The sequence below is a fragment of the Sorex araneus genome, chromosome 1 (assembly GCF_027595985.1).
Source record: "Sorex araneus isolate mSorAra2 chromosome 1, mSorAra2.pri, whole genome shotgun sequence".
NCBI classification, from domain to species: Eukaryota; Metazoa; Chordata; class Mammalia; order Eulipotyphla; family Soricidae; genus Sorex; species Sorex araneus.
Window position 1 is genome coordinate 427,304,738 of NC_073302.1, and position 135,630 is coordinate 427,440,367.

Here is a 135,630-nt window from a genome sequence, read left to right on the forward strand (position 1 = left end):
TAAGCCCCTCCATTGCCTAAAGAAACAACCAAATAAGCTTTCCCTTCATGGGTAGGCTTCTTAGTCAACCTTCCTTGCCCTCTAACTGAACACTATCCCCCACTTGTCCTTGTTCCTCTTAATCCTTTTACCAAACTGTCCACTCAGGAGCTCCTGAAACAGCCTGAGTCATCCTCTAGAAAATCCTTTCTGGGATCCGCCTAAGATTGCTGTGACTCCATTTAATTCCAGAAGACTTAGGTCTCAGTCTCTCTTCCTGGTACTTAATAGCAAGCTAACTTGGTTGTCTTTACTGGATTTTGACTATAGAGGCTTGATGTGCTGAGAACACAATCAAGTTATATTCTGTCTGCATTGCAAACAGGAACTTTCAACAAGCACTCTTTAAAACTTCATGACTGAGAAAGAACAGCCGGTAAGCTGGTACCTTGCATGCATCTAACCCTGGTTCTATCCCCGCACCACAATATATGGTGCCCTCAGCCCATCCGCAGTGATTCCTGAACACAGAGCTAGGAATAAGTCCTGAGCACTATAGGGTGTGACTCTAAAACAATAAAACTTTATGACATGGAAAGAAGCTAGTGGTTTTCTGGTTCATTTTGTCCAAGACATGCAATGGGACCCACATTAGCACTCTCTCTCTCTCTCTCTCTCTCTCTCTCTCTCTCTCTCTCTCTCTCTCTCTCTCTTCTCTCTCTCTCCCTCCCCCTCTCTCTTGTGCAGTAAGCTCTGTATTATAGCTGCAAGAATGAATAAGGAAAAGCTGTACCCAGAAAATCAAAACTCTAATCGCCAAACAGCAGTTGGCAGACCAGTGCAATTTGCTCTGTCCTATAAGTTGAAAACCTTTAAACCTCTTAATTTTATACTTGGAATTTTAGATTAACACGTTTTATTAATGCACATGTGTCTAAGAACAAATAAGTGATTAAAATTGGTTTAATAAATTGCAATTTTTCAAAGTTAAAAAAAAAAACACTTTAGTTATCCAGACTGAGCTCACGTGGATAAGAGCAAGGTTTTGCGTTTGCTGCCTAGCTTGCTGGCTTGCTGGGAAAACATAGTAAAGGCAAATGAAAGGAACGGGAAAGGTTTTTCCAGTTCACGTCTTATCCAGATTTCTCTAGACCAGGATTTCTAGCTGCAACTAAGGCAGACAATCTGAGGGAAGAGTTTATTTTAAGAGGTGGAGGTCCCTTGGTGAGAGGTCAAATATGAGGGCCGATGGTGGCTTAGTGCCAAGACATGGAGAGCAATGAAGAGGCAACCAACACTGGAGCCAGAGTGAAAAAGCATCCTGAGGTTTCATCCAATCCCACCCGGGGGCTAGAGAGAGAAGCCGGGACAGTCCGATTAATTCGACCGCGGGTCCGGGTGGGCTTTAAAATAACTAATAGGTTAGTCCACTACTAAGCTCTACTGAGGCCGAGTCACACGTTGCAAACAGGGACGTGGCGGCCACTGGGCCGCGCCCACACGCCCCCAGCAGTAAAGCGACGGGACCCGCCACCACCGCAAACGCCCAGTTAACAGGAGCAGGGCGGGAATCCGGTCCACGCAGCTCGGCGCGCTCGCGGGGACGTGGCGCTTTCCAGCCAATCCCCGTTACGCGATCGCGGAACCAATGGCTGTCCGGGGAGGCGAAGCGTCAGCGGCGGGTTTATTGGCGATTGGTCGAGAGGCCGCCGGCGAGGCGGATAGGGGCGGGGCGCCGAGCCGCTTCCGGTTGGGTGGTGCTTGCGCGCGTGAGCGCAGCCGGTGGGTGAGAGCGGCGGCCGCTGCGGACCGGGGCTGTGTGTGTGTGCGTGTGGGGGCGCCCACGGGAACGGTAAGTGCGGCGGCGGCGGCGCTCGCCCCGGCTCGGCCCGCTCTCTGGCCGCTGTCTGGCCTCGGGTCTCCCTCCCGCCGCGGCGTGGCCTTCTGTCCTCCCGGGGCGGGAACCCCGGGGCCCGAGGCCGCGCGCTCGGGGTTCCGGGCCTGGGTCCCGGCGGACTTTGGCTCCTGGCGTCGTCGCGTCCCCGGGCGGCCGCGTTCTCGCGCCTGGCTTGGGTCGGGCCCCGCCGCTCTCCGAGCCCCGCGGACCCCTGCAAGTGCTTGCCTTTTTGAAGGTCGGAGAAAGCGGGCAGCGTCCTAAGTGTCAGCTTCTGAGCCCCCCTCCCCCCCACCCGGCCTCCGCTTGCAGCCCCCCCCTCGCTCCAAGGCCAGGTCCCGAGAGCTCGGGGCATGTGCCCACGGCAAGGCTGCTTCACCCACTTGGAGGGGGGTGAAGCATTCATACAACGACGGGATTGTATTTTATTTTTAATTTTGGACAATTAAAAAAAAAAAGGAAAGTCCGTGGTGCTTTGGTGTTTGGCATATTAGAGTCAGCGTCGAAAACTAGTTGTTGGGTTCTTTGTTTTTCTCTTTTTAAAATGTTCTTTATTAAGGAATTGTGTAGCTTCCTTGATGTCAACGCAGAGCCCCAGGCCCTCGCTCGGAGTAGTATATTGGCTGGCAGCTCTCCGAGGTGAAACTTTGTTCCCTGCAGTTACTTTGCTTTTAGGAGAGTGGTGTTTGCAAGTTTGGAAGCCTGCTAGCCGCACCGAGGCAAAAACAAACAAAACTCCCCTTGTTTTCCTGCTGAAACTTTAGGGGCATTGATCTCTGAATTCTCGGGAGGAAAAATAAAAAATCCTGGAAAAGGATCTTTGAAAATTAATCGCATTCACTCTTGGTCCCGAGCCACAGATTGATCATTAGTGAACTCGAATTAAGATCACCTCTCACTTGTTTATTGTAGCTTGGGAAAGGGAGATACTTGTAGTCTCTGATCAGCTATTATTGTCTGCCACAGAATGGGATTTGACAGACAAATGCGGTGTTGGACCCTGTCTGGTCCTGGAAGAGTTTTATGTCGTGTGTTGGAAGGGAAGGTGGGACACAACTGGGTAGGGCGCTTGTGTGTAGACAGGAGGAGCCTGCCTGCACCACGTCTCCCGGGGGTTGGGGGTTCTCCAGGGGCATTCTTCCCGGGGTTGGGGGTTCTCCAGGGCATTCTTCCCGGGGGTTGGGGGTTCTCCAGGGGCATTCTTCTCCCCGGAGGCACAACCAGGGGCACCGGCGCTGACCTGAGCTCATGAGCCTCAGCTGGGCCTTGCAGACCTGCTCTAACTCTCCACGGAATCAAAGTTGCTTCCCTTTGTCATTGATGTATGGAAACAATTTGAACTCCCTGTAGCACTTGAATACGTTGTCCCAGTGTAGACAATCACTCTTGGTGTTAGCTGGGATTTTCTGTGACCTGGGTGTGCCAGGACTGTTGGAGCAGTTGGAGGAGAACCACGGGCGATGTTTGCAGGGCTCTCAAGTGCCTAGATTCTCGCCAAACCCAGAGGTCCTCAAGCTTATTTTGCCCATCACCGCCCCCTTGTCAGGAAAAAAGGAAAGAAATCACTCGTTACCCCTCCTGGAAATCTCCCTGTCTTCTTTTCAGGGAGCAAACGAGTGTCCCCCCAGTTTACCTGTGGATACTACTGCCCTCTGGATAGTTCTGCACTGTCCCCCTGCCCCTCTGGGTCTGGGAAGCTGGTACCTCCCACTTTGGCAAATACTGCTTTAAAACTGTTGAAGTATGGATGTTGTTGATGCCTGAAGTTTATGTTTTAGAGTTGAAACAGCTGAAATAACATTGTGCCTGTTCCTGGCTGGTGGCCAGGTCCATCCAGTTAAGAGGAGTTGGGGGTTGGGGAACTGGAACAGGCAGAAATAGTATCCAGCTAGTCCATTGAAATACATTGGTATGGAAAACGTGTAAGGCACTGTATTAGGGACTGTCGGAAGGCATTCATTTATATTAGATGATGTCTCTGCCTTCCAGAACTGGAGACTTCTGTTACAGGAGATATGAGGAGACCACTTCAAGTAGCCCATTGGACATTATTATGGAGTGGTACGAACACGTTTTTGAAACATTGCAGTTTTCAAATTTATGTGGGCGATCACCTTTTCAGAATGGGAAAAAAATAACCCCTGGAACTCTACCTTCCCCAAATTACACCCCAGGCCACTACTACCCTCCCTTGGGTTATTCAGGCGCCCCCTACTGGTGGTGTCATCCACTTTCAGAAATACTAGAGGAATCTGTACTCTACCTGCGGCGATCATACCAGTCTTTTCATCTTGGGTTTTTTTGTTTTATGTTTTTTATTTCGTAGTTTAATTTATAGGCATTTGGCAGGAATGAGTGAAATTAAGTACCCAAATCTTAAGAACTTTGGGGCCGTTGTGATATTACAGTGGGTAGGGTGCTTGCCTTGCGTGCGACAGACCTGAATTGGATTCCCAGCGCCCCATATGAACACAGCTGGGTGTGGCCCACAAAGGAGAATAAAAAGTTTAATTTTATGTATGCTATATACTGCAAAATTAAAACTAGAAATACAGTGCAAAGCCTGTGGTAATAGCCCTTTGAGCTAGTCCCCTGGCTCTTTTTAAAGTTTGTATTAGGTTGCTTTGTTTTTAAAACTAAGTCCACTAGTGGTACTTGTATTAACATCTGTAAGTGAAGAGCAGGTAATGTTTCCCAAACTTTTTCTGATTATGGCCCATTTCCAATCTTGTTTCCTTCCTGTACCCCCACTGTCCTACTGGTTAACTCTGTTCTACCATTGCCTCCCACAATTATTGATTTTGCCCTTTGGCCTCCTTAAATATGAGGGCATACAGGGGGTTATATGGCCTCCGCTTGAGAAGCACTTAGGTAACCAGCCACATAGATTTGCTTTCCTAGATATCATAAACCTGAGCCTTCACACAGTTAAATTGTTAACAGGCTCTTCCCCCTCAATCTCAATTGAAGTAGGCACATTAGCAGTGAGATCTTGCTTTGCTGCATTGTAGAGGAATGCATCCCCTCCACCCCCACCCTCCCCCCATATCCAGCTCAGAGAACTGGAATTTTACCACCACACCCATTACTCCCACTTATTAACATTGAGCAATGGGTCTTCGAATAAGTGTAGCATCACTTCGTATTAGTATTCTTGAAGTTTAATTTACTGGCGTCCGCTCGAGCAAATCGAAGATCAACGGGATGACAAGTGATACAAGTGAAAGTTTAATTTAATCAAGGCATTACATTTCCTGAAACCATTTACTTTAAGTGATCTGTGACCCATGGGTTTTTCCAACAAATTCCTGGGAAGGAAGGGGAGAGATGCTGTAGTTAAACCTTTCAAGGGAAATTTTATTTGATTAATAAATCATTTTTAGGACTCATTGCTTCTGAAATGAAAGTTTATGCCATTGCTATTTCATTACTGGCATAATTAATAAAAATAAGTCAGTCATTATTGATGATACTACAAAAGGATATTTGATACTCTGAGCTGGCCTTTTACTTGTATCTCCTGGCACGGTGCTCTCCAAAGTAATAGACAAACCACATAGGTAATTTAAAATTCTGTTGAAAATTTAAAACAGGTGAAATAAATTTTTTAATCATTTAATCCAGTACATTTGCAGTACCCTTTTTTTGGCCACCCCAGTGGTGCTGAGGACTTCTTCCTGGCCCTGCACTCAGATCACTCCTGGCATGCTCGGGGAACCATATGAGGTGCTGGGGAGGGAACCCAGGTCAGCTGCATGCAAGGCAAGTGCCTTAGCCCCTGTACTATTGCTCCCACCCTAAAAATACCATTTTTAAAATATAGAGTATAAGTACCACATGTTAATTCACACACTATTCAAGTACTTAGTAGTACATGTGACTGCTACGTACTGTACAGATCAATGTAGACTTAGATTTGAGGGTGGGGGGCCCTACATAGCAGTCCCTGGAGTGCCAAGATATATGCTTAAGTCTTTTGAGCCCTTTGGCACTAAACTCATCCCTTAAAAAAATTTTTAAGTGGGGGCTGGAGAGATAGCACAGCGGGTAGGGTGTTTGCCTTGCACGCGGCCGACCCGGGTTCAAATCCCAGCATCCCATATGGTCCCCTGAGCACAGCCAGGGGTAATTCCTGAGTGCAGAGCCAGGAGTAACCCCTGTGCATTGCCAGGTGTGACCCAAAAAGCAAAAAAAAAAAAAAATTTAAGTGTTAGCTTTGGAAGAGGGACAGTTCTGAAGAGAAAAATTTACAGGTTATTGAAAAAACAGGGTATGATAACGTTTTTTCCACAATTGCTGATTTACCCTCTAAAACAGGAGGTACTTTGCAACTTCTATGGAAAATGTATGTGGCATCCTGTATTACAACAAATATAGCCTTTTTTTTTTTTAAACTATCGAGGTGGGGTCTTGGTGCTCAGGGCTTCCTCCTGTCTCTGCTCAGGAATTGCTCCTCGAAGTTCTTGGGGGACCATATGGGATGTCAGGGATTGAACCCGGATTGGCTATGAGCAAGGCAAGTGCTCAACCTGCATTTCTATATCTTCGGACCCCAAAATAACATTTTTAAGGATATTACAGCTGTCAACATTTAAGAATGGGAAATAAATAATTGCTCTATTCCTACCCCCATCCCCCAAGGAATAAAATAGAAACTAGAGGCTTAGAATATAATGAATAAAACATCTGGGATATAATCCAAAATTATTTAGCAAAAGTATTAGGCCAGCTTGGCCCATTCACCAAAATAAATCAGTATGCCCAAACCCCCATGCCAAACTTTGTATTGAATAAGATCAAATATCTATTATGACTACTTTTAATGATGAAATAGAAAATATACCACTAATAAATGACTGTATGAAATCTCAACAGAGAAATATAGCTTGATTTCAAAAGAACTAAATAAAAATACAAACTCTGGGGCCAAGAAGATAGTCAAGCAGTAGCATGCAAGGCCCGAGTTTGATCCCCCAGCACTCTTCCCTTCCCCCCCTTTCAGTGTAGCCTTTTATTTAAAAATACTGTGTCTGAAATTTTTAATTTTCCAAGCTTAATACAATTGAAAGAATTAGGAATGAATCAATAAACCTACTAGTCTTCAATTTTTTTTTTTAAAGCTGTCTTTCTGATTTTAAGTACAGTTTCTTTTCCTTTCATAGAACACCCTTAAGTATTTCTTGGAAGTCTGGTTTAACGGTGATGCATTCCTTTAACTGTTGGTTTGCTAGCTAGTGTTCTTGATTGACAGTCTCTTCATTCAGCACTTTGTATGTGCTACTGCGTTTCAACCACTGGTCAGCAGATGTAAAAGGGTGAAAGTCACTGATTACATTATGCACTCCCTTAGAAACTGTGGAGTATCTGTGAGAAATCTGCTCATAGTCTTCTGTGGGTTCTTTTATATGTGACTGCTTTTAGAATTGTGTGTGTGTGTGTGTGTTGGGGTTTCTCACTAGTAGTGCTCAGGAGCTACTCGGGGACTATGCAGTACCAGGAATTGAACGTGGGCCTCCAGCATTCAATACTGTGCATTGCAAGCCTTTGAGCATCTCTTTCTCACCCTTACCCATGGTTTTTAACCATTCTAATTATGTGTCTTGGTTTAGATCTGTTCGGGGTTTTGTTTAGAATTTATTGAATTTCCTGGGGGCTGGAGTGATAGCACAGTGGGTAGGGTATTTGCCTTGCACGCAGCCCACCCGGGTTCAATTCCCAGCATTCCATATAGTCCCCTGAGCATTGCCAGGAGTAATTCCTGAGTGCAGAGCCAGGAGTAACCCCTGTGCATCGCCAGGTGTGACCCAAAAAGGAAAAAAAAAAGAATTTATTGAATTTCCTAAATCTAGGTATCAAGTTTTCATTATTGGCTTTGAAAATTCATGGCTATTATTTCTTAAGTTATGTACTTTTCCCCATTTTCTCTTGTCTTTCTGGAACCCTTATGCTGAAAATGTTCTTTTAGTTTTGCCCTATATAACTCTTTTATTTTTTTTCCCTATATAACTCTTATATTGTCTCATTTTGTTTGGTGGGGGTGGGTGGGAGAGAATTTCCCATGAATTAAACCTAGGTTCCTCATGCAAAGAAGGCACGATATCCAGCAGTCCGTTGAGCCGTCTTCCTCACCTTATCTTTTTTTTTTAAGTCTTTTTGCCGATCTTTTTAGATGGTTTCTGTTACATTATCTTTAATCTTAGTGATTCAGTTTTCAGTATCTGTTCTACTATTGAACTTCTATTGTGTATTTTAGTTCATCTACATCTTCTTTGTTTGGACTTTTCTCAGACTTTTTTTTTTTTTTGTCTTTGTTGAAGTTCTTTCTTGTTCTTATTTCCGTGAGCATCCTTAGAATCACAGTTTTAGTGTCTTTAGCTGATCATGTGTAGCTCTGAGGCATTAAGAGTTGTTTCTAGGCTATTACGACCCCTCAGAGTGAGTCTTACCTCTCCCCCACTTACCTTATTCTGTGCAGACCTGGCTGGTTCCAGATTGCCTGAGGGCACATTTGTGCTGAAGTCACCAGTGTCCAAGTAACTACTAGCCTTCCGAGGTCACTCAGACTGGGCAGTGGCTGGGGAACTCATGATATGAGTGTGCCTCTGTGATCAGTTGGTGAAAGAGCTCAAACTTGGGGGCAAGGAGCCAAGTCTGAATGGCCGTAGGGAGCACTGCTTGTAGTGGGACCCCTGAGCTAACTAGCTATGCTTTGGGAAATCTGTAAAATGTTTACTTATCAGGTGTGAACTGGCAAGGGCTGGGTCTGTCTGCCAGGAAAAAGCACTCCTGGTTATTGTTTCCCAGCCATCACCTAGTATTTGCTTGCAGGTCAGTAGCACTGTTGTTCATGGATTTGCTCAAGCGGGCACCAGTAACGTCTCCATTGTGAGACTTGTTACTGGTTTTGGCATATTGAATATGCCACGGGAAGCTTGCCAGGCTCTGCCGTGCGGGTGGCATACTCTCGGTAGCTTGGCGGGCTCTCCGAGAGGAATAGAAGAATCGAACCCAGATCAGCCCTGTGCAAGGCAAACGCTCTACTCGCTGTGCTATCGCTCCAGTCCAGCAGGTCAGTAGAGTTCTCAGTTTCCCTCAAGGTCTGTTCTGAAGAATGAGATCCAAACTTGGCATCCACCAGCAGTTCCATCTGCAAGATTTAGAGAAGTCATAAGATGGTACTTACCAGTGACTCTGGCACTTGTTTGTAGTACCCTTTGCTTTGTTGCTTCCCATTTCATCTGGGAACCACCAGAACTACTGCCAGCAATGTGAGGAGGAGAACGTGTACCAGGGATCCAGCTCAGAACCTCCTACGTGCTAGATGTATGCTCTCTCACTTGAGCTACCTCCCTGGCCATAAAGTACAGGTGTTTACTACCTATTGCAGAGAAATGAAGTTAGTAGGACATTGGTTTTGTCCTTCAGGTGGTCTTTGATGATCTTTTAGGCATCATATCAGGGTATATTGAGAGCCAGCTTTCAGGGTGACACACGGCAAGGAAAGAGAAACAGTATGGACAACTCCTGGAAAACATGTTGGGAAAGAAAAAAAATCAAGGGGCCGGAGCGATAGCACAGCGGGGAGGGCATTTGCCTTGAAAACGGCCGACCCGGGTTCAATCGCCAGCATCCCATATGGTCCCCCGAGCACCACCAGAAGTAATTCCTGAGTGCAGAGCCAGTAGTAACCCCTGAGCATCACTGGTGTGACCCAGAAAGCAAAAGAAAGAAAAGAAAATGAAAGAAAGAAAGAGAGTTAGAAAGAAGGAAGGAAGAACAAACTTGAAAGAATATTGAGGTACTGGGAAGAATGTTGTGATAATCTAAGAAGTATTGAATGACAGAATTTCCTATAGGGAGGTCAGTTTGAAAATGTAACTGGGAAAAATGGGTAATTGAGTCAGATTGCTTGGCTTTTACTCTGGAATTATTTTTTGGTTGGTTTTGGGGCCACAACCTGCTGATGCTTGACCTTACTCCTGAGTCTCTGATTCCCCAGCCGTGGTAGAACTGAGGAACCATATTCTGGGCCAGGAATTGGACCACCAGGTGGTTGTGTGCATGGCAAGCACCCTATCCCTTGTTCTGTCTCTCCAGCCCCAGGAATAGTCATCTTTGTATGGAAATATTAACCTTCAAACTTAAGTGTTTGACATCTGTGGATCACAGAGACTCAATCTGTTAAATTTCTGTGAGTTACACATATGAAAACTTTACTGTAGTCTTTAAAGGTCTCAATAGCATTAGTGGGTATAAGCATTTATTCATTTGGTCAGCATGGAGTTTGTAAGAATTAGAATTCTTTCCACTAGGGAATGTAGGAATGTAATTTTTTTTCTTTTTTTTTTTAAAATTAGAAACATTTTAGAAATTTAACTTTTATTTTTTTAATTTTTTTTTTGCTTTTTGGGTCACACCCAGCTATGCTCAGGGGTTACTCCTGTCTTTGCACTCAGGAATTACTCCTGGCGGTGCTTGGGGGACCATATGGGATGCCGGGGATCGAACCCGGGTCGGCCGCGTGCAAGGCAAACGCCCTACCCGCTGTGCTATCGCTCCGGCCCCAGGAATGTAATTTTTTATAAAAAAAAAAATTCCTAAATGTGTGATACTGTATTAATAATAAGGAAAGTCCACTGTTGCAGTGACGTTCAGTTTTACTTGATTATGTAAACTTCTAACATAGGTAGTTTGGATGTATCTTAAAATACTCACTTTGACTTTTTTTCTTTTCTTTTTTTTGCTTTTTTTTTTTTTTTGCTTTTTGGGTCACACCTGCGATGCACAGGGGTTTTTCCTGGCTCTTCACTCAGGAATTACTACTGGGTGCTCAGGGGACCATATGGGATGCTGGGATTCGAACCCAGGTCGGCCTCGTGCAAGGCAAACGCCCTACCCGCCGCTGTGCTATCGCTTTAGCCCCTCACTTTGACTTTTGAGAGCTCACTAAATCATGTTCTCTTCACTCTTTCACTGAAATACTTGATAGTTGAATCATTAAAGGTAGATTAGGATGTTATTGTAAAGTAACATAAGAGTATATTTTACTTTTCATGTAACACTTATGATTTTTAAAAAGATGTGATATAGGTGCTGGAGAGATAGTACAGCAGGTAAGGTGCATTGCCTTGCATGCGACCAACCAGGATCCAGTCTGGTCCCCTAAACCCTGCCAGGAGTAAGCCCAGAGTACCACCGGGTATGATCCAAAAACAAACATGTATTTTGTGTGAAAAAATGCCCAGAAAATTTGTTTTGCTAGTATGTGTAAGAGCATGTGTGCGTGCACATCACACCCTGTGTTTCTCAGGATTGATTTCTGACTGATCACTCGTGGCCAGGATCAGAGGACCACATGCAATGCTGGGGAGCAAACCAGACCAGGCCCTGTAACTTATAACCCAAGACTTCCTTATAACCCTGCACTCTCTCCATTCCTATGTTATTTCTGAAATAGTGCACACAAGAAAGTAATGCATGGAAATATGCTTAATTTTTTAAAAACAGGCAGCACCAAATATATTAAAGTTCACTCCATACCATCCTTCTGACCTAACCCTCATTTCTTTCATGTCCTTCCCATTGTAGTTTATCCTTCCACACATTTTTGTGTATATATTAATTTTTATATAGATACAAACAGCCTGGGAAGGTTGTTTGATTTTGCGTTTTAATTATTACTGGTTTGGGGGCCACATTCATCGATCCTCAGGGAGTTACTCCTGACTCTGCACTCAAAAATTAACTCCTAGCAAGTCTCAGGGGGCCTGCGAGATGCCAGGGATTGAACATAGGTCAGCTGTGTGCAAGGCAAACACCCTACCTGCTATACTATTGCTCAGGCCTCTGATTCTGCTTTTTTACAGAAATGAAATCTTTACATTATTTCACATCTTGCCTTTTTTATTCACTTGACATGTCCTGGTGAGGACTCAGTGTCTGTGCAGGTAAATCCACCTCCATTCTCAGAAATCTGTGTAATATCCCATACTTTCTAAGTGTTGGGAATGGAACTCCAGATGTAACTAAGCTTTATCCCAGTATGAGGGCTATGCTGATAAGACTGTTGATAAGCTGCTGGCTGGTTCAGCCCTTTTGGAAAACAATATGGACGCTTCTCAAAAAATTAGAAATTGAGCTCCCATTTGACCCAGCAATACCACTGCTGGGAATATATCCCAGAGAAGCAAAAAAGTATAGTCAAAATGATATCTGCACTTATATGTTCATCGCAGCACTGTTTACAATAGCCAGAATCTGGGAAAAACCCGAGTGCCCTAGAACAGATGACTGGTTAAAGAAACTTTGGTACATCTATACAATGGAATACTATGTAGCTGTTAGAAAAAATGAGGTCTTGAACTTTGCATATAAGTGGATCAACATGGCAAGTATCATTGTGAAATTAGTCAGAAAGAGAGAGACAGACATAGAAAGATTGCACCCATTTGTGGAATATAAAATAACAGAGTAGGAGACTAACACCCAAGAATAGTAGAAATAAGTACCAGACGGTTGACTCCATGGCTTGGAAGCTGGCCTCACATTCTGGGGAAAAGGCAGCTCAGATAGAGAAGGGAACACCAAGTAAAATGTGGTTGGAGGCCACGAGGGGGAAGGGTGATGCGTGCTGAAAGTAGACTAGAGACTTAACATGATGGCCACTCAACACCCCTATTGCAAACCACAACACCCAATTGGAGAGAGAGAACAAAAGGGAATATCCTGCCACAGAGGCAGGGTGGGGTGGGGGGAGATGGGATTGGGGGGTGGGAGGGATGCTGGGTTTATTGGTGGTGGAGAATGGGCACTGGTGAAGGGATGGGTTCTCAAACATTGTATGAGGGAAACATGAGCATGAAAATGTATAAATCTGTAACTGTACCCTCATGGTGATTCACTAATTTAAAAATAAATAAATTTTTAAAAAATAATAAAAAAAAATAAAGAACCGTAGCTGAGCTCTGGCACCCTGGGAGCTGCCTAAGAAAAGACCCACCCTCATACTCGAGTAGCTCATGGTCTTGCTGCCATTTCTCCTTGCCCACTGTACTGTCTCTGGCTCCTATATTTTGTTTTTTATTGTTAGGTAACATGGCTATAGTAGTGTTAAACTAAATAGGTTTTAGTTCATTGAATTTAAAGGAATTTATAAATTCATGCTATAATACAGTGAAACTTCCTTTAGTTACTATTCCAGAGTAATAAGAAAAGTTAATGTATTGGAATATGTATAATCTCTTGGGTTTTTGTTTTGTTTGGGTTTTGGGCCCCTCTTACGGTGCTCAGGGGTTATTGATGACTGTTCAGTAGTGATCCGTAGTAGTGCTCAAGGAACTATGTGTGGTGTCAGACCAAATAACACCTGTATTCTCTCTCTCTGACCCCAGTATGGTTTTTGAAAATTCTAGTGGCTACTAAAACTCTTAAGATGCGATGTGACCTCAGATACTTAAAAAGATTACCTTGGGGGCTGGAGAATATTTCAGTTTGCCTTGCAAGCTGTCAACCCTGTTTCCCAAGCACCACAATGGGTTACTCCCGAGCACCTCTGAATATTAACCCCCAAAACAAAACAATATCGCTTTGCTAGCCACAGTATTTTTTGTCTATTTACTCTTTTGCCCGCATGGCAGAGCCTGGCAAACTCCCCGTGGCGTATTCAATACACCAAAAACAGTAACAACAAGTCTCACAATGGAGACGTTACTGGTGCCTGCTCGATCAAATCGATGAACAGTGGGGCGACAGTGCTACAGTACAGTGCTACTCTTTTTCCAGTAAGAAGTTTAGGTTTAAAACTCCAAATTTTTTTCATGGGTCCTTCAACATGAACTCTTCCAACTTCATGATGGGCTCCAACAAATCGGGTTTTTTTGTTGTTGTTTAGCAGATCAGAGTTCACTCACCATAATACTAGACAAGATGAAGTTATCAACTTGTTACCATGTTTGCTTAAGACAAACCTGATCCTCTGAAGCCTGTAATTGCCATAATAACTACTGCTATCTGACACTTTTGGCTTTCCTCCTTAGTAACAAAAAAGACAGAGCCTAGACACCACAGCACATAAAGCTGAAAGACAAGCATAGGGGATAAATAAAAACAAAAAACTGTTCCAGACCCTGTTTCACAGCATGTAATACTTCACAGACAACACAGTGCAAATGAATTACTAGTATCCCGTTGGTCTCTCCCAAAGGCTCAGGGGCATGTGGCACGTGTGGAACTCTCACTTTTAAGCTAAAGGGATTCTTAGGCCTCTAAAATTGGTAGCTCACACATTGCTCTCATCTCCAGCAAGGATTCGACTTGTCCTGTTTAACTAGTTAAATCAGGTCTGAACACAGCGGTTTCTATTGTAGACTTGAACCTGGTTTCAACATTCCAGAGGTCTTAGAAGGTGGTCTTAGAGTACCTCCTAGATCAGAATTTCCCTTTATCTAAGGGCTTTTTTTTTTTTCTTTGAATTTCTGGGGAAAAAACCATAGTTGCCACCTGTAGATGCAAAAGATCACTTATGGAGCTGGAGCAATAGCACAGTGGGTAGGGCGTTTGGCTTGCACGCTGCCGACCCGGGTTCGATTCCCAGCATCCCATATGTCCCCTGAGCACCGCCAGGAGTAATTCCTGAGTGCAGAGCCAGGAGTAACCCCTGTGCATCGCCAAGTGTGACCCAAAAAGCAAGAAAAAAAAATCACTCATTTAGGTAAAAGTCCACAACTATTTCCATTCGAGTGCTCACAGAAATAAATCCCCCCATCCCCCCCTGGGAAATGGGACTGCTAGAGGGGAAGCTTCTTGAACATGCACCCAAGGTGACATCCCCGTTCATATTTACAGACCTGATCACACACCCGGTTGATTGATTCCCCTCAGACTGTTTCTCTAACTCTTCTAGAGTGGAGTCAGGCTGCTGGGAAAGAGGGGACCCCTTGCAAGGCAAAGACGCTGTTAGGTGAGGGGCTTTTCTGGGGTACAGATCCAGGAGTAAGTCCTGAGCATAGCCGGGTTTGCCCCAAAATCAAAACAAAAAAAAAGTAGGTGCCATACCCTGTACAGGAAATAAGGCACTTAACCATCTGTGATGCACCTACAATTCAGTTTTGAATCCTGTGCACCTCCAGGGCTCACTCAAAGCACTGCCAGGTGTGGTCCCCAACACATTAAAATAACTTACTATCACAGTTCTAGACACTAGAAGTTTGAAATCAAGGGTTTTGCAGGGCCAGGCCCTACCCTCTCTGAAGGCACAACAGGGAGGATTTGTCTAGGCTTTGGTGGCTGCCATCAATCCTTGGCTTTGTTCCTGGGTTTGTAGATAGATCACTCCAATCTCCTGTCTCTTTTGTAACATGGCATCCTGTTCTCTGTCTTGTTTGAATATCCCTCCTTTTATTAGGACATTACTCATTGGGTTGGAACCCACGCTAATCCAATATGACCTCATTTTAGCTTGGTTATATCTGCAAAGATCCTGTTTCCAAATAAGGTCACTTCACAGGTAAGAGCTGGATTAGAGCTTTGTCTCTTGGTGAGACACAATTGAACCCAAGCCTACTGCCTAATAACAATCACTTTGCTATTCATGAGGCTCGCTAAAATATCTAGGTGATTCTGATAACCGTAGGGTTTGAAGACCAGACTGCTGGTGTTTGATTAAAAGATAAAGTATTTGGCAAAAGAATTCAACTCCTATTCTGGTCTTTTTTTTTCTTCTTTCTTCTTTTTTTTGTATTTTGGGTCACACAGCAGTGGTGCTCAGGACTTAATCCTGTCCTAGCTCTGTGCTCAGGAACACTCCTGGCAGGGCTGTGGGGGACCATATGGGATGCCGGAGAGCGAACCCAGGTTTTCCAGGGGCACGGCAAGCACAAGCCCCCTGCCTGCTGTACTGTTGCTCTGGGCCCTCTGGTGTTTTCTTTAGAAAGCCCATGAGTGAGGTAGAAATGGGGAGAGGCACATCCAGCAGTGTTCAGGACTTAACTCCTGGCTCTGTGCTTAGGCATCACTCTTGGCAGGACTGGGATGGGGCCAGACAGGTCCCAGGGATCAAGTCCTGCAAAAGTTGATTGACCAAGGGCAAGGCAAGTGCCCTACACACTGTACTCTCTCTCCAGCCCCAAGGGAGATCTTTTTTTTTTTTTAACTATAATTAACTATAATCTTGTCATTCTACACTCAGATACTCACCATAAAACTAGAAAGTCTGAGGTTCTCCCATACTTATTTTATAAAGAAATAATATTTGACATACTGTAAATGATTTGTATAGACTTGTATATCAAATTAGTTAATTGGGTATAAGTTTTAATTTCCTTGTTAAAAAATTTCTTGTTAAGTTCTCTGCTTCCTGAATTAACTTAACTGCCTTTCTTTTTTCCTTAGGGTAATTATCATGGACCTGCGACAGTTTCTTATGTGCCTGTCCCTCTGCACAGCCTTTGCCTCAAGCAAGCCCACAGAAAAGAAAGACCGGGTGCACCATGAGCCTCAGCTCAGTGAGAAGGTTCACAATGATGCTGAGAGTTTTGATTATGATCATGATGCCTTCTTGGGTGCTGAAGAAGCAAAGACCTTTGATCAGCTGACACCAGAAGAAAGCAAGGAAAGACTTGGGTAAGGTTCCGGCTCTTGGGGACTGGCTAGAGACTGTCGGGGGTAATAATACTTCTTTATAAATCAGCTCAGTTCATTCTTTTTTTTTCCCCTTCATGACTCAGTCACCAAATAAAACTGTGTTGAACTCCATTTTCTTAAAATCTAACCACAGAACTGCTGCCACTAAAATTTAATTAAGCACTAGCTTCCATACATCTCTCCACTGATTAACAGTTTATAGCTCATTCTACAAAGCAAAGTCACTTTTGCATAAAAGTACCAAATACTAAGGAACTTTACATAAACTTTATGATTTTGAACCCTAAGTTACTTGGGGGTGGAAGGGCTTCTCATGCTTGTTAGTTTTAACTTTTAAAAGCTACCTATGATATATTCATTGTTGCCTAACCTTTGCTTGATAATAAACTGCAAATTAAAAGTAAAAAAAGGGGCTGGAGCAATAGCACAGCGGGTAGGGCATTTGCCTTGCATGTGGCCGACCCGGGTTCGATTCCCAGCATCCCATATGGTCCCCTGAGCACCGCCGGGAGTAATTCCTGAGTGTAAAGCCAGGAGTAACCCTTGTGCGTCGCCAGGTGTGACCCAAAAAGCAAAAAAAAAAAGTCGAAAAAGCTTGATTTCCCAGAATGTCTTTCACCCTCCTCGTTTGCATTCTCAGATGTTTAATTAAAAAACTGTTCTCTTCAGAAGATTGTAACAGTAATGGTATTAGTATCAGTATATGAGTTACTGTTTTATATAGTCTTTTTAAATTATCAGAAGGATTGTCTTCCCCATGATGCTTGGGGGCTCTGTGGTGCTAGTAATCAAATATAAGGCCTCTAGGGGCCTGGATCAATAGAACAGCAGGGGTCAAACTTGCCTCACATGTAGCCGACCCAGGTTTGGTCCCCCAGCATCCCATATGGTCCCCTGAACACCGCCAGGAGTGATTCCTGAATGCAGAGCCAGGAGTAATCCCTGAGCATGCTGGGGATGGCCCCAAACAAACAAAACGAAAAAACACAGGGTCTCCATATACGACACCCTTTTAGCTATCTCCCAGACCAAGGTGCTATTTCACTAACAGCTGTGCCAGTGTCAAGTTCAGTAGTAGCTTCAGCAGGTCTTTTACCTGAAAGAATTGATTTGGTATATCCCAAATGATTATTTCTAGCTGAATATCTGAGAATGTCTTTGTTTTGTGTTTTTTTTTACTCATCCCAAGTTCTGCATTTTTTAAGGAAATGCAGATTAATTTACTGTAAGTTTTCTCTTCCGTGAACACTCTTGGTTCAGTTTTATTATTTTGAAATTTTTCAAGATCTGCCTAGATATTGCACCAAATTGCTATTTCTAAATATATTTTCCTGTCATGGGAAGTGCTATAATGTGAATATGTAATTGGGTTTGCTTTGAAATATGCTTGAAAATAAATTCTTTTCGTTGGGTTCATTGGATTCTTTCCTGAAGCAGAGAGAAATTATTAGAAGATATTGCTATGTAGAATGAGTACCTATTCCGTAGCATTTGTAAACCAACATAGAGAACAGAAATACGTTACAGAGTTCATTTTTCTCTTAGGTTGCTTTTCTAACTTTGAGAGACCATGCTCACTTTTAACTTCCATTATAGCTGTTAACATTCTGTTCTGAAAATAGTGATGTTTATAGGGTGTTCTTATTTTCGTGTCTTGCCTATTAATAACTTGCATGTCTGACCCACATTTTCATCTGCACGTATCTCTCTTCAGAATTACTTTAAGTAGTGAAAGACTCTAAAGTTTGGTGTTAGGCAGGATGGTGTTAGGATCTGCCCTTTGCAGATAGTGGAATAGCTCTATTAGCAGTTGGGGTTTTTTTGTTTTGTTTTGTTTTTGCTTTTTGGGTCACACCCGGCGATATACAGGGGTCACTCCTGGCTCTGCACTCAGAAATCACCCCTGGTGGTGCTCAGGGGACCATATGGGATGCTGGGAATCGAACCCGGGTCAGCCGCATGCAAGGCAAATGCCCTACCTGCTGTGCTATCGCTCCAACCTCTAGCAGTTTTTAATAGATGAAAATGCACAGATCTGTTGTCAGTAAATATCAGAAGTTTAGCAGCCTTTACATTTGATTAGAATAAGATCGTTAAAAATCAAGTTTTGGACCCAGAGAGAGAGTCCAGTTGGTAAAGTAAACTTTGCTTGCATGCAGTCCACCTGGGCTCAATCCCCAGTACACTTACACAGTTCCCTGAGCCCCACCAGAAATAACCCCTGAGCACATGTAGTCCAAAAACAAAACGGTACTCCCTCCCCAGTCAAGATTTTTATGGAACATATAAATGAACTTGTTTCTCCCAAATATTGGAGATAGTGACATCACTACTTTATAAAGTGATAAATTTTTGAAAGTGAAAATCTTGATGAAAAAATTTAGCCATTTTACTGTAACATTTATAAATGTTTTGGGGCCAGAGAGACAATATAGTGGATAATGTGCTTACCTTGCACACAGGTGACCCGAATTTGATCCCTAGCATCTAATATGGTGCCCCGGGCACTGCCAGGTCCCTGAGCACAGACCAGGGGTAAGCCCTGAGCATTGGCGGGTGTGACCCAAAAACAAAAAAGGAGGAAAGTTTGGGGGATCACAGTCCATCCCTTTTGGGGAGTCTAATGAGAGCTATGAACCCTTCCTCAGTAAAATATGCACATAAGCATATATATATATATAACTTTGCATACTGAAATTTCCAGAAATATTTGAGTCCTTTTTGACCCACATTCTTATTTTTAAAAACTTATGTTTTGAGGAATAGAGGGAGATCTCAATGCACTGAGCTCGTGTTTTGCATGCAAGAAGCCTGGTTTCGATCCTAGGGACACTGACGGAAGCGACTCTCTAGCATAGAGCCAGGGATAGCAGGATTAGTAGCCCACCGAGCACTGCCAGGTGTGGCTTAAATAGGCAAACATACAGAAGATCTGTTTTGTGTCTCTTGAAGGGTAGAGGCACATTTCATATGGTTGGGGCTGGAGAGATAGTACACTGGGTAGTGTGTTTGTCTTGCATGCAGCTGACCCAGATTCAATCTCCGGCATCCATATGGTCCCCCAGCACTGCCAGAAGTAGTTCTTGAGTGCAGAGCCAGGAATAACTCCTGAGCATTGCCCAGTGTGACTCAAAAAACAGAACAAAAAAAATAACATGGTCAATGAAATGTCTGTCCTGGGATAAATGCTTATTTAGTGGTACTGTAACAAGAAATGTAGGATTCGCCAACTTATAGGAATATGGTATCATTAGCATTAAGTGTTGGTATTTTTGACTAGAGCTTCATGCTTAAAATAGGAATGTCCATTTTCAGTGCACTTTCACACTGCAAGCTGAATGGCTCACAAGATGTGAATGACTTTTATACTTACTGGTTGTTTAAAAACAATTTAAAGAATTTATGCATCTGTGTGCAGCCCACAATGTCAAAAATATTTACTCTCTCTCCCTTTACAGAAAAGGTTTGGCAACTTCTTGCTTAAACCACTTGCGATGTTTCTGTTGGAATAAATAGAATGGCATTCAGCCAGTTTCATTAAGAAAAGCTCATCTTGAGTAATCATATGCTTTTTTGTTTTTTGGCAGAGCCTTTAGGTTTTTTCCAGTTTTCTTTGAGGAATGAGAGGGATTCTATTCTGAAACCTTGCCCCTTTTTCTTAATGTTTCCGTGACATTGGTGACTTACACTTCTGGGGTTTGGTGCTTACTTTTTAGCTGTAGGGGTGCACCCAAGCAATGCTCGGAATCTACTCCAGCTCTCTGCTGGGAGACCAGGTGCTGGCTCTGGAACTCGGGCCTCCTCAGTACAAAGCCCGTGCTTCACCCATTGAGCTATCTCAGTGGCTGCCTCTCCTTGCGGGACACAAACTGGATCCCCATTGTAAATAAATTAGAAGCTTTAGATACTAGTGTAACTTCATCTTTTGATAATATTAAAGCTACTGGGTTGCAATGACAGTTTTTTCCTCCATGTGGATGGGTGTTGTCAGAGAGATGACTTCTTTACTGCTCAACTCTATTAACGTTTTAGAACAGACGCTATAAGGCTGTACATTAGTCAAAGGAAAATGGTTGTTGATTATAGAATTTAAATAACAGGAAATTTTGAGTCATGCCACGTCACTGGCAAAATAAATCTCCTTTTAGTGACAGGAGTAATCTGTGATTCTAATATGAGATGAACTCAGGCCGGGGAAAAAACAGTGTTTCCTACCAAGTGACAGTCTTTCTCAGTTCAGCAAATATCAGAGCATAGAAGCATGCCAAGATTTGATTCTGATGGAAGTTTTCACTCCAAGTTCCTATTCCAAATTGGGCCAGTTACTTATGTGACCTTACATAGGTCGTGTTATTCTCGATTGGTGATTGCCAATAGTTTTCATATCATGCACATGTTTCAAAATCCTCAGGTTAAAATGACTTATATAGAAAAAAGAAGCAAATGAAGGGCAAAAGTATATTTGGCTTTGTAGTTCTGCTTTATTGTCTGCATTCTAACCCTCAGCTTATTAACATTTGCTTAAAGATAATATATTCCTACCATATCATTTCCTCAGAATTCTGTTTCTGTTGATCTATCTAAAAACCCAATACAGCATAGTATGTGATAAGCTGCTATCTTTGTGTACCTGAATTGTGTTTTTGTTTTGTTACTTGGATGTTGGGGGATGGGGTTCTCCCAAGTAGTGCTCACAGGGCCAGGGATTCACTCCCAGTGATTCTCAGCCCAGGGATGCTTGGCCTTAGCAATGCAGGGTACCACCAGGCCACCCTGGGAATTGGCCCTAAGCCTTGACATGTGTGGCACATACTCCAGCCTTAGAGTTCTCTCTCTGGCCTGTTATGTTGTTGTTGTTGTTGTTTTGATTTTTGTTTGTTTTGGGGTCGTTTCCAGCAGTGCTCAGGGATCACTCCTGGCAGTGTTGAGGGAACTTTGGTTTGCGGGGATCCAACCCCAGTTGGTCACATAAGCCAAATGCCCTACCTGCTGCACTCATCGTACTATCTCTCCAACACATGTTTTGTTTTTGTTTTTTTCATCTTTTTTGTTGTTATGTTGTTTGTGAGTTTTGTTTTGTTTGCTTTTGGGTCACACCCGGCAGTGTTCAGGGCTTACTCCCGGCTCTGCATTCAGGGATCACTCCTGGCAGTGCTGGAGGGACCCTGTGGGGTGCTGGGGATCGGCCATGTGCAAGGCAAGAGCCCTACCCACTGTACTAGATCTCTGGCTCCATATACGTGTTTTTTAAGTGATTTTTCTTAGAAGTTGCTAAATTTATCTTTAATTTTATTAATTTTTGGATTTGGGGCCACACCTGGCAGTGCTCAGGGATCACTTCTGGCAGGCTCGGGTCACCCTTTGGAGTGCCAGGGATTGTACCCGGGTCAGCCACATGCAAGGCCAGTGCCCTACCCATTGTACCCTGTACAGTCCCTGCAGAATTTTTAAAGTCTGGTTTAAACATTTGCATCTGTAGAAAGTTACACTAGTTGATATAATTACCTAGAAACAAATTATTTTTAAAATAATAAAGGAAAATCTAAAGATGTAAATGTTGCTTCTTATAAAGAGTGGAGAATCCAGATCTGAATGGGTGTTCGCTCCTGAACTTTTGATTATAGATTGAAATCTACAGCTGGGTGGGTATGCTCGGTTTGCCCCCGGACCCAGGTGCATCTGCCAGGAACTGTGTGGCCTCAACCAAATGCTCTTTACAGATTAGCAGTGTGCCATTGAAGAGAACATTTTTCAGTTGTGTGGCTTTTTTGTTTTGGAGACTTTTTTATATTTCTCTGGTCACATCACACTCTTGGCCCTGGCTAAGCTCAGGGCTTTGTGTCCTTTTAACCTCTTGCTGGATTTCTCTGCATTTTCTACAGAAAGATTGTAAGTAAGATAGATGGCGACAAGGACGGGTTTGTCACTGTGGATGAGCTCAAAGACTGGATTAAATTTGCACAAAAGCGCTGGATTTACGAGGATGTAGAACGACAGTGGAAGGGGCATGACCTCAATGAGGACGGCCTCGTTTCCTGGGAGGAGTATAAAAATGCCACCTACGGCTACGTTTTAGGTAGGTCCCTATTATCTGGGGGAAAAAGCCTTGTGGAGCCGGCACCTTGAAACGTAACTGTTTTGTCTTGTAGAATGATTGTAGATAAAATAGACGCGGATAAAGATGGGTTTGTGACGGAGGGGGAGCTGAAATCCTGGATTAAGCACGCCCAGAAGAAATACATATATGACAATGTTGAAAACCAGTGGCAGGAGTTTGATATGAATCAAGACGGATTAATCTCCTGGGATGAGTACAGAAACGTGACTTATGGCACTTACCTGGGTAAGGGGCAAGATGTCAGCCTGGCAGAGACCAGGGTCTTAAGTCAAAGAAATAAATGGGTCACACAGAAAGGAAAGGAAATTATGTCTACCCAAAGTATTTCCATGCGGAACTGATTGCCCGCTATTTAAAATTTGCATATTATGTATTTTTAGGTTTTGTTTGATTTTTGGCTTCCTGAAGTATGGCATTTTTTATATCTTTAGCATTTTAGCTATATTTTACCTTTTTTTTCCCCCGTCATCCCTCAAGGACCATTTTGAGAGTAGACCTTACTTGACAGGCTGCATTGTTCTGACAGTGCAGAGCAAGAGACTTTGACAGGTCTCTCTGCACGGCCACATCTCTTCCCATGGCTGGATATGAAATTTGTGCCAAATTAGATTCCTTGCACAGGTGTAAAATTGTTAAAATTCCAATACAATGGCTTGGGGCTGGAGCCATAGCAAAGTGAGTAGGGCGTTTGCCTTGCTCGAGGCGGACCCGGGTTCGATTCCCAGCATCCCACATGGTCCCCCGAGCACCGCCAGGAGTTATTCCTGAGTGCAGAGCCAGTAGTTAACCCCTGTGCATCGCCGGGTATGACCCAAATAAAGCAAAAACAAACCAATACAATGGCTTTTCCCTGGTAAACTTTCAGTATGTCTGCTTATTGAAATTTTGAAATTTCCCATTTGTTTTCTCTGGCACATGAATTTACCAGCCTGCTTTGCAAATGTTTCAAGGCAGTTACTTACTGCTTTCTATTGATTTGGTGGTTTGTACACCTGAGCCACCTGTTAGTAATTTCTTCCTTATTAAACTTTGCCTGGGGGTTAGAGCAATGGCACATCTGGTAAAGCCCTTGCCTTGCATGCAGCTGACCCAGGTTCAATCCCAGTATCCCATGTGGTCCCTGGAGCACTGCCAGGAGTAATTCCTGAATGCAGAGCCAGGAGTAAAACCCTGAGCTTATCTGGGGGTGGCTCGAAAACGAAATAGCAAACCAGCTTTGCCTGATATTATATTCTAGGTGTGGATCTGAGTTAATAACTTTTCATATTTTTGTTAGTTTCCTCTGTCATACATGGTTACAGTCAGAGACAATAAAATATATAAAGTATACCCTTTTGCATTTTTATCTGGGAAAGTAGGCAAATTTCTGGGTTAAAACTGGCTTTCACCACTATCAGGAAGTGAGTGTATAATTGTTTCCCCCCACTGGATAGCCAGCTGTCCAAGTTAATTACAGGACTTTATGCATTTTTGGTGAAAAGACTTTCATTTCTGTGTCAGGCGTGTTCTTTTTCTTATGATTAAAGTGGCAGCCTTTCTCTCTGCTTGATGCTTGGCAACACATCAAACATAGCCTTTACCTAATTAAGAATGCGTGTATTAAAAAGTCAGTGCAGATGGAGAGGCATTTGTGCTTCTTTTTTGGCTGAGACATAATAACCTCCTGATTTATTTGGAATAAATTATAAATGTAAAGCAAACAATAGAGTGTTAGTAATCTAAACCGTTTATAGTGTGTTACTGTCTCAGCTCAGGGCCAGAGAGATAGTACAGGAGATAAAGTGCTTGTCTTGCATGCTGCTGGCAAGAGTTCAATCTCTCACACCGCCTGTGGTCCCTTGAGCAGGTGTGGCCCTACCAGCCCCCCGACCACCACCACCACCACCACCAAAAAAAAAAAAAAAAAAAAGTCTTATCTCAGACCTATACACTCACTTCCTGCATAGAGTATAGAATGAATCTTACACTCTCTATGGATATGTGCATTAAAATCTGTTTAGGGTTCTGGGTGTCAATTTAATGGTATTTGCACAGCATTGGCTGGGGAAGCAGTGTCTTTCTAAGGTACCTTTCCCAGGAGGCATGTGGGTTTACAGAGCTTAGGGGTAATGTCTTCAGAAGTACTGGGGAGTTTTTGTGAGTGTGTGTTCTTGACTCACTTTTGAGTCCAGGTTTAAATCGTGTTAGCATTTATTTGAAATGTCATCTATTTTCCACCAAAGAAATATTAATGGTGTCTCTGCCTGCCCCTAGCAAAATATGACGAACTAAGATTTGCCCGTCTCGTGCTACCAAAATTAGACCAAAAGCCTGCCCAAAGCTGTATGCAGTCTTTGAGGTAGGCAGGTCAGTAAGCTGGTCCTCAGGGTAGATGCAGCTCTCTGGGTAATGACTAGGCATATAAATTTGTTATTTAAAAGAATATTTTACCTCTTTCATCCTTTTGCCTGTGCATGTTGCCCTCATGCTACTGGGAATCCGGTCACCTTGTATCCCAAAGGGAGAAGAGGAGAGTTTTCAGTTCAGAATCTTGGTGCTGGAGAGATAGCACAGCAGGCAGAGCCCTTGCCGCGTACTTGCCTGACCCAGGTTCAATCCCCAGCAGTTCATATGATCCCCCGAGCACCGCCAGGGTGATTCCTGAGTGCAGAGGCAGGAGTAAGCCCTGAGCATCACCAGGTATTGCCCAGGAAAGAAAATAAAGAATCTGATTGTGGGGTTGGGACCTTGTCTAGCATGAGTCTGACATGGGTTCAATTTCTGTACCACGTGCTCCTCTGAGCATCACTGAGTCCAGCCCTGGTAGTCCCTGAGCAGCCCTGAGGTGACCCTGGCACTATATGGACCTTGAGCAGCATTTCATGCTCAGGCCCATGTGCAGAACCCATGGCCTACTTGACTGATTACCTGGCCAGGGATCCCTTGAGAGATTCTCCTTCCCAGCCTCTCCCCATCCTGCCCCCTCCCCCTGGCCAAAAAAAAAAAATCTAGCTTTAGAGGCCAGAAAACGTTTGCCTTACATGTAGCTGACTCTTGGTTCAATTTTCAACACTTTGTATGGTCCCTCCAAAGTACTGCCAGGTATAGCCAAACCACATATCCCCCCATCCCTGCCAAGAATAAAAAGAACCTCGTTGTAGGAGCCGGAGCCATAATACAGGGGTTAGTTAAAGCTCATGCCTTGCACACAGCTGACCCAAGTTTGACCCCAAACACCACATGCGGTTCCCTGAGCATCACCAGGAGTGATCCCTGAGTCTCACTGAAGGTGGCCCCCAAACCACAAAAATAACAAAGGATCTAGTGTATAAATTGCCTTCTGTTATCTTTTCCTCCAGAAGTCTTAGAATTGGTACTCTAACTTTGTTAGAGAATTTTCTGGGAAATGTATTTTTCTTGATCCTTCATCTCCCATCTGTTACAGGGTGAGAGACATGCAGAAGTCCTGGCTTTGAGCTCTTGAGCCATATGCCCACCTCCCCAGCACCCCAGTCACTGCTGGGTGTGCCCCCACAACCAAAAAAAAAAAAAAATCCAGTGGGTTTTGGTATTGAGTATGCCATTGTAGGGCCTCCAGACCCTCAGTAATGCAGTTAAATCATCTTACTGAACTTTGTTTTTGACCATACCTGGCCGTGCTCAGGGCTTGCTCCTGACTGCTCGGGATCACTCCTGGATGTGCTAGAGGGGGGGGACCATCTGGGCTGCTGGGGGTCAAACCCAGGTCATCCACATGCAAGGCAAGTGCCTTCCCTGCTGTCCCATTGCTCCCGTCCCTCTTACAGAATTTTGACATTGAATATAGAATAAAACCTCGAGTTTATGAAGTTGAAGAGCAATAACTTTCCTCCCCCCCCTTTTTTAAATTTATTTATTTTTAATTAGTGAATCACCGTGAGGGTACAGTTACAGATTTATACACTTTTGTGCTCATGCTTCCTTCATACAAAGTTCAGGAACCCATCCCTTCACCAGTGCCCATTCTCCACCACCAGTAAACCCAGCATCCCTCCCACCCTCCCCCCCCCCTTTTTTTGTTGTTGTTGTTTGGGAGCCACATCCAGCAGTGCTCAGGGCTTTTTTCTGGCTCTGCACTCAGCTGTCACTCCTGGTGAGAATTGGGGGAACCATATGGGGTGCCAGGGGTCAAACCTGCACAGCAGGAGCTTTTCTTCTTCTCAAACCATGTTTAACATGGAAAGATTGACCTTCAGAGTCAAAAGTCAGGTGTGTGATTTTAATTGATAATGGGCTTCTCTTGATCTTTTCGTGAAACTAGTGCTATATTTTGCCTCTGGTTTTTTTTTTTGTTTGGTTTGGTTTTTTGGGGTTTTTTTTTTTTGTTTTTTTTTGCTTTTTGGGTCACACCTAGCAGTGCTCAGGAATTATTCTAGGCTCTGCACTCAGGAATTACTTCATTACTTCTGGAGGTGCTTGGGACCATATGGGATGCCAAGAGTTGAACCCAGGTCTATCATGTGCAAGGCAAACACTACCCACTGTACTATATCACTCTGCCCACTGTATATTTTACTTCTTAATATGTCTTTAAACCATCTTCTTTTGTTATTTGTATTTCAAATTGGATATTTTCTTTTCTGCAGTTGACCTTCCTATTTTTCAGCTTAAAGAAATAAAATATTCTTAGAAATTTAGAGACTAAGCACCTGCTGCTTATACAATGCAGTGTTTTACAAACGGATAGACTCATGTTTATATTCATTGTATAATGTTTGCCTAATAATGTACTTTTTGTAGCAGCTTTAGTAGGAGTTCATTGACATAAAATACATTGAAGGTATTTAAAATGCAGAATTGTTGAGTTTTGACATGTACATACACACCAGTGAACTCATCCCTACAGTCAAGATAGATGAACATACCCATCGCCCCCAAAAGTTTCTTTAAGTTCCGTTATAAATCCTCTTACATTCCTCATTCTCCACAGGTGGCCACTAATTTGTTTTCTATAACTCAGTTTATCTTCATTTTCTAGAGTGTTAACGAAAATAGAGGTGAATAGTACATATAACTCATGGTAGATTTCTGAGTTGACTGAAAAAAAAGTAGTGTGACTTTTCAGGAACTGGAGAGATACTACAGCAGGTATGTCCCCTGGGACCTGTCAGGAGTAATTCCTGAGAACAGATCCAAGAGTAACCTTTGAGCATCGCCAAAGATGACCGAAAAAAACTAAGGAAATTAAGTGTGACATTTCCAAATAGTGGTGTTCTTATATTCCAGGCATTGTATACCAAGCCTTTTCATACCTTTTTTTTTCGCTTTGCTTTTTTGGGTAACACCCAGCAATGCCAGGAGTTACTCCTTACTCCGCACTCAGGAATTACTCCTGGCGGTTCTTAGGGGACCATATGAGATGCTGGAGATCAAACCTGAGTTGGCTGCGTACAAAGCAAATGCCCTACCTGCTGTACTGTCACTCTGGCCTGAGATACCTGACTTCTTATTGAAAGTCTAATGTTAATTAAAATAGCAATAGTTTGTATTTATTTAAAGTTAACTTTATGCCAGGCATTGCACTAAGCACTTAGATTTCTTTGCACATCTAAAGCCCCTTATGTTCTTATGAGGCTGGCTTTTTTTGCTTGCATTTTACAGTGAGATTAATGTTAGGTTCAGAGTTTCATTACTAGGGATTGTTAAAGATAGGGCTCAAGCCGGGGAAGTAGGACTTTGGCGCTATCTCAGGTATAACTGGAAAACTCAATCCCTTATAGTAACCTTCCACCACCAACAGTAGAATTGTGTGGTGGGTTACCATGTTCTGGGAACCAGACTTCCATGTTGGAGGGCAAATACTTGCCTTCAACTTGGACGTGACTTTGAGATCTTTGATTACTAAAACTTCAATCTGAGACAGTGTCTGTAGGTTTTGACTGTGTACGCAATCAACAAGTTATTTCTCCATTGCTTGGTCTTCTCAGGAGTTCCCTAGCCCATACATTTTCATGTTTTTATGAAGTCTTTTAAGATTTGACCAAAATTTTTGTTTTCTAGATGACCCAGATCCTGATGATGGATTTAACTATAAGCAAATGATGGTTAGAGATGAGCGAAGGTTTAAAATGGCAGATAAGGACGGAGACCTCATTGCCACAAAAGAGGAGTTCACGGCTTTCCTGCACCCTGAGGAGTACGACTACATGAAAGACATAGTAGTGCAGGTGGGTGTGGGCAGCGGTGCTCCTTGCTGACTGACTTTCCTTGTTTGCTTCCCGACTTGCTCTGCAAATGCTGCTTCCAACCTTGTTGCTGTTTTCCTGCGACTGATCAAAATCATTTCTCTTAGGTGTCTCTTGGTACAGCAGTGTTTCACGGCATCACATCGTGTAGTTTGTTAGTTCATTGTGAGCAGGCTTCATATTGTAAGCAGTGCTTCTTAAAAATATCCCATGACCAAGCAACTGACACTAAAGAATTCTTACAGAAAAGAATAACCTGTAAAACGTGGACTGTAGCTCGATGTACTTATGGGTTACATCTGTTCACATGACTTGAGTATGACCAGGTGTCCAAGATCACCCAGAGCTGGTGGGGTGATTTCATCATTAAGCGGTGTCTGTGTTCCAAACTTGGTGTTTCAGCTAGAAAAATTTCCTCTATTTGAACCACACATACATATATTTATATACATGTATATATGTATACATATATATACATGCAGGTATATTCTGTATTTGGTTGGTGGGGGTGGCGGCGAGGTGTGCTACACCCAGCAGTGGTTAGGAACTGTTTCTGGCTTAGTGTTCAGGAGTGACCCCTGGCAGTGCTTGAAGCCATACATTGTACCAGGGATCAGACCAGGGTTGGCTGCGCACAAGGCAAGTGTCCAAGTACCTTCTCAGGCCTCTGTATTTTGTTTTATTTTGAGTGAGAGTAGGAGCTTTGGGCCAATAACCCAGCTGTCTTTGGTGCTTACTTCCTGACCCTGAGCTCAGGGATCAGTCTTGGTAGTCTTCAGGGGATCCTTAGGGATCTAACTGGGGGTGGCTGTATGCCAGGCAAGCACTTTAACACCCATACTCTCTCTCCAGTCCTGTATGTGTACTTTACTGAAAGAAACAAATGCCTTAATTAATTTGTTCAGAAACTAATTACCTCTTCTGTCTAGGAAACAATGGAAGATATAGATAAGAATGCTGATGGCTTCATTGATCTAGAGGAGTATATTGGTGAGTCATTTTCTAGTACCTATTTTGCAGTTCTTTAGGGATAAAGCCTCCCTGCTCTCATTTCAAACACAATCATCTGGAAAGTTTCTTGTTGCAAGATTAAACATTATGCCTCAGGAAAAGTTTTGCTATCTAAGGTCTCTCTGACCCAAAATACCTTTGAGCCTGCTGTTTGCTTTCAAACAGACAGATGAGGGAGAAGGGAGAAGGTCACATTCACATTTGTCCTTGGAAGAAAACAAACTGTTCTTCTGTTCTTTTATTGTGCACACAGGTGACATGTACAGCCATGATGGAAACGCTGATGAGCCAGAATGGGTCAAGACAGAGAGAGAACAGTTTGTTGAGTTCCGGGATAAGAATCGTGATGGGAAGATGGACAAGGAAGAAACCAAAGACTGGATCCTCCCCTCGGACTATGATCATGCTGAGGCAGAAGCCAGGCATCTAGTCTATGAATCAGACCAGAATAAGGTAAGGCAGAACAAGCCCAAACAACCCAGAAGAGCTCGGAGTCTGTTCCTAAGGGATTGCCTTAACAAATCCTGCTCCTGTCCATAGAGCGAGCACCTAAGTCCATGTCAGTCTGTTGCATTGAAAATCTATGGGGCGGTGTCAGCTGGGCCCAGATGGATCATTTATTAGCTTTGGATCCCCCAGAAATTTACTCTGCTTCATTTTTCCCATTTGATTTTTTTCTACTTATCGTGGGCCTAATTTTGCTTACTAAGGGCTAGTTTGTTCCTTCTTAAAGGCTTTTAAAAATTGTCCTTGATCGGAGCTGGAGTGACAGCACAGCGGGTAGGGCGTTTGTCTTGCACGCGGCCAACCCGGGTTTGATTCCCAGCATCCCATATGGTCCCCTGAGCACCGCCAGGAGTAATTCCTGAGTGCATGAGCCACAGTAACCCCTGTGCATCACCAGGTGTGACCCAAAAAGTTAAAAAAAAAAAAATTGTCCTTGATCAATTTATTTGAGACTTGTCATTCATTAAGAGTAGTGTTACCTCCAGGCCTTGTCAGCTTTTCAGAGATTTGAATGCTTTGAGTAAACTGAAAATCAGTCTAATGATAGGATTTTTTTCTTATTTTAGCTCTAAACGTTCTTTTATCTAGGCTAATCTAGCCTAGATTAGAGGGTGTATGTGGGGGGGTGAGGGAGGGATGTTTTTTGTTAGCTATTTTTAAAATAGCTTAAAAATTAAGCTGTTTTGGGGCTGGAGAGATAGCACAGCGGGTAGGGCGTTTGCCTTGCACGCAGCCGACCCGGGTTCAAATCCCAGCATCCCATATGGTCCCCTGAGCACGGCCAGGGGTAATTCCTGAGTGCAGAGCCAGGAGTAACCCCTGTGCATCACCAGGTGTGACCCAAAAAGCAAAAAAAAAAAAAAAAAAATTAAGCTGTTTTTTAGTTCAGTAGGCAGGTACTGTGTCCTAAGATCTGTGAGAAAAGGAAGTGCAGAGAATCTGGGGAATGTGGCCTCAATAGTTTGGGGCTGCATCTGATAGCTGGTGGCCCATGGACTGTGGCAGGGAGGACTCTGCCCTGGCAGGAGCAGAAGTTTTTGTTTTTCCTTTTTTCTTTTTGGGTCATACCCAATGATGCTCAGGGGTTACTCCTGGCTCTGCACTCAGGAATCAATATGGGATGCCGGGGATCTACCCCGGGTCGGCTGCGTGTAAGGCAAACGCCCTACCTTGTACTATTGCTCCCGCCCTGCAGAAGTTATTTTTCTTTTGTTTTGTTTTTTGCTTTTGGGGTCATGCCCAGCGCTGGGGTTACTCCTGGCTCTGCGCTCAGAAATCATTTTTGGCAGTGCTCGAGGGACCTATATGGGATGCAGGGGATTGAACCCGGGTCAGCTGCATGCAAGGTAAATACCCTACCTGCTGTGCTGTCGCTCCAGCCCCAAGTCATTTTTTCTTGATTAACTTCAAGACGGGGGCTAGAGAGATAGCACAGCGGGTAGGGCGTTTGTCTTGCACGCGGCCAACCCGGGTTTGATTCCCAGCATCCCATATGGTCCCCCGAGCACCGCCAGGAGTAATTCCTGAGTGCATGAGCCAGGAGTAACCCTTGTATCGCCGGGTGTGACCCAAAAACAAAACAAAAAAAAACTTCAAGACAGGACGGACTAGAGCGCTAGCAGACCGGGTAGGGCATTTGCTTTGTGCGGCCTACCCGGGTTCGATTCCTCCATCCTTCTCGGAGAGCCCGGCAAGCTACCAAGAGTATCTCAACGGCACAGCAGAGCCTGGCAAGCTACCCATGGCATATTCAGTATGCCAAAAACAGTAACAACAAGTCTCACAATGGAGACGTTACTGGTGCCCGCTCAAACAAATCGATGAGCAACTGGACTACAGTGCTATAGTGCTATAACTTCAAGGTATTTGCTCACTTCTTGACACTTAACCCACACGTAGGACGTAGAAGGTGTGCCATCTTTTGCTTAAAGTGGAGGAGTTTTCTCCTCATGAAACAACCAGTATGTCTAGCATTGTTACTGAGCTTTATTATTTAGCTTTCTTAATAAGAAACAATGTACTAATTACTATTTTTCCTTTTATGTATATATAGGTCAGGGGATAAGTGTTCAAGTTCATATTTAATTTAGTGGGAACTGGAACTCAAATCTTAACTAATCCCTGTTCTATATTTGGGAAGTGTTTCTAATTTGGGAAGAGAAATATATTCTACCTCAACTCACTGTTCTCTTCGATTGCAGGATGGCAAGCTTACCAAGGAGGAGATTGTTGACAAGTACGATTTATTTGTGGGCAGTCAGGCCACTGATTTTGGTGAGGCCTTAGTACGACATGATGAATTCTGAGCTGTAGTAGAGGATCCCATGTTTCTTCAAAAGTAATTTATTTTTACAGCTTCTGGTTTCACATGAAATTGTTTGCGCTACTGAGACTGTTATTACAGACTTTTTTTAAGACATGAAAAGGCGTAACGAAAACTCATCCCGTCCCCTTCCTTCTTTCTGAGGGACTGTAGGGAAACCGGGCTTCTGAGAACAACTCTAATTAGTACACTTGTGTTTGTAGGTTTGCTCTTTGTATTATATATTACATGGTGTGTTTATTTTTGTATTTGTTCTCTGCTTGGGAGCATGATATGAAGGATCAAGATCCTCAACTTAACACTTTTAAGTGAACACTAGCCCTTCACTCTCACCCCTTCCTGTATTACTTTTGTAATTCTGACTTTACTAATTTTTTTAAGCCTAAGATCAATAAGAACTGTTCAGGAGAGAGAAAAGGGAAAAATATACCCCACACTTTATAAACTAGGAGAGATAAAACTAATTTTGCTTCTTGACAAGTGTGTTTCATAAGGAATTGGGACCACATATTTTATTCAGTTGCTTCAGATCCAGCAACTGATTCTGGCATTATCTGGGCAGTGACAGAATTCTATTAAGTAAGCCTGCTACAAATTGATGTCACTACTCTTTTGTGTTATTCCTTGCATGTAGGACTGACTAGCTCTTTGCTAATTTTGTCAGGCACAGCTGCAGTGGGAAGAGGTAGGGGCAGTGACTTGAAAATCAATCAAGTTGTGCATATAATCTTTTTACAGAGTTTATTATACATAGAAACAGCTGGAAAACTGAAGGAAAAATACAAGTGTTTTCAGGGCACACACATTTTTGGGGGTGTACAGTCTGTTGAAATGCGCAGGTCTGTCTTGCCCATTGAATCATCGTAAGTGCCTCGGCTCCTGTTTTCCCAGGAGTTTGGAGAACTTAATCCTGCTTCCGCTGCAGTTGAAATATATTCTTTCTAATCATGTCTTTGAAAGTGCCTTTAGCAAAAGAAATGATTGCTGAATGAGGACACTTCTAAAACCGAAGATAAAATAAAGATGATTTGGATCACCTTCCATAGAGTTTAGACCTGCCCAGTGTTGTGGGGGTATTTTTTTCTTCCTTTTCTCTTTCAGGCAGTGGTAAAATAGCAGTATTAATTAGGAGCTTGATTGCAGTGTTCTTACCTTGTGGGTTGGTGTCAAAAACCACGTGCTGCTGAATTTACCAGGAATCCTCATACCTCAGAATGCTAACCACTACCAGGCGTGGTTTTGTGTCGGCTGGAGCGCTGGAGTTCAGACTCAGAGATGAGCGGGCTCTTTGGTTTTGAGGATCATGACTCACCTTTCCTGCTTTTGACCCATCACTCACTCTCCCCACTGCCAAAAAGTGCATCATGAATCAATAAATTTTCCGTTCTCACCAGACACATGGGAGAGACTCAGTAGAGTGAACGGAAGAATCCTCCCGCTGACCCCAACTCCATATTACCCATATTTGACATAGCATAAACTGCCTATTTTTGGTCCCCTTTCTTACATATTGTTCTTTCCTAAGAAAAAAAAATAGTATTCTAAGTGTTTAGCCCTCAGGTTACTAAGATAAGTATATGTATATCTAACCTTTATGATTCCATATATATCTAGTTAATACATTCAGGTGGTGCTGGGTGGTTATTATAATCTAAACCTGGGTCTATCCTTTGGTCTTCCACAATCTGCGGAGGTGGGCTACTCAGCATGGTGAAAAGCCAAATATCATGAAAACTTCACACCAGCTTTTTTCCTGAGCTGTGGAGAGTGGATATACTCTTTCGGGTTTAACTCCAGTCTGGAGAGGGTAATGGAGGGACTTGACCCTCTAGAAACCACCTCCTTGTTGATGCTCTTCAGAAGGCCAGAGAGAATTAGTGCCACCAGCACATGGCTGTGTGGCAAGGGAGTTTTGCCACTTGGTAGATGATGCAGAAAAACCAGGCCTTGAAGTCACACGCTTAGGAAGCAAACCTTCATCTTTTGAGATGGCAGCTCTGGATGTGGGGTGCTCAGCAGCAAATATTGTACGCTCATCTCTAGTGGCCCCCCTGGATTTGGTGCTTGGGTCCAGTCTAGCCTGATGCTGGTGAACAGTAGCCGCACACCCACACAGTGTGTTCTGTGAAAGCTCGCTCTCTTGAATTTGGATATTAGTTATTTTTTTAATGGAGTGTAAACCAAGTTTTATATTCTAAATGCAAACAGGTTTCTAAATAAAACTGTTTCTAAATAAAAATCTATTTCTGAATAAAACTGTTTACATTCATTGTGAGCTGTGTGTGTCTTCTGTTCTCTTCCGTGAAAGCGAGCTGGAGATGGAAGTTAAGGCACTTACCTTAATTCGCCGCCCTGTCTCCCACAGCCATGGCACTGCTCTGCAAATGGTCCCTCAAGCACTGCCAGAAGCAGTCCCTGTACACAATCAGGTGTGGCCCAAATACACGCACATACAAAATGGCTAAGCTGAAAGGTTTGTTGCCTGTATTTTACCATAATTTCCCCCATAAGGTCCCCTGAGCCTGCCAGGAGGGATCCCTGAGCACAGCCAAGTGTAGCTCAAAAATAGGAAAAAAAGGTGGAACTCTTGGCTTAGAATTATGGGTGCTGTGGCCAGAGAGTAGTACGGGGTGAAAGGGATTGCCCTGCGCACAGCTGCTATCAGTTTGAATCCGGGCACCACCTGGTCTCCCGAGCAGCACCAGGAGTGACTGATCCCTGAGCACCACTGGTTACGGCCTCAAAACCAAAGATAAATGGATGTTTTAAGTTGTTTGGCCTACCCCCTCTCCAGCCTAACTGCCTTTTGCCATTTTGGTCACCCCTTTCTCCCTGTTTCTGGAGTCTGACCACCTCTCTGGCACTGCAGCCCTTTTCTTGCTACCCGTGGGCCATGGAACTAGAAACCCAGCTCATTACCTGACACCAAACGCGGTACATTTCCCAGAATCACGCTTTTACCTTGGATTTTATTTGAAAAGAGACAAGACAGTGGGCCAGAGCAATAGTACAGTGAATAGGGCACTTGCCTTGCACATGGCCGATCCCCAGCACCACATACGGTCCCTGAGCCCCACCAGGAAAGATCTCTGAGCACAGAGCCAGGAGTAAGCCTGAGCATCCTGGTGTGACCCAAAAGCAATTTATTTAAAAAAAAAAAACTTTCAGATATAAGAGGAACATAAGGTATAGGTGTAAAATAGGTTTTTCTCCCCATTGTATAATGGTATTAAGATGTGCAAATTTATTTTGATAATGGGAAAGGTATTACCAAACTAGTAAGTGCTTAAGACAGTTCATAGTTAATTTTAATCAAAATAGAGGTGGGTTGGGGGCTGGAGTGATAGTATAGCAGGGAGGGTATTTTACACGTGGCTAACCTGAGTTCAATCCCCGGCATCCCATATGGTCCCCTGAGCACTGCCAGGAGTAATTCCTGAGCCAGGAGTAACCTGAGCATCGTTGGATGTGACCCCCCAAAAGTGCCCTCCCCCTGGAAAAAAAAGGGGAAGGGGGACAGTGTCCTGCAACAATCCCAGCCAGCTCTAGTGCTTTTGGAGCTAGCCCTGCCAAAGCTGTAGGAGTTATTTAAAGTGTTTCTTAAATTTTAATTCAGAATTGGTGCATTTCCAGTAAGAAAAAAAAATGTTGCTAAAAAGGAAAGTAATCAGCTGTAACAATTGAAAATCAGCCATGCTTCCTTATAGGCACCGTTATGCAGAAGCTGGATCTCCCATGCCACTGAGAAATGGGTGATTGTCGACATGGTTTTAGTGCTTCCTTTCTAAGGTAGACCCAAGCTGGAACAGTAGCTTTGTAGGTAGAAAGGGAATACTAGGAAAATGGCAGTTGGGTTCCGCAAATGCCTTAACCGTCTGTTTTTCTGCACTGTTATGACAGAGAAAGTAGAAATTTCCTTAACTGTGAAATCTTGGTTGCTGCTGATGGGCTGATAATAACTCCTCTAGTTGGGGCCAACTTGGCTGGAAGAGAGAGTCGAAACTTCAGTTTTCTGGGAGCTGGGCGTGTCGGAGTCCTCTGTTACAGACCTTCCACACAGCATCTCCATAATGCAAGCTCGGAACTGAAGGGAAAGAGAGGGCAGGATTATTGGCAGACCAGGATGCAGTAGAAAACAGGACACGTGAAAAAAATAAATAAATAATTGGTATTTCCCCGTGAGCTTTGCACAATGCTGAGACCTGGGTCATTTTGAATAGGTTGGCCCCAACTCCAGAGCTAGCTGGCTTCCAGTCTCGAATTACCTTACACTCCTGGGGCTGCAATAATTCTTGCCAGGGCCAGAGAGACAGTACAGTGGGTAAGGCCCTGGATTGAGCCCCACAACTACATACGGTCCCCTGGACACTGCCAGGGGTGGCCCCAAAGACGCAGGCAATGAGGGAATCCCTACCAGCTCCAGCTCGCAGGTTGGGAAAGCTCAGGCATCGGCCTGTCTCCTGAGCGGGCCCAGGGCAGAGCCTCCTTGGCCCGTCCTCCCTTCCTCCCACATGCCCCCGGTGTTGGCTGGCAGGTGTTGCCAGCCAGGGGAGGGCTGCCAGTTCTGCTTCCACATTTCCTATTTGACTCCATCTCTGGGACCGAGGAAACCGTCCTCAGCAGGCCACTGGCCTTACAAGGAGGCTCATTCCCAGATTTGTCTGAGTTCACGCTGATTAGCTCGGTTGGGGAATTGGGACAGGAGGCCAGCTGGGCCATTCAGATGAGAAGCTGTTCTAGATGAGGCCTGGGTTGTGCTCTGTTTTACATATGTTCCTGCAGACTCGACACTGAATGGGGAAAGATGAGGAATTTGTGAAAAGGATGGGGAATTGAGGGCAACTCCGTCTATCCGGTTTTGTTTATCTTTTCAACAAAAATCGAAAACCTTTCGCTTCGCTTCCTGAAATTGAAACAACTTCGTTTTTTCTGGGTCCTACTGCCTTGCCTGGGTTCAGTGATCTCGAGACTACATTGTTCTTCCCTTTGAGGGCTTTAAAATCAACCTGCTGGGGCTGGAGTGATAGCACAGTGGGTAGGGTGTTTGCCTTGCACGCGGCCGACCCGGGTTCGAATCCCAGCATCCCATATGGTCCCCTGAGCACCGCCAGGGGTGATTCCTGAGTGCATGAGCCAGGAGTGACCCTGTGCATCGCCAGGTGTGACCCAAAAAGCAAATAAATAAATAAATAAATAAATAAAATCAACCTGCCGCTGAGGGAGCAGGGGGTGGAGTGGGGGCGGAGGGGTTCCAAGGCTTTCTTTGTTCATCCCTAGAAACCCTCTGACTCGTCCCAGGAGCTCTGAGGCACTCATGATGGGGGAGTTACTAGCTGCTCGGGCATTTGGACTTGGCTCCCGGGGCGCGCAGACGAGAGAGCTTTACCTGCTTGTTCATGAAGCAGTAGATGATGGGATTGTAGACGCAAGCGCTCTTGGAGAAGAAGGCAGGAATGGTGACGAGTCGTAGATCCAGCCCGTGGTCCCGGTTGTTGACCATGTACATGGCCAGGGCAGCATAGGGCACGTAGCAGAGGCAGAAGGAGCCCACCATCACCACCACCATGCGGCTCACCTCCCGCTCAGCCTTCTGCGTGGACGCCGACTCCTGCTGCTGAGCCGCGACCTGGGCAGAGCACAGAGAAGGGTGTCGCCGTGGCCCGCGGCTTCCCCATCTGCCCTCCTCTGCCGCTGGTGGGGGCAGTTGGTCCAGTGATTGGTGCCGTCCAGCCCAGTTGCTCCGGCTCTCCTTTCTTGAAAGCAGGATGCGGGCGCGGCCCCTGGCTCCTGGCACTGGAGGGGATCACGTGGCTCTTGCGGAGATGTCTCCACCTTAGCCTAGCCCCGACTCTCTCCCGGCTTCTAGCCAGCACCCCCGGGCTGCGGGCGTTTCCAGATGCCCTGCACCGGAGTGTTCACGCACTCTTTCCTCTCACCTGGCGCTCCCAAGCCCTCCGCCCTGACCTGCAGGGAAGTCACTCACCGCTCTGAGGGCCCCCAGCAGCTGCGAGTAGGAGAAGCAGATGAGGGAGAGAGGCACGATGAAGCAGAAGATGAAGAGGAACCAGGTGTAGTACTCGCTGCGGTACTTGGTGCCCACCGTGTACCAGTCAGGGCCGCAGGAGCACTGCAGGCCCTCGGGGATGAACCTGCAAACAGACCAAGCGCCGGCTGCACGAGCACTTCCCTGGGGTCCCCCGAGACTCAAGAGAGGCGAGATTCCCGGGGCGTGTGTTCTTAGAACCCAGGGAAGGGCCAGACGTCAGGCCAGGGGGCATTCTGTTCTCCCAGGCTGGACGGGAGTCAACTAGCGTCTGTCTCCTCAGCTATTCCACCTGCGGTTTGAGAAGTTGTGCCCAGGGCTGGGGAGATAGTACAGGAGGAAGGGTACTTGCCTTGCTTACAGTGGACCCCACTTTGATCCCCCAAGATCCCCCACACTGCCAGGGGTCTCGCCTGAGCAGAGCCAAGAATAGACCCCGAGTGCCACTGGTTGTGACCCAACCCTCACTCCCCCACCCATAGGACCCTGCGTGCCTTCCTGGCTCAGCCAGCACCCCAGCCTGCGCTCTCACCGGCTCCAGCCAAAGAAGGGGGGGATGGAGACTCCGATGCCGATCACCCAGGTGGCCAGGACCACCAGTAGCGCGTGCTTGGAACTGAAGCGGAAGTTGCCAAAGGGCTTACAGATGATGATGTAGCGCTCGAAGGCCAAGAAGGCAAGGGACCAGCCGGTCACCAGACCTGAGTGAAACAGGAGGGGAATTCTGGCAGGCAAGAGAGCAATACAGACAGTGAAGGAGCCTGGAGACACAGTGCCGGCCCAGTGGTTGGAGCCAGAGCTGGAGTTCGGGCCCGGAGGAGTCTGGGTTGCTTCTTAGTCCAGTGTTCAAAAGAGCGCCCAAACTCAGCGTCCACTGTAGGGGGCCCGCTCTGACACAGCCTGGCCCCCCACTTCCAATAATGGAGCCAGGTCCTTTGCTCCCCCACCCCTCGCACCCCCTCCCCCCGCGGTACCTGCTGCTGAGCCCAGGAAGGCCTCCAGAGCACAGACGTGGCGGCCAAAGACGAAATAGCCCTTGCAGCTGGCGATGAAGACGGTAAAGACGGAGAAGATGCAGAAGAGGAAGCCCCCCAGGGACACATTGACCAGAATATAGTTGAGAGGCTGCCGAAGCTTTCGGTAGCGCAGTGTGGCCACCAATACCGTGGCATTGAGGGGTGTCCCTGCGAAGAAGACAAAACCCATGAAGGCTGCCTGGAGGTGGAAGGCCCAGACAGGAGCAATGTGGTACTGAGGCCCATCCCAGGGCCCCACAGTAGAGATGTTCTTGAACAGATAAAACTCCTCCTCCCCTGACATCTTGCTCTAGAGATGCCCCTCCCCACCCCGTGTCCCCTGTGGTTCCTCTTATAGATTAGCCTCACACCCCTAGTTTCCCCCCCCTCCAAGGACTCCTCCTTCGAAGCTACTTTGGGGCTCCCTGAGTGGTCAGGACTGAGCTTAAGCTTCCTTAAAAACAACACTGGGGATGAGAGACGCTAAGTCCCCACCTAAATCCCCCTCTGTCACCCCCAAGCGGATTGTGATTCTCGGGGGTGGATAGAAGATTGGGCACATCACTCTGGGACGGAAGGAAGTGAGTGGTCTCCAGGCTGCACGTGGGCCTGGACTGCATGACCGTGCGCGAGCACTTGGGTTGAGTGGAACTCGCGAGGCTCCCAGCCCTACTACATTCATACTCTGCACTTCTGCACCCCATCCACCCCTTTATGGAAATCACCCCCTGAGACTCCCCCTCCAGAGATCTTGGGCTCCCAGTCTCTGGCAACAGGAAGGGGCAAGGAGTGGGGAGTTCCCAGGAAGCACCCTGGGAGAACCCCTCCCAAGACGAGGCCACCGGCCACAGCAACATGCGGCCTACTGAAGATGCAAGCTCTCCAGGGCGGCCTTTCCTCCTTGCAGCTCCCCAGGAAGCATGAAGGTCTGTTTGCTCCCTGGCCCCGCCCCACACTCAAACCTGCCCCTGCCTGCTAAACAGCTACATCTCAGCTACCGGCCTGCTCCCGTCCGCCCGGAGGATGCTACCGGCTCTCACCTCCTGCCTTGCAAAGACCCAGCGCCCACCTCAGCGCTACTCTAAACCCCACACACACTGCATCAGCTCCCTTGGGTGGGTCTTTCCCATTCCAGCTGCTGCTGGAGAGATAAAGTGCCTGCAGTACTGCCAGAGGGATAGCACAGGGGTAAGGGGCTTGTCTTGCTTGAAGCTCACCCTGGTTAGGTTTGCAACACCACATATAGTTCCTCGAGTACTGCCAGGAGTGACCCCTAAGCACCCCCGAATGGGTCTCCTCTGCAAAAAAAAAAAAAAAAGCTATGGGGATTCAGTTCAAGTAGCTATTAGGGAAAAGAGGAAAAGGGAAAGGAAGGGCCAGTGATGGGAGCACTGCATCAGATAAATCCCCACCCCCATAAGTAACAATGGCAAATTCATGGCAGGAGAGACAGTACAGGAGGTAGGTCGCATGCTTTGCATGCAGCCTACCTAGATTGGATCCCCACCATCCTTCTATGGTCCCCTGAGCACTCTCAGGAGTAATTCCTGAGTATAGAACCAGGAGTAACCCCTGAGCATGACTGGGTGTGGCCCAAGTAATGAAAAAACAAAAAAGGGAAAATTCCTGACAAAAATCTAAGAAATCCAACTCTTGGGGCTGGAGCAATAGTACATGCATTTTTCTTGCACGCAGTCGACCTGGGTTCAATCCCCAGCATCCCATATGTTCCCCCAAGCACTGCCAGGAATACTTTCTGAGTGCAGAGCCAGGAGTATCCCCTGAGCATCACCAGGTGTGACCCAAAAGCAAAAAAAAAAAAAAATGAGAAAGAGAAAGAAAGGAAGAAAGGAAAGAGAGAGGGAGAGAAGAAGGAAGAGAGAGAGAAAGAAAGAAAGAAAGAAAGAAAGAAAGAAAGAAAGAAAGAAAGAAAGAAAGAAAGAAAGAAAGAAAGAAAGAAAGAAAGAAAGAAAGAAAGAAAGAAAGAAAGAAAGAAAGAGGGGCTGGAGCGATAGCACAGTGGGTAGGGCGTTTGCCTTGCACGCGGCTGACCCGGGTTCGATTCCCAGCATCCCATATGGTCCCCTGAGCACCGCCAGGAGTAATTCCTGAGTGCAAAGCCAGGAGTAACCCCTGTGCATCGCCAGGTGTGACCCAAAAAGCAAAAGAAAGAAAGAAAGAAAGAAAGAAAGAAAGAAAGAAAGAAAGAAAGAAAGAAAGAAAGAAAGAAAGAAACCCAACTATTTGAGGGGCCGAGGAGATGACTCAATAGACAGGAGCACATGTTTTTCACATGAGAGGTACAGTCTAACTCCAGAACCTCAAGGATCCCGAAGCACCATCAGAAACAACCACCACCACCTTCCAACATCAAGCCAAGGGTAACCCCTGAGCACCTCCAGGTGCAGCGCAAAAGCAAAAGCAAAACCAAATAACTTGGAAGCACTGTTCAGTATCCAAACGCCAGCAGAAACGGGAAGGATGACAGCCTTCACCCTGGATGGCGCACCCCTGCCCATTTCACGGCTTCTTCTCCAGGACTCGCCCCCTCTAAGTGGCAAGCGAGCAGCTGCTGGAATGCAGGCTGCATGTACCAGCCTTCAGGGGCTCAGAAGGAGGCCAGTGTCTGAACACTGAGGGTGGGCTTCCCGGAAGGAGGGAGGACACACGAGGAAGCCTGGATCCACGCTGGCTGCTGAGCAAGGCAGGACGGCGCTCCCAGGATCCCCGCGGAAGGAGGCAGCCGAGGGCTGTGAATGGAAGGGAACCTTGGCGGCTGCCCATCTTGCAGTGCTGTGTCTGATTCCCCAAAGTGAGAGGGGCTGACAGCTTCCAGGACAGTCCTTCCCACCCTTCCCACGTGGGTGGGCAATGGCGGCCAAGGAGGACAAAGCTGAGGTTTGTTAGTCCCTCAGTTAAGCAAACAGACATCCAGAGACATGAAAGCAGAGAAAAGGATGATAAACGCCCAGGAGTAGAGAGGAATGATAAAAAATAGTAAACTGGAGGTTTGAAGTACTTCCGATGTGTGTAGTGCCCTGCCCAGTCTTGAAGCCATTTGATGAATTTAGGAACTTGATCAAACACTCAGATTTGGGGCCAGAGAGGGCGTACAGGGCTTAAAGTTTAAATCCCCACTACCAATCTGGTCCCCCAAGCTTTGCTAGGGGGCATTCCTGAGCACAGAGCCAGGGAGAGCCTCTGAGCACCATCAGATATGGCCTCAAAACCCAAATAACCAAGGAACAAAACAAAAATCACTTAGACATACAAAGATCATACTCAGTATGCCAAGCCTGAGTTCCCCGCCTCAGCACTATACTTTGGACCACATCATCCTTTGGCTGTCAGGATGCTTAATCCCGCCCCGAGCCTCTGCCCACTAAATGCCAATTGTATCACCATCACCTCCACCCCAATAACCCAGACACAAAATGTAGAGGCAAAACCACTCCCTGTCCCCCTCCCCATTTGTGGAGCACTAGTGACTTCAGTTTAGACTTATAAATGCCCAGGACCCCCTGGGGAGCAGGCACCAGGGCATTTTATGCTTCCAATCGATGAAATTGTTCTGAGAAAGAAAAGTTTAGGGCTGGAGCAATAGCACAGCGGGTAGGGCGTTTGCCTTGCATGCGGCTGACCCGGGTTCAATTCCCAGCATCCCATATGGTCCCCTGAGCACCACCAGGGTGCCACCACCACCACCACTCTGCATTCCTGAGTGCAGAGCCAGGAGGAACCCCTGTGCAACGCCAGGTGTGACCCAAAAAGCAAAAAAAAAGTTCTAGAGAAAACAGGATATTTTCAGAATAGTTTCAGGGTTTTTTTTTTTTCCCCTCTCCTTCTTGGAATTGTTTCTGCATGCACGCACACACACAGACACACACACACACACACCCCAATTTTTTTTTTGCCAGAAATTGCTGAAAGGAGATGGGTAGGAATAGAGGGGACCCAACAAGAAATTACAACCAAATATAGGACCAAAGGAGGAGAAACACGAGTCTGTGGTCAGAGGGTGGGGGACGGGTGGGTAATGAAGTGAGTGAGACTGAAATCTGACCCTATGTGCACTCCCCAGAATGCCTGGGGACGTGGGAGGGGAGTAGGATGACTTCCCCCAGAGACATGGGTGTGATGTCATAAACAATGTCCCCAACACCATTCCTGGCTCCAGATAGCCACCAGCTCTGCAGCACTGTAACTGCTCCGGCCAACTCGTGGGTGCAGCTCCACACAGGGCACCCCTGGGAACTGGCCAGAATTTAAAGGCGCCAGGCTGGGGCCCAGCCTCACTCAGGAAGTGGAGCCTGAAATGCTCAAGTTGGGTGCATCTCTCTGAGCCCCTTGATCTACAGAAGCATTCCTCGACCTTTGGCACCGGCTAGCGCTGGCCCTGCGCACCATCTGCACCTCTGCTCCTGCAGCCGGGGAAGTAGTTTGCACCCTTTCTACCCATATGCACCAGCACCAGTTCAGAGACTGGTGGGTGAAGACCGCTGGGTTTGGCAGTGTATACGGTGGCCCCGGACGCTAAACTCCAAGGATGTCAAGGACATTTTTATTTATTTATTTATTTTTGCTTTTTGGGTCACACCCAGCGATGCACAGGGTTACTCCTGGCTCTGCACTCAGGAATTACTCCTGGCGGTGCTCAGGGGACCCTATGGGATGCTGGGAATTGAACCCGGGTCAGCCGAGTGCAAGGCAAACGCCCTACCCGCTGTGCTATCACTCCAGCCCCAGATGTCAAGGACATGGCATCAAAACAGTTTCTTTCCCAGGCACCCAGCCCCTCCCCAGAGCCCGGAGTGTTCACTTTGGGCTGTTGTTCTTGGTAGTTTGGAGGTGACAATGAGCTTGAGAGATGTGTTATGACAATGGTGTCTGTTAAATGCTGCCTTGGGGATGAGATAAGGGTAAAGACCACAAGCTTGTGAGCAATGAGCAGCAGGGGAGAAAGGGAGGCAAGTGCGGAAGGGAGACTAGGGCCAGGATTCTCCCTAGAGAATTCCACAGTCGGCTGCAGAAGACACAGTGCAAAGGCTCTGTCGGGGGCCTCAGGGCCCAAGTGCCTAAAGAAGCAGCCGGCAGGTAAGCTGGAAGGACAGACACAGGCATGGCACGGCTGGACTTCCAGGGCAGTGAGTCTCTCCCCAGACGGCCACCATCTGAGTGAGCAACAAAGCTGTGCATTGTGCGTATATGTATGTGCACATATGTGTGTGCCTTGTGTCTGTGTTTCTGTCTGTGTGTCTATATGTATGTCTGTGTGTGTGTCTGTCTATGTGTGTGTATCTGTCTATGTGTATGTTTGTGTGTGTCTGTGTGTCTATATGTATGTCTGTGTGTGTGTCTGTGTGTCTATGTGTATGTCTGTGTGTATCTGTATGTGTCTGTGTGTCTTTGTGTCTGTGTATGTCTGTGTGTGTCCGTGTGTGCCTCTGTGTATCTGTGTGGCTGTGTGTGTTTGTGTGTGTCTATGTGTGTGTCTATGTGTTTCTGTGTGTGTCTGTGTGTATCTATGTGTGTCTGTGTGTGTCTGTGTGTTTCTGTGTGTTTGTGTCTGTGTGTGTCTGTATGTGTCTGTGTATGTGTGTCTGTGTATGTCTGTGTGTGTCTGTGTGTGTCTGTGTGTTCCTGTGTGTTTGTGTCTGTGTGTGTCTGTGTGTTTCTGTGTAAGTATGTCTGTGTGTGTGTGGCCTAACAGCAGGCACTAGGGCAGGGAAGGAACTACAGGTGTCAGTCACCCAGACACTGTTTGCAGACAGACCCAAGGAAGAGTGACCCTGTCTCAAACTCCGACAGGACAGACTGGAAATAGCACAGAGATTAAAGTGCTTGGGGGGTGGAGGGAGGGAGGGGGCTGAAGAGATAGCACGGTGGGTAGGGTGCTTGCCTTGCATAGGGTCAACCAGAGTTCCCCAGCACCCCATATGGGCCCCTGAGCCTGTAGGAGTGAACCCTGAGCATAGTCAGGAGTCAGCCCTGAATACTAACAGGGGTGATCCCAAAACCAAAACCAAACAAAAAAAAAGTGTTGCCTTGCATGAGGCCGACCCTGTTTTGCACTGAGTATGGCCCCAGTACCACCAGGGGGCCACTCCCAAGCCCCCGAGCATAAAGCCTGGAGTAAACCCTGAGCACAAGCTGGATGCGCCCCTCCTCACCCACTCCCCCCTCCCCCCCCAAGAATCCTCAGAGAAAGGACAGGCTGGGCCTAACTTGCTCTCAGCCCTGAAACATGTATTTTCAGCACAGACCCCGTTCCTCCCTTGGAGCCACCTCACTTGCACCAAGAGGAACGCTTTTGGGGTTGTGACTGAAGGAATAGAATGGGGGGAAGATTATTTATGAGCCATTTTAAGGCTGGGAAACAGGAGATTGTTGAGGCGCTCGCCTTGCAGGTAGCTGATTCTGGTTGGTGCCCCAAGCACCACCAGGAATCACCCCTGAACACTGCCGGGCACGCCCCTCCTCCAAATAATAATGAACACAACTGGGTGATAGGAGCAGGAGAGAGCTCAATGGGCCAAGCACAAACTTTGCATGCGGTTCAACTGGTTTCAACTCCTGGTACCCCATGGTCCCATGAGCACCACTGAGAGGTCCCCTGAGCCCAGAACTGGGAGTGGCCCCTCAACCCAAAAAAGTACAGTAATAATATTAAGGTGGGGACCAACCACTTACAAAAACGTTTTTGCTTTTAGAATAGATGAGCAATTGCCTTTGTCTCTGGTCATGATCTGGACCTGAACGAGGTGTCAGGGCTGAATGCGCCTGGATGGAGGTGGTAAGCTTCCTGCCCTGGGCATAACGACTGGCCAGGGCCCCGCCCCCAGCCCTTGCCAGATGGATGGGTTCATTAGGAGGCTGGCTTCAAAGGAGAGAGGGCTGCTTCGGCTATAAAAAGGTTTATTAGGCCCATTACAGCTTATATGAGCTGGGGAGATGACTCAAAGGACTGGAGCATTTGCCTTGTGTGTGGGACACCCAGCCTCCATCCTGCAGCACTGCAGAGTTGCCTGAGCATACCCAGCAGGAAGGAGCCCCTGAGCACTGTACAGTGGGGCCTTGAAACTCCAGAAATGAACAGAAATCACAATTATTCTGTTTTCTGGGGTTTTGTGTGTGTGTGTGTGTGTTTATTGGGGTGAGGATTGTTGTTTTGTTTTGTTTGGGGCTACACCTGGTAGTGCTCAGGGCTCAACCCTGGCTCTGTGCTCAGGGACCACTCATGGCAGGCTCAGGGGACCATATGAGATGCCAAGGATTGAACCAGGTTGGCTGCCCGCTCTGTGATGCCTCTGGCCCAGACTTACTCTGCTTTCTGCCCAGAGCCATGGCTGAGGGTTTCCCCAAATATCTGTTGCAACACCGGCTATTCCTGCACACCCCCGACCTTCTTTGATTCCTTTGCACCTTCACAGACGCGTCACAGACCGTGGAGGGTGAGATCTACCAGAGCAGTTTCCAACTTTCTCTTTTTTACACCCGTCGCCTGGAGACCTCAAACCGAGCTCCACAGATACAGGGGCTGGGGTGGGGCGGACGCAGCTGCTAAAGGAGCTGGGGAGACACCCCATGTCAGCCACGTTCGCCAGTCTGGCTTGGGCCTGCCCGCAGCGAGGAATTAAGCAGGTCTCTGGCCTCTGGCATGCTTGGCCTCGCAGTGGGCAGCCCCCCTGGAAAACGAGAAAGCCCCGTCAGCCCCCTGGGCTTCCTAGGATGCCCCAGTTTTCTCCGCTTTCCCCTCAGGGGGCATCACATCCCAGAGGAACCCCTGACAACCCTCAGGGGAGGTGGAGGGGAGAATCCACAGGCCGGCCCCCTCCCTTCCTTCTTCACATTCATCCACAAGTGCTCTCCAAGCCGAGCTGAGACCAGTTTCATTTTTCTCCCCATGGAGTATCCCCATGGATACTCCTCTTCCCTTCTGTGGCAGGGCTGGTCTGTGAAGCCCTAGATTCTGCCAGGCCCACAAGGAGGCAGAAGCAGACGCTCACCTGTGGCCATGCTGGGGTTCGAACCTGGCCCCTTCCACACCCAAAGCAAGTGCTCTACCTGCCACTGACACCTCCTTCCCCAGCCGTGACATGGCCGCTCTCCTGTTAGATACTTCCCCCTGGCCTCCTGCTGCCAACCCAAGATCCCTTTTGCTAGCACTTGAGCCTTTCCAGCAAGCTCTCTCCGCCCTGGGCTCACCTCATTTTCAGTGGTCCCGTGGTGCAGAGGGGCACGGGGGACAGTCCTTTAGCAAACATCACAAGTGGAGGTGACCAGCCAGCTTTCTGCTCTCCCTGATGGGCCTAGAGGACTTTCTGCTGGTCTGATCATGAGGTACGAATGTCAGGTACAGGGCCAGCGGGTCAGCTCCAGAGTCAGTGCACATGGCCCGCAGGCGTCACTGACAATATCAACAGAGGGAAGGAAAGGGTGGGGAGAAAGCAAGTAAGGGAAATAAAAATTGGACTTCTTTTTGTTTGTCTGTTTTGTTTTGTTTTGGGGCCACATCATGTTTAAGGCTTACTCTCTGCTCTGGGATCACTCCTGGTGGGCTTGGGGGACCATATGGGAGGCGGGCATTGAACTCAGGTTGGCCATGTGCAAGGCAAATGCCCTACCCACTCTTCCATCTCTCTGGCCCCAGAAGCTTTTTCTAGCTTGGTGCTTGGGGTTCACGCTCTGAGTTGCCAGGGATTGATCCTGGGTCTCCTGAAGGCAAAGGTTGAGCTTCCTCCCTGTTCCATAACTTAAAAAAAAAAAAAAAGTCTGGTTTTGATTTTGTGTGCTGTACCTGGTGGTTCTGAGGGCTGAATCCTGACTTTACACTCAGGAATCACTTCAGCGGTATTGGGGGATTCACACGGGGTGCCAAGGATTGAACCCTAGTCAGCCGCTCCCAAGACAAACACCTTACCCACTGTACTATCTCTCCGGATCCCATAAACAAACTTTTACAGTCGGGGCTGGAATAATAGCGCAGCGGGTCGGGCCTTTGCCTTGCACGCGGCCGGCCCGGGTTCGATTCCCAGCATCCCATAGGGTCCCCCGAGCACCGCCAGGGGTAATTCCTGAGTGCAGAGCCAGGAGTAACCCCCTGAGCATCTCTGAGTGTGACCCAAAAAGCAAAAAACAAAAACAAACAAACAAAAAAACAACAACAAACTTTTACAGTGGATGAAAAGAAAGAAGGATGGCATTTCAGTGGGTACAGGAGACCCCAGCAGGCCCACTCAGCCTGGGGCTCCCCAGAAAGAGGAGAGAGATTGCTAGAGCCTGATTCCTCTTTGGTCTGCCAGGGGCACCTTCAACGCTGCTTGGCAACTCTCTGTGGGGAAACTTCAGGGCAGGGGGCGTCCGCCTGCTTCTGGGGCTCTGCAGCAAGCTTCCAGGGAAGGGCACTGCAGGAGAGACGCTCAGGGCAAGGCAGGCTGGAGCGTAGCCTCGAGACTGGGCGGACGGCCAGTCTGGAAGGAGAACAGAGGCTGCCTGGCGAAGCCACAGACTTTACTGCTAGTGATGTGGCAAGGAAGGCACATCTGGGCAGTAATAAGTATCTGTGGCTCGTTGGTCTAGGGGTATGATTCTCGCTTAGGGTGCGAGAGGTCCCGGGTTCAAATCCCGGACGAGCCCAGTTTTTTTTCCTCCCCTGGCTTTGTTTTCTTCTTTGCCCCTCTCTCCCAGATTCACAGATACCACCTTCCCTTCCTAGAGCAGAACCGAAACAATGGTCTATTGGTAAGGGAATGGAGAGTCACAAAGACAAGCTACTAACCCTCTCAACTGGGGGGTGAGGCCCATTGAAAACGTTCCAGCCTAAATGCCCACGGACAGAGCAGACAAACTGTGGCTTTTCAAACAACAAAACCGTATTCATCAGTTACAATTCACTAACTGGGGGCTGGAGAGAAAGTACTTTAAGTTCCGCTGACCTTGTTTTCAATCTCTGCCACCACATATGGTCCCCCAAACACCACCGGGGATTACTCCTGAGCACAGAGCCAGGAATAGCCCTTGAGAACCACGCATGTGACCCAACCCCCCTCCAAAGAATTAAATAAACAACATTTAAATCTATGAACTGGAGCCACAGGAAACAATATGGATACATAAAAACAAAAGCAAGCGTTGGAGAGAGCGAGGTGGTAAAACATTCAGGCAACTATGTAAAATAGTCCATCTTCCGAGATAACTTTTTTTCCCTTCCTCTTTCATTGTTGCAATGATGAGCAGAGGGGTCGACTGGTTGCCATGCTCAGGCATTCAGTTGCAACGCTGGTCAGAGATTGCACTCTTTAACTGTGGGGTCCCAACCCCCCAGGATCACCTTCAGCATGTGGGATGGTACCAGAGATCAAATTTAGTCTTCTGCAAGGCAGGCACTTGACACTGAACAAGAGCCTGGGTCCCTTTGACCTTCTTTTTGGTGGAGTGTTGGGAAGGGGGCCGGTTAGGGCCACACCCAGCAGTGTTTAGGGACTGATCCCAGTTCTGTGCTCAGAGGTTGCTCCATGCAGGGCTTGGGAGACCATGTGATGCTGGGGCTGGAACCAGGATCCTCCGCATGCATGACAAACACCTTAACCCCTGGACTACCTCTCTGATCCCCCTTTCCTAGGTGTTGAAAGCACACGAGTCAATATTTTTTGTTGCTTGCCAATATGAATGGGTAGAGCAAAACTGCAGTCATAAACAGAAGGACTAGCTCTGAATTAAATGCGGCAAGAAATGAACAGTTGCTGGGTTTCGTGGCGGGTACGTGAGTATTTGCTATGAGATTCTCTGCTGCTCTTTTCTACACAGTTCAAGGATTTGTGTTTGTTTTTCCTTTTTTTAATGAAAGAAACTGCACATTTAGAACTAAGGGAAGGGGGGATAGCTTGGATGCTTTAGTCCTTAGAGAGGATGATCTGAAGGGATGGGATTAGGGGGCAGGTTAAATCCTGAGTCTAGGGATGATGGGGATTAGCTCAGATCATCCCCCTAAGATGAGCACCTGGCTGCCCCCCACCCTCTGGCCTCCTGTGATGCATTCTGGACCCCCCCGTTCATTCCCTCCCCGGACATCCTCGAAACCCTGTCCTCTTCCCTCTTAACCTCACTTCCACCCACCGTTCAGCACTGGTCATGCCAGCATTTGCCCAAATTTGGGTTCTGGGATTCAATAGGTTTGGGTCTCTACTGAATGCTGCCCAAATCAAGACTGAGGAGTGAGCTGCATCCGCAGGGAGATTAATTAGCTCCAGCCTCTGAATCAGAGCTTTCTGAGGAGTCTGGCTGCCTGCAGGTCACGGTGGAGGCTTCCGGTCCCGCCTTCCATCGGCACAGCGGGCAGCAGGCAGAGCCGGCTGGAGCTACAGAGGAGCCTCAGGGCCTCCCTCCCTAGGCACTGTCATTCCCCAGAGCGCTCACCTTGCCCCCCCCCCCCCCGCTGTGGTTCTATAATGTGTGACTCATAACTTACTCGGACCTGCTGTTAACGTCAAAGCCACAAGACCCCTCGATTTCAGGTAACTCCTTTTCTCTTGCTGTGATTGACCTTGTCCCACTTCCCTTGAGGTATCCATGACCCTAACTCCTTATCTTACCTTGTCAGTGCTGTGCATTGTCTGGGACAGCGCACCCAGCGATGCTCAGGTCTTCCTCCTGGCTCTGTGCTCAGGGATCCTGGTGGGTCGGGAGTTGTGGGGGTGGGAATCCTATGAGGTGCCAGGGAGCCAAACCAGGTCAGCCATGTACAAGGCAAGAGCCCTAACCGCTGTACTATCACTCCTGCCCCCGATGCCGTGTTGTAACTGTATTGTCTGTCTCATGCTGGGTAAGAAGTCACGTGCCCCACAGATGTTCTCTATTAGTGCTCTTGGAACCCCTGATCAGGGGCCAATAGCTTCAGTACTGTGCCTAGCTGTGCTGTCTGGCCTGGCCAGCTGGGGTAAATAAAAAAACCTCCTTGGTTTCCTTCCTGTCTCAGTTTGTTCGATTCACCAAACTTCTGTTATAACGATTGCACCAGGCCTTTCTTTCTGCCAGCCCAGACAATGGCCCTGCCCCCCAGGTGACCGGCTGCAGATCTGTGCGAAAGGCACAGACAACAGTGAGTGTTGGGAAGAATCAAAGGAAGGACATTTATTCTACGTGTCAGGCAGCCTGTCCGCTGCTGGAGTAATAAACGTTAAGATCAAGACCTCTTCCCCAACTTGCTAGAGACTGGGAGGTGGGAAAAGTGGAAACTTAATCTAGACAGCTCAGAGAGAGAAGTGGGACAGGGTGGAGGAGAGTAGGACCCCCTGATGGACTGGGCACAGGATTTCTGGGAAGGCTGCCTGGAGGTGGTTCCCAACTTCAAGGATAAGTAGATGGCCAGGCAAAGAGCTTAGCTGAGAAACATTGGGGGTGAGGGAGGCTTGAACCTGGCAGTCTGTGTGTGTTGGGAGGGGTGAAGGGGGAGATCAGGGGCTGGGAAGGGAACAGAGGCAATGTCTGCCCTTGACTCATAAGCTCCTAAACGAGAAAAAGACAGGGGGCTGGAGAGATAGCACAGCAGGTAGGGGTTTGCCTTGCACACGGCCAATCCGGGTTCGATCCTCAGCATCCCATATGGTCCCCCCAACCCCAGCCAGGAGTAATTCCCGAGTGCAGAATCAGGAGTAACCCCTGAGCATCACTGGGTGTGGCTCCAAAACAGAACAAAACAAAGAAGAAAAAGCATCTCTGTGGCCTGTGGCCTGGACACCTCTGGACACTACCCTCCAGACACTGCAATTGGACTGCAGGGGTAGCCACTCCTTTTTTATTCTAGGATGGGCCGGGTGGGACTTTGGGCCACCCCTGTGGCGAGGCTACTCTCCACTTGGTGCTGGGGCACTTCTGGTTGTCCCTGGGGACCATGTATTACCAGGACTGGAACTTGGGGCCTCCTGCATGCAAAACACACACACACACACACACACACACACACACACACACACACACACACACACACACACAGCTTGAGCTGTGTCTGGCTCCTGAGGTCCAGGGGGTGGGGGTGGGGGGTGGTGAACGCAGAGGGAACTGTGACCTCTCTGCATGTCCACATCCTCCAGACTCAAGATCAGCGCCGCTGTCTCTGAACCGAGGCCAGGCAGGCGCTCGGGTGGCAAGAAGCAGGGTGTCGGGTGGCAGGGCCGAGCTGCGTGGGGCCACGGAGCGGCCCTTCCTAGGAGGGCTCCAGGTTCTGGCGTAGTGCGGAGCTGGGGTAAGGCAGAGAAGGAAGGGGCGGCTGGCTCATCTGTCCGCCCTGCGCGTTTCTGTTCCAGCCCTCTTGCAATTCTGAGGGCGGGAGGGGGTTGGGGCGCAAGAGGTCCTGTGGCTCGCGTTGGGGCTGACTGCAAAGGCCGGCCGTTCGGGGTGTGCGCGCAGTTTCTGCGGGGTGGCACCAGGAGCGTGGCGGGTTTAGAGCAAAGAGCAACACGGCTGGGTCCATCCTTGCCCGTGTCCATCCTTGGTCCATCCTTGCCCCTTGCCCTGATGGGCGGTTAACAGGAGTCCTCGTAGGCGGGGGTGGGGTGGGGGTGGAGACCTTGTCTTTCGCTCTCAGGGCGCTCGTCTGGGGGGCCAGCCTGCAACTTAGAGTAGCTCCAGTGTCCGCCCCAAGGGGGCGTGTCGAAGGACGCACCCGCGCCCTCCAGTGCACCCAGCAGACCAAGGTCCCCCCGAAGGTGCAGGGGGGGGTTAAGACTTCGGGCGGCGGAGGGGCGGGGCCACGACATGCCCCCGCCCAACACCCGCCCGTGGCCCCGCCCAGGACCCGCCCCGCCCCGCCCCCTGCGCACCGGCTCGGGCCAGGCCGCTCGGCTGCAGCGTCAGCTCCCGGCGGCGGCGGCGGCGCGAGCGGCCATGGAGGCGGGCACCGGGGCGGGCGCGGGAGCCGCGGGATGGAGCTGCCCCGGCCCAGGTCAGAGCCGCCTCCCTCCCTCCCTCCCCCTGCCCCTCCTTCCTCTTTCCCTCCGCGCCTCCCTCCGGACCCCCACGCCCCCCCCATGCTTCCCCCCTCCTGTCTCCAGTCTGCCTCCCTGTTTGCCTCCTCTTTCCGGACTAGATGGGGGCAGGGGGCGGGGGGGATGTTCTAGCAGCTGGTGCATCCTCCCCGCCTGCAGCTCTCCAGCCAGGGGGTGCTGGCCGACCTGGGGGTGTTGGACCCCGCGCCCCGCTAGGGCTGCGCAGCCGAGGGTAGGGTGCAACGGGTCCCAGGGGCCGAGAAGGAGGAGAGGAGAAAGAAGCGGTTGGGGGGGGGGCAGATAAGGGGCTTTCCTAGACCGACCCTGCACCCCATCACCTCCTCCCAGCGCTGACCAGCTCCTTTCTGTCCTTCTGGGTGAAAGAGACAGAGCCAGCCTGCCTGGGAGGGGCGGGGTGGGGGGTGGGGGATGCTAGTGGGGGTGCTGAGTTTGTCCAGGGTGGCGGCTCTCTGCTGGTCATCTTGAGAGGTGATAGGAGAGGGGGTCCCTGCACAGAGGGCAGAAGGCACCAAGCACTTCCCCCACGGGCTCCCAAAGCTGGAAGGCGTGTCCCCATCTTTCCCCGCTTTGCCCCACAATCCTTTCTTTCCTGGCCGGCAGGCCCCACGGTGACCACTGTAGGCTCTTTTGAGCCCTCTGACGGCTGTGGAAGGAAGAAAGGCCAGCGCTGGGGGGCTCTGGAGCGGCGGGGGATGCAAGCTATGGAAGGTGAGTTTCCCCCAGGCTTGCTCTCCCTCCCCTTCACCCCGTTTCCCTCTCCTCGGGGCCTCTAGCAGTCCGAGGTGGGCCCAAGCCATTCCTCCTTTGCCTGCCACCCCCCCTTCTCCCCCCTCCCCCCGTCTCCAGCCCTGCTGGGGCTCAGGCTTTGAGGAAGTTCAGGGTGCGTCTCTCTGGGGCCCTCATCACGGCAAGAGTTAACCAGGTTATTGGTCTCTGGGGAGCCTCAGAGGAAGCTGGAAGGCAGCTGGGTGGAGGGAGGGGGCACCCCATGCTCAGGGCCCTGCCCAGCCTACAGGAAGGGAAGTATACTTGCTCTTTCTGGGCCCCCCCTCCAGTTGGAAGAGGACCCCCCCACCCCCAGCTTGGGTGCTCTAGTCCAGCACTTCTCAGCCTTTTTCCCACCCTGGCCTCCTTCTGACCTTGTTTCCTGTGGCTGCTTCACCGTGTCCTACTGGTTGCCCCCCTAGTTTTGCACTGTAGCCCCACATTTATCTGATTTCCACCTTTCCACCTGTGGCCCCGTTGGACTATCCTGGGGGTCCACGGCGGGGCAGGGGAGGGGTGCTTTATGGCCTGCAGTTGAGAAATACTGCTCTGGTATCTTTCTGCCTGACAGGAGAGGGCCTGGGGAGGGGGCAGCTGAACCCCAGATGCGTCCCCATCCCACTCAGCTGGCCCGGCAGAGCCCAAGCCCCTGGAGGGTTGCTGGCTTGCTCTCCGTGAAGTGGCCAGAGGCCCCATGCACCCTCGCTGGGGGCAGCCTCCCCCCTACCCCCCTCAGTGATAGAGGAGCCCCTGGTCCCCAAGGAACTTTCCACCGCTCTGATTGGAAAAAGAGACAGGCCAGACCCTGGATTTTCAAGCTAAGCAAACCAGCAGCATCCAGGCAGATTTTGCTCTTCAGAGGACCTGCATTGCAGCAAGGAGGGGGTGCTCGCCAGCCAGAGGTTGGGGCGCGGCACACCCCAGCTTCTCGGTGTGATGAAATGGCAGGCTTGTTTTCCTCACATGGGTGATCCTCAGCCTCCTCCTGGAAAAGGCCACGTGACACATAGGGGAGGAGGAGCCGGGCTGCCGGGGAGAGGGGTGCCCTGGGCCTCCTGATGCCGCCTTTGCCCAGTCAAACAGGTAGAATCATTATTTGGATTTTGGTTTTGGTCCACACCCAGCGGTACTCAGGATCCACTCTTGACTCTGCACTCAGGACTCACCCTGGCAGGCTCAGGGGACCATATGGGACATCGGGGATCAAACCTGGTTCCACCGCGTGCGAGTCCAGAGCCCCTACCTGCTGTACTATAGGATCATTTTATTTTGTTTAAAAGATTTGTTTTTACTTTGGGAGTTACACCAGGCAATGCCCAGGGCTTACTCCTGGCTCTGCACTCAGGCATCACTCCATGACTCCTGGCAGTGCTTAGGGGACCAGATAGAGTGCCAGGCGGGGGGGGGGGGGGTCAAGCCCAGGTCAGCCATGTGCAAGGCAAGCCCCTACCCACTTTACTATCTCTCCAGTCCCTAGACTCTTTTTTTTTTCCACTTTTTGGGTCACACCCAGCGATGCACAGGGGTTGCTCCTGGCTCTGCACTCAGGAATTACTCCTGGCAGTGCTGGGGGACCATATGGGAGGCTGGGAATCGAACCCGGGTTGGCCAAGTGCAAGGCAAATGCCCTACCCTCTGTGCTCTCGTTCCATCCCCCCTATCAGATGTTTCTCTCTAGCTATTGGCAGACAATAATTTCTTAGTACAGAAAGGCTAATTTCTCATATGTCACCTGGCTAATTTTTTTAGTTTCTATAACCCCCACGCCCTAAATATTCAAAACAATGATCATTCTTTTGGGAGGCAGTGCTGGGAATCAAACCCAGGTCCTTACATGTGGAAGGCAAGTGCCCTAGCACTGAGTGCCACATCACCCTTCATTCAGCCTAAGGATACATCACCCACTCCCCCAGGTGAGTCAGGAAGAAGCAAGTGTCCTTGAGTGCATGTTAAAGGCAGTCACAGGAGGTCATCGGGGACCATATCTGTCCTGGAAGGACAGGAAGGGAAAGCGTGCCAGACTCTCTCTTTGTCTGAGGGTGCAGGGGGCTCCGAGGGAGACAGCAGGTGGCACCCCCCTGACATCACTGCCCTGGGACAGGGGGCTGGAGGATGGGGGGGAGGAAGCCCCCTGACTCTGGGGAACACTCTCTCCCAGGGGAGGTCCTACTCCCAGCCCTGTATGAGGAGGAAGAGGAGGAGGAGGAGGAGGAGGAAGAGGAAGAGGAGGAGGAGGAGGGAGAAGAGGAGGATGGCCCGGTGCAGACAGGCAGCCGCGTGGGTTCCCTGTCGGTCGGCAAACACCGGGGCCTGAGCCTCACCGAGACGGAGCTGGAGGAGCTGAGGGCGCAGGTGCTGCAGCTGGTGGCCGAGCTGGAGGAGACCCGGGAGCTGGCGGGGCAGCACGAGGATGACTCCCTGGAGCTGCAGGGTGAGTGCCTGGAGGGGGGCGAGCGGGCCTGGCCTGAGGCCTGGGGACCCCCCAGCCCCCTGCCCCCCTGCATCCGGCACTGCCCTCATGCCCCCGGCTCCCTCTCCCTGCAGGGCTCCTGGAGGATGAACGGCTGGCCAGTGCGCAGCAGGCGGAAGTGTTCACCAAGCAGATCCAGCAGCTCCAAGGTGACCCCCGCACCTGGACTGGACAGACGGATGGACGGAGGGACGGACGGGTGGGCGGGCAGGTGGACAGAGAGGTCAGCCAAGTTCTACTGGCCCAGGGCGTCACACATATCCCAGTTTAAGTTTTTCCTCCTTTCTCAACTCCTTCCTTTCCTTTTCCTGTCTAATTTCCTGTCTTCTTTCCCCTTTCTTTTTTTAGTTTTTGTCTTTATCTTTTGCTTTTTGGGTCACACCCAGTGATGCTCAGGGGTGACTCCTAGCTCTGCAGTCAGGAATTACTCCTGGCTGTGCTTGGCGGACCATATGAATGCTGGGGGTTGAACCAGGGTTGACTATGTGCAAGGCAAACGCCCTACCCACTATACTATCATCCAGCCCCCACCCTTTTCTTTGTTGTTGTTGTTGTTGTGGTTTGGTTTGGTTTGGTTTGGTTTGGGAGCCACACCTGGCGATGCTCAGGGCTTACTCCTGGCTTTGCACTCAGTAATGACTCCTAGCAGGGCTCAGGGGACCACGTGGGGATTGAACCCAGGGCAGCTGAGCCACATGCAAGGCAAGCACCCTATCTGCTGTACTATCGCTCTGGCCCCTCTCCCCTTTCTTTCCCTCCCCTGCTCCCCACCTTCCTCTGCTTCACTCTTTCCTCCAGCTTTTGCCCCTCAGATCCATGCCCCCCCCTCATCTGTCTCCCTTTTTTTTTTTTTGTTCTCCTGGTCAGTGCCAGGGGAGGGAATCAAGAGTGAAATCCAATCACGACTGTCTTTTCTGCCTCTCCCAGAGCACTGTAGAAAAAAGCAATGTGTTCATGAGAACTGACTAGGGGGGACTCAGGGATCATTCCTGGAGCTGCTTGGAGGACCATAAAGTGCCAGGGACCAAATCTGGGATCTCCTGCATGCAACGCACATGCTCCAGCCCATTGAAGTATCTCAGGTCCCTTGGGGCATCTTTAAAGGGAAGCAGATGAGAATGTTTCTCTCACTCTGGGACCAGGCATGTGATTCCCAAATCCCTCTCTTCTAGCACCCACATCCCTTTTGTCTCAAAGGATCACAAGGCCTCTCCCCACACCCCACCACCCCACCCCACCCCTGCACAGCACCAACAGACAAAGAGGTGGCCTTTATTACTTCTGTGGGTTTCCGGAAGGTTTAGGGGAGCTGCCCTAGAAAACAGCAGGGACTCTCCAGGGAGAGCTGAGATCAAGCCAAAAGAAAAGTTTAAATAGAGAAAAAAGGAAGGCTGGGAAGCAGGCCTAGGGAGGAGCGAGCAAAGGTGGAGGGACAGAGGACAGTTCAGAAGATCTAAGCAAAAGCCAATGCAGGAAAGTAGACAGTGGTGTGGGGAGGTGGAGGGCAGATGAGAGAAGTGACAGAAGAGGGTGACATGGGGGGGCAGGCTGAGGGGGAGATACGAGCACGGGTATGAGAGCACCAGCTCAGCTACTTAATAGGCATTTTTGTGAACTTGGGCAAATCCTTTGTGTCTTTGCAGGATTTGTTTTCGTGTCTATAAAACAAGTGACATTGCTCTCTCAGCCACTTGCTGGGTGCTGCTATACTCAGAGGACCTTAGCTATGTCTAAGACACTTTAGGGGCCACGGAGGTGACTCAGTGGGTTTGAGTGCACACTTTGCATGCAGGACCCCTGGGTTCAGTCCTTGGCACTCCATGGTACCCTGAGCACTGCTGTGAGCAATTTGTGAACATTGTGACCTGTGAGCACTGCATCAGGAGTAATCTCTGAGCCCCAGAGGTGTGACAATAAAAAGACAAACCAGATCTCTACCATAAGAAATTACATTCTAGGGGCTGGAGTGATGCATAGCGGGTAGGGCGTTTGCCTTGCACGTGGCTGACCCGGGTTCGATTCCCAGCATCCCATATGTTCCTCTGAGCACCACCAGGAGTAATTCCTGAGTGCAAAGCCAGGAGTAACCCCTGTGCATCACCGGGTGTGACCCAAAAAAAAAAAAACTACATTCAATGGAGTGGGAAAAAAAAACACAAGTTCAGATGGCAATAAATTCTATAAAGATAATAGAACGATGATAGGGTGGGAGAGGAGTTTTTCATGGTTAAATGAGAGTTAGTAAAAGTCATTTTGGGACCAGAGAGATAGTACGGGGAGTCAGGCACATCCTTTGCATGTAGTTGTGATTGGCACAACTCTGATTTAAACCTCCCAGCACCACATGTGGTCCCCTGGCACTGCCAAGGATCCTTCCTGAGCAGAGCCAGGAATAGCCCCTGAGCACAGCCAGGTGTGACCCCAAAACTCCCAAATAAAATTTTATTTTATAAGTTAAAAAGAAAAGGTCATTTTGGGTATTGGAACATTGTATAGGAGGTGAGTAAGGCCCTGCAAGCTGCCATATCTGTATATGAGCACCATCAGGGGTAACTCCTGAGCACAGAGTCAGGAGTATCACTGTCACTATCATCCCGTTGCTCATCGATTTGCTCGAGCGGGCACCAGTAACGTCTCCATTGTGAGATTTGTTGTCACTGTTTTTGGCATATCGAATATGCTAGGTGGAGATTGGTAGCTTGGTAGCTTGCCGGGCTCTCCGAGAGGGATGGAGGAATCGTACCCGGGTCGGCCATGTGCAAGGCAAACGCCCTACCCGCTCCAGCCTAGAGTCAGGATTATTCCCTTAGAATTAGTGAATATGGCCCCAAAACCGCCTCAGAAGAAAAGAAAAGGACTCTTTGAGGAGATGTCATTTGAGCAAAACCTGAATAATGAGAGGGCCCACCCATTCAGAGATCCAAGGGAAGAGCGTACCAAGCAGGACTAACAGTTGCAAGGGCCCAGAGAATGAGGATGGGTAGAATGTGTTTGAAGGAGAGAACAAGGCCACTGTGGCTGTCGCCTGGTGAATGTGGGGGTACTCTTGTTCTGAGAAGCAAGCCAGGACTAGATTCGCAAGGGCCTTGGACAACAATTGAGAGGTTAGAATTTTTTTTTTTTTTTGGGTTTCTGGGTCACACCCAGCAATGCACAGGGATTACTCCTGGCTCATGCACTCAGGAGTCACTCCTGGCGGTGCTCGGGGGACCATATGGGATGCTGGGAATCGAACCCGGGTCAGCCGTGTACAAGGCAAACGCCCTACCCACTGTGCTATTGCTCCAGCCCCGAGAGGTTAGAATTTATTCTATGTGTTATGGAAGAACTTGGAGGGCCGTGGCCAGGACTGGGTGACACTATTTTACATTTCTAAAAGAGCACTTGGGGTGAGGGAGATAGTATTGTGGGTAAAGCACATGCCTTGTATGTGGCTGACCCAGGTCCAATCCCTGGCACCATATAGCTCCAACAGGAGTGATCCCTGAGCACAGAGCCAGGAATAAGCCTGGAGCACAGGCAGGTATGCCCCCACCATAAAAAAAAAAAAAAAGAGCACTTTGGCCATTGCATGGAAATGGGATGAAAGGGAAACATCACAATTGTAAGCCTGAGTAGAAAGTTGATCAAGAGAAGATGGTTGCTTGGATTGGAGCAGAAATGGAGATGATTTGGAACATCATTTGAGTGTGGCGCTCTCAAGACTTGCTGAAGTGGAATGGGTGATGAGATGTGCAAGATGACTTTGCCTTGAGAAATGGCATTAATGTTAGTGACGTCATTTACTGAGATGGGGATGACTTGGCAAGAAACATAATTGTGGACTAGGGAAATGTTTGAGACATGTTTTCTACAGGTCGAATTTGAAATGGCTAAAGTAATGTAGTACGGTGGCAGCTAAGTGTATAAAACTAGAATCTGGGAGGAAGCCAAGTGGAATGCTTACCCTGAGCGGGATTGGCATATTGATAGCATCTGAATGCGTAGGAGATCATGCTGTCACACAGAAAGACAGAGGAAGAGAAGTGAATGAAAAGGTCCAGTTCCTGGGATGCTCCAGAATTTAAAGGTCAGTATAAAGGAAAGAAAGCGACTGAGGTAGGAGCAATTAACAGTTTCGTTCCCTGGAAGCCAGGAGCAGAAAATTAACTGCCAGGAGATTGTGATCAAGTGAATCCAAAATTGCTAAGTTCGGTCTGCTGGCAAAACGGAGTGCTCTGTCATGCTTGACATCTGGCCAGATTGGAATGGGAGTGGGAAGGGAAAGGGAAATTGGGAAGGGGAATATGGGTATAAGGGAAGGGGGTCCAAGAGAGCTTTCAAATTAATTTTTTAGTGTCTTTTTTTTTTTTACTTTTGGGCCCCATTGGCGATGCTCAGGGGTTACTCCAGGCTTTGCACTCAGGAATTACTCCTGGCAGTGCTCCGGGGACCATATGGGATGTTGAGGACAGAACCTGGGTTGACCGTGTGAAAGGCAAACCTTCTACCTGCTGTACTGTCGCTCTGGCCCCTCAGTGTCATTATCTTGTCTCTCCCTGCCCCATTTTTGTTGCTGTTGGGGATAACACACAATGCAAAGAGTGCTAACGTTTATGGGTCTTATGTACAAAGTTACTGCACTTTTTACTGTCCCCAAGGAGCCCCGGACCCCCTTACTACTGCCCTTAAATCACTTTAAGTCCCAGGGGAGACATTTGGAGGAATTTTGGAGCTAGGACTCATGTTTGTATGATGAAAGACATGGTCCAGCAGCAAAGATAAAGATCTTTTCTCTGAGAAGGGACACAGTCTTCCTTTCAAATAGGAAGGAGGTCAGAGTCTAAGTTTAGAGAGGCAGGTAGGCAATACCTGGGTCCTTCTAGGGTCCTCCTCAAGCCAAGTTGAGCCCCACGGCTTGGATGAGGTGGGGGCGGGGTCTAGGCTGTAGCTCCGCCCCCGGGGAGGGGCGAGGCGAGCGCGTCCCCTTGGTGCGCGCGCATTGCCCGTTTCCGCCAAGAGGGGGCGCGCGCGGCCACAGAGGTTACTGGCGAGAAGGCCGTTCCGGCCGCCACAGCCCCGCAGGGGCGGGGACCGGCCGGAGGCGGGAGGCCCCCCAGGGAGACCGCTTGTGGGGGGGCCCCGACAAGATGGAGGCGATAAACAGTGAGTGAGAAGCGGCATCCTTGCCCCGTAGCCCGAGTCCCGGGGTCTCGGCGTCGCCCCAACGGCCCCCCAGCCCACGCTCAACCGGCGCCATGTCTGCCAACGCCCGGCCAGGGCTTCGCCCCGCCCCGATTTGGGTTAAGCCCCGCCCCCTGGGCCTCCAATCCCCGCCCCTCCGCCAAGGCCGGCCCTATTCCTAATTAGCGCTTTCTCCCCCCCCACTTTCCTTTTCTTTCTTTCTCTCTTTCTTTCTTCCTTTTTCTTTTTCCCTTTTTATTTTTGGTCGCTCCCGGCGCTACTCGGGGGACCATGCGGTGGCAGGATTCGAACCCAGGGCCTCCTACATGCAAGGCAAGTGATTAAGAGCATTCTTAAGGCTGATGGAGACCATCCTTGACTACTTTGGGGCCCAGAGCCTCAGGATCCCAAGGAGACCTGAACCCTAACCTCCAGGGTGCACTAGGGGAGTTGCGGTGGATCTAAGCCTCACCCTGAGCTTGAGGCTTCCCTCATAGACCAGTACCAAGAGCCCCTCTCCTGAGTAATGGGGATGGAGCGAGGATCTTCCTACCTTTCAAACTGGAAGGGCCTCAGAGATTCTTAGGTAGAGATGCTGGTGCTTGGCCCAGCATAGCTGAGTCACTTAATTCTTGAGTAGACCAAGAAAAGGACACAGCTTGGGCCATTCCAGACAAGGGAGAGCTTCTAGAGTCGGAAGAAAGTGAGGCCCTGTGTTCGAGCCCCTGCCCCGGGAAGGGGAGCGGAAGGAGGGCAGGGGAGAGGAGTAGAGCTTGGTTTTCTTTCTAATTAATGTATCATGGAGAACCATTCCCATCTCTAGAGAGCTGCCACTTTCTTTCAAATGGCTACATGAGAGTTGGCTGGGCCATTCCCTCCTGAACCAGCTTTCAGGCTCTTTGCCCATGTTTGGTATTATACAGTGAACCTACCTTTGAATTCAGCTGGGCACTCTGGGTACACACTGTACGGGAGGCAGCTCAGGGGGACGCCGGGCCCTTAGATTCTCTTGTTCTCAAATTGAATAGATAATGGTCTCTGTACCCTTTGGTCAAGGAACTTTTGGAAAATCTCAGGGTGGCAGTATAAATAGCGTCAACTAGGTTTGGTCGGTAACTGGGCCATTTCTTAGAAGCACTTAGTACGTTGTTTGCTGCAGTGAATTCCAGGCTGTGGCTTTCGGTGCCAAACCTCCAAATCTACTTTTCCTCTGAGTCGTACTTCATGGATGGGGTCGAGACTGTATCGTCAGGAGTTATTGTCAAACAGACTGTCTCCTTTTTAACTTTGCACCCCTGGGATGTGTTTGCACACACTTATGCTCGTGATCCTCTTCACCTCTGGGCATTACAGGAGAAATTCGATCTCTACGGGAGGAGATTTCCTTGTTGGAGCGTGAGAAACAAATTGAACTTAAGGAAATAGAACGGGAGTTGCACCTGGCCCAGGCTGAGATCCAGACTCTGCGGCAAGCAGCGGAGGATTCAGCGACCGAACATGAGAGCGACATCGCATCCCTGCAGGAGGACCTCTCCCGGATGCAGTCCGAGCTGGACGACATGGACCGCATGCGGGGGGAGTACGAGCTCGAGATCGCCTCCCTCCGAGCAGAAATGGAAATGAAGTGCAGCTCTGGGGGTGGATCCAATGATTTAAGCGGCTCTGATTTCTCTGAGATGCAAGGTAGGAGAAACCAGGCAGAGGGGAAGTCCAGCAGAGGGAGGTGGGGAAGTCCAGCAGAGGGAGGTGTGGGAGTCAGCAACAAGAGATGGTGGGAGTTGGGAGTCTCTAGAAAAAAGCTTCTCGGCTGAAGTTGAGCTTCTGAGAGAGAGAAGCTTGCCCATAGGTCTCCGAACCGGCCCATCCACAGTGGTGTAAGAAATGGTACCACGGGGACCAGGGGGGTGGTCAGAGGGCTGGAGCACACACTTTTTTGCCTTTGGGAGTCCCAGGTTTGATCCTTAGCACCAGTGGGTGACCCCAAAATAAACAGAAAGCACCATGGCAATGTACCCTGAGGGTTCAGCTCTCCTTGGAGACTCACTCAGCATTTGCTGCTGTGACAATGAGCAAGCCCTTTCCGGGAGAAGTTCCAGTTCTGGGACAGGAGTAGAGGGCCTGTCACCTTGGCAGGCGTTACTGCTGCCCTGGCATTATGGCGCTTTGCCTGGCCCAATGAAGAAGGCGGGAGGTGGAAGGGGGTGTTACTCCCAGGTCCCGGGATGTCACTGGTAGGCTTCCTTAGCTTTCCCCAACATACAGATTTGGGGAACCAACAAATCGGAGTCCAAGATAGCTGGAGAGGAAGAGAAGTTCTTTCCAGTCATACACGAGGAACTGAAAAGCTCAGTTCAGTGCTCTACTTTTGGGCTGAGTCTTCACAGCTAGTTGCTAGGATTCGTGACATCAGAGACTGCCTTTATTCTGAGGCGAGATTTATGATCGGGGACGAATGGGAGGCCCTGTTTTAGGCCAGGTCAAGCAGAGGCAGGCAAGCAGGAGTCAAAAGAGTTGCAGTGTTTCCCAGCTATAACAGAAGAGCCTTTGGACCAGTGCTGCCTGGGGCTGGCACGAAACAGAACCCAGTTCACCAGTTCGACGCCGCTGAGTAAGCCAGACGTACTGGTCTAGTGATTAGCTCCAGTTATGGACTGTGAGTCTCACAGTTTCCCTCTCTGGACTCACTGGTTCAAAACTTTGCAGCTACCTCAGGTTCCACAACAGGAAAAAGAACTTGGGGACACTATAGAGAAATATGAACAAAGTGTTGAATTTAGTTTAATGGCACAACTAAATTCATTATTAGGGGCCCAAGAGATAATATAGTGGGTAAGGTGCTTGCCTTGCATACAGTTGACCTTGGTTCAATCCCCAGTATCTCATTCAGTCTCCAGAGCCTGCCAGGCGTGATTCCTGAGCACAGAGCCATGAGTAAGCCCTGAGCACTTCCAGGTGTGCCCCAACAAACAAACAACATAAAATTTGTTACTAGCCTCACAGCCAAATCTAACAAATGTTAATGACAGTGGGAAGTAGGTGGAGAATTCTCCCAAGGAATTCTGTACGAGAGTTCTTTGCAAATTATTTTAAATGAAAATCTGGTTATTTTTGTTTTTGTTTTTAAATCTACACTTAAGCCTTTTTTTTTTTTTTTTTTTTTTTTGCTTTTTGGGTCACACATAGTAATGTACAGGGGTTACTCCTGGTTCTACACTCAGGAATTACTCCTGGCAGTGCTCAGGGGACCATATGGGATGCTGGGATTCGAACCTGGGGACACTTTAGACTTTTAAGTAAGTTTAAATCCTTGAGCGGAACAGCATCACACGGGTTCTTGTGACCAATTGCCTTAGCAGGAAAGTTGCTTTGGAATTTGGCTCGAACCAGGCACTGTTTCCATGGGCACGAGTTACTTTTCCTCAGATCACTGTGGTTTTTTTTTTTTCTTTTTGGGTCACACCTGGCGATGCACAGGGGTTACTCCTGGCTCTGCACTCAGAAATTACCCCTGGCCGTGCTCAGGGGACCATATGGGATGCTGGGATTTGAACCCAGGTCGGCCGCGTGCAAGGCAAACGCCCTACCCGCTGTGCTATCTCTCCAGCCCCTCACTGTGGTTTTGTTAGGTTTGTCACCAGGAGTCACTGTGTTGTTCTTTGCTTTGTCCATGTAAGCACACTTCTTGCCCAGATATAATTCAGTCCCACCCCGAGCACAGACACCTTCAATTTTTAGGAAGAGCTGGTGCTCTCTCTGGTTCTGAAGAGACCCCACTGAGAGCAAAAAAATGGCTTTGCACCACGCAGCCTTCCTGCCATTCCTGTCATTGAGTGAGTCCAGGCCTCCACGAGGATCCAGCATAGCAGAAAGAGACTCCAAAAGAAAAGCTTATTTAAAGTGTGGAGAAGGGGGGGAGGGGAAAGCCTGACAGAGATAAGCCTTGTGTTCTGATTAGAGCAGGTTAGCATTCCTTAAGTATCAGCTTGGCCTCTGCAGGAAAAAAAAGCTGTGGATCTTGAAGAAACAAAACAGATGTGGATGGGAGTGTCTGACAGGATGGGGTTGGTTAGCTTTGGGGCGTGGTAGTCAGGACCTGTGTGGACATTGTCTCCCCTGACACTTGAGGAAGACACAAGGGTCTATTTGGGAAGGACTTTTCTGACTGCAGAGAAGAGATGACCCCAGGGAGCTGGTACCCACGCCCAGGCTCGGGGATTCCTTGTGGTAAAGGACCAGGCTGTAAAGGCAGATCCAGAGAGGAGGACTGAGAGGGTGACCGAGGCCCGGCCACCCAGTTCAGATTTTTTTTTTTTTCAGTAAATGCAAAATAGGAAGGGGATCACAGACGGTTCCATGGAAAGAAGAAATCCAAAAGTGTCTCTCAACCCTCACAAAACCCAGCCATCCCCTACCCTGCCCGGGTGGGGGTGTTTCGAGGAGGCGCTCCCCGGGCAGGTCTGGGAAGATGCGAAGCCAGGGCAGGGATCCGAAATAGGCGAAGCCGGGTGCAGTGTAGAGAATTCCAGGGCCCCGATTTCCAAGCCTCTGCCTCTGGCCTCCATTCTGACTTTCATTTTTTAAATTTTTAATTTTTATTTATTTATTGGCTTTTGGGGGGGTCACACCCCAGTGATGCGCAGGAGTTACTCCTGGCTCAGGAAACACTCCTGGCGGTGCTCGGGGGACCATGTGGGATGCTGGGAATCGAACCCAGGTCAGCCGTGTGCGAGGAAAACGCCCTACCTGATGTACTGTTGCTCCACCCCCCCCCCCACCCGTTCTGACTTTTAGAGCCAGAAACACTCACTCCTCAGCCTTCTACTCTCCGCCTTCTCGGCAGGAGGAGGAGGCGGTGGAGGGCTGGCGGGCAGTGCTTTGCTGCCCAGGGCCTCACCGCTCTCTGCTTGTCCTCCGGCAGAAGAACTGCAGCAGCTGCGGGAACGCTACCACTACCTGAGCGAGGAGTACCAGGCCCTACAGCAGAGCAACAGCAGCCTCACCGGGCAGCTGGCGGACCTGGAGAGCGAGAGGTACCCCTGGGAGGCAGGCAGGGGTATGGGCGGGCGCTGCCCCGGGCCTTTTTTTTCCCTGAGCAGGGCCAATGGGAAGACAGATGCCAGCCTCCCGGAGCATGCGTCCTTTGCAGTATCCAGTGGACACGGGACACTGTTGAAGAGCAGACGGAGGAGGGCTGGGGGGCACATGTCTCTTGCCTCATGTTCCAAAATTTAGCTTTCTCCCATCTGGACCACCGGGGCCTGGCTGACTCTGCTCCAGAGCTGATCAGAAGCAATTCCTGGGCCAGGGAAAGTGGCACAAAGGGCTGGGGCACGTGCTTTGCATGCAGGAGCCCTGGGCTCGATCCCTGGCACCACACGGTCTCCTGAGCATCGCAGGGAGCAAGCACTGCCCAGTGTGGCCAGCCCCCCAAAATAACAGAACAAAATAGGAACCGATTTCTTTGTTGTCTGTAAACACTTGGTTCTGTCTAGTACCAGATGACTCCTCATTAGAACTGATCCAGTGCGACTAGCTCTATTTTATTTTTTTGCTTTCTCTCTTTTTTTTAATTTAAAATTTTTTTGCTTGGTTTTGGGCCACAACCAGTGGTGCTTAGGGCTGATTCCTGGCTCTGTGCTCAGGGATCACTCCTAGCGGGGCTCAAAGGACCATATGGGGTGCCGGGGATAGAACCCAGAGCTGCTGCGTGCAAGGCAAGCACCTACCCCGCTGTACTATCGCTCTGATCAGGGGATCAGCACTTTTAGGTTCCCTCCCTCACCACCCACCCGGCACCCCCACCCCAGCTAGATGTGCCGGATGGAAGGACTGAGCACTTTTTTCCTTATAATCGTCAAAGCTTGGTTGTCGCCTGTGGAAGGCTCTTTTCCTGCTTTTTTTTTTTTTTTTGCCTGAAGGGAAGGCATCAGGACCAAGCATAACTTGGCAGCTGAGGCCAGCCTGAGCTTGTTCCCAAACGTGGCCTTGGGGTTCTGGCTGACAGGACACGAAGAGCAACAGAAAGGTGGCTGGAGTCCCAGACCCTGCGGTGCACGGTGTCGGCAGAGTCTCAGACTTTAGAGATGGATTTCCTGGAGCCCCATCCCGAGACCCATTCGTTGCGACTGAAGCTGGCGGGCGCCGAGGAGCAGATGCACCACATGCAGAACAAGGTAGGGTACAGCGGGCGGGCCGAGCCGGGCAGGAGCGAGTGCTCGGGGGGTCTGGCTCGCCCGGGGTCGGTAGTCCCATTATTAGCCGGGTGGGGAGTGTGTGAGACGGTCTCCCGCCCGCCAGTGTAAGGAGCTGTGCAGTGAGTTGCAAGAGCTGCAGCACCATCGCCGGTCCAGCGAGGAGGAGCAGAAGCGGCTGCAGCGGGAGCTCAAGTGCGCGCAGAACGAGGTGCTGCGATTCCAGACCTGCCACGACATCAGCCAGGTAACCGCGGCGGGCCGACTGCTGGGGCCTTGGGGGCGGGCAGCCGGGCCCCTGCCCAGAGTGGGCTGCCGCCGCCGCTGCTGCTGCTGCTGCTGCTGCTGCAGGGGTGCCGGAAGATGGTGCGAGCTGCGCCTGCTCGGCCCCCCGCTCTGGCCCACACCGCGGCCGCCAGCCGAGAGCGAAGCCGCGCGGCACCGGGTCCTAGGAAAGGGCAGCCTTCACCCGAGCAGACGCCCCCCACGAAGACGCCGGGCCTGCGACTCGCGGGCGCACCTCCACGTGTCGGCACCGGAAAGCACCCCGCCTGATGTGGCGGCGGGGGGTCTCCCGTTTGCTGGAGAGTGACGCGCCCGCCCGCATCCTCCTGCCACAGAACGAGGAGCTGCGGAGCCGGCTGTGTTGCCTGCAGCAAAAGTACGACACGAGCCAGCACGAGCACAACGAGCTCCTGAAGGTGCAGATGCAGCTGCAGGCTGAGGTGCGGCAGCTGAAAGCCGTGAAGAGCCCCTGCCCCGTCAGCGACCTCCATAATGAGAAGGTAACGGCCGCTGAGTGCAGTCCCGAGGTCTCGGGAAAGGGAGCTCAGAGGCCAGAGGCCCCGTGGCACCGTGGGGGAGAAGCCCCTCACCCCAGGTGAGGCTGAACCACCATCACCACCACCACCACCACTGCCACCACCACCACCCACCCACCCAGGGCGTCGTCAGGCCTAGCAGAGCCCCTCGGGCAGGAGAGCGAGCCCGTGCAGGGTCCCCCGAGATCCTGCCCAAAGCCCTCCTCCGCCGCAGGAGTTAATGTGCCGGATTCAGCGGCTGCAGACCCAGTACCAGAATGTCCTGTGTGAGAAGGAAAAGCTGCTGGAAGTCCAGCAGAAGCTGCGGGCAGACCTGCGCTACCAGGAGGCCGAGGTGCAGCGACTCAGGGACCTGGTGGCCTGTCTCCAGAGCAAAATGGAGAAGGTAAAGGCCGTGCCAGGTGAGGGCGCGCGGCCACGTGGGCCGTGTCTGCGGAGTCGCTGCTGCGTCCTGGCTGACGCGGGGGAGCCGGAGCCTTCTGGTGCCCTTAGCTGCATTGGTTTTGGGGGTGAAAGTCCGCCTCCGAAAAGGAAGCGCCGGAGCCAAAGAGGTTAAGTCCACTGGCCTTGCACACAGCTGACTCGGTTCAGCCCCCAGCAACTGCGCATGATCCCCCGAGCAACACCAGAGCGACCCCTGAACAGAGTCAGGAGTGAGCCCTGAGCACTGGCTGCTGTCACCCCAAAACCGAAGTACAGAAAAAGCGCTTTCCCTTTCCCGCCTCCCAAGAAAGGAGCCCCAGAAGGGCTCTGCCTGCAGTCTGTGAGGAACATGCCGTTCTGGGTGGCCACTGTAGAGGGTTCTGTTCGGGAGCTAGGGAGGGGATGGTAGGCTCCCCCCCACACCCTGCCTGAGAGGTGAGTGCCACCTGCGCTGACGGTCTCCTCCCCGCCCCAGTACGTGGAGGTGCAGGCCCAGCTGCAGGATATGAAGAAGCTATACCACTGCATCAAGGAAGAACTGGAGCGGCAGAAGCACATGTATGACCTGCTCAACCAGGACTACCTGCTCTGCCGCCAGGAGCTCACGCAGCTCAGGAACACGCTTCCCATTCCAGAGGAAAAGTGTCCTGCTAAGGTAACGGAGACCGGAGCCAAAGAGGATGCCATCCGCCGGCGGGGCCCCACGGGCCAGGCCAGAAAGAGGCGGAAGCCCAGCTTGAACTTGAAAACCATCGGCCATGACCTTGACTTTGAGCCCAGCCACAGCTTTGTAGGAGCCAGTATCTTTGGCATCTCTCTGATCGCTTAGGACACACGATCCCACACTGTGTGGACCCTTCTACCTCGGGCTTCACGCTGTCACGATAGCTTGCCAGTCGTGGAGAACACCCTGTGCGGGGGCCTGCATGTCCAGCTTCTATTGTTAGGGCTAGAAAGTGGAGGTCTGTTTTTTGGGGGCTGGTTGCAGTTGCCCTCGTCGAAGGCGTGCTCCCGTGCAAGGCTGCCTGGGAATCAGAAGGACCCAAGCTCTAGCTAGGCTCTTTTGGGGTTTCATCTGAAATGCCAGAAAAGTTGAATTCTCTAAGCTGCAACTCTGCCTTTCTTAAAATTAACTAGTACTACTCTTCTTCTCTTCTTTTCCTCTGAGTTATCACTCCTGGGAGTGATGAATAAAGCTTTACTTGTTTTCCCTTTTCCATACTGTGCAAAATGCCAGTCCTTGTCAGTTAGCCTGTATGGAACACTTTCAGCTCCACTGAAAGCTGATAGGTCACGGATAGGAATTGGAAAGATGTGGGAAAGGCCCACAATTCTCCAAAGATGGTAGAATGGTTCAGCAAGAGTACTCAATGCTGCCCTAGCCAGCAGCAGGCTGTGTCCCCAGGGCCTCAGAAGACCAGGAATTTGGGGAGGTGATTTGGGCCACCCAGTGGCCTGCCAGCCTTTCTGTAGCTGGCTCCCAGCTCTCCTGTCCTCTGCTCCCATGTGCCTGAGGGCCCGGGGGGTCCACGACTTTCTCATCACTTCCTCTCCCAGTGGATGAGATGCACGGGAGAGGTCTACCCATGTACAGAGACAGCTTCTCTGCCGTTGGCTTGCTATTAGAAGATTTAGGCTTGGGAAATTGTGAGATTTTAGTCTTCTCAACCCTAAGCCAGCAATTGCTCATACTCTGGTAAAGATTTTACAAGAAGATTCTGGAGCTTCAAGTGGCGGGGGTAAATTGGGTTGAAAGTAAGTCCTTATTTGTAGGGAGCAGACTTAGGTATAAAAACCCATGGAGATCATGAGAATAATAGGAACCAAAATTCTCAGCAGGGTGGAAAGGGGAAGGAAAGGAAGGAAAATGAGAAGGGAGGGGCCGTTGTCAACACTCTCTCTCGAGCCACCCCCGAAAGGGGCGAGTAAGGACTAGAAAGGGAGTGCAGGGCTTAAAGCACTTGCCTGGAATCTGGTCTGATCATGGCACAGCAAATGGTCCCCAAGCACTGCTCGGACGGGCCCTTGAGCACCGCCTGGAAATGGGACGAGTAGACGAAAGGTAGATCCCAAAGAGCCAACCCCCAGAGCCTGGAGGTAGGGAGGGGGCCATAGGGTGGATCCATCAGGGAGGAAGACCTCAGTGAGCAGCAGGAACACTCGGTGGTCTGCTTGGAGCACAGGGCAGGGGAGTCTCAGGGAGACTTCGTGAGTAACCGCCGCTCCGTGCCCACCTATCCACAGTGCGATGCCTTGCTGGGCAGGCTGACAGAGTTGCAGGAAAAGTACAAGGCCAGCCAGAAGGAGATGGGGAAGCTTCAGATGGAGCAGTGCGAGCTCCTGGAAGACCAGAGGAGGATGCAGGAGGAGCAGGGCCAGCTGCAAGAAGAGCTGCACAGGCTCACAGTCCCCATGCCCAAAAGTGGGTTCTTGGATAAGGTAACAGAGTCGGGAGTGGCCGCTGACCTTGGCAAAGCTCCTCTGAGAAGCGTCCCAGGAGGCACGGCGGCGGTGACGAGTGGGATGCACACCAGGGTGGGGATTGAGCTTTGGCTCTGCCAGCCGCACCTCACTCTCTCCCCAACCTCCTCACGCCAGAGAGCGCCGTAGAGCGCATTAGGGTTTTCATTCTGAAAGTGCATTTTACACTCCGGTGTCGGTCCAGCATCTCACTTGTTGGAGTCTGGAGAGAATGTACCTCTTGGAAGCACTTAACCCGCCCCAAACTCCGTCCAGGCACCAGTGACCACTTCCCCTCGCCGGTGTCCCATTCCCAGATGGGCTGCGCGGAGCCAGCCGAGGTATAGGGCCAGGACGCGGGCATAGGCCTTCGCCCGTAACCACTGCCATCCCTGCCTCCTTCCTTCCGCCCAACCTCACAGAGTCAGCAGCTCCTTACGAAGTTACAAAACCTGGGGGAGCTCCAGGTGCAATACCAGCGCATGCAGGACGAGCAGAAGAAACTGATGCAGAACCAAGACACGGTACTGAGAGAACAGTCGGAGCTGCAGGAGGAGCTGCTGCAGCATAAAGACTCTCACTTCCAGGATGTGCTGGATCATCCTGACGATGTCAGATCACCCAAGTCCCCCAAGTGTGATCAGAACAAGGTAACCATAGGAAGAGGCAGGGCAGCGGTTCCGGGGCCCTCCCGGGGAGGGTCAGGGAGAGGCGGGTCAGGAGGCCCCGCTCGTCCCTCGCTCCGGAGGAGATGGGGACACCGCCCCGAGGGCCTCACACCCAGGTGTTCCCCCAAAGCACCGTTTCACCTTAGCATAGAATGACCTGGACTCTGTTCTGCCAATCATTTGACTTGGTCCCCTTCAGCACATCACTTCCTGCGTCTGTAGTAGCGCTGGATTTCAGTTCTTTGGGCCTGACCGCACCGGCCCTCCTTCGCTCCCGAGCCGGCTGATGGTTGGGAAGCCCGCTGCCCGGCCATCGGGACCGCTAGCCTTTTGGCGTGCTGCACGAGAGGGGCGGCTCAGTCCACACTCTTCCGGAAAGGAGAATTTCTGGCACGTGGGGTGGCGTGGCGGGGACTGTCTTGATTCCCATGTCTTCGGGGAAGCTTTGTCGGAGGAAGAGCCAGGTCACGGGGTTAGAAGGGAGAATGAACAGCATCTCAAGCACTCGTAAAGGGTCTTGCCTCTGCCCTGACACCGGTGGAGATTTCCATACACGGGTGTTCGGAGTTGGGAATGAATTTGCTTTGAGGCCTCAGTCTGGGCGAGGAAGTGCAGGTGGCTGGTTTCCGTGGAGAATCTCTCCATTCAGAAGAGTGGCCCAGACGGGAGAAGCAGGGGGACAGCAGACATCCGAAATGAGGTTCGGTCAGAGGCCCTCGGGGCACTAGCCAGACTGAAAGCCCAGGGAGCACCGAGACCAGGAGCCAGGCAGAAACTCGATTCTCTGCTGGTCAGGTCTCATCCCGGCTCTCCTGGGATAATGGACCCAGAGGCCAGGCTGGGAATTGGGGCGGGAGGTGTTTGTCGGCACCTCGATTCCAAGCCCTCTCCTCATGAAGGAATTACTAGGCTCTCACTCAGACCCAGACTGAATTTAGGAGGAGCTGGGCAGAGGGACTGAGACCAGTTAGGATCAGAGGAGAAGGTTGGGGGAGGGAGCCTGAGATAATCAGCACGGCTCCGAGGGGAGAGGATGGAGGAACCAGGAGCATCTGGTTCTGGGAGGCCCAGCAATGCTGTCACCACGGCCCCGGCCCTGGCCCCGGGGAGACTTTTCCCCCAAGAGCAAGAAATGGACACATCAACCTGTGGGCTCGGGCCAAGCCAGAGCCCAGGAGACACAGGATGTCTGGGCAGACTGGAGTGTGTCCTCGCGCTGGTGGGCACCGTCTAGAGTTCATGGTGCCGCCCCTCCTCCCCCCGACCCCCGCAGACCAAGATGATCATGGTCCAGATTGAGAGCCTGCAGGGTCTGTACGAGTACAGCCACCAGGAGCAGCTGAAGCTGCAGAAGGAGCAGGGCCGGCTCCTCGAGGAGCGGAAGAGGCTGCAGGCCGACTTGCAGCTGTGCATGGAAGAGATGCAGCAGCTCCAAGGGCAGTCCTCGGGGAGAAACTCCCTGAGCTCGGAGGCCTCCCAGGAGGCCCAGAAGATCACCACGGGCTCCGAGAGCTACCAGCGCAGCTACGAGAGCGACACGGCCAGCGAGGAGAACTTCCTCAAGAGCTACGACAGCACCTCCAGTGCCATGGAGCCTGGGGACAAGGCGAACCACGCCGTGGTCTACCAGACGAGCTACGACAGCATCCACAGCTCAGAGGCCTCGCAAAAGAGCTACACCAGCAGCAACTCCGAGGTGGACGCCGACGCCGCTGCTGCCGCCGCCGACCCCGAAGAGATAGAGGTAAAATAGCGGCCAGGGCCCGGGCAGAGAGGCTCTGGGCCCGGTCAGAGAGAAGGCTGGGCTCCCACCCGGAGGGACGCGGGAACGTCGTCTCCCGCCCCCACCGTCTTGGCGAGAAGAAATCCAGGGCAGCTGGTGTGTGTGTAGGGGGGCGTGGGGGATCCTTGGGGTCCTCGGGTTTGTACCTCCAGGATGGGCGGAGCCAGTCGAGCAAAGTGGAGGACGCCAGGTGGCTCCAGATCGGGCGGACCGTCATCCCCGCCCTGCCCTCCACAGCACTTTGAGGAGGTGGTGGCCAAGGTGCTGATCAAGCTGCAGACGGTGCAGGCCATGTACCAGCTGAGCGAGGAGGATCACGCCGAGCTGCAGGAGCGGATGGAGAGGCACCTGTGCCAGCAGAAGCAGCTGCAGGAGGAGCTGGACGCCTGCGAGAGGGAGTTCAGGGAGTGCCTGGAGTGCCAGGAGAAGGCCTCCCAGAGTGACAGGAGCGAGGTAACGGCGCCCCGCGCAAGAAGGTGCTGTACCCCCCAGCCGGGGCTGGGCCCGGGCAGGCTGCTGCGTGGCTGCTGGGAGTTGGGGTGCCGAGCAAGACCCCTGTCTGGCTCCGCCTTTTCCTCCCCGCCCCCCGTCTCCTCTCGTCACACCGCGTCCCAGAGGACTCCCGGAGAGGGGACTTTGCTCGATGCTGGGGTTCTTCTTCGCCCACCAAACCAGAGGCCCTGCAGGCACAGGGCTGGGGCTCCTCCCTCCCGGATCTCCTCATGCCAAGAAGAGTGTGCCGCGCCCCCCCCCCCCCGGGAGGGAGACGCGAGGCGCAGTGGTCTCTGGCCAAGAGCAGCGCCCCCGTTGGCCAGGGGGAGGTCACCGTGGCCTGGACTAGAACCCACGATTGCTCGGTGCCAGGGCCAGTGGAACCAGAGGTGCAGGCCCGGGCCTGGAACTTGTTTCTAACGCCAGAGTCAGATGTGGGGGGCCCTGCGCCACGCTCCACTCACTTCCTTTAGGCTGACGGTGCCCCCAGGGGCCGTGCTCTGCTGAAGGGAGGGTTCCCAGCAGAAGGAGCCCTCGGCCACCCCAAGGGGCTGTTATTCCCCAGACAGCACCCGCTCCCAGCCCATCACTCCCCCCGGGGCGGCAGTGAGCACCGCTGCAGGCGGGGCCGTGGGTGACGGCGTCTCCACCGCCCACAGATCAAAGAGCTGCAGGGCAAGCTGCGGGAGCTGCAGCTGCAGTACCAGGCCAGCATGGACGAGCAGGGCCGCCTCCTGGCCGTGCAGGAGCAGCTGGAGGGGCAGCTGCAGTGCTGCCAGGAGGAGCTGTGTCAGCTCCGAGAGCAGCGGGCCTCTGTCACCGCGGAGAGGACCTGCCACGAGAACATGAACAAGAACGCCAGCGGGGCTAAAGAGAAAAAGGCCACAGGCAAAACGGAGGCCTGTTGCGAGGACGGCAAGGTGAGTGGTGGGCCCAGGAGCGCCTGGGGCAGGGAGAAGGCAGAGGAGAAGCCTGGAAAGGAGCCCCGCGGCCCTCCTCCTGTGCCCGGTAAGTGTCAGAGGAAGAGAAGCTTCCGGAACTGCCGAGGAGCCTCGGCGCAGCGCGAGTCTGGCCCTCCCCCCCTCTTGCTGCGAAGTCGAGGGGAGAGCGGAGGACAGAGCCCCCCACCCGCACTCCTGTTCTTCTGGGGCCGCGTGGACCAAGAGGAAGGCACTTGTGTCCTGAGCGGTGGAGGAAGGCTGGGTGGACAGGCAGGAGCCAAGGCGCGGTGACAGCGCCCCCCTCCGGCCCCGCCCCGCCCCACAGAGCCTGGAGGTGGTGCTCTACTACAAGGCCCCCCACATGGACGGCAAGAAGGCGGAGAACGGGGAGTGCGCCGAGGAGTGCGCCGAGGAGTACGGCACTTCGTTCGTGTCGGACACAGACTCCGAGCACTCGGAGTGCGAGTCCAAGCCGGACCTGGGCCCTTGCCCTGACAAAGCAAAGAAACCCGTGTGCAAGGACCTGGTCAGGACCTGCAAGGGCAACAGCAAGGCCCAGGAAAACTCTCTCAAAATATGTGAGAGCAGAAAGGTAAGGGCGCCCCCCAGGTGGACCTGGCCCCTCCCACCGTCCCTCCCAGGCGCTCGCTGGGGGGGTACTGGGGGCCAGCGGGCCTCAGGATGAGGAGGAACTTCTCCAGTTCCGAGGGCGAGGAGCCCCTGCTGAGAAGAATTGGGGCCGCCCGTGTGGGGCTCATCTCTCAAAGGCCTTTGCGAGGCGCCGAGGCTGGAATGGTGTGTGTGTGTGTGTGTGTGTGTGTGTGTGTGTGTGTGTGTGTGTGTGTGTGTGTGTGCGCGCGCGCACGCGCACGCAAACTTGCCTTTGGTGACACCAGAGCGTTTGTTCCCCACATCTGGGGCCTTCCTCACTTCTCCCTCAGCTCTGCTCTAAGGACGTGGACAGCGTGGCCCTCCCCAGCACTTGCCACCAGCTGGACAAGGCCCTACGGCCTGTTGGCCCACAGTGCTGCCGCATGGGTCTAGAGAGGCTGGGACCCCCTCACCGGGCCTGAAGGCCGGGGCTGGAGTGGCTGGCTGTGTGTCCCTGCAGCAGGCCACACTGACCAGAGGCCCCACGCTGTAGTCGCTGGGTCTGGAGAGGTGGTGGGGTGGGGGTGGGGTGCACATCCTGGGTAATTCACCAGCTGCACGCATGTCTTTCTGCATTTGCGTGACCGGCGCATCAGTCTGAGCGGCAGAACCCCAGCCCTGGTGGAGGCTAGCGGGGACCCAGTCCCCGGAGAGCTGCTGCTCTCTTTGTCTCGGCCCAGGAGCAGGACAAAGTCTGTGAGGGGGAAGGTGCCCTGGCCCTCTGGAAGCACGTGTGGGACTTTGGGTTCAGTCTGCCCTGCTGGGTCAGCATTTTGTCTGCGGTTCTCTAGTGACTTGTGGGCAGGGGACCGTCACAGCACACTGCCACCCCTTTGAGACTTCCTCAGCTCGCCTTGTTCCCCCCCACCTGCTGGCTCAGAGTCGCCTCCATTCCTTTGCCTTGGGTGCCACATTTCTGAACACCAGAGCTGCGTTTTCTCCTGCCCAGTCGAGTACCCATCCTGTTTGTATACGTAGGGAGCGATCCCCGGGGCTGCCATCGGGGCCTGGATCTGGGGCAGCCCATTCCTCGGGCCTGGGCCTGCCATTTCACTTCCTCTGTCTCTGTTGGACCACAGCAGGCCTAGCACCGACCCCCAGGGCTCAGTCACAGAGAACAGGGTCCAGCACCCACCACTTGCACAGGAGACCCGCTTGCCCGAGAGTGACTGGAAGTGTCCCTCCTGTGCACCCTCGAGCTTGACTCCCGGGGGGCTGGGGGGGTGTCTCCTTGTCCAAAGTGGTGGCCTGCCAGAAGGCCTGGGCGCAGAGAACTGCTCGGCAGGAGATGAGGGGGTTCCTACAGGCGCCCCTTACCCATCGGGTTTTGCCTCCCCGTAGGTTCCCGGCCAGGCGCGCAGGGCCCAGGGAGTGGAGAGAAGCAGCCGCCGCCGCTCTGCCTGACTGTGGTTTAACCCTCGATCTCTTTCTCTTTCCCCTTTGTTTTCTCATCCTCATCCTCTGTTGGATTCACGTGTCTGTCTTTTTATGCCATCGCTCATATCCCGGTCTCTCCTGCTGCTTCCTCACTTGCTGTGTCGCAGCCGTCCCCTGCCCCCGACCCCCCCATCTTCTCCTTGCCTCTCGTAGGCCTCGTGGTCATCTCGGCTTTGCTCTGGTGCTGGTGGGCGGAGACATCCTCCTAACGCAGGTACTGGTATCGCGTCCCGTGTGGCTCCCTCACCCGCGGGGCCCGTGCAGGCTGCCCTGGCCTTTCCCTCTTCCCCGTCCCTTCGGCTGGTCGCCGACATCTTGCTTCCGTGACTTGATGGACCAAGGATACTTGAGTCTCCGAGCTTTAGTTCCGGCTTTTCCTGGAGCTCTGACTTTTCCCGGAGCTCCGGCAAAGCCTGCCACGTCTGCACACGTGTCCGTGACGGCGGGAGAGTCGGGATCCTCACTTGCTGCTCTCAGGAGCTTCCCCACCGCTTCTGATGTGCCCAAGGGGGCCTGGGCCGCCCTGGGGCTCCTCCCCGTGGCTAAACCCAGCTCGCTCCCTCTCTCTCACTGTAGTGCCACCAGGCCGGCAGGTTAGGGAACCCCACGCCTCCCCCACCAGAGGAGAGAAGGGGGGTGGCCGGGATGCTGCCAGACAGGTGGGCGCCTTCGTCATGAGGCGGAGCTGAAACCCTGTACTCTTTAGGCTGTCCTCTTAACTAGAAAGTTCTCTGGCTAAGGGACTTCCAGTCTCCAGAAAAAAAATCAGAGGCATAATGCCAGGAAGTGTCTTCTGGCTCTCCGTGCACACGCCTCTGGGGGGCAGATCGTGTTGTCAGGGGCTTCCCGAAGGAGGCCTTCTGGGGAGAATGTGCGTCGGAGAGAAGTTTGTGCGAGCAGAGGGACTGAGGGAACCGAGGCCATCGCTTCCAGACACCTGCCCTTAGCCTCAGTGGACATGATCACCCGGCACCAGAGCTCAGCAGGCAGGAGGCAGACTTAGGGTGCACAGGAGAACTCCGTCGTTCTTCCAGAAACCCCTAGACTGTTCTCTCGGCCTGTTTTTGCTCCTTGCTTAGTCTCCGTACCCACCCCTTCCTCCCTCCACTCTCCATCTCTGTGAATGGCTTTGGGGCCTCAGTGCAGGGCACTTATCCCTGTGTCCTTTTCTCTCCTCCCTCCCCCCTTCCTTCAGCCCTTCTCCTGCCTCCCTTTTGGCAGTCTGCTCACTCCCCAGGTCAGTGGCCTCTCGGACCATTCCCAGGTTTCTTTGGTCAGTGTTGGGGGGAGCACCTAGGTGGGGGTCACGAGGACACCCCGTGGCGGGGCGGGGGGGGGGTGCAGGCGGGCTCAGCTCAGCTCCTTGGCACAGAAGGCGAAGGCTCCACCCGCCACGGGGCCACGTCCTGCCCCTGTGGTTCTGGACTTGTTGGCCCCTGAGGGGTGAGGAAAAGTGCTCATTTGTTATTTGGTCACTTGCAGCTCAGCCAGGCGCAAGCAGGCAAGGGAGGAGTTCCTGCTGAGGGTCTGCTCGGGTGTGACTGCTCTCTGCAAGGGCCACTTGCACCCCAGTGCACAGCCCCCCCCCCCACCAGCCCAGGGCTGGAGGCCATGGGTGGCCACAGAGCGGTGGAGACGGGCCAGTGTAACTCTGCTTCTGACAGGCGTCGTCCCGGGGTGCTGAAGGCAGAAGGCATGATCTGGGCTTGAGTTTCTTCACACGGAAACAAAAGAATCCCTGGAAACAAACCTTGTGCTCCTGTGTCAGGATCAGACCAGTCCGCTGTGTGACAGACCCCTGCGACAGGCCACTGTAGCACATTCCTCTCCCGATGGCCCACTCCCAGCTGGGGAGATGCTCTTCCTTTGACCCCATGGGCTTCTTCCTTCTCTCTGTCCTCTCGGTTTCCTAAACAAAACTACTATTTTTTTTTTTTGGCCGGGGTGGGGGGGGGACACACCTAGGAGTGCTTAGGGCTTACTCCTGGCTCTGCACTCAGGGTTCACTCCTGGCAGGACTCAGACGACCATATGGGGTGCCGGGGATCCAACCTAGGTCACTCAGGTGCAAGGCAAAGCACCCTCCCTACCTGCTCTACTTAACTGTCCAACCTCTATTTGACTTCTATTTTACCTCTGTTTTTTAAAGTACTTTTATAAATGGTAAAATATTAGATAAAGGGGGCTGGAGCAATAGCACAGTGGGTAGGGCGTTTGCCTTGCACGCGGCCGACCCGTGTTTGATTCCCAGCATCCTATATGGTCCCCTGAGCACTGCCAGGGGTGGTTCCTGAGTGCAGAGCCAGGAGGAACCCCTGTGCATCACCAGGTGTGACCCAAAAAGCAATATATATATATATATATATATATATGTTATATATATACATATATAACATATATATATACATATATATGTTAGATAAATACTGAACATCAGAGCACACCCTTCTGTGAGGCCTCTGCACGCCCAGCCCCGTGCGCCCCACCTCACCAACACACACAAGCCCGCCAGTTCATTGTTAGCAGTTCGCAAGTGATAAAGAAGGCAGGAACACAGGAACACAGCCAGGAAACGGTGCCTCGAGGCTGCAGGCTTCGTATTCTCCAGTCAGCCAGTTGGGTTTCTCGATTCTCTCTTCATTTTTAGCCGTTTGTTTTCCCCCTGGTCGCTTCCCAGTAACTAGGCGAAATGACTTGTTTCCGCAGCCTTGGCTCACATCTGCTCCCTGGATAACTAATCGCCCCTTACTCATCACTCTTCATTCCTGGTGGCCCCAAAGCCCCCTGGCATCTCGTGAGTGTCTCTTGTGCTGTCACCCCTTGCTCACGCCAGGCCGGCTTCCCTGTTCATGCTTCTAGCCCGTGAGCCTGGGTTATTTTTCCTGTTTGTTGTTTGGAATTAGCCCTGACCCCATGGTTTCAAGCAGTCCCTTTCTCCAGCTTCGTCCCAGCCCTGAGGTGACAAGCCTGCCCTCCCGCTGCAGCCCCGCGCGAGGGCGGTTTCTCCCGTCACTGCTCCAGCCCGTCCCTCCCAGCCGGCCCAGGGCACAGTCAGGCCACAAGTGGGGCTGTTGTCCTACGCATTTTGTTTTGGGGCCACACCCAGTGGTGCTTGGGAGCTATTTCTGTCTCTATGCTCAGGAGTAACCCCTGGCAGTGTTTTCAAGGGACCACATGTGGTGCTCGGGACTGGAAACCGGGCCAGCTGTGTGCAAGGCAAGCACCTTAGCCCCGCACTGTTTCTCTCACCCTGCCATCTGATTCATCGATTCCTCACATCCCCTCTGAGGAGACTATGAAGACCATTTTCCCCCCCTCCATTTTGGGCCACACTAGCAATGCTTCTGGCTCTGTGCTCAGGGGCCACTCCTGGCTTACTCTTTTTGAAATTTTATTCTTACTGTTTTGTTTTGAGGCCAGACGTGGCGGTGCTCCGGGGTTACTTACTCCTGGCTCTGCACTCAGAAATCACCTGGTGGTGCTCGGGGGACCAGTAACCGAACCCAGATCAACCACGTGCAAGTCAAACACCCTACCCGCTATACTACCTCTGCGCCCCGTCCCCTCAGAGCTTACTCTTTTTTTTTTTTTTTTTTGCTTTTTGGGTCACACCCGGCGATGCACAGGGGTCACTCCTGGCTCTGCACTCAGGAATTACCCCTGGCGGTGCTCAGGGGACCATATGGGATGCTGGGAATCAAACCCGGGTCAGCCGCGTGCAAGGCAAACGCCCTGCCCGCTGTGCTATTGCTCCAGCCCTGCAGAGCTTACTCTTGACTCCACTCAGGGATCGCTCCTGGTGGGACTCAGGACCATGTGGGGTGCCAGGGATCGAACTCGGGTTGGCCTCATTCAAGGCAAATGCCCTATATGCTGTACTGTCGCTCCAGCAACCCCCCTCTCCCTCTCTCTCTCTCTTAAGTCATGGAGAATCTCAGCAAACATCCTAAGTCTGATGGTATGCTTTCTGTGCTTGGTCATTTCAGTTCCTCAGCATGAAAGTCTGACTTGGCTTTGGGACACTCAGACTATCTCATTACTCATCCAGTCTCAAATCTTGCCTCTGACCAGCCTCAGGGCCCCAGTTCTCCTCTAGGGGCTGGGGCTCTTTCCTCCTTTAGGCGTGCCAGGCTGACGTTTTAATTTGTTAATTTTTGGATTTTGGGCCACACCTGGCAGTGCTCAGGAACTGTTGCCGGCTCTGTGCTCAGGAATGGCATTGCTTGGGCTGTGGGTGGGGGACCATATGCGATGTTCAGCATCTAGCCAGGATGGGCCACAGGCAAAGCCGGGGCTTTAACCCCTGTGCCGTCTCCCTGGCCTCAGGCCGCCTGGCATTTTCAGCAGTGCCCAGGAGGATGGAAGCATCTGCGCATTTACGCATTTGGGGATCTGTGGGTTCCTCTGTGTGTCCACCTCCAACAGCTGGACTTTACTTCTCTCTCCTGTACTTAGGAGCACTTTATACACAGGAGATTCTCCTTGCTCTTTTATGGTGAGCTCAGAAATCTCCCTGTACTCTAAGAATTTCTCCTCAATAACAGATCATCCTCCATCTTTACCTTCTTCCATAGCTTACACCTGAAGATGCAAATGCTGGCTTTTATTAAGATCGTAAACTAAGAAAAAAAAAAAAAGGCATAACATAGGAATTATTTTCCCAGGTCTGTGTTTTCTTGTCCAAGGTTTCCCCTTCTGTAGATGATGTATTTTTGTGGTCCTTTTGGTCACGGACCCGTGTGGAAGGCCCCCGCGGACTCCCGTGTGCCCAGCAGCCAGCACACGGGGTTGGGGGCCTCTGGACGGGCCCAGCCATTCATTCGCCTCTTAGGGCCCCGGCAGGCTCCTGTGGATTTCCTTGAATCAACTTCATTCTCCACACGAGATTCTCCGTGCTCCCTGGATTTGCTCTCCTCACCATCCCCTCGGTCTGACTCCCCTCTCCCTCCCTCTTGATGCTGGGGTCATTCTTCATAAAGTGCATGGGGCGCTGAGGCTTTCTAGCCAGACACCCGGTTGGCCGTCTTCCTCCTAACATGCCATCTAGGCTTTCCCCTGGCAACCCCCAAGCCTGCTGCTGCACACAGAGCCCGGGGCGCCCCTCCAGGCCACGGGGAGGAAGGAGCTGGCCCCTCGGGAGGTGGTAGCAGTTTGCTAGTGGGGCCAGGACTGAGGACCCCCCTGTCTTCTCCCGTGGTTTTCCCGGCAGAGACCATCCCTGGTCCTGTGCCCCAGCGACATGGTCTCCGGCATGGCTAGGCAGCAGGGAGGGGGTGGAAGGTGGGACCGGGCTTGGGGAAGGGGTCCGGAGGCCGGGTACTCACCCCTTGTTTTTGGTCCCCACAGAACATGTTTGGGATGTGGAAGCCTATAGTGTTCTTGGCTATCGCCGCTGTGGCTCTGTATGTGTTACCCAACATGCGACAGCAGGAGACAGATTACTGCCTTCATTGAAGGGAGACCCGGTCGGCGAGGAGCCACATCCCCCGGGGCTGCGACCCTCAGCTTTGGGGAGCGCACACTGCCAGGGCCCCCCTCACACCCGTCCCACGTGTTCCTGTGTCCCCTCGATCCTGAACCTGAAACTCTCCAGGCTGGGAAGGCTTGTGGGAAGCAACGGTTCCCATCTCCTGCCTTGCGTTAAGAAACTGGGTTCCTTGTAATTAAATATCAACCAAACTCACACGTGTCTGTGGTTTTCTTCCGAGGGTGAAAGCCTGCGGGCACAGAGCCGTTCCCTGGAGTGCGGTGCTCAACGGGGCATGGCTTTCCCAACTCCACACCGTGACCTCGGCAAGGCGGCCAGCCAGCCAGAGCTGGGTGGGTATACCCAAGAACTCCGGCTCAGAAACTCCTCTGAGCCCCGAGAGACGGGTGGGGTGCATTGTGGGAGGGTGACCAGGCCCCCACCTAAAGTCTGGGGGGAGCTAAGGCCTGAATGGGAGCTTGTGACCCAGGGATGGGTTTGCTGTCAGAGGCAGGCATGGGCAGTTAGCAGGTGACATGCACACACTCAATTTGACCTGAGAAAAAGGAAAAGAAATAAAGGGAAATAAAATAAATAAAAGGAAATCCTCTCTTGGACCTGAGCGAGAACTCAGAGGTCTGGAGAGCATCGGAAGGCTGACTTCAATCCCTGGTCCCGCCTGGTCCCTTGAGTACCTCCAGGAGCAGCTCCAGGAGCTAGAAAACACAGAGAGGGCTGGAGAGAGAGTCCAGGGCTGACGGTGCCTGCTAGGCTGCGTGTGCAGACCCCGGTTGGATCCCGAGCACTGCATATGGTTCTCCCAAGCACCATATGATCCCCGAATACAGCCCAAATAAAGCCCTGAGCACCAAAAACCAAAAAACAAGCTTTGGGGATTTTTTAAAAATATGGATGGAAGGCATTACAAATTTGCGTGTCATCCTTGTGCAGAGGCCATGCTGACCCTCTCTGTCGTTCCAGCTTTAGCATATGTGCTGCCAAATCGGGCACAAAACAGAACAGTTTTTAAAGAACAATCACCAGAGCCATAGTGTATAGCAGGGAGAGAATTTGCCTTGCATATGGCCAACTTAGCTTTGATCCCCAGCACCCCAGAGGGTGCTCCGAGCCCTGCCAGGAATAATCCCTGAATGCAGAGCCAGGAGTAAGCCCTGAGCACTGCTGGGTATGGCTTAAAAAAAAAAAAACTTTAAAAAAAGAATGTTCTTTGGCTTTTTGTCAGGAGTTTCTCCTGTCTCTACACTCAGAATCACTCCTGGCGGTGTGCTGAGAACAGTATGGGATGCTGGGGATCAAATCCGGATTGGCCACGTGTAAGGCAAGCGCTTTACCCGCTGTACTGTCACTCCAGCCTAAACCAAAAAAAAAAAAAAAAACTTTTTGAAAAGCAGGGTACATAGTCTTTAACTGAGAAACATTTCAGGAAGGAACTGAGCCCAGCAGAGTCAGGAGAACCAATAAGGCACAGTGAAATGGTCCCCAGGCACTAGCCAGCGCCGAGCACAGCAACCATCTCGGGTGCAGGTTTGGGGGGGGAGGGGAGGAAGCCAGAGGCCTGAAAGGGGACGTCAGATGCACAGGGTGGCTGGAGGGGGCGAGGAGGAGAGACCAGCCTCCACCAGGACCATGTTGGGGGGGACGGCCCCAGGATGCTTCCCCCACCCTCTCTCTCCACCTGCCAGTTTCCTGTTGGTATCTCATTGGGCCAAGGCAGCTGGGAGCCCAAGAACAGAGGTGCCAGCCCAGAGCCCAGGAGCTTCGAGCGGGCAGAGGATTAAGGGGATCTAAGTGGGCCAGGCAGGATGACAAGGAGAATTTGGGAACGGCCTTCTTCCTGCCGCAGCCTTTGTGAGTGGCTGTTCCCATCGGGAATGTTCCCGTGTAAAAGCCCCGTAGGAGCGTGCACTTGGCTGACCTGAGACAGTTTCCTTGGGACCCCTCTTTCCAAACCTGACACCGAAGGAGTTTGTCTTCCCCAGATCTTCGAAGCAACGTCTGCTACCGGGCGCGCCAGCACTAGGGGTCTCGCTGGAACTTTTAGGAAATTTCAAATTGGTCCCCAGGGGTAGAAGTTGGACTGGGAGCAAAACCCAGCCGGCTGGATTCAGTGGCGAACTCACCAAACCCCTAGAAGGAAGTCTGCACCACGGGGCCCTCTGGCTTCCCTCTAAATGACCTTTTATTTTTTCCTTTTAGGCCACACCCAGCAGTGCTCAGGGACTACTACTGCTTCTGTGCTCGGGGGGTCATTTCTGTGGTGCTCAGGGGACCACGTGGTGCCAGGGATCAAATCTAGGCCACCTGTGTGCAAAGCTTGAGCCCTTTGAACCATCTCTCCAGCCCAAGCATCGCCCTAATAGAAATTAGGAGCCATGATAAGAAATAGCAAAATATAGATTAAGGTAGCCAAGCTGAAGGAGATGCTCTGTGGGCAGCTGGCCCCCATCGGGACTCTGGCTCTAACCCAGGCCTGAGCCAGGGCTGTGCGGCGATCAGAAAGTGATCCTGCTTTCCCCAGGCCTTTTGGCCCACTCTACACAGCGCCCCCTACTGGGAGAGCCACCCCTCCTTGCTTCTCAGTGACAGTGCTCCCTACTGGGAGAGTCACCCCTCTTTGCTTCTCAGTGAGCACCTTCCTTTTGGTTGGTTGGTTTCTGGATCACATCCGACAGAGCTCAGGACTTACTCCTGGCTTTGTGCTCAGGGATCACTCCTGGCAGTGCTCAGGGGACCAGATAGGGTACAGGGAATTGAACCCAGGTGGGCCACGTGCAAGGTGGGCCGTGTGTGTGTGTGTGTGTGTGTGTGTGTGTGTGTGTGTGTGTGTGTGTGCGCGCGCGCGCACCCTCCCTGCCATACCATTTCTCCAGTCCCAGCATCTTCCGTTTGATAGTCCAGGTTTCATGACTCTTGGTCTTGTTGGCACAGTAGGTGATGCCAGCTGGTGAGAGAGATGAACGTGGTCTCTGTGCTGAACAGGAGGGTCACTGGGCAGATAGCTTCTCCCCCCTTCCCCCACAGCTCAGCCCCTCACTCAGCCTTCCCTTCCCAGGATGTTGCACCCCACCTGCCCCTCTATCAGGGACCAGCTGTTGCTGTTGGGGGACAAGATGGTGGGGGGGGGTTATGGCTCAGTAATAGAGCACTTGCCTTCTAAGACCCTGAGTTCCCTCCCTGGCACCACAAGAATAAAGACCAGAAGTTGACGAATTTCGGTATTAGTAGATGGAATTTTGGGGTGCAGGAAAGGGAAGAGGGGAGCAGGGTGGAGATTTGGGCAGAGCATTGCACAAACACTAGATCTGCCTAGGGCTGTGTGTGTGTGTGTGTGTGTGTGTGTGTGTGTGTGTGTGTGTGTGGCGGGGGGAGGGGGGCCAGGGACCAAACTCAGGGTCTCACACATGGAAGGCATACGGTCTACTACCAAGCCATATATCCCACCCAAGACAACCTGTTTTGCCCTCCATCACCTATTAGCACCAACCACCACACTGCTCAGTCCCCCTGTGACCTCCTTTCATCTTCACGCATTAAAAAGAACGCCTCGTAAGAGTCCTGGCTGGTGACTCCATTTTACAGATGAGAAAACCGAGGCCCATGAGAGGTCCAAGGTTAGAGAAGCAGAAATGCAGAGGCTGGTCTTGTTCCTATGGCCCTTTCCCCTCTATCCCTCCGTCCCTGGTACCTGGGTTGGGGCCATAGGATCATGGACAAGTCTCCATGTCTGCTACGAGCCTGGCCAGTCTGATGTCCTCACAGAGGAAAGTGGAAACGTCCCTGACACCAGAAAAATGGGATTTTCAAACATGGCCAACAGCACCCGCTCACTTGATCCGTCTCAGCACCAGGGAAGAGTGGGCAGAGCCAGTGGCTGACGGGCAGGGCCCCTGGACGGGAGAGGCAGGGCCAGGTGAAGGCCGGAACCTGGTCTCCCGAGACAGGTCAGCAGGTGGTGAGTCAGGGGGCTATAAACGGCCCGCGGCCCCAATCAGCGCTGGCCCAAATACCCAACTGATGAAACCCCCGCATAAGCCCCTCGGTGTGGCCCGGCCTAGCTCTGGAGGAGCCCAGGGGCGCTCAGCAGAGAGGGGGCCCCATTTGGCAGACCCCCGAACCAGCATTGTGCACGGTCTGTTCCAGGCCGCACGGCCTGGGCTCATGGGCTATATTGAGGGCTGAGTCACCGGCCGGGTCAGGCTGACTGGGACTGGCTGGCTGCAGCCTGAGTCAGGCCCCGATTTATCCTGGAGAGCAACAGGCTCGGGTTGCTGGTCGAGGGAGGGTGAGAAGGGTGCCGGGAACCATCCTTGGCACGGGCGGGCTCCCCTCCTAAGAGCATTCACGGCTGCCAGGCGGCAGCGTGGGGTGAGGGGCGGGGGGAGAGCTGGGTCTTGCCGGGGGCAGCCCCCGGAACTCGCCCGCCGTCAGGGAGGCCCTCAGCTGGCCCCCAGGGGGACCTCTGGGGATGTCCCCCAAATAGGACCGTGAGCCAGGAGAGTTCGTCCACGGCTGTCAGCTGCACAAGGCTGTCCACTTTAAGCAAAACCCCTCCTAGCCCTTCCTCTGCGCCCCACCAGCTGCTCCCGGAGGGGAGGTCACCCTCGCCCAGCGCTGCACCTCAGTTCACAGGGGGGGCCTCAAAGTCAATATCGCTGAGCCCTGAGTTGCTGTGGCAAGTTGAGTAGTGTCAGGTTTTATACACTCACGCGCGCGCACACACACACACACGCACACACTGTTCCCTTGTGCCGTCCAGCTACGTGTCATGCGTCCCCAGCATAGGCGCTGGGCATCCCTCGGCAGGCGAGCGCTGTGTCTGGGTGCCCACTGGTGGGTTGGGACCACGGGATAGGAGTGGGACAGGGGAAAGGAGAGTTGCGGGGACGGGCAGCGGGGTGCCAACAGGAGAGTGGAATTCCTGAGCACCTCGTCACAGACAGCCGACAGAACATGAGCTGAGCCCGAACGGATCTATTTATACCTCGCTTGTCACTATCACGGCCGCCAGCTCCCTGTCCCGAGCCCCACACAGCAGATCCCTTTCCCGGTCCCTTCTGTCCCTCCCCCCCCACACTCATCCCCATGACATAATGAGGAAGAAAGGAAATCAATCACAGGCCCCTCTCACTGAAGCGATGACTCCCACACCCCCCCCCCGCCCTGCCCCCAACTTGTAGAACTTTCTAAGCTCTCCAAGGAAGGTTGTCCTCATGTCATGCCCAGGGGATGACGCCCTCCAAGATGCCCACACTGGGGGTGGGGGTGGGGAAGAAGGTAGAATGATTCACCTAGAAGGTCCCAGAACATTCCAAGATCTCGATCGATCAGAGTTTGAGTTGGGGGCAGGGGCTGTGTGACCCCAATTTCCTGAGTCTAGAACAGAGGTCCCCCAAGTTATTGGGCCTACCACCTCTTTCTCAGAAAAAAATAATAGAAGCAGAAAACACTCAACCCTTCAAAATCTTTAAAGTGTACCCTCCCCCCCATTGCACCAAGGCTGTTACTGACTCCCCCATTGTCCCAGCACCGCCCCCCGGAAGATGCTATCACTGACTTTGGGAAGTACGGGTCTGGAAGAGTGGGTAAACTGAGCACGCTGGGCCAGGGGGCACTGGAAGGTCTGGACATGCCACAGAACAGTGGGATCTGCATTCTCCTGAGTACAGACAGAAATAGCCCTTCGCCACAGGTGGGCAAAAGCTCGCCTCTTGGACGGCCTCGGTTTCCCCAAAAGTACCTTTCCCTAGGCGCCTACTGCAGTGCCCTGGGCTTCCCCCTGTGGGTTGTGCAGGGCTCCCTGGCTGGCACCCTCACTGCTGCCTGCCTACCTGGCAGGGCTCTCCCTGCCTGTGTCTGGAGGATCTACCCTGTGGCCCACACGGGCACATTGCCCAGGGGGCTCCCTGGCATGCGCAGAGGTTGAGTCAGACTTGGGGGGGGTTATCTGTGACTCACCGGGTACACTTTTCCTGAGCTCAGCTGCCTTCTGAAGGAATGAGCTGTGATTGAGGCACTGAGTCAGGGTCCCGAGCCCCCCCCCTGCCCAAATCCCCATCTTTCCCTTAGGACCCTGGTTTGGGCTTCCAATATGATTTTGCACCTGTAAAGTGGACCCCTCTTCCCTGCCCCCCATGCCTTTGCTCTCACTATACGTGTGTTGGGGGGGTCGTCCCTCTTCCTTTCGGTGCAGCAACACAGCACTCACTCTTTCCCCTGTGCGCAGGTGGCCACGGGACTGGCCTCTCAGCCAGGGCCCGCCAACTAGAGAATTCTGTCCACACCGGTTCACTGTACCTTTCCCTAACCGCCAGCCTCAGTTTCCCCCGTTATCTCCTGAAGCCCGCTGGGTGGGTAGGTGAATGGGGGTGGCAGGGTTATGGTGCCAGCCCTCGGTCATGGCAATGCCTAGTTTGGGGGTAGGTATGGAGTGCCCGCACCCCGCCTCCTCTTCAGATCGCACCCCTCCTGTGGGGAGTGGGGGGGAGCAGACGAGGCGGGCCCCCGGCGGTGCGCCGGCCGGTGGGGGAGGGGAGGGCGGCGGGAGGAGGCGGGGCGCTCGGGCTCGGGGCGGCCCCCACCCGCGGGCCGGGCGGCATTCCTGGGAGGCCGGCGCTCTGACGTGGACCCGGGGGCCGCGGGCGCGGCGGGGGGGGCAGGCGGCCCGGGGGCTTCTTAAACCCCCCGCCCCGGCCGGGCCCGCACTTCTGCAGCACCGCTCCGCCCCCGGAGGGAGAGAGCGAGCAGCGAGCCAGCGAGCCAGCGAGCCGAGCAGCGAGCGCGCCCCGAGCCCGAGCAGGCAGGCCCGCCAGCCCCGCCAGCAAGCGCAGAGAGCGGCGAGGAGCCGAGAGCGTCCCCCCACCCACCCACCCGACAGCGCCCCCCGACAGCATCCGCATCCGCATCCCGCGCCCCGTCCCGCGCCAGGATGATGAACAACAGCGGCTACGCCGACCCCGCGGGCCTCGGCCTGTCCGCCGACGAGGCGGACGACATGCCGTCCACGGAGAAGGACCTGGCCGAGGACGCGCCGTGGAAGAAGATCCAGCAGAACACGTTCACGCGCTGGTGCAACGAGCACCTCAAGTGCGTGGGCAAGCGCCTCACCGACCTGCAGCGCGACCTCAGCGACGGGCTGCGCCTCATCGCGCTGCTGGAGGTGCTCAGCCAGAAGCGCATGTACCGCAAGTTCCATCCGCGCCCCAACTTCCGCCAGATGAAGCTGGAGAACGTGTCGGTGGCCCTCGAGTTCCTCGAGCGCGAGCACATCAAGCTCGTGTCCATCGGTCAGTGCGGGCGGGACGGCCAGGCGCCCCCCGGGGTGGGGGTGGGGGTGGGCGTCGCCGAGCGGTCCCCCCGCACCGGCCCGCTCGCTTAACTGCAGGCTGGACACCCCACTCTGCACCGCCGGCTTGGGTGCGGGGTGCCCCCGTGGCGCCCAGACTTCTGGTGTGGTTGAACTCCGGTCCGTTTCCTAGGCTCCCCCGCCCCTGAGAGGACAGGGCCAACACCTCGTTTGTGGGGGGCTACTACCCCCCTCCCCGAGAAGGCAGTGGCTTCCCACCCCCCTCCCCCAGGAGGAGGGGCGGGCAGACGGCAGGTTTCGGACTCCACTTAGGAGGCGGAGGGAGTCGTGGGGGGCGACCCGGGGCGCGCCGCGCTCTGTGCGCCCCAGCGGGGCTGCAGGGCGCAGCCTCGGAAACCTAAAAAAGGCACCGAGCGGTCGCCGGGGTCCCCCAGCCGGGTCTGTCCGGCCCCTACCCGGCGCCCCACGAGGGGGCTCCCGCCCATCCTGGCCCGCCCACCGACCCACCTCCTGGGCCCGGATTGGCTGTGGCCCCGCTGGGCCGCGCGCGGGAGGGGAGATAGCCCTGCGCCGTGACCACATTTGGAAGGTGTGTCCGGCTGGGTGGGGGTGGGGAGGCGCCCGGGCGTGGGGGAGCCCCGCGCCCAGGTGGGCTCTGAGGGGCCAGAGGCCCCCCTCCCCTTCCATCCCTGCAAGCACCCCGCACCCCACTGACACACAGCCGGGGACGAGGGTTTAAGTGTCCTGCCATGAAGGGGCCCCTAGGGAGACACTGGGCACTCACGGTCAGGTGCCCCCGACTCCTCCAGAAAACTGAACGTGTGTCCACGGCAGCTCCCCCAGGGCCTCCCCGGGCCTCCGGAATTAGAGGCTGAGGTCAGCCCGGGGGCCCTTTGCCCCCCTGTCCAGGCCTCACCCCCACCCCCCTGTCCCCCCCCCCCCGCCTGCCCTAATACTGCCCCCCGCCCCCACCCGCTCAGCCTGGCCTGGAAATAACCTCCGTGACACAGCAGAAGTCTCTGAGCCTTCCAGAAGGACGAGCCCGGGGACAGGGGTGGGGGAGGGGGACTCAGCGAGGGGGGTGGGCGTGTGTGTGCTGGGAGCCCCCCAGCCCACACCCTGCACCGGGAAGGGGCAGCAGGATCTGCGGGTCCCAGGTGGGGTCTGGGGGACTGAGCCTGGAGCCTCCCCAAGGCCGTGGACGCGACTGGGTGGCCTCGCGGCCCCTGTCCAGGCCTCGTCCTTCCTGAGCGCCCCTCTCTCCTCCGCGCCTAGCCTGGCCCGGGCCGAGGGGCCGCCACCCACCCACCCCCACCCTGCGACCCCAGCGCTTGGATGGGGAAGAAGCTCAAGCTGCCCTGGGGCGGCGGGAGGGAAAGGAGGGGAGCCTTAGGGCTGGCCCCAGGGCGCAGCCGCCGGTTGCTCCGCTGGGCAGAGCGGAGGGAGGGGCTGAGCCCACCCCAGCCCACTCATGGGGGTCCTGCCTGGACCCGCCCCGCTCCCTCTAGCAACTTCCCCACTTGTGGGAAGAGTGGGGGTCATTGTCTCAGGGCTGAAATGGAGCGGCAGGGCCCTAGGCCGGGGTGGGAGCCGAGAAGGCCCCCTGAAGGGGCGGGACCCTCCTTCGCTGCCGGGGGCTGCAGGAGCCGGGGACCCTGCGCGGCCCCCTCAGCCCCGCGGCCCCTCGGAACAAAGGGGCCCTGCAGCTGTTCCCCAGTTGCTCTTCCATCTCTCTGAGCCAACGGCCTCGGGAGGGGCGGAGGGGGGGTAGCAGCTGTCCCAGCACCTCCCTCCGCCGGCCCGCTCCCCTCCCCCTCCACTGGAGGCCCACGGTGGCTCTGGGGCGGCCGGGGCGGGTGTCCAGCCCTTTGCCGGGGTTGGGGAGTAGCCCAAGCAGGTGGGCTTGAGGGAGAAAATCAGCCTTCGGCTGACCTTCCCTCTGCTTCCTGGCGCGGGGTGTGTGTGTGGGAGGCGGTGGAGGGGCCCCAAGAAGGGCCCGCCCCCTCCTGTCCTGGCCCCTCAAACCACTGGGCTGTCTGGCCCCGGGCCAGTTGCCTGGAGAAACCTCGGGGCCGCCGAGGCAGCAAATGCAAATAAGAAGGACGCCCCCTCTGTGGCCCCCCTCCCCCTGTCCCCGCGCCCCCTCCCCCTCTCCCCCCACTCCCCCTGCAAGGGCTCCCGCTCTCCGCGCGCAGGAAGCCGGGGAAGTTGTGCTGGGCTGTGAGCGGAGGCTTGGGAAGCGGAGGCCGGGGCGTGGAGACCGTGTTGGAGGGAACCCCAGCCCCGGGGAGGCCAGCGGGGAGGGAGCGTGTCATGGAATCCGCGAGCTGCCAAACCATTGTGCGGCGCGGCAGCCAGGGGGGCGGGGAGCTGCGGGGGCAGGAAGGATGAATCAGTGGCCGGTGGGGGCGCCAAGGGGGCCACGACCAACCGTGTCCCCTCCTGGGGCAGGTGGGGGGGAGCGCCGGGGAATGCTGGGATTCCCCACGCCTTTCTTCCCCTCTCCTAACGGGCAGCCCCGCGTTCTGGGGTGGGGGCCGGAAACAATGTGTAAAGGGGCGCCTCCCGCCCCACCCTGTCCCATCTCTGGGGCAACACCGTAAACAGGGCTCGGGCTCCGCTCCCCTCCCAACCTCCCGAAGCAGTGCTCCAGGAAGCCAGGGGTGCCCTCTGCCTTCCCCTTTCCACATCCGCTGCTCTCTCCGCCGCCACAGCTCCGGGATCTGCCCTGCCCTTAACGCGGAGCTCAACTTGTTCCCTCCAAATCAGGGGGCATCTGTTCCGATCCCTCATACGCCTCAAAAAAGGGCAAGGCTAGAATCTTGGCTTGTGGGGGGGACTTGCACCCCCGCGGGGGACACTTCCCTGAGCTATTGTCGATCACACGATTGCTCCCCCCCCATGAGCAAATGTGGTTTTCAAGTCTTCACCAGGTATAAAACACCCCCCCCACCCCGCTCTTCCTGAAAGTTCATTCCAGAGGCTTTCTACCGTGTCCCAGTAGAATTTGGCTGGGGCCAGCTAGGTGCCCCTCCTCCCCCTCTGCGTTTGTAGAATATTCATTCATTCCAGCAAGACTTGTTAAAACCTCGGCTCTGGGGACAGGAAGAGAGAACCCAGAGTCACAGGATGATTCCATTTCATTCCATTTGTGCCCGACACCTTTGAAACTGGTCAAGGGCACACACCCCAGCTGTTCCCCGGGGAAGGGACCAGAGAGGGCTTGGGGAGGGGCTGCCATCCTGGCTCCTGGCCGTGCTTCCGCTGCTTCGATGTCCAGAGATCTCGGCAAAATTTATCCGATGGTGCTTAAAAAAGTACTGTTCTGGGCGTGTTGAAGCCTCGCTCCAGGAAACTGTGAAACAAAACCCAAACCAGGTCTGCACCCCAGAAAGCCTTGCAAATCTGGACACTTGCACAGGATGCCGGGGGGCCTGTTGGGGTTCGGGGTGCAGGCAGAGCTGGAGGCACCTTCACATGGTCGCTCAGGGAAAGGCCGACCGCTGAGGAAATTCCACTGGGGCTGGGGCTGGGGCTCGGCAAAGGGTGAGATTTGGGGAGCAGAAGCAGGAGGCATGTCTGACAGGACAGAGGGATGTGGTGGGCAGCCGGGGCGGGGCGGGGGGACCCTCCTGAGCCCGCCGTTCCCCTCTGCCCCACAGACAGCAAAGCCATCGTGGATGGGAACCTGAAACTGATCCTGGGCCTGATCTGGACGCTGATCCTGCACTACTCCATCTCCATGCCCATGTGGGAGGACGAGGAGGACGAGGACGCCCGCAAGCAGACGCCCAAGCAGCGTCTGCTCGGCTGGATCCAGAACAAGGTGCCGCAGCTGCCCATCACCAACTTCAACCGTGACTGGCAGGACGGCAAAGCTCTGGGCGCCCTGGTGGACAACTGTGCCCCAGGTGAGTGGGCATGGTGGGACCTGTGGCCCGGGAGAGCTGGGGGCTGAGGCTGATCCTGGCCGGCCAAGGCGTCACGCAGGGCTGGGGCGCGGGGGGTGGGGGGCGGGGTGCGGGCCCTCCCTGTGTCACCGGAGAGGAACCTGGAGTTCCACGTGTACAGCATGTGCTTTGTCTGCGTCTGGGGGCCACACCCGGCTGTGCTGAGTCAGGGCTTATTTCTGGCTCTGCGCTCAGGGATCAGTGCTGGGAGCTTGGCGGGCTGTATGGGATGCCAGGGGTCAAACGCGCTCTGACCCTAGAGTCTTTCATTTCATGGACGTGATGTGAAGGACCAGAGAGGCTCACCCAGGTCACAAAGCTCTTCTGAGGTGAAGGGCTTCCAGGAACTCCCTGCTTTGCCCTGGGCCTTTCTCTTGAGCTTGAAAGAAAGGGACTGAGGCAGGGCCAGACCGGACCCTGAGAAGCTCTTCTTTTCTTTTCTTTTTTTTTTGTGGGGGGAGTCACACCTGGCAATGCACAGGGGTTACTCCTGGCTTTGCACTCAGGAATTACTCCTGGCGGTGCTCGGGGGACCATAGAGAATGCTGGGAATCGAACCTGGGTCGGCCGCGTGCAAGGCAAACGCCCTACCCACTGTGCTATCGCTCCAGCCCCTGAGAAGCTCTTTTCTGTGAGACCCTGGGAACCCCCCCACCCAAGTGACTGAGGTCCCGCAGGAGGGGGCCTGTGGCTACTGACAGGCACAGTCTGTACTGACCAGGGGACAGCAGGGTCCCTGAGAAGGAGGGGTCGCAGCTCAGTCTTGGCCTTGGTCTCCCTCCACAGAGGGCTGGTCTTTTTCCCCTCTGCCCAGTCAGCCGTGCCTGAGAGGGGCTTGGCCCTTTGGCAGAAGGCTCCCCCCATTCCAGGGTCAGCCGGGGAGCAGAGGGTGGGCGGTGGGGGCATGGCCGCCCGGGAAGCATTCCCAGCTGGCGCGGCGGCCAGCATGAGCTCAGCTGTTCCGGCCGCTCGGGGATTCCAGCCCTGAGCCAGCCCCCTCCTCCAGCCCCGCCTGGGCCAGCCACCCCCTAACTCTTCCACAAGGAGGACTCATCTCTGAGACCGGGGAGGGGGGCACAATGGGAGACGCCTCCTCTCCCAATGCCCTCTCCTGGGCTAACCAGTGCCTCAGTTTCCCCAAGTGGGCATTTAAGGAGAGAGAATGAGAGAGGCTTGGAGATCCAGATCAGTGCTGAGGAGACCCCCTCGGGCTGTGTTTCTTAACCCTTCCCTGCCCATGGCCCCTTCTGACCTGGCCTTCTTCTTCCTGTGGCTTCTCTGTCCTACCAGCTGGCTCCTGGGTCCTCCTGCTGTGGTCCCTCATGGATGCATTTTCACTGTGGTCCCCTGGGACTACCCTGGGGGCCCACAGGGAGCCGCCTGGTTGAGAAATGCTGATCTAGACGAGTGGGAGGCCTGTGCGGTCAGCCCTGCCCTCCTCTGAGGCAGCAGAAAGGACGGGATGCCATAGGGCTCAGGGGCGAAGGGTCAGTGTAGGCCCGGGCAGCAGGAGCCTGGCCGTGCGGCTGTGCCAGGCTGCGTCAGCCAGGGCAGAAAGGCCTCCTTGTTGGCAGGGGAGGAGGCCTGAGCCACTCTGGGCAGTGATGGGCACCCCAGCTGCAGAGCCATGATGTAGGGGCTCATCAGTAGGAAGAGGCCTGGAATGGGAGCATGGGGTGGGGAGCAGGTTGGGTGAGCGCACCCCAGTTCCTGCCAACTGCTCTTCCCCAGTTGACGCCTTCTCCCTGTCTCTCCAGGCCTCTGCCCCGACTGGGCAGCCTGGGACCCCAACCAGCCTGTCCAGAACGCCCGGGAAGCCATGCAGCAGGCCGATGACTGGCTTGGGGTGCCCCAGGTACACGCGTGTGGGGTATGGGTGCCGACGGGGTGGGGGGTTGTGCCCAGGCAGCCCCTGGCTGGGATGCAGGTGGGCATGGCAGGAGGGAACCCCCCGTGCCCATCACTCCGCTTCTCTCTGGGCAGGTGATTGCACCTGAGGAGATCGTGGACCCCAACGTGGACGAGCATTCGGTCATGACCTACCTGTCACAGTTCCCCAAAGCCAAGCTCAAGCCTGGCGCCCCGGTCCGTGGCAAGCAGCTGAACCCCAAGAAGGCCTTCGCCTATGGGCCTGGTATGTGGGGAACCCCGGGAGCTCGGGGCGGTGGGCGCCTGCTGGGGGAGGGGGCGGTGTCTCGCTGAGCACAAGGCCCCGCCCTCTGTCCTCCAGGCATCGAGCCGCAGGGGAACACCGTGCTGCAGCCGGCCCAGTTCACCGTGCAGACGGCCGACGCCGGCCTGGGCGAGGTGCTGGTCTATATCGAGGACCCCGAGGGCCACACCGAGGAGGTAATGGGCATAGGGCATGGAACACTGCCAGCACCACCCTCAGTGCAGGTACAGTGGCCACCAGGCCACTAACTGTCAGCCTTCTCCCTTCCCTAGGCTCAGGTGGTCCCTAATAATGACAAGGATCGCACCTACGCTGTCTCCTATGTGCCCAAGGTGGCTGGCCTGCACAAGGTACTGTGCCCCACCGCCGTGCCTGCCGTCCTCTGGGCTCTGCTCTCCCCCCCCCACCGCCAGCGTCTCTCCCAGCTGCTGACCTCTGACCCCACCCACTCCCCAGGTGACCGTGCTCTTTGCTGGCCAGAACATCGAGCATAGCCCCTTCGAGGTGAACGTGGGCATGGCCCTGGGGGATGCCAACAAGGTGTCCGCCCGTGGGCCCGGCCTGGATCCCATAGGCAACGTGGCCAACAAGCCCACCTACTTTGACATCTACACTGCGGGTAAGGGGGGGGTTCTAGAGAGGGGAAGTGTGGGGGAGATCTTGAGAGGGCGCCTCCAACAACTCCCATGTCCTAGCGGGGGCTGATGCCTTTGTCCATGGCAGGAGCCGGCACTGGAGACGTGGCCGTGGTGATCGTGGACCCCCAGGGACGCCGGGACACGGTGGAGGTGGCTCTGGAGGACAAAGGGGACAGCACCTTCCGCTGCACCTACAGGCCCGTGATGGAGGGGCCGCACACAGTGCACGTGGCCTTCGCCGGGGCCCCCATCTCCCGCAGCCCTTTCCCTGTCCACGTGGCTGAAGGTAACCACCCCCGACCCTGTGTCCCTGCTTCTGTGCTGAGGCTGCATGCGCAGACAATGACCACCAAGTCCTGGGTCCAAAGATAGAGGGAAACGAAGCCAAATCCACAGGGGGGCTTAAAAGGGCCAAGGGGGTGGGGGTGGGTCAGAACGATTGTCCAGCAGGTAGGGGCGACCAAGGTTTGAGCCTCAATTGCTATGGGCACCACCAGGAGTGATCCCTGCATGCAGAGGCAGGAGTTAACCCCTGAGCTTTGCCGGGTGTGACCCCCAAACAAACAACAAACAAAAAATGGGGGCTAAAGGGATGGTCTCCCCTGTCCCCGAGGGCAGTGGGAGACCAGACAGGCCCCCTGGAAGGTGGAGGGGCAGTGACAGGGCTCCCTGGGGTGGGGTCCGGTCAGGGAACTGCTGCCTCAGTTCCTTCCCTGTGACCCCTCCGTGACACATGTGGAGCAGGCAAAAAGCGGGGCCAGGCTCATGTCAGGCTGGAGCTGTGCTGTGTGACAGCTGGGTGCCGTGGGCCAGCCCACCCCGTGGCGCTGTGCTGGCCATTGCGTGCCACGTGGCAGGCCAGAGTTCTGTGTTCAGGCCCCTTTGGTGGCCCCGTGAGGTTCCAACCCGCTCTCTGGGTCCCGTGGCAGGCTGAGAGAAGGTTCTTGGGTCTGGGTGCATAGCCGTGGCAGAACCCTGTGGCCGGCTGGTTTCAGGCCTTGCCTGAGAGCTGGCGGGCTCCGTGTCCTGTGGTCCCTCTCTCTTTCTGGGGCATGGATGAGCATCTGGTGGCGGGAGGTGGTCACTCCATTGCTCCCAGGTGGCTCCCGGGAATCCTGAACTTGGTGCTCGGGGCTTGCTTCCAGCACTTGCTCTGGGAACCACAGGGTGCCTGTAGGGGCTGGGCTGTCCAGGGCCCCTCAGTCCCCCAACTTCTCCTTTCTTCTCCTAGCCTGTAACCCCAATGCCTGTCGGGCCTCTGGGCGGGGCCTGCAGCCCAAGGGTGTGCGTGTGAAGGAAGCTGCGGACTTCAAGGTGTTCACCAAGGGTGCTGGCAGCGGGGAGCTCAAGGTCACGGTCAAGGGGCCGAGTGAGTACCAGGCTGAGGACTCTGGGCTGCGGTGGGGTGGGGGAGCAGAAGGGATATGCTTGGGACCCCTGGGGTCCAGGTCAGGCAGCTCCACAGGAGAATCTGGAGAGCTTGGTTGCCTGCAGCCTCAGTTTCCCTATCTGCAGGCCACCGTCCAGGCTCTGCTGGGCTGCTCTGTCGGGGACCACATGGCCTGCCCTGACCTCTAGCTCTGCCCCTTGGGGATGCTGGCCCCTCGGGCTGGACGTGAGACCATTTTCCCCCTCTCCCTCCCTCAGAAGGCACCGAGGAGCCAGTGAAGGTGCGGGAGGTGGGGGACGGCGTGTTCGAGTGTGAGTACTACCCCATGGTGCCCGGCAAGTACGTGGTGACCATCACGTGGGGTGGCTACGCCATCCCCCGCAGGTGAGCACCCTCCCCACTCCCCCCGCCCCGACAATCCTGTGCAGGGTGATTCTGTGGGAAGTGGGGAGGACCCACCCTTCTCCTAGGCTAGCCTGGCACCGACTCCTGCACCCTCTTTGCACACAGCCCCTTCGAGGTGCAGGTGAGCCCAGAGGCCGGTGAGCAGAAGGTGCGTGCCTGGGGCCCTGGCCTAGAGACCGGCCAGGTGGGCAAGTCGGCTGACTTCGTGGTGGAAGCCGTCGGCACCGAAGTGGGGACTCTGGGTAAGCCGTGGCAGTCGAAGGGGGGTGCTGCTGGGAGAGCAGCGGGGCCAGTCACGGGGCCGCTGGGGGTGGCTGGGTGAGGATGGAGAGGGGTAATGGGGGGGGCGAGTGAGGGCGGGGGCGTGACCGACGGTGTTCCCTAGGCTTCTCCATCGAGGGGCCCTCCCAGGCCAAGATCGAGTGTGACGACAAGGGCGATGGCTCCTGCGACGTGCGCTACTGGCCCACCGAGCCCGGCGAGTATGCCGTGCACGTCATCTGCGACGACGAGGACATCCGGGACTCGCCTTTCATCGCCCACATCCAGCCCGCCCCGCCCGACTGCTTCCCCGACAAGGTGAAGGCCTTTGGGCCCGGCCTGGAGCCCACGGGCTGCATCGTGGACAGGCCTGCGGAGTTCACCATCGACGCCCGGGCCGCGGGCAAGGGAGACCTGAAGCTCTACGCCCAGGTGCGGCACTGCCCCGTCCCCAAGCCCTCCTTGGACCCAGGGCTGGACCATGGCCGGGCTAAGGGGGAAGTGTAGATGTCCAGGCGGGAAAATGGAGCCTCGCCAGATTGACTTTTTTTTTTAGCTTTTTGGGTCACACCTGGCAATGCACAGGGGTCACTCCTGGCTTTGCACTCAGGAATTACCCCTGGCGGTGCTCAGGGGACCATATGGGATGCTGGGAATCAAACCCGGGTCAGCCGTGAGCAAGGCAAACACCTTACCCATTGTGCAATCACTCCAGCCCCCAGACTTTTTTTTTAGGGGTTCATAGAACTCGAGAGAAGTGGGGTTTTATGGGGGTTTCTTTTAGGCCACACCCAGCAGTGCTCAGGGGCTGTTCCCAGCTCGGTGCTCAGGACTCGCTTCCTGCAGTGTCGGGGCTGGAGCCCAGGAGCCTCTGGCAGGCGCAGCCCACTGAGCTGCGTCTCTGCACTCGGTGTCTTGGTTTCTACGCGCCGTTTTGTGCCCAGAAAAGCTGCAAGTGAAAGATGACCGAGTGAGACCTGTCTCCCAGGGCGCTCCCAGCTCCGGGAGCCGGAGACATAAAAGCCCGAGTCCCTTTCTCAAGCTGGAGTCACTGACCCGCTGGAGGCTACTGAACATTCCTGGGGGAGTCCAAGAGGCTGGCTTTGTTGAAAAGGTTCATTCTTTGGGCTTAGGAGCATTGGTTCAGCCCAGTGTCCTCCTGGCCAGCACATTGCAGAGCCCTGTGCTGAGACCCGGCCACACAGATGGCCTGGAGCCAGGCCTCCTGCACTCTGGCCACCAGGGCTGGGAGGGAGGGCACGGGGCGGCAGCGGCCAGCAGGGGGCGCCGGAGCCCTGAGGCAGCCCCGCTCAGCCCTTCCTCCCATGATGATACCCGATGATGATGCCCGCAGGACGCAGATGGCTGCCCCATCGACGTCAAGGTCATCCCCAATGGCGACGGCACCTTCCGCTGCTCCTACGTGCCCACCAAGCCCATCAAGCACACCATCATCGTCTCTTGGGGAGGTGTCAACGTGCCCAAGAGCCCCTTCCGGGTGCGTCCCCTACACCTTGGCCACCCCCTAACCCCACCTGGAGTCCCTGGTATAGGTCCTCACCCCAGAGAGGTGACACTGGTCCCACCAAGGCTGGGGCGGCAGTGCCCGGGGAGGGGAAGGCCTGGGGGGGCTGCCCTGAGCATTGCCCTCCCCCTGCAGGTGAATGTGGGCGAGGGCAGCCACCCGGAGCGGGTGAAGGTGTACGGCCCTGGTGTGGAGAAGACAGGGCTCAAGGCCCAGGAGCCCACCTACTTCACCGTGGACTGCAGCGAGGCCGGGCAAGGTGAGGCGCCCCGTGTGCATGCGTGCACACACACACACACACACACGCACGCACAATCTCACATGCACACACATAACACACAGTCACACATCACACAATCACACATAATCACATACACACGCTCACACACAATCACAGATATGCACTCATACATATGCATACACAATCACACATATGCATTCACACATACACACACGTATCCTCACATAGACACATATACATATACACTCTCATGTACAAACACACATTCATATGTGCACAGTCACATGTATGCACACTCACACATATAGACACATATAAACATATACTCCTGTACATACATATACATACACATACACACATTTTCATACATATATTCACATATGTACTCACACTCGCATATACCTGCCCCTCACACCCAGGCACCCGGGTGGAGCGGGTGGGCCGGCCCTCCAAGGGCCCCTGTCAGACGGGGCCATCTCTGAGCGCCCAGCTCAGGGCCTCCTGCCTCCCTCAGGTGACGTGAGCATCGGCATCAAGTGTGCCCCCGGTGTGGTGGGCCCCACGGAGGCCGACATCGACTTCGATATCATCAAGAACGACAACGACACCTTCACGGTCAAGTACACGCCGCCAGGGGCCGGCCACTACACCATCATGGTGCTCTTCGCCAACCAGGTACCCAGCCTGTCCTCTGGCCGCGTCCTTCCTGGGGCTCCCCGGGAGTCACCCGACCTCACTGACCCAGCCGTCCCCCCTTCCCCTCAGGAGATCCCCGCCAGCCCCTTCCACATCAAGGTGGACCCGTCCCACGATGCCACCAAGGTCAGGGCCGAGGGTCCTGGACTCAACCGCACAGGTGGGTGTCTGGGCCGGGCCAGGGCTGTGGGGTGGGGGCAGGTGGACAGCAGCAGGCCCTCACCACCCTCCCCGATGACCCCCCCCCAGGTGTGGAGGTGGGGAAGCCCACCCACTTCACTGTGCTGACCAAGGGGGCCGGCAAGGCCAAGCTCGACGTGCAGTTTGCGGGTGCTGCCAAGGGCGAGGTTGTGCGGGACTTTGAGATCATCGACAACCACGACTACTCGTACACGGTCAAGTACACGCCAGTGCAGCAGGTACGGCGGCCGCCCCGGCCTTGGCCCCGGCCCTGCCCCCTGCCGCCCTCTCACGCGGAATCACCAAGCTCAGTTCCGCCTGGCCGGGGTCCCCGCTTCTGACCTCCTGCTGCTCCCCGCAGGGCAACATGGCCGTGGCGGTGACCTACGGCGGTGACCCCATCCCGAAGAGCCCGTTTGTGGTGAACGTGGCCCCTCCGCTGGACCTCAGCAAAGTCAAAGTCCAAGGCCTCAACAGCAGTAAGAGACGGCCAGAGCTGGCCTGGAAGCGAGGGGGCCGGGCGGGGGCCGGGGCTGGGGGCAGACCCCCTCGGGGCTCACCATCTCCCTTGTCGTCCACACAGAGGTGGCTGTGGGGCAGGAGCAGGCGTTCTCCGTGGACACACGCGGGGCTGGCGGGCAGGGCCAGCTGGATGTGCGGATGACCTCACCCTCCCGGCGGCCCATCCCCTGCAAGGTGGAGCCCGGAAGTGGGGCGGAGGCACAGGCTGTGCGCTACATGCCCCCTGAGGAGGGACCCTACAAGGTGGACGTCACCTATGATGGACACCCGGTGCCCGGCAGCCCCTTCACCGTGGAGGGGGTCCTGCCTCCTGATCCCTCCAAGGTGAGGAGCCAGCGGGTGGGAGCTGGGGTCAGGGAGGGGGAGCAGGCTGATGGAGTGAGGGGGTATGGGGTGTTATGTACCTGTGACCCCCCCCCCTGCAACCCTCACACCGCAGGGCCTCAGGCCCAGGACGTGAATCCCAGAGCTGCTAGCGGGCCGGATTAGGGTGTCTCTCTTGGTTTCTCATGGGGAGTGCCCAGAATGGGGCTGGAAAAATACTCCAGGGCTATGGCACTGATCCCGGTTTGATACGGACAGTCCCCCTCAAGCACCACCAGGAATGCTCAGTTCCTGAGCACAGAGCCTGGAGTAAGCCCTGAGCACGGGGCTCAAAACCCAGACAAACGTGAGACACGGGAAAGGAAGAGGAAAGAAGAGGCCAGTGCGGGCCAAAGAGAAGCTCCTACAGGCCGCCTGTGGGGCCCCGGGGAACCCTGAGGGTCCCAGACTGGCCCAAAGCTAGTGTTGGTGCTGAGGGGGCAGGGGAGCCCTAAGGCCGGGCCGGGAGGGTGTCCAGACCCTCACCCCCGCCTCTCCCGTCTAGGTGTGTGCTTACGGCCCCGGCCTGCAGGGGGGGCTGGTGGGCACGCCGGCCCCCTTCTCCATCGACACCAAGGGCGCTGGCACAGGGGGCCTGGGGCTGACGGTGGAAGGCCCCTGCGAGGCCAAGATCGAGTGCCAGGACAACGGGGACGGCTCCTGTGCCGTCAGCTACCTGCCCACGGAGCCCGGCGAGTACACCATTAACATCCTGTTCGCCGAGGCGCACATCCCCGGCTCGCCCTTCAAGGCCACCATCCAGCCCGTGTTCGACCCCAGCAAGGTGCGGGCCAGCGGGCCGGGCCTGGAGCGCGGCAAGGCCGGCGAGGCGGCCACCTTCACCGTGGACTGCTCGGAGGCGGGCGAGGCCGAGCTGACCATTGAGATCCTGTCGGACGCGGGCGTCAAGGCCGAGGTGCTGATCCAGAAGAACATGGACGGCACCTACCACATCACCTACAGCCCCGCCTTCCCCGGCACCTACACCATCACCATCAAGTACGGGGGCCACGCCGTGCCCAAGTTCCCCACCCGCGTCCATGTGCAGCCCGCGGTGGACACCAGTGAGGTCAAGGTCTCCGGCCCCGGGGTGGAGCCTCACGGTGAGTGAGGGCAGGAGCCGGGGCGCTGCCTGCAGCAGGGACGGAGGGCTCAGGGGCAACGGGGTGGGGGGCGTGGGGGCGTGGGGACAGCTCTGCAGCTGATGGAGCCCCAGGGGCCCCGAGAAGTAGCCGAGGCCAGGGCAGGGAGGGCGCTTTGTCTCTGCCTGCAGGGCACCATATGGTGCCAGCGCTCAGGGAACCCCTGGGCTCAGCCTGCTCACATGCTTGGTGGCTCTAGAGGGCGCTGAAGGCACTTTGGGGGTGCAGGGGTGATAAGAGCTCTCCAGTCAGAGGCCAGAGAGATAGAACAGCGGGTCCAGGGTGCTTGACTGGCAGGCAGAGGACCCTGCTTCCCTCCCTGACCCCCCAGGAGTGGTCTTTGAGTGCAGAGTCAGGAGTGAGCCCTGAGCACTGCAGGGTGTGCCGCTCCCTAAACAAAACAAACGACAAAGAGGGTTCTTAGTGCAGTCGAGGTGAGCCTTGGGCTGGGCATTGCGCAGAGGGCCACGCAGCAGGTGGTCACTGTAGAGAAAGGAGTGAAGGAGAGTTTGGGGGACAGAGCCCGAGCAGGCGGGGAGCAGAGGGTGGCCGGCACGGCTGCCCTCAGACTCGGGGAGCAGGCTGGGAGTCTGTGCAGAGGCCTTGTCCCCTGCTCCCACCGCCCTGAGCGCTCCCATTCTCCTCTGAAACCCAGGCGTCCTGCGGGAGGTGACCACCGAGTTCACCGTGGACGCCAGGTCCCTGACAACCACGGGGGGCAGCCACGTGACAGCCCGTGTGCTCAACCCCTCGGGCGCCAAGACAGACACCTACGTGACCGACCACGGGGACGGCACCTACCGCGTGCAGTACACGGCCTACGAAGAGGGTGAGGGCCGGCGGGAGCAGGGGCCATGTGGGGATGCTGGGTGGGAGGGCGGGTGCGTGCGGGGCAGCCCCCCGCTGACCCCGTGTGGGTATGGCCGGCTTCCAGGCATGCACTTGGTGGAGGTTCTGTACGACGACGTCGCCGTGCCCAAGAGCCCCTTCCGCGTGGGTGTGACCGAGGGCTGTGACCCCACCCGTGTCCGGGCCTTTGGCCCAGGCCTGGAGGGGGGCTTGGTGAACAAGGCCAACCGCTTCACCGTGGAGACCAGGTAAGCGCCCCTGGTCCCAGCCTTTTTTATTTTTACTTTTTGGGTCACACCCGGTGATGCACAGGGGTTACTCCTGGCGGTACTCGGGGGATCATATGAGATGCTGGGAATCGAACCTAGTCAGCCTCGTGCAAGGCAAACGCCCTACCCACTATGCTATTGCTCCAGCCCCTGGCCCCAGCCTTGGCCCCATCTCAGCCCCTTGCCTGCACCTTGTCCTCCTGCATACCTTGCCCCACCCCTTCCTGCCAAGGACCACCCAAGTGCGTTCTGTGTCACCCCTGCCCAACCCCTAGGATGTCCTTGTGGCCAGGCCCCCAGTGGCCTGCCTCGTCCCTCCCCCAGTCTGAGCCCAGCGGGTGGGGGTGTCCGTCTTACAGGGGGGCCGGCACTGGGGGCCTCGGCCTGGCCATCGAGGGACCCTCGGAGGCAAAAATGTCCTGCAAGGACAACAAGGATGGCAGCTGCACCGTGGAGTACGTCCCCTTCACCGCTGGAGACTACGACGTCAACATCACCTTCGGGGGGCGGCCCATCCCAGGTGGGCAGGGGGCCGCAGCGAGAAGTGGGGGGGAAGCCGGGAGGAACGGGGTACGGAGGCTCAGCCCGAGTTCAGGGTCGGGGTGGGTGTTGGTGATGTGTGACCCTCTCGGTCCCCACCATGGGTGGGCCCCGGAGACTCAGACCTGGGCTCTGCTCCTTCCCTCCCAGCCAGGCCGCTGGCCCTGGGGCAGGGGGCCACCCAGCACACGCCCCCTCTTACTGTCGGGGTCGCCAGAGCTCCTGAGCCCACAGCAGACATATCTCAGGGGGCCCCAGAGCAGGGGCCACTGACATGGACGCTGCCCCCCAAAGCTGTTCACTGACACTCTCAGAAGTACACCAGGGGGCTGTGGCCCAGCCGACCGCGGCCTTTGCACACGTGAGGCCCGGGGTTCCATCCCCGTCACCGCAAAGCCATACAAAACTGTCGGAACACATTCAAGTTGTGACCCTGGGGTTAGTGCAAAAGGGCTCGCGCTCAGGCTTTGCGTGCAGGCCAGGCCACTGGGTTCGATCCCCAGCACCCTGGCTGTGGCCTAAACACGCGTCATTCTGTTTTTCCTGGGGGCACCTTGGAGCAGGGAAGGCTTCCCCCCCCCACCACCCCCCCCCGGCTCCTGGGTATCAGAGACCCTACTTCCTGGCACAGAGAGCTCACTCCCTTTGCTTGCAGGGAGCCCCTTCCGGGTGCCGGTGAAGGATGTGGTGGATCCGAGCAAGGTCAAGTGCTCGGGACCGGGGCTGGGGGCCGGCGTCCGGGCCCGGGTGCCCCAGACTTTCACGGTAGACTGCAGCCAGGCTGGCCGGGCACCCCTGCAGGTGGCCGTGCTGGGCCCCACAGGTATGGTATGGGGAGTGGGATGGGGTTCGCCTCGGGCCGGGCTGGGGAGGGGGCGTCGGGGGGCCACCCGGGAGGCTGAGCTGACCCTGCTCCACCTACCCGCCCAGGTGTGGCTGAGCCCGTGGAGGTGCGTGACAACGGAGACGGCACCCACACCGTCCACTACACCCCGGCTACGGACGGGCCCTACACGGTGGCCGTCAAGTACGCCGACCACGAGGTGCCACGCAGGTGAGGACGGAGGACGGACCGGACGTGGGGTGACTCTCAGCCCAGCCAGGACTTGGGGGGGGCCCGTCCTGTGTGCCTCACCCCCCGCCCCGCCCTCGGGCTCTCCCTGGGACCCTTCACAGACTTGGCCTCCCCACCACAGGGCACGAGGTGGGAGGGAAGCCCGGCTTCGGGGTCACAGCCGGGGGTGCCCAGAGGCTCCTCCCGGTGCTGCTGGACGGGCCGTGTGTGCTGGTGTCCACCATGGGCCACACACACGCCGATGGCTCCAGTCCCTGCAGCCTGGCCCTGGTGGGAGCTGACCCTACTCCCACCACCCCTCCCTGCCTCTCTGGGTGCCCCCCCTTCCTGGACATCGCTCACCCCCTTCCTGACTCCTGTCCATGCTTCCGTCCTCTCCAGCCCATTCAAGATCAAGGTGCTCCCAGCACACGATGCCAGCAAAGTGCGGGCCAGCGGGCCCGGCCTGAACGCCTCGGGCATCCCCGCCAGCCTGCCCGTGGAGTTCACCATCGACGCCCGGGACGCCGGCGAGGGCCTGCTCACCGTCCAGATCCTGGTGAGCCCCCCTCCCCCCACTCCACACACCCCCCCCCCCCGCCACCAGGTGAGCCCCGCCCCAGGCCAGGCTCCGGGCACAGGTGGACCCTGACCGCTGCTCTCCTCTCCTCTTCCTCCCGCCCCCTACACCCTGCAGGACCCCGAGGGTAAGCCCAAGAAGGCCAATATCCGCGACAACGGAGACGGCACCTACACCGTGTCCTACGTGCCGGACATGAGCGGCCGCTACACCATCACCATCAAGTATGGGGGCGACGAGATCCCCTACTCGCCCTTCCGCATCCATGCGCTGCCCACCGGGGATGCCAGCAAGTGCCTCGTCACAGGTGGGTCCCCCTTCCATCCGGGGGGGCGGGGCGGTGGGGTGGCCTCTGCCCCAGCCTCACACGCTTCTCTCTTTCCAGTGTCCATCGGCGGCCACGGCCTGGGTGAGTCCCCCTTGGCTCTGTTGCCCACCCCCCTCCCCCGCCGTGGGGCCGGGAGTGGGGGCTGCTGGGAAGGGAGCAGGGCTGGGGCGGGGTAGGGGGGTGTGGACCCTCCCAGCGCCCCTTGACCCGGCTCTTCCATGCCTGCAGGGGCCTGCCTGGGTCCCCGCATCCAGATTGGGGAGGAGACCGTGATCACGGTGGACGCCAAGGCCGCGGGCAAGGGGAAGGTGACGTGCACGGTGTCCACGCCCGATGGGGCGGAGCTGGACGTGGACGTGGTGGAGAACCACGACGGCACCTTCGACATCTACTACACGGCGCCCGAGCCGGGCAAGTACGTCATCACCATCCGCTTCGGAGGGGAGCACATCCCCAACAGCCCTTTCCACGTGCTGGTAAGCCCCACGACCCGGGCCGGTAGGGCAGTGAGGGTAGGGGGGCTGTGGGGTGGGCGGTGGGGCGGGCCTGCTCAGCTGGAGCTGCGACGACTCCCCAAACCCATAGTGCCACCCCCCCAAAATCCAGCCCTGGCTCTTCCCGCAGTCTCCCATCTAAACTCACCACCTGGGGCCGGAGCGGTAGCACAGTGGGTTGGGCGTTTGCCTTGCATGCGGCCAACCCGGGTTCGATTCCCAGCATCCCATATGGTCCCCCGAGCACCACCCGGAGTAATTCCTGAGTGCAGAGCCAGGAGTAATCCCTGTGCAGCGCAGGGTGTGACCCCAAAAGCAAAATAAATACATAAATGAAATTCACCACCGTGCTCCCCGGCCCCGTACATCCCCCAAAGTGGCCCCGCAGGGCGGTGAGACCCCCCAGAGGGCCAAGCCACCGCTCCCTGCCCTCCTCACTCTCTCCGCCCTGCCCACCGGTAACCCAGGATTTCCGGTCACCCCTGGAGGCGGGGAGGGGGGGGACGGGCCTGCCCCCGCCCACGCTGGTCCGTGCCTTGCAGGCCTGTGCGTCCAGGCCCCCCGTGGAGGAGCTGAGTGACGCCCTGCAGATGGCCCGGCCCGGCGCCCACCCCCCGCACTGGGTACTGCTGCCCGCCCACCGCCTCCTCCGCCTCCTCTCTGCCTTCTCTTGGGGCTGGGGCTCACCTCAGAGAGCAGCCGGGAGTCGGGCCGGGCAGCGGGCACCAGGCTGGGCGACGCTCCTCTCGCAGCTGACACACTCTGGCTTCACCGTCCAGCGTCGTGCGCCTCCCTCTGTCCCGGCCACAGCCGCTGACCAGCCCCTTCTGTCCCTGCACAGGCCACAGAGGAGCCGGTGGTGCCCGTGGAGCCGCTGGAGTCCATGCTGAGGCCCTTCAACCTGGTCATCCCCTTCACCGTGCAGAAAGGCGAGCTCACCGGTAGGCAGGCAGCGCCCGGGCGGGGGTGCGGGCCAGAGAGAGGGGCATGGGGGCCCACTCGTCACTGCGTGTCTGGCAGGGGAGGTGCGGATGCCGTCCGGGAAGACCGCGCGGCCCAACATCACCGACAACAAGGACGGCACCATCACCGTGCGGTACGCCCCCACCGAGAAGGGCCTGCACCAGATGGGCATCAAGTACGACGGCAACCACATTCCCGGTGAGCGCCAGCCTCCCTCCCTCCCTCCCTCCTCTCTTCCTTCCTTCCCTCCTTCCTTCCTTCCTTCCTTCCTTCCTTCCTTCCTTCCTTCCTTCCTTCCTTCCTTCCTTCCTTCCTTCCTCCCTCCCTCCTCCCTTCCTTCCTTCCTTCCTTCCTTCCTTCCTTCCTTCCTTCCTTCCTTCCTTCCTTCCTTCCTTCCTTCCTTCCCTTTATCCTTCCCTCCTTCCTTCCCTTTATCCTTCCCTCCTTCCTTCCTTCCCTCCCTCCTTCCTTCTATTCTTTCTTCTCTCCCTTCTTTTCTTCCCTTCCTTTCCTCCTTTCCTATCTTCATTCCCTCCCTCTCTCCTTCCCTCCCTCCCTCCTTTCCTATCTTCATTCCCTCCCTCTCTCCTTCCCTCCCTCCCTTCCTTCCTTTCTCCCTCCCTTCTTTCCTCTTTCCTTTCTCTCTCCCTTCCTCTCTTCCTTCCTTCTTCCATTTCTTCCTCCTCCCTCACTTCCTTCCTCCTCCCTCCTCCCTCTCTTCCTTCCTCCCATTTTCTTCCCTCCCTCCCTCCCTCCCTCTCTCCCTCCCTCCTTCCCTCCCTCCCTCCCTCCCTCTTCCTTCCTTCCTTCCTTCCTTCCTTCCTTCCTTCCTTCCTTCCTTCCTTCCTTCCTTCCTTCCTTCCTTCCTTCCTTCCTTCCTCCCTTTCTTCCTGTGTCTGCTGCTCCACTGAGCAGGTCCATATGGAGAGACCCAGGGTTCAGCAGGGGGCTGAGGGAGCCGGCCCGAGACTGACCAGGTCCTCACATCTGACCAGCCCCTTTCTTTGTCTACCGCAGGAAGCCCCCTGCAGTTCTACGTGGACGCCATCAACAGCCGCCATGTCAGTGCTTACGGACCAGGCCTGAGCCACGGCATGGTCAACAAGCCAGCCACCTTTACCATCGTCACCAAGGACGCCGGGGAAGGTGAGGGGTGCGGCCTCGGCGTGGGAGGTACCGCAGGGAGGGCTGGGCATCTGACCTGGGCTCCCCGTCGCCCTGCAGGGGGTCTGTCCCTGGCCGTGGAGGGCCCATCCAAGGCAGAGATCACATGTAAGGACAACAAGGACGGCACGTGCACCGTGTCCTACCTGCCCACGGCGCCCGGGGATTACAGCATCATCGTGCGCTTCGATGACAAGCACATCCCGGGGAGCCCCTTCACGGCCAAGATCACAGGTGCACACACAGCTTGGCCCGGGGCGCGGGCGGGCTCGGGTGGAGGGGCCCGGGCAGGACCTCTCAAGGCAGAAAGAAGATGTCGCTTTGGGAGAAAGCGAAGGAACAGTGTCCTCTCTAGCGGGCGAGGAACACCCAGCACGCCCCTTCTCCGCGGGACACTCGTCCCGGCCTTTAGCCTTTGCAGAGTTAGGGCGCAAGAGCCCCTCCTGAAAGATGCGGAGAGCAGAAGGCCCGCCCCGGCCTGGTCCGCGTCACACCGCGAGCCAGGCGGCTGCCCTGTCTGGTCCAGTCTCGAGGGGGCTTCTCTTTCCTGGTTTTCTAGTTTGTTTTGGAGGAGGGGCAGGCAGTGCTCAGGGATCCCAGGGGCCCCGCCTGGTGTACTCGGCCAAGTGGGCTGGAGGTTCCATGCAGGACCCCAAGGACGCCAGGCTGCTTGGGGCCCATAGTGCCGAGACCAGCCAGGTCACCCTAGCAGTGCCCAGGGGCCCACAGGGCTCCAGGGCCAGCCCGGAGATGCCTAGGACCACACCTAACAGTGCTCAGGGGGGTAAGGTGGGGGGATCAAACTCAGTTCCCAGCTAAGCCTCCAGACCTCGTAGCTCTGACTGCTGAGCTGTCTTCCTGGACCCCAATCTGGTTGTTTTTTTTTTTTTTTTTTTGCTTTTTGGGTCACACCTGGCAATGCACAGGGGTTACTCCTGGCTCTGCACTCAGGAATTACTCCTGGCAGTGCTCAGAGGACCATATGGGATGCTGGGACTTGAATCCAGGTCGGTCGCGTGCAAGGCAAACACCTTACCTGCTGTGCTATCGCTCCAGCCCCCCAATCTAGTATTTTATAAAATTTATCTTTCATTTTGTTTTGTTTGTTTGTTTTGTGGGGTCCACACCCAGCAGTACTCAGGGGTTACTCCTGCCATATTGGATGCTAGTGAGGGATTGAACCCTCGCTGCATACAAGCAAATGCCCCGGCTGCCGAGCTATCGGCCCAGCACTGCAAAATTTATTTTTAGGGAGAGACTGGAGCAATAATATAGCTGGTAGGGTATTTGCTTTGCACGTAACTGACCCGGGTTCAATCCTCTGCACCCTGTGTGCTCCCCTGAGCACTGTCAGGGGTGATCCCTGAGCAGTAATTCCTTAGAACCTTCAGGTGTGGCCCAAAATAAAAAAAAATTGTTTTTTATTTTTTAACTTTTTTTTTGGGGGGGCAAGTGCAGGGAGAGGGTCTGGACCTAAACTCTGTTGGAGAGCTTTCTCTTTTTTAATCAGTGGTTTTCATCTTTTCTTTTCCTTTTTTTTTCTTTTTTGGGTCACACCTGGCGATGCACAGGGGTTACTCCTGGTTCATGCACTCAGGAATTACTCCTGGCAGTGCTTGGGGGGACCATATGGGATGCTGGGAATTGAACCCGGGTCAGCCGCGAGTCGGTGTTGGGGCTGGGACTTGCGGCCTCTGGCCCTGAGCTGGGCCTTGGCCGCCCCGTCTGGACTGTTCTCCTCGTGACCGACAAACACAGAGGAGTGGCCGTAGAGAGAGCACAGGGGTGAGGCACTTGCTCATGGTCACCACATGGTCCCCTGAACACTGCTGGGAGCGGCCTGTGAGCACAGAGCCGGGAATAGCCACTGAGCACTGCCGAGTGTAGCCTGTCCTCCCCAGTGGAAATGAAAATAAAGTTAAAACTCAGTAAAATGCACAGCAGAGGGAGGTAACAGATTCGGGACAGAAGCACCTCAGGGCCTTGGACACGGGCGTGTCCACCCCCCCACACCCCCACCCGCCTAAACGCAGTGTCCCCTCCAGGCGATGACTCCATGCGGACGTCCCAGCTGAACGTGGGCACCTCCACGGATGTGTCGCTGAAGATCACGGAGAGTGACCTGAGCCAGCTGACCGCCAGCATCCGTGCCCCATCGGGCATGGAGGAGCCGTGTCTGCTGAAGCGTCTGCCCAACCGGCACATCGGTGAGGAGGGCACGCCGGGCACTGCCGGGGCGGGGGGCAGGGGGAGGGCGAAGGGGTGAAGGGCCAGAAGCCCGGGGCGCCGCGCCTCACCCCACGTGCTCTCCACAGGAATCTCCTTCACCCCCAAGGAGGTGGGGGAGCACGTGGTGAGCGTACGCAGGAGCGGCCAGCACGTCACCAACAGCCCCTTCAAGATCCTGGTGGGCCCATCCGAGATTGGCGACGCCAGCAAAGTGCGCGTGTGGGGCAAGGGCCTGGCGGAGGGCCACACCTTCCAGGTGGCCGAGTTCATCGTGGACACTCGGAACGCAGGTGCCTGGCCCCCGGCCCCTCCTGGTGGGGGTCCACTCAGTCTTCCTCGTTTTGCTGACGGGGGGGGTCCACAGTGCTGGGAGTGAGGCCTGGGGACGCTTCCTGCAGAGCTGAGACCACCCAGCAGGAAGTGGGGACCACCTGACAGTGCTTGGGGATCAGACGCAGGCGCCGCCACTAGAACTCTCTCCCCTGCCCTGTTCTCTCTCCCGCGTGTGTGGAGGCTTTGGGGGCTACAGGCCTGCCCCCAGTGGTGCTCAGGAGCTACTTTAGGCTCAGTGCTCGGGGGTCGCCCCTAGCAGTGCTCAGGGAGGGGCCAAGGGCCCAAAGTCGAGGCTCCCGCATACAGAGTCGTGCTCAGCCCTTTGAGTGTCGCTCTAGTTCTCCCACTTTTCGGGGGAGTCCAGCTGAGTTTCTGTCGCCGGCTTCCTCTCTGGAGCCCAAAAGCCCTGCCACCTCCGGGGACTTTTCCAGGCAGCCGCTCCCCGGCCCTCTGGGTTTGGCTCCTGGTCCCTCGGCGCTCATGAGGGGCTCCCATCCCGACCCCACCTGCTGCTGGGGAGGGGCGAGCAGGGAACTGAGACAGGCCCCCTCCCCCCATCCTGCATCCCACCAGGTTATGGTGGCCTGGGACTGAGCATCGAAGGCCCCAGCAAAGTGGACATTAACTGCGAGGACATGGAGGACGGGACATGCAAGGTCACCTACTGCCCCACCGAGCCCGGGACCTACATCATCAACATCAAGTTCGCCGACAAGCACGTGCCTGGTGAGTGCCGGGGGGTGTGTTGGGGTGGGAGAGGTGGGAGGGGCGTGGGGACTCTGGGCAGCCTGACCCGCCCCCACTCGCCCCTGCAGGCAGCCCATTCACGGTGAAGGTCACCGGCGAGGGCCGCATGAAGGAGAGCATCACACGGCGCAGACAGGCCCCCTCCATCGCCACCATCGGCAGCACCTGCGACCTCAACCTCAAGATCCCAGGTGGGGACCGGGGGAGGCAACCCGGGGCGGGCTGGGGCTGGGGCTGGGGCTGGGGGGTTGGTCCCCGGGCCGTGCCGCTGGCTCAAGCCTGGATCCCGGGTGTCCCCCACAGGAAACTGGTTCCAGATGGTGTCTGCCCAGGAGCGGCTGACCCGCACCTTCACCCGCAGCAGCCACACCTACACCCGCACGGAGCGGACGGAGATCAGCAAGACACGGGGCGGCGAGACCAAGCGCGAGGTGCGCGTGGAGGAGTCCACGCAGGTGGGCGGGGACCCCTTCCCTGCCGTCTTCGGGGACTTCCTGGGCCGGGAAGGCCTGGGCTCCTTCAGCAGCATCCCGCGGCAGCAGGAGGGTGAGCAGGGCTGGGCCCGGGGCCTGGGGGTGGCGTGGGCAGGCCGGGGAGGGGGCGCTGGCCGTCAGCCGGGGGCTGGTTCTGAGCAGAGGAGGGGCGGTGGGGGGGCAGGTCAGGAACTGGGAGCAGCCCCTACCTCCAGGGCCCCCCCAGGAGTGCTCAGGGATCACTCCTGGCGGGGCTCAGAGGGCCCCCTGTCGGTGCTCGGGATTGAACCGGGGTCAGGCCACGTGCCTTAAGGACACGCCTTAATCCCCGTGCTGTCTCTCCGGCCCGTCCCCTCCCCGCTGCAGGCGAGGCCAGCTCTCAGGACATGACCGCCCAGGTCACCAGCCCGTCGGGCAAGACGGAAGCGGCGGAGATTGTGGAGGGAGAGGACAGTGCCTACAGCGTGCGCTTCGTGCCCCAGGAGATGGGGCCCCACACGGTCACCGTCAAGTACCGCGGCCAGCACGTGCCCGGCAGCCCCTTCCAGTTCACGGTGGGGCCGCTGGGGGAGGGCGGCGCCCACAAGGTGCGGGCCGGAGGCACCGGGCTGGAGCGCGGCGTGGCTGGCGTGCCAGGTGAGGAGCCAGGGAGCCCCCACGGTGGGGGGCAACGGGGCTGGACACCCAGCAGGGCCGGGCCAGGGGGTGCCTGACGTTGCCCTGCCTCCTCCACAGCCGAGTTCAGCATCTGGACCCGAGAGGCCGGCGCTGGGGGGCTCTCCATCGCCGTGGAGGGGCCCAGTAAGGCAGAGATCGCCTTTGAGGACCGCAAAGATGGCTCCTGCGGGGTCTCCTACGTCGTTCAGGAGCCAGGTAGGTGTCCACCCAGTGGAGGGGCCCTGCCTGACCTTCCAGGCTGGGTATCAGCTCCCTGTCAAGCTTGAGGATTGGGGTCTGGAACGCCCCCACCACCCGCACCCCAGGCTGCGCCTCTGGCTCCTGACCTGAGCCCTGACTTGGGGGTGGGGTGGGGGGTGGGAGGTGTCCGGGAGGAGGCTGGAGCGGTCCCCCCCCCTCTGGGGTCTGAGCTAACGGGAGTCCCTCCTCCCCCAGGCGACTACGAGGTCTCCATCAAGTTCAACGATGAGCACATCCCCGACAGTCCCTTTGTGGTGCCCGTGGCCTCCCTTTCGGACGACGCTCGCCGCCTCACCGTCACCAGTCTGCAGGTGTGTGGCCCAGGACATCCCCCGTCACCCCAAGAGATGGGCGCAAGCTGGGAGGATGCCCCAGAGTCTGCTCGAGCCCTGACAGTAGCCTTGGAGGCTGGCCCGTGGGTCACCTCTCTGCTCTGCTCCTTCCCCTGTCCCCCGGCTCATCTTTGCCTCCTATGGGACCAAAAGCCACATGTGCCCTGTGTCACTAAGTGCAGCCCCCGGGCTCCGAGTGCACACGGCTCCCGCCAGGCCCACGTGCATGTCTGGGTGTGAGACACTGACCCTCTGTCCTCCCCCATGTCCTGGCACGCACAGACCCCGCCCCGTCCCCTGCCTCTCCCCGCAGCCTCCCGACAGGGCTGGGCTAGTGGGGTGGGGGGCTCCGGGCAGGGCTCACAGGCGTCTGAGCCCCTTTCTGGGACTTCTGCAGGAGACGGGGCTCCGGGTGAACCAGCCCGCGTCGTTCGCCGTGCAGCTGAACGGCGCGCGGGGCGTGATCGACGCCAGAGTGCACACCCCCTCGGGGGCGGTGGAGGAGTGCTCTGTCTCAGAGCTGGACAGCGGTGAGCGCACACCCCTCCCGGCCGAGCCCTGGTTTGGGATCGGGGGTGAGGGTGAGGGAAGGGCAGAGGCGGCTGGTGGGGGAGTCCGGGACTCATCCATCCACCGTCCATCTGTCCCCACAGACAAGCACACCATCCGCTTCATCCCCCACGAGAACGGCGTCCACTCCATCGACGTCAAGTTCAATGGTGCCCACATCCCTGGCAGCCCCTTCAAGATCCGTGTTGGGGAGCAGAGTCAGGCTGGTGACCCAGGCCTGGTGTCAGCCTATGGTCCTGGGCTGGAGGGAGGCACGACCGGTGAGTTCTCCGGGCCGAGGTGAAGGGGTAGGACATGGGGGCGTGGGGTGCAGGGGGTGGGAGCAGTGCCTGAGCGGACACACGGAGCTCTGCGGGCCCGGGTCCTGCCTCCGTGCCTACGACCTTGCTCCTTCCGGCCCCCAGGTGTGTCCTCCGAGTTCGTTGTCAACACGCTGAACGCGGGCTCGGGTGCCTTATCTGTCACCATTGACGGCCCCTCCAAGGTGCAGCTGGACTGTCGGGAGTGTCCCGAAGGCCATGTGGTCACTTACACACCCATGGCCCCTGGCAACTACCTCATTGCCATCAAGTATGGTGGCCCCCAGCACATCGTGGGCAGCCCCTTCAAAGCCAAAGTCACAGGTGAGTACCCTGGGAGGGGATTTCCTGTCTGACTTGGCCTGGGGAGGTTCTAGTGGCGTGGCCATTCACTTCCGGGTCACACAGATCAGGGTCAAGCTGCCAGGAATAGGCGGGCCTGGGCCTGGGGAGCTAGCCCGTGGACCTGTTTTGTAAAGTCAAGCCCATTGTCTCTGTGACTGTCACTTGACTCTTCTGACAGTGACTCCCCAGGCTTCTGCTCTCCTGGGTTTCCGTTCCCAGGTGACAGAGTTCAGGAAGCCTTGAACGAGCTTCCTCCTGAAGCTGCGTGAAGGCTTAGTGGAATTTCTGTTGCTTCTGAGAGCAGGACTCGGGCCCTCTGACAGAGGGTGAGGGATGGAGCCGTGGGATGAGCCTTCCCTGAGCCCCAAGTCTGGGCTCCGGGGGAGTGGGCCGTGTCCCGGAGGCTGCACGGAGGAAGGGCGGGGGTCCTCAGAGGCCTGACCTGGCTCGCGGCCACCCCACCCTTTCCCCTCAGGTCCCCGGCTGTCGGGAGGCCACAGCCTTCACGAAACGTCCACGGTTCTGGTGGAGACGGTGACCAAGTCGTCCTCCAGCCGGGGCTCCAGCTACAGCTCCATCCCCAAGTTCTCCTCAGACGCCAGCAAGGTGGTGACCCGGGGCCTGGGCCTGTCCCAGGCCTTCGTGGGCCAGAAGAACTCCTTCACGGTGGACTGCAGCAAAGCAGGTTGGTGGAGGTGGGGATGAGTGTGGGGGGGTGGGGAGGGGTCATCCTCGGGCGTGGCTGAGCCGGTCTCACGTCTGCCCGCCCTCTCCAGGCACCAACATGATGATGGTGGGCGTGCACGGGCCCAAGACGCCCTGCGAGGAGGTGTACGTGAAGCACATGGGGAACCGCGTCTACAACGTCACCTACACCGTCAAGGAGAAAGGGGACTACATCCTCATCGTCAAGTGGGGCGATGAGAGCGTCCCCGGCAGCCCCTTCAAAGTCAACGTGCCCTGAATCCCACAAGTGCCTCCCCCAGCCTCATCCCCACCTCTGGCCACACACACACACACACACACACAAACCACAGACACAAACACACATACACACACACACACATACCCCACAGACACACAGACACACACAGATGCGCATGCGCAGAGCCAGGCCCCTGTAACCCGCCGTGCGGTGTGACAGGGGCTGCACTTCCTCACCCCGCCTTACCTCCGGGGATTGGAGAGCTGTGTCCCTCCCCTCAAATGTGACATGAAGGCTGACTGAGGTGTTGGGGAACCCCCCCACCCCCACCGGGAAGCCCTGAGTTTTTGGGTGGGGCTAAGGCCCGTTGGGGGAGCCGATGGTTGGAGGTGCCTGTGTGTGAGGACACCCCCAGCCACACTGCAGGCCTCCTTGTTGTGGAGGACTGTGTCCAGCCCTCGGGTGGCCGCAGGGACTGGCGCAGGGCAGCTGGCCCGGGAAGAAGACCCAGCACCAGCGCAGCAGCTCCGGCCCGGGCCTGTTGAGGACTGATTCCTTTATTATTATTTTTTTGTAATGGTTGCACAGCTCTGCCCCATTGGGGGCCTTTTTTACACACTGCGAGGCCCAGCTTTCTGGGGGCCTTTTGCACATGTCATGCAGCATCCCTGGGAGCTGCTTGGGTGGAAAACTCAAAATAAAGTGCGGCCCGTCGCAGAGATTGTTGTGATCCTTGTGTGTGTCCTCGCTGCAGGCCGCCGTCCCAGCAAGGCCCAGGGCCAGGCACTTGGTGGTCCTGTGAGCCGCAGGCTGGGAAGAAGCTGTGACCTCAGGCCCGACCCTGCTGGGGAGGGAGGGGGACGCTGTGTTCCCAGGGCTGTCCTCAGGCCGCTGGGGGCCATTCCCCTTCAGCCTGGACGAAGATCTTCTCCAAATTAGGGTTCCAACCGAGCGCTGACTCAGAAGGAATGCCGCACACCCGGTGGGCGGGGGCCAATGGGCCAACCCAGAGACCTCTCCGGCCGCAACCCGCCTGGGTCAGCCCTGGGCCTGTCCCTCCCCTCCCTCAGCCTGACACCGCTCAGTTCTCCTCCTGACGGCCTCTAACTAGTCCCCTGGCCCAGCAGCCTCTAACTAGTCTCCAAGCCCAGCAGCCTCTACTAGTCTGCCTATCAGCAACCTCTAACTAGTCCCCTGGCCCAGCAGCCTCTAACTAGTCCTCCGGCCCAGCAGCCTCTAACTAGTCTCCTAGCCCAGCAACTTCTAACTAGTCCCCTGGCTCAGCAGTCTCTAACTAGTCCCTGACCCGACAATCTCTAACTTGTGCCCCGGCCCAACAGCCTCTAACTAGTCTTCCCACCAGCAACCTCTACTTAGTCCCCCAGCCCAGCAGCCTCTAACTAGTCTCCCAGCCCAGAAGCCTCTAACTAGTCCACCCACCAGCAACCTCTAACTAGTCCCCCAGCCCAGCAGCCTCCAACTAGTCTCCTGGCCCAGCAACCTCTAACTAGTCACTCGGCCCAGCAGCCCTTAACTTGTCCACCAGCTCCTAACTAGCCCTCTGGCCCACGAGCCTCGAACTGGTCCACCAGCCTCTAGTCTCCCTGCCCCACAGCCTGCTCTAATGAGGCATCCTCACAGCGGCCAGGGGCTCTCACGGTGCAGCCCTCTGCAATTCCCCAATATTCCCCCCAGGGCCCTACTGCCCTAAGGCACATCTCTGGCTGCAATGGCCACCCTGATGAACAAGCATTTCTCTCTCCAAGGGTTCATCTGCCTTCCCCCCAGACTGACTCTCCCACACTGCCTCCACCATCAGTCTGAGCCTCCCCGCCCCATGCTGGAAGATCCAACACAGACAGCTGTGCTGAGTAAAGGAACGAGCAGTGGTGGGCAAAGCAGATTCTACGACAGAACCCCTGACTCTAGACACCCCGCCAGACATTTCAGCCCCTGCAGGGGGAACGGCTAGAAAACGCATCACCCCTGGATCCCATCCCCGTTCCACTCAGTAGTTGGCCTTTACTGGCTCTTGAGTCTTGCCCGCCAAGACCCCTCCATGACCACTTTTCACTGTAGTCCTGCCTCTCCCCAGTCTCCCAGAAGCTCCTGTAGGACAGAAGCCACCTTTCCTGTTTGGTGAGCTCCGGCTCTGATCAGAGCCACCCCAGACCTCAGTCTACTTCCAGAGACGGCCACTGGGGGCAGTGCTGTCGTTTCCAGCCGCCCGTGTCTCTCCCCCTCCCTCCCCTCCCAGCCCCTGAACGGAGCCTTTTCCTGCAGTTAGCGCTCCCCCAACCCGTGCGTGTTGATGTGCTACAGCTGTGTATGGCCCCAGGTGCTGAGCATTTCTGGGCTCCAACTCCCTTAACACCAACAGCCCTCTGATACTTTCAGCAGTGAGTCCCAAATTGCCTCCCCGTAGGAGGAACAAACCAGATGTGTCCCAATCACGAGCCTATCATCCACACACACACACACACACACCCAGACCAGACTATCTGGGTGTTTCAGGCTCTCTACACTCACAAACCACAAGCCAGAAACAGGGGTGCCTTCTACAGGGGGTGAGGAAGAGTCAGAGGGATAGCAGAGCAGGTAAGGCACTTGCCTTGCATCTGCATGGTCCAGGCTTCAATTCCCCGTACCACATAGGGTCTCCTGAGCACTGCCAAGAGCGATCCCTGAGTGCAGAGTCAGGAGTCAGCCCTGAGTACTGCTTGGCTGTGGCTCTCAAAACCTACATAAATAAACAATAAATTAAAAGGGGGAAAGAGAGAGTGGATCTGCCATCTTCAAGAGATTCATATCAGAATTCACTTCCCAGGGAATGTCACTGCACACTTAGTGCAGTGCATCTAACTAGCATCTAACTGCACAGAGAAGAAAGCTAAGTCCCTAGGTCTCTACCTCATTTGCCATACATGCCCTGTCCCTGAACCAATTTGGTCCACCATGTTTCTCTCTCTCTCTCTCTCTCTCTCTCTCTCTCTCTCTCTCTCAACTCCACACCTGTGTGCTGCCCACCCCCAACCCTAACGCATAGCCTCCTTGGATCTTTGCACACAGCAGGGATACAGATATCATCCTCTCTTTAAAAATCCTGCATGTGGGGGGACCCGGGAGCTAGCTCAAAAGGCAAGTGAGCTTTGCATGAGCGATGCTCTTGTTCCATCTACCACCTCCTGATCCTTGTAAACAACCAGCACTGGGCAGCTGTTGCTTCCCCACACCCCCACCAATACTGCAGTGACTTTGGGATAATTTCCAGAGTCTTTAGCTTTTCTTCAAGTGCGCAATACTTTAGTTACTAAGCCTCTGCAGATGCTCTTCCTCTTGCCTTCGTTGAGCGTCCCCCACCTTTCACGGGTTAGTTACACGTCGTTGAAGCTTCCACGTACCCGCTCGCAGTGCCTAGTTCACTGGACTCTCTTAACTCACTGGGATCCCCATCAACTCGTTCATGCCTTATTTAGGAAACATGTCCCTCTGTTAACTCTGTGCCACTGCTACCTTCTTATACCCATGCTTCCCGTCCGAACTTCGCCTTGGAGATCTGGAAGCTTTCTTTGTGAGGAGAGTGGTTCTTGGCGCCCGCAGCAACAGACGCGCCTTTGGGCTCACCGAGATCCCACTTTCCCAAGCGAGCCCTCGGTGTCGCGCGGGCTTCTGGGAATTGTAGTCGGGCAGCGTGGAGATTCCTTACGGCGCAGGCGTAGTCGCGTGGCGAGCGGCCCGCGGCCAGTGCGCATGTGCCGGGAGGCGTGCCGGCGACACTGCGCATCCCCCGGCAGGAGGCGGGGCGCGGCCGCGGCGGCGTCAGGGCTCGCGGGGGTGGTGGACGCTGAGCTCGGCGCTGCTGCTGCTGCTACTGCTGCTGCGACCATGGCGGGGAGGGGCAAGCTCATCGCGGTGATCGGGGACGAGGACACGGTGACTGGCTTCCTGCTCGGGGGCATCGGGGAGCTGAACAAGAACCGCCACCCGAACTTCCTGGTGGTGGAGAAGGACACCACCATCAATGAGATCGAGGACACGTTCCGGTAAACGGCGACCCGGGCCCGGGACGCGGGGAGCGGGCGGCCCCGGGGGCCCGGGCCTGCCTGCCTGCGCTGGGCCCCGGACCCCCGCCCCGGCGCTCCAAGTTCCCTCCACTCCGGCGTCCCGCAGCTTCCCCCTCACATGACCGTGTAGCCCGGCAAGAAGGGGAACAGGGCTGGTGACGGGCCCCGCGGTCACTGCGCGGCAGGAGCGCCCGGCGGGCCCCGCGCCCCTCCACAGCCCTCACCTTCCCGGCCCTGGCCCTCTCCTCCCCTGCCCTCACCTCCTGGCCCTCACCTCCCCTACCCTGGCCCTCACCTTCCCTGCCCTGACCCTCACCTCCCTGCCCCTCACCTCCTGGCTCTCATCTTCTGGCCTCTCCTCCCTGCCCCTCACCTCCCTGCCCCTCACCTCCCTGCCCCTCACCTCGCTGCCCCTCACTTCCTGCCCCTCACCTCCTGCCCCTCTCCTCCCTGCCTGTCACCTCCTGCCCCTCTCTTCCCTGCCTGTCACCTCTTGCCCCTCTCCTCCCTGCCCCTCACCTCCTGCCCCTCTCCTCCCTGCCCCTAACCTCCTGCTCCTCACCTCCCTGTCTCTAACCTCCTGGCAGTTACCTCCTTGCTCCTCACCTCCTGCCCCTCACCTCCCTGCCTCTCACCTCCTGCCCTTCACCTCCCTGCCCCTCACCTCCTGGCACTCACCTCCCTGCCCCTCACCTCCTGCCCCTCCCCTCCCTATTCCTAACGTCCTGCCCCTCCCCTCCCTGCCCCTAACCTCCTGGCCCTCAACTTCCCACTCCTTAGCCCTTGGTCCTTCACCTTTCTAGCCCTCACCTCCCCAGCCCTCACCTCCTGCCCTCACCTCCCTGGCCCTCACCTCCTGCCCCTCACCTCCCTGGCACTCACCTCCCTGGCCCTCACCTGCTGTCTCCCACCTCCACAGCCAGCACTTCTCCGGCCCTCACCTCTTTCTCCAGCCTCCCAGTTCCCCTTGGGACTGGCCACCGCCCAGCACTGCTGACCCCTAGCTCTTATGAGCTGCACCCCTGGGGGCCCTCAAGATCCCCTGGGAGGCCAGCTCGCTGGTACACTCTCCCTCTCCCTGCAGGGGAACGGGAAGGGCTCCTATTCCCTCCGCAGGTGAGGGGAGAGCTCGGGGTGGGAGATAAGCTCGCAGCAGCTGGCCAGGCTTCCGTTCCTGGAGCCCCACCAGAGGGACACCTGAGCCTTATCGAGTGTGGCCCGAAAACAAGAGTGGGGAATCTCAGAGGTTCCAGTCTCGGCACTTGGCGGTGGGGTGCAGGGTGGGCATTTGAGCCCTCCCACCTGTGAGGCCAGGCCTGCCGAGACCTTGTCCTTCCTGGACATCTTGCTGCCCGAGAGTGAGTGGTAGTGCCCAGGCACGCCCCTTAGTCAGGTGGTGCCCCGGACTTGAGCTGTGGAGCCCCCTGCTCTCCTTTCTTCCCCTGCCGCTGAAGGGCTCCTGTGTCGTCTCAGGAACAAGCCGCTCTCGGCTGTTTCCCCCTAAACAGCCCCGCCCTCGCCCCGTGGGCTCACCAGGACCGGTTCCCACTGGCCCTGGGCTGGGAGGCGCCCCTCGGCAGTCTGGTCAGGTGACCAGGGCCCTGGGAGGACAGATTTTGCACCATGAGTGGCCACATAGCGGCCTTGAGTGACGGTACAGCAGGTCGAGTGCTTGCCTTGCACGTGACCGACCCATGTGCGCCACACATAATGGTCCCCCGGTTACACCGTCAGGAGTGATGTCAGTGCAGAGCCAGGAGTCAGCCCTGAGCACTGCCAGGTGTGGCCGAAGACTTAAACAAAACAGTGGCCGTGTTTCCAATCCGAATTGGAAATCATTCTGAATGAATGAATGAAGGGGTGGGGGTGGGGGTGCTCACAGGAAAGAGCCTTGTGCCAGCGTCAGCCCGAGTGGGAAGTCTGTTTTAACTCTTCCCGCCGCCTCACGCCCAGCTTCCCCTCTCATCCATCCCCCCTTGCCTCTGCATAGGCCTTGGTGGTCTCATCAGACCCCTACTTTGGGAGCCAGGGCTTGGATTTGGGGACTACACCCGGTGGTGCTTAGGGACCATCCCCTCAGTGCTGGGGGTCACTGCATTGGTGCTTGCTTGGGGGACCAGGCAGTGCCAGGGATCAAACCCAGGTCTCATCCATGCAAGGCCTTTGCTCCAGCCCGGTGAACTGTGTCTGCAGACCCTGTAGATTCTCACCCCCTCCCTCTCCGGCCCCACAGCGGCATGTCACAACACTGCCGCCGCCCGGTCTCCGGCTCTTTTGAAGTTCCAAGAACTTCCAAGCAGGGGGACTTGATGTCCACCGTGGCTCTTGGCTTATTTATTTATTTATTTATTTGCTTTTTGGGTCACACCTGGCAATGCACAGGGGTTACTCCTGGCTCTGCACTCAGGAATTACTCCTGCCGGTGCTCAGGGGACCATATGGGATGCTGGGAATCGAACCCGGGTCGGCCGCGTGCAAGGCAAGCGCCCTACCCACTGTGCTATCGCTCCAGCCCTGGCTTATTTATATTTTTTAACTCAGAGGATCAGATCCAGGACCTCACATTCCCAAGGCATGAACACTGTTGTTGAGCCACCGCACAGCCTTCTGCGGTCCTTACCACTTAAATGTATCCTGGCTATCCCTGTCAGTGCTCAGAGCCTGCTCACAGAACATTGCTCAGAAGTCACTCCCAGTGATGTGGGGGGAGCATGTGGTTCCAGGGATGGAACCCAGGGCTCCCACGTGTTAAGCACGCATGCACACTAACTCTTGAGTCATCCCCCTGGGTCCTTTTCCTTTCCCTTTGTTGCAGTGCTTGTGATTTCTGGTGGAATCTGTCTGTCTGTCTCTCCTCTCTCCCCACCCCTCTCTCTCTCACACACACACACAGACTCAGTTGAGGCCCTTAACTTTTGGGATTTTTTTTTTTTTTTTTTTTTTTGCCAAATCTGGCAGTGTTCAAGGGCTTGCTCCTGGCTCTGTGCTCAGGGATCACTGCTGGCTGGCTCTGGGGACCATACACAGTGCCAGGGATCAATCTCAGGGTGGCCACTGGAAAGGCCAGCACTGTACCAGCTGTACCAGGGCTGCACCTCCGTTTGTTTATTTTTTTGTTTTGGGGCCACCCCCGGTGGTACTTGGGGGCCCCTCCTGTTCTTGCGGGGCTCTCCCAGCAGTGTGCGGGGCGCCGTGAGGTGCCGGGATCGAAGCCTGTGCTCGGGCGTGTCGTGCCATCCCTGGGCTCAGAGGAAGTTCATTTTGGACGGGAAGCTTTCTCCTCCCGGCCCCTGCCGCGGGACTGAGCAGCCCTGGTCTTCCCCACCCTCCTCTCCCCGCAGGCAGTTCCTGAACCGGGATGACATCGGCATCATCCTCATCAACCAGTACATCGCCGAGATGGTGCGGCACGCACTGGACGCGCACCAGCGCTCCATCCCCGCTGTGCTCGAGATCCCGTCCAAGGAGCACCCTTACGACGCGGCCAAGGACTCCATCCTGCGCAGGGCCCGGGGCATGTTCACGGCCGAGGACCTGCGCTAGGGGCTCCCCGCGGCTCGCCCACCCTCCCTCCTCCCGGCCACCGGCCTCTGGCTTCCACGTCCCTGCCCTCCCTGCTCCACCGAGAGACCAGATGGGGTGCCTGCAGGTTTCTGGGGGCGGCGCTGCCATTAAAATCCAGGCTACTGAGGGACGGGAGGCCTGTCTTCTCTCTCCCTCCCTCCTCTCCGTGCTCTTGGCTCACTGTCAGCCTTGATGTGAAATCACTGTCTTTGTGCCGCTCTGAACTCAGGCTGGGTGCTGGAAAGGCCCGTGCGGGCAGGAGGGGGCTGTGGCGGCCCCCAGATGGTCAGCACTGGGCTAGAGGGATAGCACAGCCGGAAAGCTGTTTGCATTGTGTGTGGCCGATCCCCGACATCCCATATGGTCCCCCAAACCCCTCCAGAAGAGATCCCTGATCCATTGTGGCCCAAACCCTCACCCCCACCACCAAAAACAATCTGAGCAGGGTTGGACCCAAGCAGAGAAGCGGTGGGCCAGGAAGGTGGGGGCCCTTGCTCAAGGATCCTTCCCCTAAAGCAGAGAGGAGGGAGGGCTAGAGTGATAGCACATCAAGGGAAGGTGTTTGCCTTGCACGTGGCTGACATGGGTTCGATTCCCAGCATTCCATATGGTCCCCTGAGCACCGGAGTACTTCCTGAGTACAGAGCCAGGAGTAACCCCTGTGCATCGCCGGGTGTGACCCAAAAAGCAAAAAAAAAAAAAAAGGGAGAGAGGAAGGAGTATGGGGGCAGGGCAGGCCCTTCACACCCCCCCCCCCCCCCCGCACTCTGGGCTACTTTGGGCTGGGAAGGGGCCGGATTGTAGGACTCGGAAGCTGAGTGCTGGAATCCGGGCACCGGGGGTCCTAGAGCCAGGTTCGTGCAGGAGATGTGGGGTTCAGAGTTGGGCTCGTGGCCCCAGGGCTGAGGCTGGCTCAGGGAGTGAGGCCTGTGAGGCGGCAGCGGGCAGGGCAGTGAGCCCCCCTGGCCCTGTGTGAGGTGGGGCTGGTTGCTGGGTGACGGGCCACCCACCTGCTGCCTGCCCTGTGCCCGCGGGGCTGCCCACTGCAAGCAGGCCCTGCTCCTGCCGCCATGGCGCGCGTGCTCTTCATGGATACCGTGCGGCAGAACTTCTGGAAGGAAGAATACCAGAAGGAGAAGGCCTCGCGCTGTGACTGGTACCGCAAGTACGGGCCGATGGTGAAGGCCAGGCAGAAGGCCCGGGCCGCGGCCCGCCTGCCCCTGCGGCTGCCCGTCCTACCCCCCCAAAAGCCCCCATCCCCCTCCCCTGCTCCCAAAGCTGCGCCCGAGAAGGTGCCCAGTGCGGTGCAGGCGGCTCCTCCTCTGCAGTCGGAGATGCGGCCCGTGCCGCCGGCCGTCAGGGCCCTGCTGTACGAAGGCATCTCCCACGACAACCAGGGCCGCCGCCTCTACCTCAGCACCCGGAGCCAGGAGCTGCCGGAGAGGCGCTACCACTTACCCATCACCACCAGCTTCACGTACGGCTGGCAGCTGGGTGAGCCCCAACCCTCCGGGGAGGTGCCCTCCCTGATTCTCAGGGGGTACTATTCTTGGGGTGGGGGCGGGGTGCGTTCTAAAGAGCAAGGAAAGGCCCAACAGGGACAAGGTTCGTTCCTGGTGGGGCTAAGTAGGGATTTCCACACCCCCCCCCCCCGTCGCCGAGAGGTGGGGTGCAGGGTTCTGGCACTGCTTTGGATGGGATTGTCCACACGTCCTCCCCAGCTGGGAATTTTCATTCAAAAGCTAAATGACAGGGAGATTTTTGTCTTCACCGCGAAGGGAAGCTGCTGGGGTGGGGGTAGGGGGCCCCATGTGGGAACCCAGGGTTTGATTCCCTAGCATGACAGGCCCCCCCCCTAAGTGGTCCTGGGAATGAGATGCTGCAAAATAAAATAACCTTGTGGCCAGGACTGTGACTCAGTGGGGCCTGTGCCTCGCCTAGTTCACCCCACACGCAGGATCACTGAGTATAGCCCTTGCGGCCGCTGAGCCTATTGGGTGTGACCCCTTCAGTAATAACCCAGGCAGGGACTGAACTCAGTGGCAGGCACATACATGCACATGCTTTGCCTGGGTTTTTGGTTTTTTTGTTTTGTTTCTGGGCCACACTCAAGAGATGCTCAGGGGTTACTCCTGGCTCTGTACCCAGAACTTACTCCTGGCAGTGCTCCAGGGACCATAAGGGATGTGAGGGATTGAACTCAGGTTGGCCACCTGCAAAGCAAATGCCCCACCCGCTGGACTATCGCTTCGGCCAAGGCCATGGTTTTGGCTCCTGACACTACACATCGAAATAACCACTCTGAACCAAAGCCAGATGGTGAGAGTTGAGGTGCAATTCAAAGTTCTGAGGCTCGGGCACTCCAGGTGCTGGGGGCTGATGGGAAGGAGGCCTGAGCAGCGGTGGGGGGAGGTGGGGGGCTCTGCTCTTCCTCTGCAGGACTGTCTGTGGGTGGTTTGAGGGTAGGCAGGGAGCAGAATGTGGGGGGCCTTAGGGGCTTTCACAGGAGCAAGGCTGTGCGGATCACATGGATCATGTGTCTCTGCTGGCTGGGGTATGCAGCAGCAGAAGCAGGTGGCTGGGGTAAACAGGGTTTTACCTGAAAAGCATCCCCACACGTTCCCTTGTGGGTGGACTGTGTAAAGGCACTTTGCCACATGCAGGCAGCAGTCCCTGAGATGGTAGGTGAGAGGTCGGTGGGCGTGTCTGTGGCTGGGTGTTGACAACGGTCCCCCCTCGGGCCACCAGCTCAGGACCTCACACACCCACTCTTCAGAAGCACTTTTATTTCTTCCCCAGTAACACAGTGGGCCAGACCAGGTGGGTTCCTGGGGCCAGGGTGTCCTGCCGGACGCCCCATCTCAGGAACCCATTTCCTGCCCCTGCGTCTTTCCCTAGGCCCGGTAGAGAAGCGTGAGAAGATCTCCTGCAAGATGTGCCGCCTCGAGTCGTTCTTCCGCAAGAACGGGGCGTTTGCCTTTCTCGATCCCCAAGACCTGGCCCTCTGACGGGCTGGCGGGAAGGAATAACACTGTGCTGGGGAGAAGCTGTGTGTGTGTGATGACCTCATCTTTGTGTGTGTGTGAGTAATGACCTCTTCAGGTGTTTCTTTGGAGAGCCCCCATCTCTTTCTGAGGATCCAGCAGTTCCGTGTGTGTGTGTGTGTGTGTGTGTCTGTGTCTGTGTGTCTGTGTGTGATGACCTCATCTTCGTGTGTGTGTGTGAGTAATGACCTCTTCAGGTGTTTCTTTGGAGAGCCCCCATCTCTTTCTGAGGATCCAGCAGTTCAGGCTCCGAGGTGCTGGAGGGGCAGAGTAGCTGCTGGAAGTTCTGAGTGTTCCTGTGGAGTGAGCAGCCGGTCATCCCAGAAGCCAGGGAAAGAGGATCCCCAACACACACACACACACACACACACACACACACACACACACACACACACACACACACACACACACACACACACACACACACACACACACACACACACACACACACACACACACACACACGCACAAACACAAACACAAACAAGCCTCACCTGGCTCCCTGCGTCCACAGCCGCCTGGTCCTCTCCAAGTGCACCTGTTGGAGCTGTTCCCGCAGTGCTCGCCGCTGCCCGGCGGCGTCCTCCTGGGGGGCACACCGAGGAGAGGGAGATCTGCTGCTGAGCGGACCCGGCGCGCGCCCCGCGGCTGCGGAGCGTCCAGCAGGGGGCAGCATCGAGCAGGGCGTGGGTGGCGCGCCCTTCCCAGGCGTGATCCGGGGACACCCCCGCCCCCAGGGGTGAGAATGGCCTGTGTGTGTGTGTGATGCTGTGGGTGGGTGTGAGATGGCGTGTGGGTCGGTGTGTGATTGTGAGTGTGCGTGTGTGATTGTATGATTGTGTGTGTGTATGTGTGATGGCCTGTGTGTGTGTGATGGTGTGTGTGCGCGCGCGCACCTGTAGCGGGAGCTGCGCCTGCTGAAGCGGAGGCCCCAGGGGGTGCACCCTGCAGCGGCGGTTCCTGGCGATGCGCAGTCCTTCCAGGACCTGGTGCGGGGGTTGCCGTGAGCCGCTGCCCGCCGGGCCTCCCCGGCCCGCCCTGCCCCGCCCGCTGCCCGCCCGCGCCGTCACGCACCCGCAGCCGCTGCTGCTCGCGCTCGCGCCCTCGCCGGCGCCGGGCCGCGCGGTGCAGCTCCAGCAGCCGCTGCAGGGCCGACTCCTGCTGCGCGGCGCTCACGCCCGGGGCCCGGGTCCACGCGGCTCGCGGGGCTCGGGGGGGCTCGGGGGCGCCGGCCTCGCCGCCCTCCTCCCGCGCCGGGCTTCCTGCCGACTCCGGGCCCTCCCGCAGCTCCGAGTCCCCTGCTCTGCGGGCCGCCCGCGTCGCGGCGCCTGGACACCGGGCGGAATGGGGGCCCCCAGCCCCCTCCTGCGCAGGGCCCGGTTCTTGGCCCGGCAGCAGCGGCGGGGTGGTCCTTCCCCGGGGGCCAGGGCTCTCCCTTCCCCCCGGCTGCGGCGTCCGCTCCCCCGGGGAGCTGCCCGAGTGCCCCCGAGTGTCCAGGCTGTCGCCTTCCTCCTGGGCCCGTGAGGCTCGGCCCCCCGAAGACAGACTCTCCTCCTGTCCCTGCGGGGTCGGCTCCGGGAGGGCCCCTGTCCTCGGGCTCTCACCCCGGGGGTCCTCCCCGCTCTGACCTCCGGACACCTCTCCCCTCGGCCTCTCGGGGGTCTCTTCCCGAGGCTGCGCCGCCTTCTGGCGCTGAGGACCCTCAATCCTCAGCAGTTTCTCAAGCTCTGCCAGCTCCCGGCCCCGTTCCCCGTACAGCACCCAGCCTGGGCCTCGGGGTTCAGGCAGGCCGGAGGTTCCCTGGGCGCTCGGGGTCACCACCCCTGCTTCACCCCTCTCTCCCCTCGGGGTCAGGTCCTGGAAAGAAACAGCGGCGTTGTCCCTGGCTTGTGAGTGGACCCCCACTTTGCAGGGTCCCCCCCCTCCCCACGATGGCAGGAAGTGACCTGTCTCCCCCAGCAGCCTCCCACCAGGTGGGCAAGCCACTCTTGTCCTGGGGACCCCGAGCACCTTGACTGTGAGCTCTGAGCCTCCTGGTTCCCCTGAGATGCCTCTGCTGCCAGTCCTCAGCTCTGGAAAAGGGACTGAGGGAGACAGACCCAAGTGGGTGTGTGGGGGGAGGGCTGAGCATGCCCCTTCACACATCCCACCATAGCTCCCCAAACCAAGCCTAGGAGCCTCCACCACACTCAGGGAGGTGGCCTGGGGGGTGCCCTGGGGGCTTGAACTTGAAGGTGGCCAGAGGTCATCATCATTCCAGTCCCCTGGGGCAGGCCTCTCTAGACACTTTCACTTTATCCTGGGGTGCCCCTGCAGACCCAGAGAGAAGCCTGCTGTGCCCCGGCTGTGATGTTGCCTAGGAAACTCCCCCCAGGGGCCAGGAAGGCACAAAGGGCTGGAGCCTAAGTCTGGCTCAGTGCCCCCATCGGATCCCTGATGGGGAGCCCCCCCCAAAAAAGAAAAGAAAATCCTCTTTAGGATCAAGTGACATCATGATATCCAGTACGGTAAACCACAGCATCTGAAAGGGGGAGGAAAAGGGCTGGAGCAATAGCACAGAGGGTAGGGCGTTTGCCTTGCAAGCGGCCGACTCCGGTTCAATTCCCAGCATCCCACATGGTCCCCTGAGCACTGCCAGGAGTGATTCCTGAGTGCAGAGCCAGGAGTAACCCCTGTGCATTGCCGGGTGTGACCCAAAAACTAAAAAATAAATAAAAGGGGCAGGAAGGAAAAGGAAATAGGGGCCAGAGCCAGAGCACAGTGGGCGGGGCGCTGGCCTTGCACACGGCCCACCTGGGCTCAATCCCCAGCACCCTGTAGGGTCCCCTGAGTGCACCAGGAGTGATCCCTAAGCACAGAGCTAGAAGTAAACCCTGAGCACTGCCCGATGTGGCCCCCCAAAGAGGAAAAGAGATAGTACCTGTCATAGAGGCAGGCCAGGGAGCCGGAAGGAAAATTGTGATATTGGTGGAGAGAAGTGAGAGACTGATGTTTGAACATTATAAAACTGAAGCAATCATGAATAATTTTGTTATTCTGTAATTCATGATCCAATTAAGAAATATTTTTAATGAGAGAAAAATCCCCATTATTCTTTTTTGTTTGTTTGCCTTCTTCTGATGGTAAAAATTACATTCTAATTCAAGATATTAAATTGTAGGCCAGAGCCTGGCCTAAATGAAGTGCCCAAGTCTTTGTAAAGGACAATAAGCAATTTAAAAAAAAGGGACTGGAGCATAGTACAGCGGGTAGGGTGTTTGCCTTGCACGTGGCCGACCCAGGTTTGATTCCTGGCATCCCATATGGTCCTCTGAGCACTGCCAGGGTGACTCCTGAGTGCAGAGCCAGGAGTAACCCCTGTGCATTATTAGGTGTGACCCCCCAAAAAAAGGGGGGGCTGGAGCGATAGCACAGCGGGTAGGGCGTTTGCCTTACACTCGGCCAACCCAGTTTCGATCCCCAGCATCCCATATAGTCCCCTGAGCACTGCCAGGGGTGATTCCTAAGTGCAGAGCCAGGAGTGACCCCTGTGCACCGCCAGTTGTGACCCAAAAAGCAAAAAAAAAAAAAAAGGAGCGGGTGTCACTCCAGCCTGGCCGAAGTGCAGGAGGACATTTGTCTTGCACACCCTGAACTGTGTGCACAGAACCAGCCAAGGTGCGGGGTGCAGGACTCATATCTTGCACAAAGACAAACCCTGCACAGGCACCAGCCTCGCGGCCCTTTAGAACAGGAGCCCCAGGCCTGTTCTCGTGAAGAGAAGGCTGTGAAGAGTTTCTGAGCAAAGGTACTGAGAAGACGCCTCAGCCTTTAGATTTATGTGCCATCACGTGTGACAGTGACCTCACACCCCCGTCCCTTGTTCTTGGGGGCTGCCGTCCCCCGACGCCCAAGAAACCTGGAGAGACTTCTGTGTCCCTCAGGAAAGCTTCTCAGGCGTGGCCTCCTCTCTCCCGTGGAGCAGCCCCCAGCTGCCGGGAGCCCCTGAAGCCTGTGACTCCTTTGGTCTCTCTTGCCCGAGCGCCTCAGGAAAGGGGGCCAGGGCTGGGGGCCACATCTCTCTAGGCCGTACAAGCCCAGGGTCCGGCGTGAAGATGGCAATAAATAAGTGACATGGAGCAAGCATCTCATCCCTGACCCTGGGCAGCCAGGGACAGTCCCTCTGGGGACGCTCCTCCCCTCAAACTCCAGTTTAGCTTCTGTGTCCTGAGACAGCGGACGCCAATGGAAAGGTGTTAGAGAATGATGGGGGTGCTGGAGCGACAGTACAGCGGGTTGGGCACTTGTCTTGCACGCAGCCGAACTGCAGCTGACCTGGGTTCGATCCCCGGCATCCCATACGGTCCCCCAAGCACCGCCAGGAGTAATTCCTGAGTGCAGAGCCAGGAGGAACCCCTGAGCATCGCCGGGTGTGACCCAAAAAGCAAAATAAATAAATAAAAAGTAAAGGGGGTGTTAATAAAAGAATAAGAGAAAAGAAAAAATAAGAGTGGGGGGAGGACTGGATATTGAGGCTGGACAGCTGGACATTGGGCTGAGCTCAGCCTTCTCTTTCTGCCACCCCGACCCGGGCCTCCTGCACTTGGCTGCCCGGCTCTAGTCGGCATACCAGGTGTGGGCACTGCAGGCCGGCTCGCCCGTCTTGTGTCACTTCCGGTTTCTCCAGCATCTGCGCACTGGCCCCTGCAGGGATGCCACGGCAGCCTCAGAGGTGCCCTGGGCATATGACAGAGGTGCCCTGGGCATATGAGGGGGCCGAGCGGTCTCCGCCCATCTCTCAGGCCCCACCCACAGCTGGATCCCAGCAGCGGGAGAGAGCTTGCGTGCGTGCGTGCGTGCGTGCGTGCGTGCGTGTGTGTGTGTGTGTGTGTGTGTGTGTGTGTGTTTCAGGGACTTTAAGGCTACAGATAAGTGAGGGACTAAGAGGGGCCCTGGGGCAGGTTCTGGAAGGAGACAGGGAGCAGCGTGTCTGCAGAACCCCGGGAGGGAGACTCACCCCTCTGGAAACGGACAGCCATGGCTCGGGGAGTCCGCGGCTTGTGGCGAGGGGCGCAGCCCAGAACTCTGGAAGGGGTTGGGGCAGGGGGGCTTGTCCACTGTGTCCTGCTGCCGTCTGGCGGGCACCGTCTCGGGTGGTCCTGATGCCTCCCCACCCCACGCCTATGCTCGGGAATGTGATCTCCTCCCGCCCACCCAGCAGGAGCTGGGAAGTGGGTCCCGGCTGCCCCCTGGAGCCCTGCTGTCTGGCCGGCCATGAGGGCTGGGCTTCCTGGGTGCTCCCCACCGACACGCCCGTCCTCCTGGGTGGGGAGAGGCCTGTGGCTGGCGCTGCTCTGGGTCCCAGGCTCAGGCCGCTCCCGGCCTACCCGCCTTGCTCGCTGCAGCTGTGGCTCACGCCTCGGACTCCCGCAAGTTGGTGTAACCCTGAGAACGTTCATTGTGGGGGTGTGTGACAGCACCCCTGGAAGGAGCTGGCCTGGGGACAGGGCAGTGCCGCCCTGTGACACTGGATGAGCCCAGTGGCCCCCGCAGCTGAGCACTGCCTCGTGCTGCCACTGCAGACACAGGCTGGCAGCGTAGACCCTGTCCCCTGGGGTCCCCGTCCATCTGGGGCCCCCTCCACCTGGTCCCTACCCCCCAGATCCCTTCCACCTGGATCCTGTCTATCTGCCTCCAAAGCCCACACCCCTCGTGCCCCCACGCACCCCACTCACCCGCTCAGGCCCCCCGACTGTGCTCCCGGGAGGCTCGTCCCACCAGCTCCGCACACCCCGGCCCCAGAGACTGGAAGAGTGGGCCTGGGGGGGCCAGAAGAGGCCCAAGCCAGCCCCGGTCAGTAGCTCCAAGTCCCACAGAAGCTGCAGAAAGATGGGGTGCAAGGCGTGAGGGGCTGCCCCGCTCTCTCTCTCCCCCTGCACCCCCTCAGCCGGCCCCTACCTGCTCCTGGGCCCAGCGGCTCTGCTCCATGGCCAGCAGCGTGATGGGCAGCTCCAGGCCCGGGGGACAGGCCCGGCTCTCCGGCACCTGGGGAACAAGAGGGAGTGGGGCTCCCCCCGCGCCCCCCCTGCGCCGCCCACCGCCAACTTAGAGCCCAGCCTCCCTCACCTGCTGCAGTGCGGCCTGGAGCTGGCCCAGGCCCGCAGGACACCCAAAGAGGTGCTGGTACAAAGCCAGGGCCTGCTGGGCGCTGCACGGGAGCCGGAGACACCGGGGCATGCTGCCTGCTCCCTCCCCGCACGCCTCTGACATGGGAGAGCCCAGGCCACGGGCTCGGAGAGACAGAGCCTCCAGCTCAATAATTCAGGGCTGACATCCGAGCCAGGCCTGGCCGAGGCACGACTCAGCCAGGACTCTGGCCCAGACAGGGTTTCACGTCATGGAGAGTGACCCGATGAAGGGGGGCTTGCAGGCAGGCTTATTTGCAACCCCAGAATAGTGTTCATATGCCCCTGTGCATACACCCACCTGTGGTATATCCCCATGTACATATGTCATGCGCATATACTCGCATGCATGAAACACCATTTGCATACTTCTGTGTGCATATACCCCTGAACAAACACCATGTACATATAGCCGTGTGCATATCCCTGTGTGTTTACCCCTGACCGAACACAGTGTACATATACCGGTGTGCCTACGCACAATGCACACACCTGAGCACGTGCCAGCCAACATACACCCCCGTGCACACACCCAGAGCATTTACTTGGCGATCATGCTGCACGCTAATGCATGCCCAGATGGGCAGTGGGTACCAGCTGCGCACTCTGTGCCTCACACGTGTGCCAGCACAGCCCGTGAAGCAGGTGCACCCTTCCCAACCCAGGGAAGAAGTGGTTTGAGTGAAGGGGGCACTGTCCCTTCATCTGCAGGCAGCTGGCTGAGGAACAGGCCGGGGGAACTGACAGTGCCCAGGAAGTAAGGCCTCCCTGCACTCCCCTGCCCCGTCATCAGCGAAGGCCCCTCAAGAACCAGCCTCACAGCCAGAGAGGTGCAAAGACCCACGAGAGTTTTGGGGGCTGGGGAGATAGCTCAGAATTGATGCTCTGGCTTTGCATGCAGGACCCCGTTCCACCCCCCATACATGGTCTTCCCATGTGCACAACTGGGAGGGACCTCTGAGTATCAGCCACTGGGTTTGGCCCACAAACAAACAAACAAAAAACCCAAACCAGGGGCTGGGACAATAGCACAGCGGGTAGGGCGTTTGCCTTGCATGCGGTCGACCCGGGTTCTATTCCCAGCATCCCATATGGTCGCCCGA

The 135,630-nt window shown here is 55.2% G+C and overlaps 7 protein-coding genes and 2 non-coding genes across 13 annotated transcripts; 6 read left to right on the top strand and 3 right to left on the bottom strand.

The window, feature by feature from the left end:
* The first annotated feature begins 1,708 nt into the window (after positions 1-1,708).
* CALU (calumenin) lies at positions 1,709-34,950 on the top strand. Of its 2 annotated transcripts, none has more exons than XM_004608280.3 (7): positions 1,709-1,831; positions 16,262-16,492; positions 22,396-22,589; positions 28,650-28,816; positions 29,764-29,824; positions 30,099-30,298; positions 32,554-34,950. In XM_004608280.3, the coding sequence occupies exons 2-7, from the start codon at positions 16,272-16,274 to the stop codon at positions 32,656-32,658; spliced, it is 948 nt and encodes a 315-aa protein (XP_004608337.1). In that variant the 5' UTR covers positions 1,709-1,831; positions 16,262-16,271; the 3' UTR covers positions 32,659-34,950. The 2 variants fall into 2 exon arrangements, with proteins under 2 accessions (XP_004608337.1, XP_004608338.1); XM_004608281.3 differs by lacking the exon at positions 22,396-22,589 and adding an exon at positions 22,663-22,856.
* A 1,689-nt stretch (positions 34,951-36,639) lies between these two features.
* OPN1SW (opsin 1, short wave sensitive) lies at positions 36,640-40,038 on the bottom strand. The gene is made up of 5 exons (XM_004608279.3): positions 39,693-40,038; positions 39,251-39,419; positions 38,659-38,824; positions 38,062-38,301; positions 36,640-36,759 (listed from the first exon to the last, which is right to left on the bottom strand). Exons 1-5 carry the CDS (start codon positions 40,036-40,038, stop codon positions 36,640-36,642), a joined length of 1,041 nt encoding a protein of 346 aa, XP_004608336.1.
* Positions 40,039-49,298: 9,260 nt separating this feature from the next.
* TRNAP-AGG (transfer RNA proline (anticodon AGG)) lies at positions 49,299-49,370 on the top strand. Its single transcript has one exon. It is a non-coding gene; the product is annotated as a tRNA-Pro (tRNA).
* Positions 49,371-53,513: 4,143 nt separating this feature from the next.
* Positions 53,514-83,595, top strand: CCDC136 (coiled-coil domain containing 136). Of its 3 annotated transcripts, XM_055131564.1 has the most exons (19): positions 53,514-53,673; positions 54,338-54,445; positions 56,661-56,933; positions 57,047-57,121; positions 63,489-63,818; positions 67,054-67,165; positions 68,140-68,308; positions 68,433-68,573; positions 68,947-69,111; positions 69,362-69,532; positions 70,046-70,225; positions 71,815-72,009; positions 72,453-72,680; positions 73,972-74,442; positions 74,719-74,934; positions 75,633-75,893; positions 76,240-76,506; positions 78,110-78,216; positions 83,349-83,486. In XM_055131564.1, the coding sequence occupies exons 1-18, from the start codon at positions 53,616-53,618 to the stop codon at positions 78,209-78,211; spliced, it is 3,522 nt and encodes a 1,173-aa protein (XP_054987539.1). In that variant the 5' UTR covers positions 53,514-53,615; the 3' UTR covers positions 78,212-78,216; positions 83,349-83,486. The 3 variants fall into 3 exon arrangements, with proteins under 3 accessions (XP_054987539.1, XP_054987553.1, XP_054987545.1); XM_055131578.1 differs by lacking the exons at positions 75,633-75,893; positions 76,240-76,506; positions 78,110-78,216 and having other exon boundaries at positions 53,524-53,673; positions 83,349-83,595; XM_055131570.1 differs by lacking the exons at positions 68,947-69,111; positions 69,362-69,532; positions 70,046-70,225; ... (4 more) ...; positions 75,633-75,893; positions 76,240-76,506 and having other exon boundaries at positions 53,524-53,673.
* Positions 83,596-84,371: 776 nt separating this feature from the next.
* Positions 84,372-84,480, bottom strand: LOC129401400 (U6 spliceosomal RNA). The gene has a single exon (XR_008628317.1). It is a non-coding gene; the product is annotated as a U6 spliceosomal RNA (small nuclear RNA).
* Positions 84,481-90,415: 5,935 nt separating this feature from the next.
* On the top strand, positions 90,416-118,410 carry FLNC (filamin C). Of its 2 annotated transcripts, XM_055132705.1 has the most exons (47): positions 90,416-90,773; positions 94,456-94,704; positions 96,501-96,598; positions 96,727-96,877; positions 96,974-97,092; positions 97,189-97,266; positions 97,373-97,535; positions 97,640-97,840; positions 98,786-98,923; positions 99,202-99,328; positions 99,455-99,591; positions 99,735-100,042; positions 100,965-101,108; positions 101,271-101,394; positions 101,891-102,051; positions 102,142-102,232; positions 102,322-102,491; positions 102,614-102,731; positions 102,836-103,098; positions 103,643-104,240; positions 104,935-105,108; positions 105,214-105,376; positions 105,757-105,917; positions 106,593-106,760; positions 106,868-106,991; positions 107,394-107,550; positions 107,689-107,878; positions 107,957-107,980; positions 108,128-108,375; positions 108,936-109,016; positions 109,235-109,334; positions 109,414-109,554; positions 110,374-110,502; positions 110,581-110,754; positions 112,566-112,727; positions 112,836-113,039; positions 113,656-113,808; positions 113,898-114,020; positions 114,133-114,375; positions 114,669-114,938; positions 115,038-115,175; positions 115,416-115,531; positions 115,950-116,082; positions 116,206-116,382; positions 116,527-116,745; positions 117,242-117,451; positions 117,543-118,410. In XM_055132705.1, exons 1-47 carry the CDS (start codon positions 90,416-90,418, stop codon positions 117,728-117,730), a joined length of 8,166 nt encoding a protein of 2,721 aa, XP_054988680.1. In that variant the 3' UTR covers positions 117,731-118,410. The 2 variants fall into 2 exon arrangements, with proteins under 2 accessions (XP_054988680.1, XP_054988684.1); XM_055132709.1 differs by lacking the exon at positions 108,936-109,016.
* Positions 118,411-121,491: 3,081 nt separating this feature from the next.
* On the top strand, positions 121,492-125,449 carry ATP6V1F (ATPase H+ transporting V1 subunit F). Its single transcript, XM_004608273.2, has 2 exons — positions 121,492-121,734; positions 125,097-125,449. The coding sequence occupies exons 1-2, from the start codon at positions 121,577-121,579 to the stop codon at positions 125,296-125,298; spliced, it is 360 nt and encodes a 119-aa protein (XP_004608330.1). The 5' UTR covers positions 121,492-121,576; the 3' UTR covers positions 125,299-125,449.
* Positions 125,450-125,587: 138 nt separating this feature from the next.
* On the top strand, positions 125,588-128,473 carry ATP6V1FNB (ATP6V1F neighbor). Its single transcript, XM_012932706.2, has 2 exons — positions 125,588-126,813; positions 128,218-128,473. Exons 1-2 carry the CDS (start codon positions 126,390-126,392, stop codon positions 128,325-128,327), a joined length of 534 nt encoding a protein of 177 aa, XP_012788160.2. The 5' UTR covers positions 125,588-126,389; the 3' UTR covers positions 128,328-128,473.
* Positions 128,474-128,524: 51 nt separating this feature from the next.
* On the bottom strand, positions 128,525-134,579 carry LOC129402489 (collagen alpha-1(III) chain-like). The gene is made up of 8 exons (XM_055129243.1): positions 134,469-134,579; positions 134,301-134,387; positions 134,078-134,221; positions 133,360-133,363; positions 129,438-130,447; positions 129,260-129,349; positions 128,858-128,949; positions 128,525-128,659 (listed from the first exon to the last, which is right to left on the bottom strand). The coding sequence occupies exons 1-8, from the start codon at positions 134,577-134,579 to the stop codon at positions 128,557-128,559; spliced, it is 1,641 nt and encodes a 546-aa protein (XP_054985218.1). The 3' UTR covers positions 128,525-128,556.
* Positions 134,580-135,630: the final 1,051 nt, after the last annotated feature.

Excerpts from the sequence above, each read along its gene's own strand:
- CALU (XM_004608280.3), top strand. The coding sequence starts at position 16,272 with ATGGACCTGCGACAGTTTCTTATGTGCCTGTCCCTCTGCACAGCCTTT. Across the intron at positions 22,590-28,649 it reads CACCTACGGCTACGTTTTAG|ATGACCCAGATCCTGATGAT; the intron begins GTAGGTCCCTAT and ends TTTGTTTTCTAG. Across the intron at positions 30,299-32,553 it reads ATGAATCAGACCAGAATAAG|GATGGCAAGCTTACCAAGGA; the intron begins GTAAGGCAGAAC and ends CTTCGATTGCAG.
- FLNC (XM_055132705.1), top strand. The coding sequence starts at position 90,416 with ATGATGAACAACAGCGGCTACGCCGACCCCGCGGGCCTCGGCCTGTCC. Across the intron at positions 102,052-102,141 it reads TGGTGCTCTTCGCCAACCAG|GAGATCCCCGCCAGCCCCTT; the intron begins GTACCCAGCCTG and ends CCTTCCCCTCAG. Across the intron at positions 109,017-109,234 it reads GCGCCCACCCCCCGCACTGG|GCCACAGAGGAGCCGGTGGT; the intron begins GTACTGCTGCCC and ends GTCCCTGCACAG.
- ATP6V1FNB (XM_012932706.2), top strand. The coding sequence starts at position 126,390 with ATGGCGCGCGTGCTCTTCATGGATACCGTGCGGCAGAACTTCTGGAAG. Across the intron at positions 126,814-128,217 it reads CACGTACGGCTGGCAGCTGG|GCCCGGTAGAGAAGCGTGAG; the intron begins GTGAGCCCCAAC and ends GTCTTTCCCTAG.
- LOC129402489 (XM_055129243.1), bottom strand. The coding sequence starts at position 134,579 with ATGCCCCGGTGTCTCCGGCTCCCGTGCAGCGCCCAGCAGGCCCTGGCT. Across the intron at positions 134,222-134,300 it reads GCCGCTGGGCCCAGGAGCAG|CTTCTGTGGGACTTGGAGCT; the intron begins GTAGGGGCCGGC and ends ATCTTTCTGCAG. Across the intron at positions 129,350-129,437 it reads GCGAGCAGCAGCGGCTGCGG|GTCCTGGAAGGACTGCGCAT; the intron begins GTGCGTGACGGC and ends CCCCCGCACCAG.
- CCDC136 (XM_055131564.1), top strand. The coding sequence starts at position 53,616 with ATGGAGGCGGGCACCGGGGCGGGCGCGGGAGCCGCGGGATGGAGCTGC. Across the intron at positions 57,122-63,488 it reads GCAGATCCAGCAGCTCCAAG|GAGAAATTCGATCTCTACGG; the intron begins GTGACCCCCGCA and ends TGGGCATTACAG. Across the intron at positions 67,166-68,139 it reads GCGGACCTGGAGAGCGAGAG|GACACGAAGAGCAACAGAAA; the intron begins GTACCCCTGGGA and ends TCTGGCTGACAG.
- ATP6V1F (XM_004608273.2), top strand. The coding sequence starts at position 121,577 with ATGGCGGGGAGGGGCAAGCTCATCGCGGTGATCGGGGACGAGGACACG. Across the intron at positions 121,735-125,096 it reads GAGATCGAGGACACGTTCCG|GCAGTTCCTGAACCGGGATG; the intron begins GTAAACGGCGAC and ends CTCTCCCCGCAG.
- OPN1SW (XM_004608279.3), bottom strand. The coding sequence starts at position 40,038 with ATGTCAGGGGAGGAGGAGTTTTATCTGTTCAAGAACATCTCTACTGTG. Across the intron at positions 39,420-39,692 it reads CTTCCTGGGCTCAGCAGCAG|GTCTGGTGACCGGCTGGTCC; the intron begins GTACCGCGGGGG and ends TGTTTCACTCAG. Across the intron at positions 36,760-38,061 it reads ACTGCTTCATGAACAAGCAG|TTCCGAGCTTGCATTATGGA; the intron begins GTAAAGCTCTCT and ends CTTTCCCTTCAG.